General features: G+C 41.5%; 1 protein-coding gene across 2 annotated transcripts; it reads left to right on the top strand.

The window, feature by feature from the left end:
• Window positions 1-52976: 52976 nt before the first annotated feature.
• col5a1 (procollagen, type V, alpha 1) lies at window positions 52977-124475 on the top strand. 2 transcript variants are annotated; one of them, XM_027282035.1, is made up of 66 exons: window positions 52977-53488; window positions 68829-68996; window positions 75095-75308; window positions 75763-75925; window positions 86232-86363; window positions 87197-87304; window positions 87392-87784; window positions 88478-89131; window positions 89217-89273; window positions 90727-90768; window positions 91382-91444; window positions 91556-91630; window positions 93471-93563; window positions 94003-94059; window positions 94239-94292; window positions 94560-94613; window positions 94770-94823; window positions 94958-95011; window positions 95121-95174; window positions 95646-95690; window positions 96406-96459; window positions 96951-96995; window positions 97805-97858; window positions 97949-97993; window positions 98925-98978; window positions 99995-100039; window positions 100251-100304; window positions 101077-101121; window positions 101449-101502; window positions 103759-103866; window positions 104974-105027; window positions 105470-105523; window positions 106315-106359; window positions 106550-106603; window positions 106685-106729; window positions 106827-106880; window positions 106969-107022; window positions 107119-107172; window positions 107792-107899; window positions 108052-108141; window positions 108626-108679; window positions 108939-109046; window positions 109149-109256; window positions 110330-110383; window positions 110476-110529; window positions 110625-110732; window positions 110819-110872; window positions 110995-111102; window positions 113262-113315; window positions 113509-113616; window positions 113745-113798; window positions 113914-113967; window positions 114101-114154; window positions 114279-114332; window positions 114437-114544; window positions 114695-114748; window positions 114846-114899; window positions 115118-115225; window positions 115429-115482; window positions 115588-115623; window positions 115722-115775; window positions 115921-116188; window positions 117128-117240; window positions 119019-119087; window positions 121569-121802; window positions 121999-122145. In XM_027282035.1, exons 1-66 carry the CDS (start codon window positions 53389-53391, stop codon window positions 122143-122145), a joined length of 6129 nt encoding a protein of 2042 aa, XP_027137836.1. In that variant the 5' UTR covers window positions 52977-53388. The 2 variants fall into 2 exon arrangements, with proteins under 2 accessions (XP_027137836.1, XP_019124611.1); XM_019269066.2 differs by lacking the exon at window positions 119019-119087 and adding an exon at window positions 118891-118959 and having other exon boundaries at window positions 52978-53488; window positions 121999-124475.
• The last annotated feature ends 19704 nt before the right edge of the window (window positions 124476-144179 follow it).

Here is a 144179-nt window from a genome sequence, read left to right as displayed (position 1 = left end):
CACATTTTTTATGTGAGCTTAATCAAAATGACAGTCTACACATAGAGAACTGCAATATAGTCCAAGTCCAAAGGAAACATTCAGGGTTCATCGCTCTGTAACTGTATTAAAGTGTATTTTTGTAAATAAAAAACTATGATCCGTAATTTTCATTTCTCCACAGTAACCTTGATAAGCTGGGGAGGAACATGATTTAGGCGCAGTTCCTCTTGTTGGCCATCAGATGGTAGTCATGTTCCACCAAATCTTCTTATTTTGTGATGTCAAAGGTGCATCCCAGAGTGCTTTTCTTTCCTTTTCTTGCACTACTTTTCTCTAAAAAAGATGCTGCTCGTTTTCAAGGACAGACATGAACACGCTACCAGGTGTTGAATTATGCAAGCCTCACCTGAAAACAAACACACACAAAAAAAAACACTCCAACATCTGTTTGCATTCTATCTTCATTTTAGCCTCTTTAGACTCACTGAAGGAGTTAGACTCTCCTCTGAGGCGTCTTTTCTCATGCACACATCATTGTTCTTGCTAATTCGCTCTGCTGTTGTGAGATTGCATTTGACCATGAGACAGCAGCAGCAGTCACATGTATTGATCTGGCCCACAGACAGATCTGGATTGCCAATTGATTGTGGCACGCTGAGCTGCAGCTGTGATCAGTCCCAGTTGCCCTCACAGAAATATGCAGGCGCATGCTGTGTAGCAGATGCAGCGCTCGCCCTCCTTCAACGCGCTTTCAAACGGCCTAATTGGCCTTTTGCTCCCTGGGACCTTACAAGCTGCAATGTGCTACGGCACGAAATGGCTAAAGAAAAATGAATTACTTCAGTGAGTCCCTGCGGGGCCGAGTGAGTTTCCCCTTGATTCCCAACATGATTCAGAGCTGTTTTCACTTTGCTCTTTTAATTGGTTTAACTGGCAAACACAGCCTACTCATCAATTTACATGATCTGCAGGAGTGAGCCTAGAATGGCACATTTTCCTCTGTCCAACTGTTAAAAAATAACACGAGTTAAATGCGCATTTAAGCTTTATGATTATCGTTTGCGGTATTTAAACTTTACGGAGACATTTGCAAACATGTCAGGCCTCAACGTGCTTAAATAGAGAACGGTTAAGAGGGTTGGAAAAATACAAAACATTACTGTAACAAGCAGGAACATGAGCTAAATTTAGGCTGGTTGGCAGTCAACTCGTCTTAGTGCCACAGATTGTGTGCTTTGGTTTCCATTTCAGGTCATCCCACAGCAACAATCTCCTTTAAAAGAGGACACTTGATAAAACTTCACTCAGAGGATGGATTAAAGCTGCCTCAAACTGTCTAACCCAAATAAGTCAGAGAACAACCTCTGAAGTATCATTCAGTTGCCGACAGATCGTTCACACCTTTGTAGGTTTTTGAATGATTGGACCCGTAGAGACACGTTAAAGATATTCATCATTAGAACTGAAATGATTTGTGACTCCAGACTTTATCTTTTGCCTTCAGTTCTAAGAACAAGTGTCAGTTTTTGGACAGTGTGTTACTGATAACAGAGCGGCCAGCTCAGCGTGTCGAGGCCGAAAGCTTCAGGTAATATGAACGTGCAGGTTAAAAGGGTCTGCTGCACCGCTCATTGTGGAGTGTGAACAACCTGCAGACGGCGAGAGGGAGGAATCCACTGACTTTCCCACCAACGATCAGCCCCGGCATGGTATAAGGAGCTTGACAGTACTGACAGTCGTCACTCTGCACAGTCATCGTGTCCAAAAAAATATTGTGGCAGATTCTGAATATTTGAACAACTATCGGATGGATTGCCATTAAGATCTGAAGCGTTCACGTTCTTCTCTGGATGATTCGTAATCACGTTGGGGGATCTCTTGACATTTCATCCAATTTGTCCAATGCTGACATTTTGGCATGACGTGACATTTCCATCAGCTTCAAACCGCATGTTCAGCGCTCACTAGCAAATGAAACCTTAAGATGACATGCTAAACTAGGCAGATACCTTCTAGGTATCATCATTCCCAAAGCTTTAATAATTTATCACTTAAATATTTAAATACACGTCAGCAAAGATAGATAAAAAAAGCTCTAGCGTAGTAAATTAAACATCAGCGTAAACATATATAATACTATAACAGTGGTGAAGACTTAAGGTCTGTGCTGCTGCGTACATTTCACCATAAGGAAAAGAGACAAAAAGTGCATTGACTGAACCGAGAGGGGCCCCTGATTGTTTTCAGACGCATCCTAAGCATACGGATGTTATAAATCACTGATGCTATGATGAGGCAAATTCTGGCTGATGACTTTTCAACTTTTATTGACTTATTAAGTTCCTTCCTATCATCAGCCGAAAGCCGTAATAAAGAATGTAAGAACACTCTCTGTGAATATCACACATTTCTGTCTTTGATTTTCAAACTTCCTGAGCTTGCAGAAAAGCATTGGCGGGGCTTTCTGTACAATATGGCTGGTTCAAAAGGTTCAGTGTGTAAGATTTAGAGGACTCTATTCACAGAATATATTGAATGCATTGAATATAATATTCATAACTAGTGTATAATCACACTGTTGTGTTTTTGATAGGTCAGAATGAGCCTGCAGACGGTAGATGGTCCTCTCCCACGCAGTTTTAAACCATCATGTTTCTACAGTAGCCCATAGTGTGTCCACTAACTAAAGACTAGCTTTGGACAGAGCCTTTTGCACTTATCCTTCAAGCTTGGAAAGAAAACGATGAGGCGTTAGGGTCTGAATCCGTAAATCACTGTGGGCGTTTTCCAGCAAACTGTGAGAAATCTTTTCAAACATGCTTTGTGATGAAAGACTATGAATATGCCTTACCTAGGTTCATCTGAGATGATAATATGCATGTTGTTTTTTGTACAATAACTAAATTGCGTAGCTTTGTCACAAAGAGCAGCTGCCTGAGGTGTGAGCCGATGCCACAAAACTTCTAACCACAAAGTCGCTGACTTTAGACAAGAACTCACAAAATCCAAAAAGGGACTGCACTCTTCACTTGGACTGATGCCTTGAAAGATTTAAGACCTTTCTTAAAGTCAAAGTGGAGAAATCTTGACTGGACCAGCTGCGTACTCAAACCTGTCTTTCACAAGCAACAATTCCTAAAAGACAAACTGGAACGATATCATAAGAATTTATGTGTTTTCTTTTGGCTCGGATGTTGAATTTGCTTCAGTTAGCGTCTTTAGGCTATCCAAAAATAATGAATCAACACAGTCTTCAGCAGTTTAGAGTAAACAGTGAATGCTACTGTTTCATTGTTCAGCTTTTTCAGCACGTCAATAAAACTTGGCGCAGAAATCCAGCGCCCCTGTTCTAAAGGTTGTAATAGTTTTTTTGGCCCGGTCACCGCTGTGTGTTTTACCTGCTGGTTTTTAGTCTGTTCCATTACTGGTATGTTCCTGTCTGGCCTGGTGTGAGACCAGGCAGCCTGATGGGGAAAGCACACCTCTGGAGATCGGCCCAGTCAGCACCGTCATTAAGGGCCAATGGGGGCCGGCGTCTGTCTGTGAAACGCATCAAGGCCGTCACCTCATGCCCGGTATGTGAGTGTGTGCGTAATGGTAGAACAGCGGTATGGTCTGTATACAACTCATTTTTTTTGTTTTTGTTCCTGGACTGAATTTCATATTTGTGGTGTGCCTGAATTTTCTCTCTCTGCAGCTATTTTGATGTGCATAGGCAGTTGATTGTTTATTTTATTTCATAGGCAGTTTTATGATCAAACTATATTATTGATAGCGATTCCATACTTTTCATGTCCTTTAAGCAGTGTTAGCCAGCAAACCCTGAGGGCCTCGAGGACCTATTTTCCAGTCCTTCTAATCTCCCAGCACAGATACAGTACAGGTGTGCAGTATGATGGATTGTGATTTACAGTCTTTGTGATTCAATGTCAAATCAGGCCTGGAATGAGTAAACATCATCTCTTCAACAGCTTTCAGCAGCTGGCCCGTTGCAGCTCCATCCTTTTCAACTTTGGCGAATATTTTCAGGGACAAAATATGTTGAATCCATCCCCAAAGTATGAAAACTGTGGGAAAAGGAGACGCAAACTGCCAGTCAACAAAAAGAAAGACACAGTCGCTCGGCCAACTCAGACACTACGCTTCACGTCACAGACTTAGACAGACATGCCGTTAATAAGCCAATAGGCTTTTAATATTAGAGGCAAACGCAATGGCATCTGCAGTGACGTTTCATAAAGTGAAAGCGCAGAGGTTTTGCCTATGTAACAGAGAAGAAAACCAAGAAATATGTGCAGAAAAGAGGTCAGAGGGAAGCTGGTTCCTCCATCTGGAATAGATATGCAGTCAGCAGGCCGGGTCCTGAGCTGAGCTGAGATAATACTTGGAGTGTGGCTCCAGTTTTCTATAATATTCTACACATTATGATCCCGAGTGACAATTCAACGCTGCACAATCTACTAACAACAGCAACATTGTGACCTTGTTAGGCTGCCATCTGGCAATAAATCATCGACATCAACAAATATTTAATGAAAAAAAGCATAAAGAATAGCATATTTGGTTGAGGAATGAAGAAAATAAGCTATAGATCGGTTTGAATGTGCTCTTGATGTGATTCACAGCACGTATCCTTTTCAGCCAAGTCATAACTTTCTTGGAGCTGTAACAGCAGGGGGGTTAAGGCACTGTGGATGGGTGCTATATGTTTACACTGAGCCCAGGGGCGTGTCGGCTGGATACTTTTCACTTTCCCCACAGCAAGCCCGGCTGCTGGTAGCCACTCATCCCCACTCTTTAATTACTTGCTGCTAATTAGAGGCGAGGGTGCACAATCGTAAGTCAGAGACCATAAAACACCTCACAATCTAGCAGAAAGATCTCTCCTGCTCCGTGTGTCTTCTCCCTCTCACTTTCCTGTTTATATACATATATATATATATATTTTTTTGCTCTCTCCAGGCATCAGCAAAATGATGATGGATCCCATTAATTTTTTGGCGCAATAGTGGAAAATATGCTGCCAATAAGTGAGGAAAACTTGAGCTAGGAAAAGCTCCCTACAGGAGTGGCAAACTCAGCACTGCAGCATTTGTGTTCAAATTTAAAATATTTCCCTGAATGATGTGAATGCAGTCTATTAACAGAAGCTTGTTCTTTGGGAGAAGTAGGAAGTATCCAAAAAAACACCCCCACATGTCATTACTTTTTTCTGGTTTCGATGGATTTCAGTAATGCTTGGGTCAGTAACCCGATGATCTCTATATTTCCATTCATAGCTCATTGCATGTTTAAGCTGTCTCTTTGTGTGGTTTGTGGAAATGTGTCCTTGGAAGTTCCTGTGAGAAAGAAAGCGACAGTAAGCTGGATGTCACCTCTGAAAGAACCTCTGCACCACTCGTGAAGAAGAAAAAAAAATACACTTTCTGCACCTTGAGTTGTAATTTCAACGGTGGTTTTTCGAGCCACACGGTCAGATTGCAATGTGACATTTTTTATCAGAGGGATAGTTCATATAGCGTTCTCTCAGTGTCATCATCCTCTTTTAGATCCCACAGTAAATCCCACAGTAAATCTCTCTCTTTCACACACACACACACAGCACTGTGGAAAATGACATTTGGAAACAAACGGTAGAGCGTATTCACAGCGAATACCACAGCGCATGAGTGTAAGGAATGCCTTCACCGCAGGACAAAGGAACGTCTGTTGCTCCAGCCGCTCTTTGTAATCTTTGGACAATTTAATAAGGTCTTTTTCTACCCGGTGTGACTGCAGCTGTGGCAAACATCCAGACCATCTGACCACCTCTGACTCCAAGCAGCCGTACCACAGAGAACTCATCTCACAACCAGAGATGGTCCAACCGTGCTCGTTTGGAGCCAGCAATGAACCCAGGGTAATTAAGTGCATAGATCCTCCCCAAACGTTTGAAACCAAAGGACATGGATACACACAGACAAGCAAAACCCAAACGGAGATGAGGCTTGTATACAAAACTCTTTTTCTTTTCCTCCATGAAAGTTTATCCCACATCAAATAAAACCACAAACTGAAATTACAAAAAAAAAACTTAGAAAATTAGAAGTTTCACTGAATGGACTAATCGTCATTGATTAGTCTCTCATTTCTGCTTCTCAAATGTGAATATTTTCTTGTTTATTTCATCCTATATGACAGGAAACTGAACGTCTTCAGGTTGTGGAGCAAACAAGACAATTGAAGATGTCTCCATTTCTTGACATTTTATGGACCGAACGACTTTTTGATTCATGAAAACAACCATTGGCTTCAGCCCCACATTAGTGTGTCCAGCCCTAGTAAACTGAAAAGTGAATGACACCAAATTGGCATTTTCAACAGTTAAGCTGTTGCTGGTGTTAGTTTGCTTGATTATATTCTGTCTCCTTCCCAAGAAAGCCTGTTGGGTGGACAATATCCTATATTCAGGACTCCTATGGGAAATTATAATGATGTAACAAAATACCAAAGAAGTCAGCATGAGCAAATAGGTGCTTTTAGAGATGACTCAAGGTTGCTGTTATGAATCATACACCAAAAGCTGGATGCTGGTCCAGCTTCTGAGGGAGTCTCTGTCTACTACTGAGAGATGGTCTCCACCCTGGATGACCCCAAAACACAATTTAATTAAGAGGCCCCTGTCATCAATGAAGTCCCAGGGTGCCTGCAGGACAGCAGATCTCATTTCTTCCCCAGTTAATTCATGAGAGGACTTTTGCCGCGGGGTTTGTCTCATTTCTGAACTGATTACCAATCACAGAACGGATTCCCTAGACTCCACTAATGAGAATCTGGCTGAAAGCAAATGAGTGCATGCATTTAAATAAGAGGATTATTCTCTGTCCTTTGGGAGCCAAAAAGAGGATAAGTTGGGTGTATGATTTAGAATATGTCTGAATGTTATCCTTAGATCTAACGTCCCACTTTGGCTTCCTCATTCTCTCCAACAACTTCCAGCGTTTCTGCACAGTGACACCACCTTAAGAGATGGTGCCTGTTTACTTGAAGTTGAAATATGAAGTTGATGGATGAAAATGGATGGAAACAGTGGAGTTCATACAAGTAAATCTGACATTATGAAGTCATGTTAAATGCAAGAGCAGACATTTGCTTATTTGCATGTCAAGCAGACATGTAGAGTCATATGTCTAACCAATATAAATTCCAATATTCAATACTCTTTTAGCTCATTTTGGACTCCACTTATGTGGGATCTATCTTTAGCTGCTAAATGCTTCACCATGTCCACCAGGTAGTCGCTTACTCTGTCTGTCTGCCATTTGGTTCTAGTCACATAGGGTACAATGAGGTAATCAGTAGCATTCTGCTAATGGAAACTGATGAGAACACACTTTATTTAATCAGCTTAAAGAAGCTAAAACACTCCATCAGGTTTGGTATTTGATATATTTAACTTGCTGAATGTGCTTGAATGTTGGATTTTTTTGTAAACACAAACAGTCCAGTTGGTATGGGGTATTTATTGGCAGAAAATGGCAGATTGGACGGATGCCCACCATGAGCTGGGTTCTGATCAAGTTTTCTGCCTCTAAAAGCAAGTTTTTTATTTGCCATTGCTGCCATGTGCTTGCTCATGTCTAGACCTGGTCTGTGTGGAAAGTGTCATAAGATAACTTCTATTATGATTTGGCACTATATAAATGACCAAAAAAAGAATTTAAAAACTGAACACATACATGGAACAGAGCAATTGGCAGTATCACAGAATGGTCCTGTGAAAATATTTTCATTGCATGAATTATCTATTAAGACAGTGTTCTTATCTATTTTTATGCAGATGACGCACAACTTTATCCAGCAATAAAATCTGATAATATGACAGCTACACACCCTCAATCCTTTATTTTAGATATTAAAACATAACATACAAAAACAGAAATGAACTCACTCACTCTTGCAGGTGAGCCTCTGCAGGCTTAATTCCATATTTTTTTCTTTGACAGTCACGTTAAGGCAAAATCCAAAACAAGCACATATTTCCATGTGGGAAGAGTCTCCAGGATTACACGTTTCCTTTTCTTTACTGACTTAGAAAAACTGATTCATGTTTTTGTTTCTTCCAGAATCGACCAATGCAGTGTCTCTGGCTGAGCAGCCTTTTGTGTCAGAAATGTCAGATTTAGTCAAGATTTAGCAGGATTGTGAGATTACTCAACAGTACAGGAAACATGAACGCATTTCTCTTCTGTCTCAGCCTCAAGAACTATTTCATCAGTGGGTTACAACAAACATCCACCACGTCTTCCATTGGAAGTCCCTGGATCTGGTTTCCTGCTATCTTTCCTTTTCTTCTGTCTCCTACGTCTGAGTCCTGTGGTGTTGTCTGGTGATTTAATAGCACCTCAAATATGGGGCATGCACATGAAAACAGTTTTTTTTTTTTTATGAATAAGGTAATATGAAGAAGAAATAACTCAGGGAAAAAATGGTGATAACAGCATGAGTTCAACATGGTGGTGCTGACCCAGAAAAAAACAAAAACATCTCTTTGACTTTGTTCATAGAAGTTTGAAGGCACCCTGTGGACTTTTCTCAACACATTAAGTTCTATTTACTTTCACTGTTTCTCACTAAAAACACATTGTTTGTATTCTTGAGGTCTAACAGGCATGTTAACTACATTCCTTACCTCATAAAACATTTGAAGAGTCGTTCTTTTTGTGGTTATTTTGGTACAAGAATTGTTTACATCCATGTTAATTGGCTAGCAGTCTTCTACTTCTTTGCCTTTTGCTGGTATATCATATTTCTGTGCGTGTTACCGCCACTAACTGCCATAAAACCAGCGGCAGAAATGCACATCAACGGAAACGTCCAATTGCGTGTGCGCGAGATACAAACCGAATCGAACCCTCAGAATTGGATCCCTTGCTTAGAGAAGTGCATTATTACCTCACCAACTGTTTCCAGGTCTGTAAAAGGATTTGAAATCACCTGAAAGCGTGTTGGATGATGTGACTTAGGCAGCTACAAAAAGTTAAAAAAAAACTCTTCCCAGAATAGGAGTGTAACATTCATGAATGCTGCCATTGTAACGCCATAATTATAACGTGTGGTGAATGTGATTCAAGCTGAAATTCAACAACATTGTAATTGAAAAGAGCGCAATGTGAGTAAATGGCTTTTTAGAGAAGTGCAAAGAATATTCCATCAGGTCTCGGGCCTATTGGAAAAAGTTACTGTGTGAACTATTGATATTGGCCCATGTCTCAAAACAGTCAGACCAAAATGACTGGCTTCTTCTTTTACAAATAGTTTTTTTTCTTCCCTCTAAAAATATAGGCAAGTGTTATTAAATGGAGCAAGACTAGCTTCTTGAGAATGTTTGGAGGGATTTCAAATGGTCTCTCAATAATCTATCACTCGGATGAAGCTTGCTGTGATTGTGTTTGATTAAAGGAAACATGGTGAAAGTGCCCCAGTGGTACTCCAGCACACGGTTGATGCAATCGCTTGAGTAGTTGTGATTTTCTCAGCCTGACTCCATAAGTTTGAACTTCAAAAGGCAGATTTTGGCCACCACTTCAATTCACTATCACAGGAAACTAAAGCCAGGTGTGAGGATTTTCCCTCTTTTTTTTTTTTCCTCATCTGTGAAACATTGAATGATAAAAACCTCCATCATGTCTTCAGAGATTACATTTCAAATCAATCCAATACCAAAACATCATTCGATCATGAGAATAACAGAGCACCCAAAGGTACCAAACAGATCAGGACAGATTAGCCTCGACTGGGAGATCTGTCACACTGCCTTTGTAGTGAAACCACCCAGCAGAGAAAATCAGAGAAGGGATTTGGATTTGGATGAGAATAAAGCCAAGATTTGGTCTTATTTTTAATCACAGCAGAGAAAGCAATTGCAAAAACAATTGTCTGTGAGCTGGTTGGATCATTTCAGTTCTGTGTCCTCACAATATCTTTTTATAGAAGGAAAAAAAAAAAAGGAGTGTTTCAGACTGAGATTGTGTTGCATGTGGGTGGGCTAGGGACCTAAGCTTCATGGCTAAACTGAAGTAATCTGATTAAAGTCAGCGATTAGCTGCTAAATTGATCTACTCGGCTGTTTTAAACACATTGCGGCTAATACAGAAAAGAGTCATGTGCCGGCACTGCATTGCATCGTTAAACACTTTAGGCAGAAAGTGATGCAAAATTCAATTTTCCTCAGAAATTTGAAGGTGACGTTCCCTACGCTGTTATTAAGACTAAACAGATTCAGGTGTGGAGGGAGAGGCACAGGTGGAACCAATGCCCTTAATGACTGCTTTGTTCCTCGAGGTGTCCCATACCAAGTGAGTCATCACAAACAATACCAAAGCTCTGGAACATCTAATGAATTGCAGCCATAACAGTGTACACCAGTGGCACACAAGACAACATGTCCACCCTGAAACGTCTATTTATTTAGTTATCCCCATGCTATACTACTTGTATACAGTTTTTACTTATTGGCATTGTGTACGGTTTGTGCAGTCAGAATACAAAGAAATCTGCATACTTTAGAGGAAATGGTACCATATGTGCTCTGACGGATGCAAAACAATCTGCAATATGAGAAAGCCACAAATAATCAAACTTCCTAAAGAAAAAGCAACATGTTTTCCCCCCAGATTTAATAGGTACTTTGTGTTTTTCGGAGGTGTTCTTGAATCCGTCTCATCGCCGCAATTTGTTTTTAATGTTCTGCAGCTGTGTGTTGCTCCTTCGTCACCATTTGCATCACAATGTGGGACACGTTTCAAATCTGCAACGACTGTTTTCGGCCACTGGAAGACAGCAGAAACAAGCTAACGCAACGTTGACTTTTTAAAATTATTATTTAACCTAACATGGCAAATGTTTTACAGAGTAGTATTAGTATTAGTAGTATAAGCTTTCATAAAAACAAATGATGTTTGTGTGTTGTAACGGATAGGAAAGGTGATTGTGAGGTAGATGTTCCATTATGTTCACCTAGCCAGTCCCTAACTTTTGTCTGTTTGCTGTTGCTTATGTAATTTGGTGGTTAGATTAGTTAGTTAGGCAGTATACAATCAGTTTTTCAGAGCTTTTCCGAAAAACAGCTTCTGAGATTCAGTCAAAACAGTGAACCAGCGGGCTGTAAAACCAAAACAACAGGCTGAAAGACGTAAAAATGCTCCGTAAAGCTGAGTTGAACTGCAAGGTCAGGTGATCAGGTGATAAGAGTATCCTCTTCCACATTACACATCTCATTTAATCACTTATTAATGCAACTTTAAATTCAGTTAGCATCAGCACATTTCAATATGCAGTCTGACTTTGCGTACACTCTGTTTTGTCATATTTTACGTACTAAATCTCCCCCCGGTGTTCTGAGCTCACAGTCTGGGCAGCCCAGATAACAACTTTAACTAACAGCAGCTACAGTTGGCAGAGGTGTACCTTACTGTCCATCAGGAAACTCTGTAAATCTTCAATAGCAGGAAGTGGGATCATCTCCATAAATATGATCCAGTTTTACCAAAATCAGTGAAATAGTTGGTGTGTGACTGCTGTAAAGCTGTATGTACTTGGAAAGATAGTGCAGGAACAGAATTGTATGGGATATCATTCACCTGATTATGTCAGTGTAGCATCAAAATGATTTTTATGTTAGAAAGGTTACACCATGTTTTATTTATGCACACACTGTAAGTGCGCTGTGTTTGCTCTGATGTCCTGTTTTAGTCATCACACAGGGCTTCAAGTCTTTTTTTTTTTCTCCCTTTACTGAGAGAGAGTGTGACAGGGTGGTAGGTGAGTTCTTCCTTCCAGCTGGTGTCTGAGGCCCAAATTCCGGTCCAGCTGGGGTGTGTAACAGGGTTAGGGACAACTCATGTTATCCCTAACACTAGTCATCCCCCCTTTTTTTCATGATCCCCTAGAGATCTCAGACAGGCCTCACACTGAGGACCAGAGTTTACATGGCCTTTTTCTTTTCTCTCTCTCTCTCTCTCTCTCTTGCAATTTATTTACGCTGCAGTCGTGTAGCAACCACCACAACACTCACAGACTCCTCCTCCTCTTATACTCTCTGTGTCATTGGTAGTTAACCCCCTTTTGAACAAAATCACATCTGCTCAGGACTGATGTACTCATGTTTTGGGATGTTCAGGTACAATTGGTAATCCAGGGGTGTGATGTGCACAAAAATACTCATGTGCACACTTTTTCCAGAGGCTGTAGGGTCAGATCTATTGGGAGTACTATGACAAACAGGCTGTGACTCAGAAAAACCAAACCACTCGACTAATCGGAGGGCGATAGCTGTGCTTTAAGCAACGTAAACCAACAATGTTGTCTGTGAACTTATCAACGCATCGCTCTTCCGCCTCGTGCTCCCTCGTCTGCGATGAATGTTTTCTGGAGAAAAAGAGAGGGATCAGAGTCCAATGCCTCCGGTCTGCCATGACATCATCCCTGCACACATCTGGAACCGCTAGGGCCAATGTGTGTGTATGTGTATTTGTGTGTGTGTGTGTGTATGTGAAGGGGGGGAGCTGCAGAAGAATGGGGGGGCTGGTGACACATCAGCAGTATGGAGAGAAAAACGGGGGAAGAGCAAAAGAAAGGAGAGGAAAAAGTGTGTTTATCTGAGGAACATAGACAAAGATGAAATGTATAACCAATCTGTGTAAACACTTTTCTGCGAGAGCACTGATGAATCAGAAACCATGACCTAGGCACAGTAACTCAAAGCCTATAACACTGGCTCTTGGTTTCATTAAAAAAAAAAAAGAAAGAAAAGAAAATCACATGATGTTCCAAACGAAATTCTTTGGGGAGTTTTCGATGTTTAATTCATTTCCAAGCTGATGCAGTGTTTTTAAGATTTACACTCTTAGTTAGTTACATGTTCCCTGCAACCAAAGAATGACACCACCAGATTTATGGCTCTGACTGTTATTTATGTTTCTGTTTGTTGAAGCTCATGCTTTCTGTCTGTTGTCTGTTTTTAGATGTTTTGCTTCTGGAAATTCTGTGATAGGGACGAAGGGAGCGAAAAAGGAGATTTGGCGCTGTCATGACTTTGTTTCTCATTCTCTCCACATGGGGGAGACACTTTACATATTGTGTATTCCAGTTGGTGATATGAAATCATGTAAGTGACTGCCTGTCAAATCATGAGAACTGGGCCCTTTTATGGCTGTTATAAAAACCACTAAAGAAGGGAAAGATAATCTTAATCAGACTTCCCTGATTTATGGCTGCACACGTGCATTTAATGCGAGTACATTTACTGGATCATATGAATCTGTAAGATGAAGGCAAATAAAAAAGGGCGTAGCCCAAACAGAGTACAGTACACGTACAGTTTAACAGTATCTCTTTCGCTTCACGTTCGTGCAGAACTGTGGCGATGTGAAATGCTGAACGAAGGAAATACAAGGAAGGGAAGAGCGGCTGAAGGGATGTGGAGAAAGCTGTTTGCCAGATGTTTGTTCCAATAGTGCAACATGCTCTGGCAAACTAAGTCTGAGCCTAACCTCTCATTTGGTATTTTATGATCAACTTCCACTCTCCTTCGACGCAAATCACTCAAACAGACGCCGAGCTATCATATTATCTTGTGTCCCGTCAAAAGCACCCATTATTTCTTATTCTGTCACTCTGCTGTTGTCTGGTTTCATGCTCCATTTTTCAGGGCTTGCGTCGAAGAAGGAGAGACAGTTTACAGTAGGGACCAAGGAGAAGAGTTGATGTGAGGAGGGGGGCTAGTTGTAGAAGGGAGTCCAAGTATGTGACGCAAGAGAACAAGAAATCTGAAGGCCATAAAAAGTGAAGAGAAAGAGAAAGGAGGGAGGGGGAGCATGCGGGATATACAGTGGTCTCCAGAGTCCACGTGTACTGTAAGTACAGCGGGTGATGGAGGCGGTTTGTCTCTGAAACTGAGTGTAGTGTGACCCACTAATTCAGCCACAGGAGCCTGCAATGTTGTTGTCTCCAGCAGGGCCTGTGGAGCACAGCGGACCGCAGCAGAGCACTGCTCTCCAGAACCCTGATCCTGAACTCTGCTGAGCTGGGATGCATTACCACCACAGCCACAGACATTGCCATGCCACATAACCAGTCTGTCTGTCTGTCATTCTCTCCTGCTCCCTCCTCCTCTTCTTCTTCTTCTTCTTCTTCTTCTTCATCTTTCTCCTCCTCCTCCCTGTCTTGTTCTGGGTACCATCGCATGAGATCAGTGCTTACTGTAACTGACCATCATGACAAACTTGTCTACAATGTTCATGTGAAACAGCGAGGTGTTCTTGCTTTTTTTCCGTGACCATCATCTGCCCCACTTGGTGGGAGGGGGAGGGGGTAGAGGAAAAAAGGCTGAAGTAGTTTAAAGGCAGGGGTGTTGTGGTGAAGTAGCAAACTCCCACCCCCAGCCAACAGTCAGAACAAGGCCTCCACCCCCATGGGGTTATCCTTCCTTCAGTCTGGAAAAGTGGAAAAAGGTCTGACTCACAGGGTGATAAATTCCTTTCTTATGTTGGAGGATTCCCCAAGGAAACCATTACTAGCACAAGTTACCACAAGTTGCCAGATTTGATGAGTTAAAATAAATAAGAAATTGACTTTAATGGGGTGTCGTTTAGCTCAGTTGGTAGAGCATCTGCCATATGTACAAAGGCTCAGTCCTTGCCGCCGTGGCCCAGGGTTCGAATCCGACTTGTGGCTCTTTCCCGCATTCCCCATCTCTTTCTCCTCACATTTCCTGTCACTCTTCAAGCTGTCTCAGATAAAGCAAAAAATATCTTGAAAAAAAATAAATATGGCTTTAATGTTACAACTAAATAATCAACAAATGTTAACTAATAATATCTTTGCTTTGGAAACTTTGAGCATGAATCCTCTTTGTAGTTGCCTGAAGTGCATTGTTTGATTTGGCACCATGACGTGGAGTCGTGCTTTTTTCTATATCTCCTGTTTAAGATTATGAGAGCGTCTCATATTTTCCATGTTATTGGATTTTGGTCCTCTTGATTTATTACTCTACAGTTTGTGTTGTAAGCTTTAAAACACTTGTGTCATAGTTTGGCTTCTGTAGAGGGTTTACACACTTGTATCATGCTAGATTCGGGCAAGGTTGTTCATGTTGCTTGGCTTGAACTTTCACTTGTTGGCCTGCAAATTATGGATGCCAACTCACTGGCACTGATAGCTACATTTTGTATTATTTATGCACAGCAAATACGTTTATTTTTGTAATTATCCCATTTTCGGTCAATATCTTGAACATGACAGTGCTCTGTCCATCCAAAAAGAAACATGTCCAATAGCGAGCAAGTTATACACACAGCTGTGAGTTTATAAATCATCTCTGAGAATATCAGCAAAGGCCGTGGAAGAAAATAATTCCCAGCTGCAGTCTTAAGTCAGCCTTGCCTTCTCTCAAAACATCACGGTAATGAAGACCAACAAGCTGTTTTCAATCAAACAACACAATCCGTACTTTGCCTCTGCATTTCTGCTATTTCCTGCTATGTTCCACTCCTCCATTCATATGGGGGGACTGTGAGTTGTAAAAACTGCATTTTCTTGTTGATGGAGGGAGAAAATGTGCAGAGACATTCTGATGCTGAAGGTTGAGTAATGCCCAGATTCAGTACCAAGGGGGGGAGATGACTCATGAGATGACGCATTCAGGTTTTGTAGAGGAGACTCTTGGAGTGAAGGACCGTCACGGCTACTTGGACCAATAACAGAACCTGTGAATCATAGAGCCGGATTTTAGACGAAGTCTGTAAGCGTTACCCTCCGATATTCATGAAATCATGTGTTTCCATTTGATTGAAAATATAGCTACAATTAAAAATAAAAGAAAACTCTTCAATGAGAAGTCTTTTTCTGCAATGATTTTATTATTATAGAAGTAAGCAAAATCTGATTTTTGCACACCCTGACATGTACCGTTACGTCCTTAACGTCTTTAAGATTGGCTTAAATTGACATGTAGACACTTCATCAAGGAAAGTGATTTTTGGGTCACAATTAACAAACTCAAAGTTCATTAAAGTACATTATAGGCGAGACAGAAACAGAACATGGGTCGTAAAAAGTTAAAAGAAAGTTGACTGACTCAGACTCTGTAAATAGCTGTCTCTTCCACAGGGATAATTAAACTTTCCCTTTTATCATCTAATTCATCTAACTCTGACAACTTAAGTCTAAATAAGCACCAGTTGTCCCTGTGCTACCATTGTCTAGGAGAACCTCCTCCACACTGAGTCAGTATCAACAGTCAATGACCACAAACTGCAGGAAGTCTGTAGACACACTAGACCATTGATTTTTAATCCTGCTACTCAGAGCCCAGTGCAGAGACTCATGGTATTTGTTACAAACATCAGGGACTGATTTAAAACTTGGGATACCTATAAAGACAGAAAGCAGCAGTATTCTTAGTTTCAATAACAAGAATTGAGTGCCAGGATTAAAATTATAATTTGGACCACAAACAAGGAAGATAAATATAACTAGATTCTGCCAGTGAATGTAGAAGAGACAAATACTGTTATATTTGTATTTTAAAATACATTCAACATTTGACTGCAAACAATGCATCTCAGTACTGATCATGTATACTTAGATTTGGGTGTCATCGGCATAGAAGTAGAATTTATCTCATACCGTTGAAGGATTCTGGCAAGAGATGGCCATGTTGTTGTTGTTGTTGTTAATAGAAAGTGTCAGAAGGACACTGAACATTGTAGTTGCGGGATATCAAATTCCTTTCAGACATGCACCTTTTCAGTCATGGTGGGGATTTTACCAGGTCAACCTGTGGTAGTAGAGGTTGAGAAAACCTCTCGTACAACCACAGTAATAATCAGACCACCAATCGCTCCCTATTGTTTCAATTTTAACTCAGGAAATTGATGTGAAAGACAGCAGTGTAGAAGACAACTCCTGCACCAGATGCCAAACATCCCACAAGCAAGGTCTCATTTTTCATAATTGTCTAGTCATAGCTAAATGAAAACTGTAAGAACATTAATGTAAAAGACACCTGCTGTATGTCTGGATGACAAAACCCCATCACAAGCCAATAATATTACGTGTTCCGTGTCTGAAAAGGACATTAAAATGCATCTAATTTCTGCCTTGAGAGAAACACACTTCTCAATGTTCTTGTCATCATTGGTCATGATTAGAAGTGTAGATTCAAGTGTCATCAGCGTAAAAGTCAAGATCAACTTCAATATAGAGCGTTTCTGCAAAAGAAGAAAGACCTGGAGTTTTCCAAAATGAATGTTCTTCGAAATACTTGATTTAGTCACGCAGATAATTTCACTGGAATTCACTATGTCATGTGAAAGACATACTTTTTTTTATCAAATACTGTGGGATCAAAAGTGAAGAGCATCTGGAATGCGGGACATAGTTGAAAGTGCATGCTATGGAAAGACCTGTAGCCAGATTGCAACAGTTGAAATAGACCATTGGTGGAGTGATCATGACTTAATTGTAGCTTCTCTCAAAGACTTAAGAAATAAAGGGAAAATTTGACACAGGAGCTTTGATTGTAAAGAATATCAGGATGAAGCTTTAATTTCTCTGAGCAATGGTTTAATCAATATTCCTTTATATGGATGCCAGAGAGGAGGGAAAAGGGATTTTCCATGAGATAATGTTATTAAATTTGGCAGACGGTATGCAAATTAATCTTATATATCCTTTTTCAACCCCTTCTACTTTTGCTTGATGTCACCTGTACATTGTTATTGGTGATAACAGATGGTATGCATGGGTTTCAAAAGTGCTGTCAAAAATACACATGTGCTTGCTGTGATGAGGTTTATTTTGGTGTTAAAGAAGGTCAAAGAGTTCGTAAACGGAAGTTGAGTACATCATTTGATCTCTTCTATTATAGCGGTGCATGTTTTTGGATACATATTTCTCAACCACATCTTTTTAGTGCTTTGTCATAGAAATACAGATGGCAGCAATTATCAATCAACAAATGTGTGGAGGGAACAGAATCCTGTAGACAGCCAAAGTTTTATGAAATTACCCATCTCCTGTGTTTTGGTGCCTTTTGTTATTCTTTTTTATACCTACTCCCTCGCAAATCTGTGGGACCTCTAAGCACGGTGACATCTGAACCAATGTTTTGAGCCTTTCAAGCACCACTTTTGTTAAGTTTTTTTTTTTTCCCTGTTGGATTTGATTTCTTTTGAAAAATAAACAAAAGCATGGTATACCTACTCTTAAAGGAGAACTACTGTTTTACTTTTCACATGGTCCTACAATCACTGTTCACTACTTGTGTAACTTTAAACAGTTTGGGTCGGGCAGTCAGACGCATGTCATTCAACTCGCGTGTGTTATTACAGCAAATGATGCAGTGTGTGTTTGTCTGAGTGGGTTTATGTCTGAGTGTAGATTATAAAGTGGGAAAGCAGGAGAGAATATGGAGAGAGACAGCACGCTCGCTTTCTTGTGACGGAGATAAAAGACAGAGAAAGGAACTCAGCGCTTTCTCATTACCTGCTGATTTCACTAAATACTTGTCATTTAACCCCTTCCCTACTTTACCCTCAGCCATCCCCCATTTCACTTGACAGCGTCTACCCCTGACCCCTCGCCATCCAGGCCTTCAGGCAAAAACAAATGAGCTCACTCTGCTTTCTCTTACATACTTCTCTCAGGTTTAGGCCACATGTATACAGACAGGTTTAAGTTACCTCAGGTATCAGCCAGGCGATCTGACCCACACTACACCTTAAACACACTTTAACCCACAAAAAGGCACCATCTTCACTCATTCACGCCCCACAGCGCTTCCTCTCGGCTCCTTAGAGTCTGGTAAAACACACTATACATCGAATCACATCATCCCCACTGAGGTGTGTTTGTTCTTTACAAACCTCCCTGGGGATGATAAGCTCTTCCAGGTTGATGTATCAATTTTCTAAGAAAAATGTTGCGACATGACCTCAACGTGTTGCCACATCACAGATTTACGACCACCTCGTCCTGTCCAAAACTTAATCCAAACCATATCATGAAAATGTAGAATGGACCGCAGAACAAGAGGCTATGCTTCTTCTTTTTTTTTTTCCCCACAGCATTTCAAGTCTAGATTTCTTCAGATTACTTCTACGCTGCAGCTGTTGGATCATCTCTCGTCAGGATTAGTCAGTGTCTGTGCTTGTGTCCATATTGGTGATTACTGAGGGCGATGGACTGTTTAAAACCCACAATGAGGGAAATGTCTCCCTAAGTACCTGGTGACTCACCCCTGAAGCACATACTGTACAGCATGTCTCTATTCGCTCTCTCATGATGGCTCTGCACTCGTGTCTGCGCTGAAGGGAATGACGAAGAGATATCCCACTTTTAATAAAGTAAACTGGCTGCACGCACTCTACAGATGTTAACAGGGACGGTCAACACTCTCCAGATCTTGTCTCGGTGGCTGCTCAGCCATGAGAGGATTAAAGATTTGTAAGCTCATTTGCGAGTACATGTTGCTTGTTTGCGTATGTGTGCGAGTGACAGAAAAAAGACAAAAGAGACATGTTTTACTGAGGTCTGCATTTATCGTAATCTAACGAGCGTTCGCCATCTTTTCCTCCATCCCCAGTCTTTTCCATTCTGACCACATCTATCTCATCCAACCCGCCCCCCCTCCTCTTTATCCTGCGTCTTGTGTTTTAGCTGGCAGACATAAATCAAGTGTCTGGAATGGAAACACTCACGTTACTGGTGTGCTACATATGTTTATATTTAAAACCTTTTCCTCTTTTTTTTTTTTTTTTTTTTTTAAACTCTTCTGCAGAGAGAGCACCTGAAAAACACAGGAGGGGGAAACCGCTGGAAAGTGTGATTCAACTAAAAATGTCTACCCACCTCAACCCCCCCACCAACCACATCTGAGGCTCCCACTCCAGCAGCTCAGATCAGTGTATTAACCAACCAGGGGAGAGAGAGAGAGAAAGAGAGAGAGAGAGAGAAGAAGGAGGGGGGGTATGGTTCTGCTTGACCCGCGAGGCCGACAGAGGTGGAAAGAATGTGCTGTCCAGCCGGTGAACACGTTAACACAGAGGGGGAAAAAAACTTCCGACAAGCAGCTTTCCCACCATCCCAAACCCCCCATCCCTCCACCCGCCATTTACACATGGAGTGAAGGAGGAAGGGAGAGTGGAGGAGGAGTAAAGCAGATGGAGGAGGAGGGGAATGAAAACACAAACTGCAGAGAGATGGAAAAGGTATTGAATGGCAAAAAAAAAAAAAGGGTAGAAAAGGGAGGAAGAAAGTGGGTGGCCAGAAAAAGAAGGAAACTTCATCCTCGAATTTTAGACAGAAGAGACTCAAAAAAGACATGAGACAGACACATGAAAAGTGGGAACACTTTTGGTTTTGGGAGTACAATGCAGCAATATGGAAGAAGGGAGGCATGGAAGCCAGATGGCCTGCTGGTCTCTGTGGACCCAAGACACAAGAAACTGGGCAGAACTTTAAAGGAACAGGCATTTGGGGAAATAAACATATTATTTTTCTTGCCAAGGCTTAGATGAGAAGATTGATACCCGTTTTATATTTGTGCACCAGGGGGAAAGTTAGTATTAAAGAAGCTTAGGTCAGCATAAAGATTGAAGAACAACTGGCTTAACCTGTCCAAAAGTTAATAAATCTATCTACTAGTGGCTCTGAAGCTTAGAAATTCACACATCATATATTGTTTTTGTAATCCATACAAAATCCAAAGTGAACGGCAAGAAAACCAATACGACGTGTTTCCCACAATACCAAAATATTTCTTTTTTTAGGGATTATACAGACGACACTCGCCATAGTCTATATTTTTGTTGTTGTCTACACCTGTTTGCTGCTTCTTGTAGAAATCACCTAAACTTCTGAATCTGTAAACCTGGTTTAACTGAAGTTTAAGGTTGTAAATGTCGGTGTAAATACAGATTTCTTCAGATTTTTCTTCCAGCTAAAATTTTGAATCATTTCTAAAATGTCGAACGTTTTCATCTATGAATGATGTTCTGTCAGCATAATGCTTTCAGACTTAGCCAGTAGATGGTTTCTCAATCAACTCTCTTACTTAACTTAGCTGCGGTTCAGCTGATCCTCCTGACGGAGCAGTCAGTATAGCATGCAGCTGCGTTTTATAAGTTCTGGTTTAACTGGACCGGTTCTAAACCACAGCTAAGCTAGTCAGATGCTAAGTGACAGAGCATGAGCCCCGTATAATTTGTCGTAACAAGTGTATTCGCTGAGGGATATTTTCAGCTGTGGATTTGGTGAGCGATGGCAGCAGGATGATGAATGATGGATTTACTCAAAATAAACAGTGACTGCGTTCAGCGTTATAAAGGAGCATGTCGTTCAGTGGAATGATGTGGGTCACTGATGTGTTTTAATAGTTTTTGTACAACAATGGAGTTTTATTGAAAAGAGAAATAAACAATAAGAAACTTTGGATATAGGCGAAATTACTTTCATAGATACAATTCTTGTTGGTCTTTTTAAGTTTCTGTGATAGTCATGAAATATAGAACATCACCCTTTCTTATAACTTATCCTTTCAAGGACCATACAAGGTTATTTTTACGAGGGCTGAACTAAAAATCACGATTACACTCCACAAGGGAGTGCTAAATGATTTGAACACTGAGGGTAATAAATAGAATGCAACGGCTGCTTAAAATAGCTGAAAACACAACAAGCATATTTAGCAAAATCCTGAGCTATAATATAAAGTATATATGATTTTTAGTAAATTAAATAAATCATGAAAAATCGCCGACGTCGTCCTTTAAATGACCAAAAACTTGATTTAAAAATGTTAAAATGTCAGCATGTCTTGCACACACAAGCTGTATATATATATATATATATATATATATATAAGCACATATATATGCACACAAAATACAGATTTTTTAAAAAGATTTTATTCAAGACTAAGTGACAGGCAGACAGATTTATTGCAAACTCAAAAATGGTGGAGGTTGGAGGGAAGCCTGTGCATGGAGAACTTTAGGGGCCTGTTAGAGATGGAAAAACGTCTCCCTGCCAATACTTTAAAGGATCACTGAGGTTTTAAAGGGTCAGTTCCAAGTAATGGGGATACTGTTGCTGGAAAATCAAATTTTTTCTTCAATGCAATTTTGCCGTGCTTTGAGCAGAACAAACTATACTCCAGTCTATGTGCATGACTGGGTATCACTTGGTAAGTGAGAAATATTTTCATGTGGTCATTCGGGTTCACTGTCTCTTTAAAAGTGAGGCTACAGAGAGCAGAGAGGAACGCTGAACCAGAAACTCAGAAACAAACAATCAGAACACTGAAATGTTGACAGCCGTGATGTTTCCTGTTGTTTCAGTAAACAGCAGGCCCACCCACCCGGGCCAACCTTAGGTGTGTTATGTGTCTGTGCTTGCAGTTACACACATGTGTAGGTGTCAGGCCTCCTCTGGGGGTCCACGGCCCTGTTAGGGGTAGTTTATGAGGAACAGACCCACACCTGTCTGCTTTTTTCCAGCGACAACCAATGGACGGCCTTCATCTCTCAGTGAGGAGACCCTCTCGAGTTGCATGCGGAGCCAGCTTCCTACCGGGGGGGCAAATCTTTGTCATGATTTTGGGATGACCTCCCAGGAGGGGTGACATCCAAGCGGATCAGCTAAGAGTCCATTTGGAAACATGGTGTAAATCAGAAGCAGAGTGGAGGACGTCTGGGGGAGAACCAGGGAGGGGTCAGAGGGGCTCAGCCTGCCCAGGATATGGCTCCTGCTGCCTGGGATGACTCAACTGCAAAGCATCTCTTTTCAGGCAAAAACATCCACGTCAGCACTCTCCCACAAGCCCACTGGGTCTTTTAATTACAGTCTGGACTGACTTTCCTTATCTGCAAGACTCATTTAATCCAATCTATATAGGAAATTTATTCATAATACTTTATAGCGTGTTGCCATAATATTTGTGACAGAAGTGTACTCATTCTGCGGCCGTGACTTTTACTTGACTGCGTGTTTGTGTAAGAGCTCAAAACTAAGATGTCATGACGGAAATTATGTATAAGCGTCCTTGGAAGTGTTGATAGCCGTGGGGAGAGGACTCTGATGTCTTTAGCAGACTGTGGATTCTGTAAACAAGGCCTTTCAGACGCTTGACCTGCTCAGCCCTGCACCCCACTACTAGTCCTGTCCTCCTGTTGGACCCTCTATCATTACTGTGATCACCGTATGCATTTCTTTCTGTATCCACCTTTTCAAAATAAAATAAATATAGTTGATACATTCATCATTTTGTAGTGTAGATGTAGAAAAATCCTGAACTATAAAAAATCGAACTTATCAAACTTCCATATATGTTAATAATCCAACTCTCTGTCGCCTTTATCTTTCACTGTGATCGCTCATTTTGTGTGGTAATACACCCGATCACACAAAACTGGATTTATCACAAATGATCTTGCAGTCAGATCAGTGAAGAATGTCATATTGCTTTAATTCAGCTGCCCCGGAGACCCAGAGGGTGTTTAGATTAAAACCGGCCGTGAGTTTAATAAATGAAAGAGTCTGAATTGTTGAGAGCATGTCGCGTGAGGCCCTTATAAGATGTGAAATACTATCCAGGAGGTTCAGTCTGACTCACAGATCCGTGAGTTTGAAAGCTGCACGCCGTGCAGCATTTTCGACATGGTTCTACAACAAACTGGAAAGTTATCAAGCACGTGATTATTTTTTTGCTCTGTTGCAACGATGGTGAGCTGAACAGTAGAAATGTTTTTTTTTGGGTGACCGTGCATGTTTTTGCTGGAACGCTCAGTATTATATTGGCGCCCCCAATGCATCAACCATAGTTCCCAAAGGTCCATGAAATCCATGAAAGGGGAAAAATATCAAGGCCTTGAAAGCTTTTGAAATACAAACACGGGTCATTAAAAGTGCTTGAATTATGTCCCACTCTGCCTGTCTCTCTTGCATTTGCATCTTTCTGTCACTGTTTCATTTTTGCTAGTACTCAGTATTTATTGTTTCAAACTATGCTGTGTTAGGTCCTTGATTTTGAGAGTAATGGGCCTGAAAAGTCCTTGAATTTGATGTTTACTGTAAGAATGCATGTAAACGCTGACCCAATGAATGAGAAGCATGCAGGAATAAAACTGGTATGTAATCTGCGGTAGAATCTTTCCAGCTGGTGTGGTTCACTGTTCCCTTCCAGGTGAGAGAGACAGAGATGTCAACACCTTATGGCAAAGGGTGCCACTTGGAACCAATGAACTAACAGTTTGTCACAATGTAACTGAAAGTTACCCATGTTAGATGCCTTATTTTGGGTCTTTTCTTGTGCTCTCGTGCTACTTGGCCTGCTCTACATCTCTGAAACCCGTCTTGCTGTGGCCACAGCTCACACTGCCAATCAATAATTAACCTATAATTATGACCATCAATCAAATTCCAAGAATGTCCATGCAGTCATTCGACAACAACAATGGTTAAGAAAAAGACAAGAAAATATTCTACCACATTCGTCCAAAACCAGATTACTCTAATAAAATTTGATTTGTTTTTGCCAACAAAAAGAGTAGAATAAGTACAAAACAACTATTGTTAGAGATTCCGTAAGAAAAAAACCGACTTGAAACCAGCAGTGTGAAGGGACTCTTGTTTGACAGGATTTCCTCAATTAATCATCATTATTGTGGATATAACACGCAAACTTCCCTTTTTTCTCGATATATATAAAAATAGATGCATTTCATGAGAAAAGACACTAACGATGTTGTGTTGTTTTGGCTTTACAGCTCGCTGTAAAGAGGCAGCTGAAGTTGAGGCTCATTTAATGGTGCTAAAAGGACCATGTCCTCGAGCTTGGGAGAACTTCAGAGTGAGGGGCAAAACATGCCTGCAACAAGCCACATCACATAATACAAAGACGGAGGAAATGTAAGCCACAAGATGCCTATCACTATATGTCAGGGGTACTAAGTGAGGGTGAATTAGGAACAAAAGAGCAGCGCAGATTTTGAACGTTTGACAGGATTCGAAGCGATTAAAGTGAAAGCGTTTTTGCCATGACTGACATATAACTTCCAGTTGACTCATTTATTTTATTGAAAAGTTGCATGTGACCACTGTAACTGGACTGTTAATGGAAAAGAACAAGCTTGCTGAATCATGGAAGAAACTTTATTGCAGGGTAATCACACCCCCTCAAGAGAGTTTTCCACTAAGTATAGGACGGTTACCCGAGAAAACCTCAGTTTTCAAAAGCTTTAAAACGTGAAGTAATATGTACTTCTGTCAGCACTGCACGAAAAGAGAAGGAACATTTTCTGCTTCAAGGTAATTTCTGTGGATTTGGTTGGGATACCTGATGCTTTTGGTTGAATTGGGTCGGGTTCAGGGAGCAGCGGAAGGTGGTGAGGCTAATATGAAGACCTGACCCTTGCAGACTTGCCGTGCTCTGCCCTGACCTGAGGCTTTGCCTGGGCAGAACAAGATAGAGCAGGGACAAGCTCAGGAATTTAAACATTTACCACAGCTCAGACAGGCTAGAAGAAAGGGAGAGTCTTCTGACATAATGAAATCCATTCTCTCACCGCTTTTGTAGCAAGAGTGAAGAGACTTTTCACATGTTTTTTTTTAAAGCTGTGGTCAGACCCACCTAAAAAGAAACATTCTGGGTATGTCCAGTGTTTTCCATAAGTCAAATTTAATTTGATATCACCTGACACCTAAATTGAGTGTCACCTACCAAAAGCCGTGGCTCAAAACAAAACAGGCAGCGTCCTGGCCACATCCATCCACTGCGACCGCAGATTCAGAACAGTGTTAAAGACGAGCATCCACAAGAGAGTGATTTAGAGTCTCGTTTGACCCCAGAGGCTAAAAGTAATTAAGCCTCAACCTCACACGGTTTCAGTGTTTCCCTGTCATTTGCTAAATTTAAAAAATGTCCCTAAATAGACGGAGGGTGGTTGTTTATTCTGATTAACGATGAAGCCCTTTTATATTTTTCCACACCATTAACAAATAACAATAAGGGCCATGTTTGCAGACATCCTTAGTTATTATAAATTAGGAACTTAACACTCAGAACTAATTTGTTTGATCAGGACTGTGTGGGTGTGGTTTTATTTAATGACATGAATGAGTGACAGTGGTTGCAACATAAACAAACAAACTGTCATCGCACTTTAATTCCAATGTTGCTAAACCCTGATTGGTGTACGGCAGTACGTGACTTCACACCCACCTCAAACCAGTGAGAAGAGCCCAGACAAAAACAAGAATGCAGAAATCTCCAAAGCAACTTTGACGGGAGAGTGTGTTTATGTAGGATCCCATCATTCATAAGACTAACTTAAACATTTTAACTAGTTGTGAAACAGGATGCATCTATAAGACATACATAAACAAACAAAGACCATTAGAGGAGAAGCTGCAGATATAATATAATTTAATGATAATAATAATTAAATGCCTGGCATCAGGTCAGATTCAGACGGTTTCCCCTCGAAATCAATGATGAAACAAGACAGTGGAAACTTAACCGCTTTTGTCCACAGGGGCTGACAGAATCAACAAAAGACGACTTTGTTTCTTCGTTGAGGCTTTAAATTAAATGGCATGCGTGTTTTGTCTGCTACGGCTTTCATATATGGTCTGTAGATATGCCATGTGTTCCCTCTTTTGGTTTCATCGTGGTCAAGAGTAAAACACTGTTTCATACTGTCCTGCTTTCAGACATTAGCAGATCTCAGTAGTGGTGTTTCTTAATACAGCAGCCCGACAACAGGTCATCATAGCAGTGTTGTACAGTGATGGAACATAAAGAGGGAATGGTTTGATCATGTTTGATGCTAAAAAAAAACTTTCTAAAGTAAAGTGGTTCATGCCTAATATGAGAAGTGGTCAATACTAGATGATGATACACTGTGAGGTGAAACGGAGGATGCATAAGGACACCAAGTCATCCGTCACTTTGAGACATTTCTTGTGCCAAAACAGGCTAGAATCAGAATCATATTTGATCATAACTTCGAACACATTATGTTTATGAATTAAACTCTTTGTCCTTTATGGTGACAACCAGACTCTGTATGTGACTCATCCAACAAGCGTGATCATACATTTCATCTGTATTGTATACATGAACATCTTATATCAAGGACACTTAAGGACAAAAGATTGAACGAATGTTTCTCGCATGAGGCCCATGCAATACATCTGCCCGTGGCTTTGTTTACTTTGTGTGTGGTTCCTCTGCTGCCCCAGCGACCGAGAGGAAAAGAAATATTTATAAATCGAGGCCCTTTTTTTTCTTTCTATTTATAATAAAAGAAAACTGTTGGCAATAGATAGAAAAACACATCAATTTTGTGACTTTAAATGCCAGTGATATCTTAATAATCGCTCTCATTCGATATTGTTCTGACCCACAATCCCACTTCGTGAAAGCTTCCAACAACTACTGCTATTCATATCATTTGGATTTTTTTTTCAGTGATGTGGGAATTTCTCTTATTATCATCACATTTAACTTCACTGAGAGGAAGTCTTGAGAAAAAATAATGACATATTCTTGTAAAATGCTGCTGTTTACATTCCCCCTTGGAACGAGTGGAGGGAATGTCTGTTTCTTATCCCGGAGACCAGAGTCATCCTCCCTTTTCTAGTGAACACCCACCCAGCCAAAGTATACACTCGTGAGACAAACCCTGAAAGAAAATGAGCTGCCATCGAGCTATGTCAGACATGGCTGTGACAGGCACTACTCTAACTGATTTAAGATCATTTCGTCTTTTTGTGTATGTCTATACCAATTGTCTACCATGATTGTTGATATCTGTCACCTCCCCTGTTTTTTCCTGAGTCACAGTCGCACCGCACTTCACCCTGATTAGTTTAAATCATGATGACAGTAGGATATTGGCTCGTGCTCACAGTAAATGACAATTCTGTCTTCCAAGACAGAAATGGAAGCAAAACCAACCTTCAGGATAGGTTGCAGAGAAAGGAGGGGGGGTAAAGAGCAAGAGACTTTACAAAAGAGAGGTGAGAGAAGTGGGGAGGAGGGATCTGAAAGGAAGGGGTCATAAAGTAGGGGAAAAGAAAAGAGGGGAGAGTTGAGAGGAGAAAGAGAAAAGAGGGAGGGAGGTGGAGGAAGGAGAGAAAAAAAAGTGACGGAAAGAGAAAACGTGGGAGCTGTGAGAACGTGAGGCAGTCGGAGCAATGAGTGATGCAAAAGGGTGGGATGGAATTTGCTCAAAAGCGAGAGCCAAGGCAAATGCGCAGCTGTCATGGAGTTTTGTTCTCTTTAAAAACATCTTTCAGTCTTTGCGCGACTTGTTTCAACACACACAAGGCAATGGCTGAAAAATGTAAGACAGAAGGGGAACAGAAAAAAAGTTTCGAGCGGAGAGCAGAAGGAAGCAAGGATGAGTGCTAAGGAGCAAAAAGGAAAAAATGACCAAACAGCATTGGAGAGGCCAGTTGAAATTAGAAACAGAGAACCAAAGTGGACATCAGCAAGTTTGGTTGGAACAAGCTAGAACTGGAGGGAAGGGAACGTGCGAGGAAATATCGTGCACCGAGTCAAAAGTGAAAAGAACAACACGGCAGAGAGGAAACTTAAGGAAAACAGAAAGAAAAAGGGAAAGGAGGAGAAGAATTAATAGTATTTTTTCAGTGCACCATGTATCCCTCACCCTCCCTGTGGACCCAGGGCCTGCGCACATGTCAGCACACCACTGCGCATATGTTTCTACTATTACATGATAGGCTGTGGAGAAAATATAGGAAAACCGTATCTGTGTGTGCATTGGGAGGGGGCAGGGAGAGAAGGGGGTGGAGTAATACCGACAAAGCTGCCTTTCCAACAATGAGCTCCACCTTCGTCTAGTGTATCTGTACGCCTGAAGTTTTCCAGTCTTGGCTCGTGAGCCCCTCCCTGTCCCACCTCCTCCCTCGCTATTGGTTTTTATTTTTTTCTCTGACTGAACAATAACTGTATAACCTCAGAGTGAGCCAGAGACATCAGAAGCATTATCTCCTTTTTCTGTTTTAGATCATGACAGCTGCCCTCCACCTGTCCAAACCTAAAAACTCATTTAAAGGAATATTTCCCTATTTTGGCAACAAGATAAATGAGGCTTCATGGGTAATATCACCACATGTCACCGACCTGCATTAGTATCACCATTCATACCTCATTATACAGTATGTTAACAGTGTGGCGAGGACAGCCTGGTGATGTCATGCCATGAAAGGCTGTCTGCTATGTGGCCGCTGTGTCATCCGCATGTCAGTCCTGTGATGCTGATGTTTGGCAGAGTGCTGTTTTTGTAAAGTATGTTGAATGGTGGCACAAAGGAAAGGGGCTCACCAAGGTGCTGCTATGATGTCATTCCATGAGGTCACAAATGACCTCATGAGATGAATTAATAGTTGTTATGGAGGCTTCCTGGTGGACCAGGGGTTCAAAAGCTTGCATGACATATACCATAATCGCCCCTTGTAATTGCATGTCACCCCCCTCTCTCTCCATACATGCCGTCACCTCTCTAATGTCCCTCTACCTTCAAAACAAAGGCAAGTTATCTTACAGCATATTAGAAACAGCAAGCATATTCACCACAAATGGTTATTATAGCATAATAGTGTAGCGGTAGCACGTGTAGAAAAGAGTCAGAAAGTCAGTAAACATACTTACTCATGCATACACTGATGGCATTGGCTATGCAAGCTGCCGACTGCTCATCGGTTCAGGAGCTAATCCTCCTTCGGGAGCAATTTGGGGTTCAGCATCTTCCCCGAGGTTGCTTCAACATGCAGGAGCCAGAGATCGACCCGCCAGTCTTCTGTTTAGTGGATGACCCATTCTACCTCCTGAGCCACAGCCACCCAACCAACAATATACTATTTATCTTGTTGTAATGTGTATAACTCTCTAACATGAAATGTTGTGTTATAACAAGATAAATACTATATTGTTATAACGAGAAAAGTTTCTTACTATAGCGTATTATAGTTTGTATGTTGTTATAACATGAAAATATCTTGTTATATTGTGACAATATCTTGTTCACATTATAACATCATACTAATCTGTTTTTCTTTTTCTGGCATGGCAGCAATCTGCTTCCATAGAGTTATACAGCTGTCTATAGTTTCTCTACCATTTGTCCCCAAAATCTAGCTCATGCCAGAGAAAGTTAAGGTTTAGCAGAGTGTATTAAATGGTGCATTTTTTCCATTTGTGAGAGGACAGATGTGCCATTTCTTTTTAAAATGACATCATCTCACAGGTTAAACCATCATTTGGAGTCGTGTTTTTTTTTGGACACCCACCAAACAATATTCACTGTCTGCAGTTTGGTGGTGGGCAAGGTAGTGTGTTGTGTTTTTTTTTTGGGCCGGGCCGGGGTCTTCTTCACTGAAACAGCTGCAGCTGTGGACAATGCTATAAGAAGAAGAGAGAAGAAGAGAGACCAAAACTGTAAAGATGTAGGACGTAAAACCAAAACATTGAGCTGAAAGATGCTAAAACGCTCCCTAGAGTGTAGGGGAGTTATGTTATGTTATGTTATGTTATGTTATGTTATGTTATGTTATGTTATGTTATGTTATGTTATAATATGTTATGTTATGTTATGTTTTCTTATGTTATCTTATCTTATGACCAAAATTATTAGCAGCCGCTGCACTGAGAATGTACATCCTTTACATCCTTTACAGTTTGAATACCCCAGATGCACTGGAGAGGATATACTTCCTTACTTCCATTTGTGGCTGATGAGCCTGTCAAACAAACTGTGTGTGGGACCGAATGTATATGAAAGAGAGAAACAAAAGAGACAGAAGGCAAGAGAGAGAGAGAGAGGCAAAGAAATTCCTCGGTTAATGAGTTTATGTTGCCACATTTTAGTATTAGTGTTGAAATGTACATATTTATGTGAATGCATAAGCAAAAAAGAGCATTTGTCTGTGTGCCTGCGCTTTCAAAATCCATGGGCTATAAACATACCGAGCATTTCTGTGTGTGTTTGTGTGTGTATATTTGGAGATGGGGGGGTGGGTGGGAAAAGTGACAGACAGACAGTAAAAGGAGAGAAAGGTTATGTGTGTCCCACGTCAACAGACTTTAAATTTAGCTAGAGCTTTGTATATTTAGACAGCCCATCCTTAATAAATCTGAACTGTCCCTCCTAACGTCCCTTTATCTATCTCTGTCTTTCATCAAAGAACCAGCATGCACAAGTGGCACTCAGTGTTATCGTGCAGTTCATAAGGTATACACGCCTTGTCTGATTTGTGATTTTTCTTACCAGAGATGTTTTGACTGTACGGTCTCTACGTGGTGATGAGCTTTCTTTATCAGTTAGATATGCTCTTGTTACATGTGTTGCCAAAGGGTGTGGAGGAGGTGGAAGGTTTGGCCTTGTACCCAGTTTTCATGCAATAGGCCACTGCCGTAATGTTTCTGTGCCTACTAATAAAATGCATCTAGCTAAAAGTAGAGCAAGCAACACTCTGAGACAATACTTAGGCACCGTGGTTCTTTAAACTGAATTATCAGCTTAAAGAAATATCACTAATTTTGCAGGTTTTTTTGGTCATAAAGCCAAAATCAAATGTTGAAATTAATTGTCGTGCTAAAGAACGGGTAATTAATTTGACTGCTGTCAAGACATTTCACTAAAAAATAAAAATGTTGACCTCACGGTGATGCTAGAGGAAACATCAGGGACAGGGATAACCAAAGTCGACTAGAGACTAAAGTAGACTTCATTCTTGTGGAAACTTGAATGCTTGTACAAAATGTCATGGCAATTCATCCAGCAGCTATAGTTTCAGACTGGGTCAAAATGCTGGGTTGACTAACCAACACAGCCATTTGTCCAGAGCCATGCTGCTAGTGTTAAAAACAATTAAAGAATCCAGAGTGTGAGAGTAAGCCCATGTCACCTGTTGCTGACAAAGGGTGGGAGCAGAATTAGCACACCAATTTCACACCAGGTTTTACATGTCCAGTCCTGTAAGTACACCAAGTCCTCAGTGTGCAGTCACAGTACACGCATAGCTATGCAGCCTTCTAAAAGATAAAACAACTAAACAGAACTGTGTAGAAATCAGTAAAATCTGTTTAAATGTCATTCAAATAAACAGCTCATTGGAACACAGGCAATGCGATGCAGCAGGGCAACCTTGTGGGTGTCTTTACACCAAAATACATCAATGTGTATCCATGATTCTGTACTTCAAACGATCCAGTTAATTAATTCAGTACCAGTTGATATAGTCCACGCTTCCAAAGCCTGCAAACTTGTCAAAACTCAGTATGAAGCTGGCACGCAACCATATGCAACAAAGCCAGAGTCTGAGTAAGTGTAAAAAACCTGCCTACATGACGCTGTGTCCAATGTCTTTCAGCCAAAAGGTGATTTAAGCGGTGGCGAATCGGACAGTACAGACTACTCCACCAAACACACAGCTGTTTTTCATAATGTACGTGAAGTGAATATATTCACTGATCTTTTCGGTGGATCTTGAAGCAGACAGTTGAATTACATTGTTACACTCGCACGTGGCAAACTCCATATGGCTGTACTAAAGAATAGTTCATCATTTTGGAATATGGACTTGCTAGATTGCCAAGAGTTAAATGGGAGGATAAATACCACTCATATATGTATACATTAACATGTTAATCAGATGTTTTTTTTTTTACATCATTTTAGACAGAGAACATCTAGTTATTTCTCTGTTTCCAGTCTTTGGGCTAAGCTAAGCTAAAAAAAACTGCCAGTAGCAGCTTTATATTTAGAGTAAATATCAATCCTCTTGTGTACCTCCAGGCAAGACAGTGATTCTAAAATGTTTTCTTTTAGGTTTCTCCTAGGGTGGACACAACATCCACCTCTCTGTGTTCTCTTTTGAGTTGAGTTGATCCCATTTCTTCTAAAATAAAAGTCTAGCCACACCTCAATCTTTCTAAAGAGAGCAAAATTGGCTCTGCGCTTGCCGTTGGGAGCTACTTCCAACTTACAAGTAGCTCAAGTAAAATGATGAACAGTAAAACACAAAGTCAGGGGGATCCAATCACTAAAAGAAGAAAAAAGATGGCCTTCCACACCATGGTGTTCTACCTTACATGCATCCTGCCGTTTGCATATAATTCTGGCGTTAACCCGAACGCCACTCTTGAGAGATAAAAATGCAAATCTATTTCAAAAGAAAACACCCAGCCCCTTGAGTTACAGCAAAGAGTATTTTGATCCTGCATTCGTATATTGTTACAAGAATCAGATTTATGTCAAGAAATCCTCTCACTGAAAACCAGTCAAATAGAAAAAGGCTGAAAAATGAGCGGTTAAGAGATGCTGTGATGCCAAACATATGGTTTTCTTATAAAAATGTTGGACCTGGAGAAAAAGAAAAAGCCAGTTGGCCATTGCTTTGTAATTCCTTGCAGCTCTTAATGACACTATCTTGATGCCTTTATTGATTTTCGTCTACGCTTGCTCTATCTCCCGCTGCGCCCATCTGCTTGAAGCTTATCTGGATTTGCTTGAGTATTGCTTTCACGTAAATAGAAACAGTTCTAAAGACTATTTAAGAGCTTTTGCACACCTCTTCAAATCAGCACGACTGAAGTGGCAATTGACCCATGGGTTTGTGTTCCCATCAAGAGAACACCAAATGATGCCATATCCTGTGGAAGAATTGGGTTGCATTCCTCCACTAGAGGTCCAGATGGTCTCAGAATCAATGCCAGTGTGCGCTGCAGATTTCTGGCAGTCGCTGTGGCTCACAGTCTTATTAGCACACTTTTCATTTTGTGCCTCTGTGACTTTTGATGGCTACCTGCCTGTGTTTAGACAATGTGATGGAATACAGTGCACTGAGTTGAAGCTGAGTTCAAAATTGCATCACCATTGTTGAATTTGGTTCCAGAAAAAAATGCCCAGTTCTCAAAAGTCAGTTGATGCAAGAAGTTTCAATGTACCACATAAGAATGTATGGATTTTCAGCATTGCAACCAGGATTACTGCAGTACTTGTTACCGTACTACAACACAACTTGTGTCCAATTAGAATAATGAATTCAAACCTTCATTCTTCATGTTGCCCAAATGTTTCTGAGAATTTATTGATGATATAAGACTTTTTGAAAAAGAACAAAGGGGACTCTGGGGGAAAAAACAGGAAAAGCAAGCAGACTTTGGTGTTCAGCACAACAAAAAACTGGGCTCCCCTTCTTTGAAGATTACTTTTGCATGGATGAGCAAACCAGCACCACAAGCTGCACTCCCACCTGCTTGAGTGGGAATCCTAATTTGAATTTCTTCAGAACAGTCATTATCATCCAGCCCATAAACTGACATGTCATGCAGGTGGATGTCTGCAAAGCTTTGGCGAGCACCACACGAACACTTCCTGTTCTTTGTCTTTTGTTTACCCTTAAACGCTTAGACTTTTCTTTTTGTAATCACTTACAGACGTCTTGTTTCATGGGAGGCCAGTTGCAGAGCTTTGTCATATTAAGAACAAACTAAATTGGTCTGATGGGACAGTTAGAACAGATGTAGCGTCCAAAGGGCAAACGCTATGGTGGACCAGTCCCTCAAGTCCACATGTGTTGACCTGGACAATAAATTAAAGGTTGAAAGAAAAAAGGTCAAGTCCACTCAAATCAGAAAATGTCTGACTTGTCTTTCTTTTTTTTAAACATAAGAGCAGCATTACTTTCTAGAAACAATGTGGTTACTTATGATAATAAACAGACACTGCGGTGGACAGTTTTCAATACCTCTACTTTCTTCCAAAGAAATAAGACTTTGAAACGAACTTCCATTCACCTCCTTTGGATTGTGTTGGGAGCAGGAGAAGTTTAAGGGAAGAATATCTCAAAACCACAAACTGAAACTTTCTGTATAGCACACACAATTCTAGTTTTCAGCAATATCTGAACATGTAGGGGTGTCATGGTGAAGAAGTTCACCTACAACAATGCTCAACAGTGCAGTCTTATTATAATTTCTGGGAAATAGTTCATCTTACTTTAATGTTTTATCCCAGTACCTGTTTGTACTGATCACCTGAGCAATTTCTCCTCCTGGACCAGTTTTTCACCAACCTTCTACTGAATAACAATGCGCTAACGATGACGGGCATTCCACTGAACATCAACATTGGACGCCACTGCTTTGCCAAATTGTGATAGTTTGTCAGTGTTATATACTAAAAGACTGCTGCAGTTTCTGGTGAGGAGCTCTAATTTGGTACTGTAATCCTTTAGAAAGTAAACTTTAGATCTGATAGTAATACAATTTTGTCCTTGTGATTCTGTGAATTGAGGGATTTTGAATAGAGAGAATCCTCCTGTCTCTTCAGATGCTCTGGGACACCTTTTTCGTCTTAAAAAAAGAAAGACTTAACATGGTGATTATTATTGTCAGGCAAATTAAAAACTTTGTACCATTACAGTAAGTTTACAGTTCACTTCACCAAAGACAAGACTCCTTTCTGTGTCTGTACTTAAATGTAGGCACTGGTCATGAATCACAGGCTGAAATGACAGATCATCTTCTTCATCCTCTTGAAGAACCCTGTATTTCTCTTTTTTATGCTTCTCTAATTTGGTCGTTCCACAGAGGATTGGTGAAAATACTGGTGAGGACAGTTCCTTTGCTGGGTTGAGCCTGGGCATGCTGGAGGTAGTGGCGGGGGAAATGGATGTCAGCAAAACTACGTGCCATATTAAACTCAATGACCTCCTCCCTTCATGCCATGCTGTCAGTGTAATAAAGCTCTTTCGCTTACCAGTTAATTCCACTGAGGTGTGCCAAGGAGCACTTGAGACGCTGATTTATCTGTCTGTCTCTCTATCTTTCTATAAATCTATCTATCAACAAGCATGCTTATTTTGAGAGCCATTTTATTTCAGCTCTAACTACTAACTGTTGCCTCTTCCCACTGAATCACTCATTCCCCTTTAATTTTCGGATACTGCACGTTTCATTCTTCCGTTTGAGTCATCTGTCCGTCATTTTGACAGTATTCTCCATGAAGTTGTACATTAATACCTTTACCCTTTGTCCAAAAACTCATCTCTGCAGTGTGTTCCGACGTCACATCAAATCCCCTCAACTCCCCTCAGAAACACTTAAAGGCGCAGACGCCAAACTACAACAGAACTGACCGCAGAAAATGTTAAGTCATCTTGTTTAATTCACTTAGCTCATTATTTCTTCCCTTGTTCTTTCTCAATGCAGAGAGAAAGACACACACTCGGCCTGCCACAGATTTTTAATGAGTTTCTGAGTGCACGTTTTTCTCAGTGGGTTGTATGGCTTAATAACTGCCAGCAGCTCCCAGTTGAGAAGACAAACCTCCATGGTCCCTTCCCTCCCTTCTGTCTCTCTCTCTTCCCCCTTCTTCCCACTAGCCTCCCTCCCTTCCTTGTAATTTTCTGGAGATTCTGGAAAGTGCTACCTCACCCCTTCTATAAACCCCCCTTGAAACGGGGCAATACTTTATGTGTGACTCGCTGAAATGTTTCCACCACTGCTAAAACTGGATTGTTAAAGACCCTGTTCATTTGTTCACTTACAGTACAATACACTTTTTTCTATGCTTTGGTAGAGTCATTACCACTGTCATGTTTTATTTTGAGAGAAAGTGGCTGACTTCAGAGTTATAGCCTCAAGGGAAACCAGAGAGAAAATCAATTAGAGCATCCAGGTATGAGTCTCGTCTTTGCATCTGATGAAAAGCACAACCTCCTTTTCATACGCACACATATACGCGCACACATCCAACATCTGCTTGGAATGTGGTGGGGGCCAGCGCTCCAGAGAGGATGGAAAATGGCGTGAGGGAAGGCAAAGGAGGGAGAGGGAGGAAAGGGAGGGGGGTACGAAGGGGAAGGAGATCAGTGGAAGGAATATGAATGGAAGTGGGGTGGGTGGAGGGGGCGACTATAAACCCGGAGATGATGGTCTAAAAACAGAAGATCTGGAGTAAGCCTCATCAGATCTCTGCACACATGCCCTGAGAGTGCAGCACGCATCACTAGCACACACATCAAAGAGCAGAGCTCAGGCAGGCCAGGAACCGTCTAGACACGCTCTTCCCATCAGACCATCCAGTCCCCCTCTGCTCATTTTGGCCTCTCTCCACCACTCTTAGTTTGTTTTTTCCATCTCTGTGTCCCCCTTTAGACTGTGTCACTGCTTTCTTTTTATACAGTTACAGATCTTAATTACATTTATGAGCTTTCTTTGAGCTCACACGCCTGAACTGGTGAAGAAACAAGACTCTACAGCCACGCTAGCGTCTTTGTGAGGTTGTCCTTAGGCACACCCAAGCTTTCAACTCAATGCTAAATGCTGATTTTAAGCAGGGATACTGTTTACCTTGTACACCATCTTAGCTTAGGGTGTTAGTATACTTAGACTTGCTAATCTGCACTAAACACAAAGCATAACTGAGGCTGGTGGGAATGTTACTGTATTAGTTTTGCAGATATTTGGTCATGACCCAAGTTGACCACATTTAAATCTGGACTCCTGATGGGATCGTGAATGTCTGTACCAAATTTTATATCAGTTCATCCAATTATTGTCAAGATATTTGACTCAGAATCACAAATGTCAACCTGGTAGTGATGCTAGTGGAAATAAGGGTCACCACGGTCAGGGATGCATCCTCTGGTGATCATGAACGACTCTACTAAATTTGCCAATTATCACCAAAGCCAGTAGGATTCATCATCTGGGGACAATTAATGTAAAAATTGTGGAAAATAGTTGGATAAGAAAACTGGATTGTAAAGTTTTAAATAGTTATATTTGTAAAACATATTCAGGGTCTATTTTTTATGTTTGTGGTGTCATGTCATTTCTGGGGACCATGAATGTCATGGCAATTGAATCAATAGTTGTTGAGATAATTAAGTCTGGACCAAAATGGTGGACTGACCAACCAGTTGCCAGTTGCCAACTGACACATTGCCAGCTCTGGAGCTGCAAGCACAACTGAAAAAACATAGATTAAAACAGTTAAAATGGGGAAAACATTGGATCAAGGCAGGATAGAGGACGTTAGAATTAGAAAAAGGAAAGAGAGAGGAAGGAATGAAATGTACACAGAGCGAATGAGTAGCTCCCAGTAAGTAGTGGGAAAGTCCCCCTTTCCTCCCTCCCTTCATATCCTCCTCCTCTCTCCCTCCCTCACCACTGGTTCCAGTCCTCAGGGACAAGGTCTGAATGGGAGCACTGGACTGAATCAAGGTTAGACATTGAGCAGTCAGCAGACAGTAGGCACAATCTTCCACTGAACACCACAGAAAATTCTTCCGGATGACTTTGTCTCCATGAAGTGCCCATGAGTATTTCAACATTGACAGTTTATGTCTTGTTTATGGAGTAAATTACTTAATTCGGTCTGTTGTAGTCTGGGGCTGTGTTACAGGAAAATCTTTGCAGACATTTTTTTTTTGTCCATTCAGAGGTTTGTAGTCTGGGCGTGTTTGAGTGTGTCATCAGCCACATTAAACGTGCAGAACACTGGGATTTCTGACGTATTTTGCCCCCTAGTACCACTATTGCTTCCGACCGTCATGACCTGTGGCTGTCTGCATATTTTCAACATTGTCTGTACCCATCTGTGTTTTAACTAAGGCGGCAAAACAGTTGTAAAACATATGTGAATTCCCACAGAACATCGTTCATCTTCACAAAATTTGTCCCCTTACGACCCCCCCCCCAAAAACCTCTCTACCACCTTCTCTCCCCTGTATCCCTTTCCAACTGTGCAGTCACCAGCAGCCATCTGGATTTCAAATGCAGACCATTACATGGTAACAGCTTCAGCTTTTATGATCTCACAGAAAGAAGTGGCAAGTAGCAGCCATTAAACGACAGACATCTAAGGTATGGCATTACAGTTACAGGCGTGTGACGAATGGGGCAAATTGTGCCCACATGGTTCTTTTATTTGAGCTCTGATAAAAGTGTTGATCTTTTTCAGACATACTATAGCTATACATTCACAATACAAAGTTACAACTGTGCTGTGGGTCCCCCTTTTCCAGACATTGTGTTTATCAAAACCAATGAGCACTTTGGCACGAGTTGCAGTGTTAAGATTTTCCACAGGAGTGCTGCCAAACCCCAATGAGATGTTTGTGATGATTCGTGTTAGATGGAAAGAGTATTAAACAAGGCTGAGCATGGAGATTACCAGTAAAATGATGAGAAATGGAACATTCGTGTGCACGTTTGCATTGTGTATGGGTCTGCGGTTGTGTGTGTGTGTGCATGCTACAATTCTCATCGGAGCAGGAAGCTTATATAAACATTGCGAAAATCCATAACTCTTTCTATGTTAAACCCTAAAGTAAAGCAGGGAGAGAGCATGATTGGTGGTTTAAATCAAGTCTGTGGTGCTTCAGGTACTTAGGTACTACAGATTCATCCCTCAGGCTTAAACACCACAGGGAAATAGTTTAAATATCTGAGATGGGTGCTCTTGGAATTCAGAAAGACTCATGAACTTCAGCAGCATGTAACCGTGATACATAGGGTGGGTCTTTTTTTGAGTGTATTATGAGTGTGTGTGTGTGTGTGAGAACATCTGCTGGGCAGATCTGATATGGGATTAATATGAGAGGGAGGCTAGTGACCATCAGCCCTGGATTTCTGTGACCTTCGTGCCTCTGGGATGATTCCTACAGTTGATTGTTATGATCGAAGGGAAAAGTTTTAAATACTAGACTCTTTCATAGACAAGAATGTCTCTTGGTGAGGGAGGCGAAAAGACTAGTGTCTCTTTTCTATGAGGCGATTGTTTTGTTTCTGTATGAGTTCGAATCCAAACCCTCAGATTGGATCTTAGTTAGAGAGGTAAGTGAGCCAACGGCATCATGACCAGTTAAAGGAAAAAAAGATGACCACAGACTGTTTGACTCAGCAGGTCTCACTGTTTACAGCATTTCCTGAATGTCTCTTAACGCTCTATACACAGAAAATCTGACGAAACCGAGTAAAAGGTCAAACAAGAGAGGATTGGAATGACGACATTATTACATTAATACATTATTCAGATGAGAAAAAAAAACGTTTGTTAAAGGCCTGAATGTGCTGAGATCAACTTTGTATGTGGTATCGCAGCTAGAGTCCACAGCCATGGTAGTCGCTCTGCGTGGTTGTACATACCCACAGGAGTTCTTTGAGCCAAATGCTAACATGTTGATGTGGCAGATATAATATTTAATATGTTCTCTCTTAGTTTATTGCTCTAGATTTACACAAAGTACAACTGAGGCTGATGGGAGTAGGACATGATTTGCCATTGTTGTGGAGGCGTTTCACTCAAAACCACAAATGTCAACCTCGTGGTAATGTGAGAGGAAAAAGTCAGGGGATCGCCAAAGTTAAGAAAATACAGTACATCCTCCTGGGACCATGAAAGCCTGAAGTGTCAATCCATCCAGCACACATTGAGATATTTCTCTAGATGACGATATAAACTGATCATTTTAATATGCTTGTGGCGCTCGGAGGAGTTAGGATTCATCCTCTGCCGACAATTCATGGCAATCCATCTATATAGCGAGTTTCAAAGTGAGGACAGAGGACTCATCTGGGAACAATGCTCTGTACAAATGTCACCACATATTCTTTGGCATAAATCATTACAATATTCTTTTTACTACTTTGATAAAAGTTAAGACAGAATGAATGATATTAAAACTATGATGAAGGGTCAACTTCAACTACCATCTGCACTCTTTATTAAGAACACGCTCCAACCACAAAGTCTGCAGTGATTAGGCATTGTGGCACATACTGATATCAAATTTGATTTGAATATCCGCACAAAAGTTCATGGCAATCCATCCAATAGCTATTGAGATCGTTCAGTTTGGAACAAAGTGGTGGACTGATGACTCATGTTGCCATCGCTACAGCCACAGCAGCCAAAAAGCTTAAGCATTTCAGAAAAGGGTTTCAATAAGTGGCTTTTACCGCAGCCTTTTTCCTTCCAATCTTGCATTTATGAGCGATTCTGACTGTTCCTGCTTTATCATCTGGCAAGCCATCGGGAAGAATGTCTCAGAACATCCAAAACTCATCAAAGCTACAACAAACCAACAGAAACGATAAAGACATACGATGAAAAAGATTTGATCCAGATTTTGGGCATCCCCATGCTACCCCCAGTGACATCGCTAATGTTTCACCCCCACCACTTCAGACATGAATTGTGGGCATTTTTTGCTCTGAATTGGGCCACACCCACAAAGGCTCCAGCTGGCCTGTGCTCTATCTCCACTGTTAAACTCCATTTCTATCGTGGCGTCTCTGATTAGCATATCCTGCTGGCTGTTAATTATTACAGCCTGTATGTGATGTTTAATTTATGACATCAGCTCTCCAAAGAGTACAAAAAATAACAAGTGTGGGACAGAGAACAGCAGGAGCAATGTGAGCCAAGAACAGAGGCTGCATGCCACATGTGAGACCAAGGTAGTGTATATGAGTGGTTGGTTGTCTGCAGAGTTGAGCTTACATTCAGGCCAGAGGCGAGGAGCTGTCCAAGCTGTTTCTCAGCTGCTGTAAAGTCACTGGGGTCATTCAGTTTCATAGGAGTGATGCAAAACACCTCTGGGTACAGTTGCAGGTACACACATGACATGAACCCATCTGGTTTGATATGTTTTAAATAAGTATGTTATTTTATATTGGTCCCACATGGGCTCGCATGTACAGCATAAGACCCCAAATATATAACAGTGGTGAAACAAGTCCTGGAACATAACTTCTTACATGAAACACTGCACTGCAACCAAAGAACATTGTCTTCTCTCATGAGCTCTACAAATATATTCGACCACAAAAAGATTCTTTTATAACCGACCACTGAGAAGAAAATCAGCAGAAGAAAATTCACTGAAAAGTGAAAACTTAAGGCCTAATCTTTTTTATCATCATATAACGAGAAAAACATTTGAGAAAATATGAGTAAATATGAAACATCCAGAAAATGCTGGACTCACAAAAAAATGTTTATTGATCTGGTAAAAATCAGATTTGAAAATCAAATAGAAAACAAACTTTCTGTTGTGGTGTAAAAGTTTATACTTTTTTAAACATACAAAATCAGAAGCCGATTTGTGTTTTCTTCCCACTTTTCTCCTCTCTTTGATCAAAACCATTTTGTAACTTGTCTTCGCAAGTGGCTTTAATTCACTGTAAACTGTGTGCAGAGCTTTTCTTCAGCGGGAAACAAAACCTTTTTATGAATGTGAATACGCATAAAATCGAATTAAAATCATTTTAAATAAACAATAAATCCTCACTGAAATTCGAAAAAACATGAAACTACTTTTTGTTCTTCATAGTTGATGCATCTGATGATTTGAGAGTTAACAGAGCTGCACATTATCATTATCCATGAATCTGTCAGTAGTTTTTAGTCCATAAACTGTCCCAAGGTTCTTAAATGACTTGTTTTATCCACAACCAAAACATATTCAGTTCACTGTCAGACTAAAGAAATCAGAAAATATTTACATTTGAAACTGAAATCAGAGGATTTGGAGATTTTTTTTCTTTACCCCTCGAGACCATAGTAGACTTTTAGCATGTTTCCTACTCAATCAATAAACAGCTCTATCTCAAAAACTGAAAGACAATGACAATCATCATAAATCATTAAAGTTTGATTCAACATTTCGGACATGCAACGCTACATTAAGTACAATCATTTCCAACATATCGGAATGAAAAAAAACAAACAGCACTAAAACTGTTTTCTAAATAGCTCCAGAAAATAATCGACAGATTTTTATGTGAAATCACCGTCACATAGCCAGTCTTCCCTGCTGACTCTTCGGGAGAACTGTCCTCCGGAAAACAGACTCCGTCTGGACAGTGAGAGCCCAGTAAGTCCTTCGGTTTACTGATGCTAATGTGAAGTGAACAAAACATTTGAACCCACAACGTCTCTTTCCACTTTGCACAGTGGGTCAAGATCTCCCTCACAACACAATGTTACAGCTTCTATAAGATTGTAAACCCGGGGGTGCTTTGTTAGCAGTGCCATTTTTTGAAATCTGGACTTTATGTTTCATGGGGTGTTGGGATTGCAATCAAACTCAGACTGCTGCGGTAAGGACATAGACAGTATAAAGAATGGATGTTGTATCCCTGACAGCACCCTTAGGTTTCTGAAGAGAACTCAAAGTGTGATGCCTCTGCCCACTGTCATTTAAGCAATCCTGCCACCACCCCCTCCTGGCTAATCCTAAAACCTGTTAAACACCTGTCAATCAAAGCGGCCACATAACTTTAAGCCTTAATATAATTTGAATAGTTGAGTTATATAGAAATTCACCCTCACTACAGTTGTCATGAACGGGGAAATTAGCTATAGAGACCAAAACAGTTTTTTGTACCAGGCTGTAAACATGTTTATTTCTGCTGTGAAGTTGGATATTTGAACATGGGGACCTATGGAGACTCGTTTTGTAGCCAGCCACAAGTGGCCATTTGAGGAATTGCAGTTTTTGACACTTCCACATTGTCTTCACCTGACTAAACCTTTGTACATGGGACGCATGCTTTATCAGGTGTGTGTGTGAAGCTAACATATTCTATAAGGTAGAAAAACTAAGAATAAAGACTTAAGCAATGACGTAACATTTTATTCTTTAAAAGTTCGTAATTTTAGGTTTATGCCCTGAAGATTTTCTCCATAGGGCTTTCACTCCTGACTCACAGTTATTCCTCCGGAGTCCAAACATGCAGGCCACGGGACCCCTGCCAAAGGGGGATTTGCACTCAATTGATAAGTGGCAGCTGGTGAGTTCATGACAACGTGTCAAGTGTGTAGTGTGCATGTGTGGTGTGGAGATGTGTTTGTGCTCATTAACGTGTGTGCGTATCCATGCTTTTATGGTCTAATCTGATGTATTACTCTCTTGCGAGCAGCTGCTGAACACTTTCACATGTGCGCAGGTTTTATGCACTCATGATAATATTTATATGAGCTCAGTTCCAACTGCAGGCCAATGGAAACTCTCTGTCCTAAGCACTCATATCATCATCATCAAAACAAACATTGAAAGAAGTGTGAGTTCATTTTTTGTCTGTGTAGGTGCTTTTTTACTCCTTCAATGAATAAGCAGCCATTAAAACTGTCTGTCTGCAAGGAAACAGAAAGAACTGTTTTATCTTAATTCCTATTTCCCTTTTCATTTAATTACCAAATAAATATTTTGAAATACAGTAAATGCTGCATAATCATATAGTAACATAAAGAAGAAGCGTCCTATCTTAATTGTGCTTCTTTTCCTTTAATCTTACAGACCTTAGCTGACAAAAGCATCTAGGTGTGGTTTGTCTGTTGACTTGGTTGTGACTGACAAAGCCAGTCCTAACATAACCACACACAGCAGAATGATTGTTTGGGAACTTTACTTTGAAAGGAAGCAGAAAGCAGAGTTGCACATACTTATATACCAAGTTAATGCTATGACATGTTTATGGATCCACTGCGGTAATAGGTTTGTCTTCATTCACAGACAAACTAGGTCCAAAATATTGAGTGCCTGGAAGAAGACAATACAGAGTAAATGTTGCGGACAGTTAAAACTTGTTTCATGTTTTATCGTAGCTGAAAATGTTTCTGTTAATTTTTGTTTGACCTCCCACAATGAGCAGCCAAATTTCAAACCACAGTGTCGCCTGCGTCATGGTTGAGTTGACGTGACTGTGCAGAGTGACGTGATACACTGGCCCCCATTTGGGGTTTTTTAAAGCGGGTAAAAGTCTGTGATGTCAGCAAAAACTTGAATATGTTTTATTCATTAAGTCAGTCGCTGTGGCCAAGTTGTCCTTTCCATTTAATAAAACGCTCAAATTACAGTGGAAATGTACTTCCACGGGGCAGAGATCCTGAAACTGTGTGTGTTGCCCACACAATGGCTTGTTGCTTGTTTGAGAGGCAACAGGCCCCATAAAAGATGACCCTGACCCTAAGCTGTTTGTATTGAATGCAGGAATGATTTCTGCATCCTGCAGACAGAGAATGTGGAAGGCTTGTAAACTAATGATATATTGGTATGCCATGTTATGTAATGCCTCACAAGTTGCTAGCAGTACTTTGTAATCAACGCAGGCGTTTATGGGGAGCCACTGAAGAGAGGCCCGAGCAGAGGTTAAATGTTCTTTTTTAATTAGCAGTCTACTGTGCCATCCAATGATACAACGGAAATACATTAAGACTTGTTGACATTGGTTTGGTCAGCATCTTTGGTTAGTGCGGTGGTATGCCATCATTCATTAATTACAACTAAAGGTTGATGGAAATGCCATTACTTTTGCATGTATTTAGTCATAAACAATGTTTTGGAAAGACTAAATGATGGTACTATGAAAGGTCAATGGATGACCAAACAATTCATCCTGTGGGGGACATGGCTCTGGATAGTCTAATCAAGCAGGAAGATGTTTGATGGAAATAGGAGGGAAACGTAAGAGGAGCTAAAAGAATATAAGGACTTCTGATGATTTTCATGAGCTCTCTTCATCTGATGATCATGCTGATATCAATAAATATCTGAGGGTTTTCCAGTGCAGCTCTGAGCTCTGGTTCAAGATTATAGGGGGTCATAGACAGTAAAAAAGACTTTAGTCTTTGAGCTGCCAGGCTATAACCTTTTTGAGTGGAATAGAATGGAAAAAGGTCTGAAGAAATGAGTGCAATAGAAATTGGTCTACATTTTTCAGATTCTCCAGGGTTGACTTTGGCCTTCTCCAACTTATTTCCCAACTTATTTCCACTTTTAAAATGTAGGCACAAGATTTGAGTTGCATAAACAGCTTGGAGTCTGAGTTTACTCGTTGAGGTCAAAATACATTTTAATCATTTTTATGAAAAAACTAAATTCTAAAATTCAAAATCACTGTTCTGCCTTTACAAAAGTAAATACAGTAATAAATACATAAACATATAGAGATAAATTCAATGCTATTGCACCTGTAATACAGTAAACTCCAGTCCAGACCTCAGTGGACACAGACTAGCAACTTGTTTGTACAATGTCTCCCCTCAGAGCTTTTGCAATTACGCGACGAGCCGCCTTCAGCGGTGAAGGAAGAACATAACGAATGGGTCTTGTTAAAACACATGGGTATGAACTGCCTTCCATAATTACAGTTACCACTACAAACAGCCGACAGGGCGGAGCTGGGCTCGCAGGGGTGGGGAAGGAGACATGGTTAGTTAATTCCTTATACAACAGGCGACAACCCTGGCACTTTTATTCTTTTTGCTTTGGTCCATGGATTTAATTTAAGGGAGTGTTAGGTCTCTTCATTGGAGAGGACAAGAAGATACCCAACCCAAATCTGAAAAGACAATACGTGACACAGCAGGTTAAGCAAAGGAAAAAAAAGCCTTATCTTCTAAATGTACTGCAATGGTTAACCTTTGAAAATATCTCTTTACATTGTTATAACAAGCATAATTGAGTCATTCATTGGCTTCATTGAGGTGCATTCATTATGCTAGACAACCCTAAACTAATTAACATCTACATCAAAGCCAGTGTAATGACTCAGTGTAATTTGTTCAAGTGTTCCCCTCACTCTTTAGAAGAATAAACATGTATAGGCTTGCTCTTTTTTTCTCATCATTCTCTCTTTTTGGCAGCACTATTACATCTCTTCATCCTTATGAACTCCATGTGTCAGCGCTCAGGGCTTTACCCATGTAGTTAACAGCATTAGAATTTAACTTTTATTGCTAAATAAACATTAAACAAAACCTGGTGGTGCCCATCAAAGAAGGAAACCACCTGATGCTTACGTTACGGAAAACTATCAAATTAACTGGGACCGGTTATGTTTCAGCTATGTTTTTGATGATGGCGGCGCAGATTCCATTTGATGCCTGTCAAATTTTAAACACATTGTTCTCCATTCTGGTTGGTGAAAATGATAGAACATAGGGAATATTGTATTTTATTCATGCATAACTTATGGCGCCTGCTCTATAATTGCAACCATTCACAGAATATGGGGAACATTTTCAATGGATGGAAAAAAGATGGCTGTCTTTGGGATGTTTCTTCATCCTGTGAAGATGGATGCCGTAATGGAGTACAGTGTCGTTTTCTTACAACGCTCTTTGTTACAAACAACATAATCAATGCCAAAGATATTGAAAGAAAACATTAAGATGATCCAAAAATAAAATGTGTAACCGGAACTACCTTAACAATGAGAAATAACTGGTTGGACGATAGCATCGCTGAGTTCTCAGAAGCTAACACTTTCGAAGAGTGCAAGCAGATGTTCTGCATTTCTTGAATAGCACAAGTTGGATCAAGCTCAGTATTGTTAAAACAGGAAGAAGGCTGCAGCCTTACTGTAGTCAAGGATCATGGAGAGCACAATTTGCCACATGGGTTATAAACTTAACCCCTTGTTGCTCTCTAACAAAGTCAGGATCAGAGCAACGGTTCCCCAACGATAATACCCTCCAATCCTTCACCTGCCTCACACTCTTTGGTAGATTTATGCAGGACATGCTGTACAAGGGCGTACATGCATGGTTGTCTTACTGTCTTTAATTAAGTTAATACTCTGTGATTGATTTATGCCTGGCATCAATATTTTTGGCCTGTCTTTGTACACGATGAACCTTTTCCAATACAACATGCTGAAGAAACGATGAGCTGCAGGTGTGAGCATGAGCAGACAGGTGAGACTGACTCATCGACTCGTTTTCTTTATCTGATGATAGACTTCTGTTTTTTTTTGTTTTTTTTTTAGTCATCATCCCACGTGTACATGTACTCTGAAGTATTTTTTTTCTTTCTAGACTTAACAGCCAAGTCTCATAATGCTCCACATTTTCCCCACAGTGTGTTTATGGAGGTTTGCCATAACAAAATCTGGCATGAGACACACATTGTGGAATGGAAAATATGGTGTCCTGCCATGGTGCCTCATGCCAAAAAGGCTTTAACAATGCATAACAACAAATGTGTGCATCTGACAGACACTGCATTGAGGTCCACTGCTTTCTTCAAGATTATACAACACTACAAAAACACTCATTTTTATATATTTTGCTACATTTTGTTTGCAAAGTCTTGATAATCTAATGAATAATGTAAATGCCTGTTTTAGATAGCTGTCTGAAATAAATAAACCTTACTTGTGGTCTGAAAAATATAACTAATGTCTGATTCACACTGTCCTTTTCCTTTTTGAGTCAGATCCTCGGTCCCCCTCTTCTGATAATGCACTTGCTTCCTTTGTATCCAGGATTTGCTTTCACGCCAGAAAGAGAGCACACAAAACAGAGAACGAAACAAGCAAGCTCACACTGTGCAACAGAATTTCAGATACACACTCCTTTTGTCACTCCCAGATTCTTGATCTGCAGCGCAACATCCTACATTGCATAAAAAAAAAAAAATCTAATCTGTATTTGGAGCTGCCAGGAACTGCTCAGTGCCAGGATCCACAATTTATCTGGTCTTCTGGTGTACTGTGTTTGAGTTTCCTGCTTCTGGCTCTTTAAGAATCTATCATTAAATTGAAACCACAGAATCAACTCCATTCTGTAATTCGTCTCTATCACATCACTGGAGAGAGATGTTTTGATGTAGGGTCTGTGAAGAATTATTGGGTGTCTGGCAAATGATCTAAAAGTCAGGTTTAAACGTGTGTAATTCAGCTTGTACGAAGTTTACGAGTTCTTGACAAATGAAATGTTTTGGTTTACTGGAAACCAGCGCAGGAAGAAGACGAGCAGATGCAAGATCTTTTTCATTTAAAGTCTTGCCCATGAAGATAAAAATCCTCCATACATTTTTAGATGCTATTATCAAATAAAAACATTGACAAACACAAACACACACAGAGACAAAGTTATGGCATCAACCCAGTATTTAAAGAATGTTTTCTGTATGGTTGTGTCTGCCCTTCTATGACTCTTTTGGATTGGATTGTACTGTTTTTTTCCACCAATAAAGTCAGTCATCAGGTTTTAGTTGACTACCAGCTGCTTTCAGAATTGGTTTACACAATCAAGACACACAAGTTAAGAAATGTCTCTGCCGGTAAAGAATAAACTTGAGTAGTTAAGGTGTCTGTGTCTGTATACACAGGTACACAACTCATTTTGGAACTACAACTCCCATAATTCAGAGGCTTAAACAGGAAGTGCAATGTTGCCATGAGGTCAGTTAATCAGCCAGCTGTGGGTTACAACAGTTTATTTAGCCTATATTCGTTTATATTGGCACCATTAAAAGTATGCAGAATTACCTATTAGTGGTTACCGCTTGCATTGTACCCACAGATATACAGACACATATTACTGGATTAGTTTAATACTCTATTAAATGTAAAAATATGGAGATTCTAAGGCAGGTTCTGGTGTGGATATGAGCTTCTTTTTTTATGGTTTCTAAGCAGATGAATGGATATTTCTTTGCAATGGATTTGTGATATAAAGAAAGTAAGTTACACTGAATCTAAAAATGTGTGTATGTTCAGGTTTGACTGAGTTAAAAAGAGTATGACAATTTGATGAGTTAAAGTTAACATTTTCTTTACATAATTCCTAAACAGCATTTGAATATTTAAGTGTCAGGTGTATGTGTCTTATGTGTCACCATATCCCATTAATATATCACTCACTCACGTTTATGGCATGTTGGCAAACTTAACTTTAGCTTCACCACTTGGTTCAGTGGTACAGTGGCATACAGTCCCATCTGGCTAATAAGTATTAACAGCTGATCTCTGTATAAGAGGAACTTTATGTTGTGCAAATGGTTTTAATTTAGTGTTGTGTAAATCTCCATTCAGTAAACACTTATGTTATAGTTAGCCAGGCTAAGTTTGAACTTGGAAACAGCTGTTGTAACCTGCCCCTGGTGTGTATACTGAGATAAGCAAGAGTTTGGAATTACTCAGCTGGCGTCACTAAGAGTTTTATCATCTGTACTGTAGGTGTTGCTTTAACAAGGGAGAAATAAAAAAAATAAAATAAAAAAAGATGGATTGAATTAGGTTCTGTCTGGCTTTTGTATTCAGCTTGACACCCAGTGAATATGGAAAATAGGACAAAGAAAAGGGGACTGGAGAAATGGCTCTGAACTGAAAAAGTCAAGCACTAAATCACAATTTACCTCTCTTTCGAGCTGCTTATCCTATCTTTTGTCTCACTGGGACTTATTTTTATGAAGAATTATTCTGTCTGAATGTCTTCAAATGAAGCATGACCGCCAGTGGTCCAGCTTCAGATAAATGACCATGTTTTTTGGTTAGAAGCAAGTGTAGGCCTTGTACAGGAGCAGTTTGAAGGCTTGGAAATTAGTGTGGTGTAGGTGTAGAGCCACCCTAAATACAGGCCTCTGGCCATAATTTGAACCATATATCTGACCACGTAACCATTATATGGCTAAGTGGTCAGTTTAGAAAAGCTGGTTCATTCTTGATGTAAATATCCTCTCCACTTCTGTGGACTATTCATATGATACAAATCAAAAGAAAGTATAAACATATGGTAAGAGGGGGTACCTGAGGTAAACCTGCTGCGAAGGCTGAAGGATTACATGGTCTGCTTCTTTAATGTTATATCTTCCAAAGCTTTTTAACAGTTTTACTGACCAGAGAGCAGGATATTAAAGCTGCCCCTCTTGCAGACTGTAACATAAGAGGTCACTTACTTGCATGTTTTAGCAATGGCCTAGTTGTGCATCCGTATTCAAACACCTCACAATGTGACACAGTGTCAGATGTGGCTACAACCACCGTGCTGTTTGTTTACTGTGCTTAAAACCAAGTTTTACTGCCCCATTAATTGAAGTCTGACCCCCAGTTGAGCAGCCGTATGACAGCTTATAAAACACAGCTGCCATTTTTGGCATTTTTGGAGACAATAGTTTGTGTCTGAAACTCACTGTGACTTTAAAAACTGTCAGTTACATATAAGCTGCTTTTGCACAGTTGTGAACAGTGACATCTTACATAGTTCCGACACTGCCTCCATGAAAGGTTTGCTCTAAATTTTGACTGGCTGGTTGATATACTGTTAAAAACTATGAATTTTGTATCATATTACAAGACAAGAAGCACAATGTTTCAAGCTTAAATTGGATCTGCGTAAGGAACAAAGGGGCTTTCTCTCTCTAACATAACAAAACATCAATTTTTGGCCGAAATCACTGTTAGAATCCTTTGGACACCACCTGGACAAGAAAGATATGTTTGTGTTCTGCACACTGTAACACCTGATTAATCAAAAAGACTGCTGTTTTTATCAAGTTTGTTATTCTTTCTAGGTCGGGCCTGTCTATGCAAAAGCTGGACCATCTTTCCAGAGGGTGATCATCACTTGTGGATCCATCACGGTGGACTCCAGTTGTCCTCAAGGAGTCCAGGTTACTCATTCTTCTGCCTTTTGTGTTTCCAGCAACATCTTAAACGGCATTTAACTTCACTAGATGGAGCCAGGGTTCATGCCACATAAGTATATCTCTGTTTAAACATACTGTATTAATATAAGTTGGAACATACGTGGACTATACTGGATTAATCTGTTGCATTCGAGCCTCCTCCACTTCCTGCCCTCTCAACAGTTGTTAGATTTTGAGAAAAAACATCTATTGTTTCAAAGCCAAAAATCTACTTCCACTCATCTTTATTACATGTTGTCCAGTCTCCAATAAATCTTAGTCTTGTAATGGAATTACTGTACAGGCTCCAGGTACATGTCAGCTGATTTGAATCATCCATCAGTCATTAACTTATTATCGAGTCCCCTGCCCCCCAAAAAAGAATTTGATATTTGTCAGCTCAAGTCAGTTTTAATAACATAACCCAAAATCACAAGTTTCCCTCAAAGTTCATCAGCATTCAGCAGCACCATCTATCTTTAGACCCTAATGTGATGAAATATAATCATGTTAATGTAATCTAAACTAATGTAATAAGGATTTTTGACACAGGGGCTACAAGATTAGATATCATACAGGACCTCCTTCCTTAGGAGGAAGTAATCAGATAATTTACTTAAGTAAAAGCACTTTAAAAGTACTACAAGCTACAAGTAAATATCTTGTTTCTTAAGTATGTACATATAATCAGGAAAATGTACTTTAGGTATTGTATAAAAAATGTGCACATGACTGATTTTCTCTATTTAATGATTGATTGTTTGGTTATAATAATGAGAAATACTGCCACAATTACCCAGAGCTTAGTCGGCTGGTTTAAATTTGAACAAACTAATCATATTTCATCATCTGTACGCGTGTTTTGCATGCAGTAAAGCTTTCAGATGAATGTAAAAGAGTAACATGTACAATATTTCCCTCTGAAATGTGAAAGTATAAAATAACAAAGTACCTCAGATTTGTACTTTAGTGCTCTTTGTTAAATAAGTCTGTAATCCAGCCATGTGAGGAGCAGTAAAAGGAGCAGTAAAATAGTTGGTCTGTTACTATTAAACACAATGGGAGGCTCTAATAATTACCGTAAATAGTCTAAATGACATTCCAGCAGATCTTTACAACAATCTCCTGGCTCAAACCTGAGGGTAGAAGTGATGTCCAACTTTTTTATTCAACATAATTTCATCCTGATTTATTCTCTTAACATCCGCAAACATGTCGTTCATATAAAATATATGCATAAGTTTGCTTTTCCCGCTCCTAAACCATCTCCCGTGGAAATAGCGGACTCCATGTAAAAGAATCCAAAGCGCAAAGACTTGTAGGCGTGAAACTTTCCCCTCAACTTTTCCTCCCACCCACGGCCAATAACAGGGCTGGCTCTAATGTATGGACTCCTCTGATTTGCCCAAGTCTCCTGTCCGTGGAGTGACTGACAGCCCGGAGGAAAGACCTTTTTTTTTTTTTTTCTTTTTGTGTGTGTGTGCGTAATGTGTGTGTGTGTGTATGCGTGTGGTGTGTTTTGTGTGTGTGTGTGTATGTGTGTGTGTGTGTTGCCCCGTTGGACTTGAAGGGGGCTTTACGTGACGACTGGAAGAGGGGGCAACACTTCTGAACGGGAGGCGCAGCGGTGCAGGACAGTTCAGAAGAGCAGAGAGGAGAGGAGCTGTGTGCGGGAGAGAGACGGGTGTCCATCCGTCTACTAGCTGGAGGAACACACACTAACAAACCCCTATGGCTGCTTGAGAAATAACGATACACCCCCCCTCCCCCTTTTCTCTCTCTTTCTCTGGGACTTTTGGCTTTTTTTTTTTTAGTATTATCCTGACCAGAAGTTGTTGCAAGTCTAATTAGTTTCTCCAGGTTGAAAAGTGAATCCACTTGCCGTGGACGTCTCTGGCGGTCATGGATACCCATATAAGATGGAAAGTTAAACGGAGGATAAGGGACGCCCAAATCACTTTAGCGGTGATTTTGCTTTTTGTCACATCGCAAGCAAGTTCAGGTAAGATGCAGATGCTGTGGGATTTTTTTTTTTTTTTGGTTTGGATACAGTTTTTTTTTTTTTTTTTTTTTTTGGAGCTGCCCGCTGCGCTCCAAAGTTTTCCCCCGAGATGTCCGCCCCTCCTCCCAAACTCATCTTTGTTGCCTTTTATTGGTGCCTTTAATATATTCAGCTTGCTCTGTCCGAAACTATGGGACATGTGAAAAAGTTTGAAAAGACTGCACGTTTTTGAGAAAGGAAAAAAAAAAAAAAAAAAAAGCTGTTCACTTATTCTGTCTGTCATCTGGACAGTGGAGGAGCTGGTTCTGCAAAAAATATATATATGTAGGCGTGAATATGTAATATTAAAAGCTTGTTAGATAATAAGTCTGTCCCTGCAATACAAATAAAATATATTTTTCAGATTCAGGTTCTGCTCTTTGCAGATATATTACTTTGTACTCGCAACTTTGCTTGTAGAGCAGTTCAAGAAAGTTTAAAAAAACTTATTCTGTAACTTTTTTTCTTATTTTTAAAAAAAACTGATGAGAGGGATGAGCATAATTTTCATAAGAGGGAGGGGCTGCAGCTTGTCTGAAGTGGTAGGGTGGAGCCGCCTTAAGGACTCCAACATCAGCACAGCACAGTTTCTCAAGCACAGGAAACTCAAAACCTCACTTGTTTAACTAATGACATTCTGCAAATTCTCCCTATGCTTGTTAGAAGCTGTTATATAACTCAGAGTTTGAAAATATTAATAGAAAAAGTTTGGCATGCCACATAAATGTCAGTTAAACCCCAGTCCATATATAGGCTTGGAGGAAGAAGCTTTTTTTTTTGTCATCTTTAGACATCTCTTGTGTGGCACTGTTGTGTCCCTTAGGTGTTAGAGGTCATGCAGTGCTGTGGCAGTAGTAGGGTCTGGGGTCTGGCCTACATGTATTATTAGCACCTTAAGGCTGCCTGGCATGGTTGGTGGTCTGCTGTCTGCTGCGAGGCTCTGACACAGGACTTTTAGGTGAACAGGTGGCTTCTTCTACACGGGCAGTTAGAAAAGTGTCCAAGATTGTGCTGACGGTATGAATGTGATGTGTTGACTGGGCCAGACGCTTACAGTTCGTTGTAGAAACTTTAAAATTATTATAATAAAAACAGATGCCAGTGAAGTGGTTTTTACAAGCTCATATAGGCTATACTGTTAAACATATAAAGGAATTACTGCAGCCTGGTTATTTTCATGTTGCCTATTAAACACTGCTTGTTAACTGAACACATCTTAGGTCACTGTATAATGGTTGGATCCAGATCTGGGTCATTTTTGATGACAGAGGAGGAGTTGGATTGAGTTTTCTTGCTGGGTTGTTAGCCCATGGGACTGGACTGAATCCATTTTGATGCTTCAGGCTGGATTTAATAAGTCCTTAATACCAACAGAGAACAACCAAAGTCTTGTAAGTTATTCTCAAGTGTGCTAGTATAATTCCTGAAACGTGACACTTGAGACAGGCCAGATGAACAATTCAGAGTGCTCGCAACATGCCAACTACATGTTTTATGTAAACTAATCTTGTTCTTCAAGTTTACTTGTATTCACGTTGAAAGGAAGCAGCGAAGCATTAAGATATTCAACACTGATGTTGAATTATGGTAAAATATCACATTTCTGCATGCGTCTCCCACATCACTGTAAACAAGTGACAATTAGACAATTAGACAGTTTGTCAGCAGTAAAAGATTCATCATGACCAACACCAGATGACTTCTTAGCCTCAAGGTGGACCTGGATGTGCATTTATCTGAAAGCTTACAGAGGCCTGTGCAGACACACCATCAGTGTGAGACTTTGCAACTCTGCACACAGTGTGCTCGCATAAAAATGCCGAAGCAATAGAATTTTTTTATGGGGTAAACTATAAAATAAAAAATCTAAATTGAGTGAATTTTACAGTTTATGGAGCTGAAACTACTGGCACCGTATTTGGCAACTATTTATTGTTAATAATGTTTTCATTGTTTTAATTGTTGGGGGCCGAAAGTAGTTATTTTAGCCCATCAGCATAACTAGTTATAACAAACAGTTATTCAAATGTAAGTTTGGGTTGTAGTTTATAAAACTGCAATAATTTTTTCACCACCTGGAGGCAGTAGATCAAACTAAAAGCACGTCACTGACACTGACGTATCACTTATCGTTGTAAAATTGTTCCGGACGCAAAGCTTAACATTAGCACTTCACTTATATCAGAGGAAAATGTCTGTGCTAACTAGCTGCTAACTTTGTCTGTGTGCTGCTGTCTGGTGTTGGCCAGGTTGTGCACGGTTACAGTCGGTGTATCTGAGCTTTTTTTTTTTTAACTGAAAACAGATGCTGTTTGAAATAAGACGGTGACAGTGAACGAAAAAAACAATAAAGTTAAACCCCCCAAAAAAGTCAGCGTGAAGATGCTGAGCAGTAAACTGTAAAAGCTTTCAATCGGTTCGAGGGATCTCTTTCACATTACACATCATCCTTTGATAATAAAAAACAAAATATTAGTGTAGCTTTAAGGTTGAATCTCAAATAGAAGCTTGCCTCCAGTTAAAATGGTTAGCCTGTTAGCCTGAAATGTTATCATGGACCAGAATTTATACATACTGTGAAATAAGACTTCAGCAACTGACAAACCTAATAGTAAAAAGGGAAAATATTGAGATATGCCTCTAGGGTTGCAGCATATTCTCAAAGGGTATAATTAGATTTCTTCTTTTTTTTTGCACACTACCAAAGTGTTTGAAGTCAACAGCAACCTGAGGTCATAGAGGATCAGCGCACTGAATGTAAGGCAAAGCTTTATTAGAGAGAGTGAGTGAAGTCATAGTCCACAGTTCTAAAGGGATGTCATCTCGCCTTGACATTAATGAGGAAACCTTGCTTTAAACCCATGTGCAGAGTGGTAATAACAGAAGGCCTATATGCCATGGAGGTTAAGAATGAGAAGAGGGGTTAGAGTTCAGAGGTGAAGGTCGGGACTTCAGGATTGCCACTGCTGTCAGGTTTACAGTTTCACTGCCTGAAGAAAGGAATTCTTGCTGTTGAAGCTCCATTGCTCCTTGTTTCAGTAAATTCTCCTCCTGACTCTTGGAGGTCAAAGAGAAAGAGCGTCTAGTAATGTAGCATTTAATGGTTTTTAGGAATATAATCCCTGCAATAATTTACAATATTTTGTCTTTGTCTGTCTCAATAGTGTCTATTCAGATGTAATAGGACACCCTCACCTCCTGGAGTGAGACCTCAGTTGTTTTATAGTTTTATGCTCAGCATAACTGCTGTAGTCCAAATCTTGCTTCTTTTTTCCAAATGGTTTCCTTTGTGTTTCTGCTGAGTCGCTACTTAGTTTCCTCAGACTCTTTTCACACGTCTTAGAAAATCTGTTTAGACTCTCTTCACTGTGGTTTGTTATCATTAATTAAGTGAAAACCTTTTTTTGGATGGTCTATGTCGGTAACAAACACTCACACAGAACCAGAACCTATTTGTGCAGAGTACTTCAGTCATCAAAAATACTGAAATAACATTCTTTGAATACCTTGTGCAAATGAAAACAAGGATGGATTTTAGCCAAAGCCATCACCGGTAACCGAGTATTGCAAGAGTTTTGAAAGGACCAGCGGATATGCTGAGGAATCAGGAAATACGGTCATGATTCAAGAATGATGCTATATATTAGGCGTTGATATTTGTTTTATCCTTATGTACGTTTGAAAGGGATAAACAGAAGAAGGCCTCGCTGTTTCACCGAGCGCCTTCACATCTGGAATCGATAAGTTCCATTGTGCTGTCTGCTAAGCCCTCCAAAAAGCCAGAAAAAATGTCTTCCAGATGTTTTCTTCCCATTCGTGGTGGAACAGGGGACCAAGAAAAAAAAAAGAAAAAGAAAAAAATACTGTTGCATTTCTAAAAAGAAAATACACCATCCTGCGCTGTTTTCAGAGAAAATTCCTAATCGAATAACATCTGCAGCCTTATAGCTGAGTTTGTAAAAATAATAGCAGTGTGCTTCACGTTTCAGCCAGGTTCGCACATACACATCCTGGGTCATTAAAAGGTTCTTTTTGTTTAAGGGAGCCAACTTTATGACAGGGTTAAAGGTCGAATACAGCTGGTCTGCAGCTGTTTTTCATTTACAGTCTTTGTGTTTCTGGACTTCTCCTCTGAAGGAATTTATATGGATAAGTCCACTATTATTCACCGCGTATAAAGTTCCTCATGAGGTTCAATTAGAATAGCGCATAGGAGCGATTGAGTCAGCGCAGGACTGAGTAACAACTTCCAGTGTGCTTCAGTTGTGAACTTTACAGGATACTAACAGCTGGTTGCCCTGAAGGATGCTATAGGACTATGATCTTTGTTAATGTTATACCCATTTGACTGAATGAAAAGACAAAGATACAGTTGCAGTAGCTTGTTTTTCTTTTCATTGCGAAAAGTTGGTTGTGTTGAGACTGGTCAAAAAAGAAATAAAAATCTTCTAACCCAGAACTAACACAGCTTGTTCGAGGTGAGAGGCAGACACAGATGTGCATTATCACCGAGCTTGCATGGCAGCCAAGAGACTTTTGGAGAGTCCAGAGACACTGACATCACTCGCACCCATAGTAATCATCTTACAGACATGTAACAAGTTTTTTCCATGGGTTGTTTCCTACTCACCTTTAAGTGGCAATCCTGAGGTCATGTCCAACTCAATCAGATAAGTGGCAGGGAGGGGGGATGGCTTCTTGTGTGTGCCTATTACCATGGCGCGGAGGAAGGAATCTGAGTGAGTTGGACTGTGGAGGGAAGCAGTGACCCTGCAATTGCATGTGCCACTTCAGCCTGTAAATGCAGGCTTTGTGGAAAGGAGTCTGTAAATCAGCTCTAATGTCTGATAACAACACGGGAGATAAAACAAAATATGCAGGACAAATCTTTGACCCCGTGTCAGAGTTTAGGAGATCCTTTGTGCAGCACAAATAATCCATTATCCGACATATTCTGGACAGTATAATGGCTATTCCTTTCCAGGCTAATCAAGCGGCAAATAATTGCAGCTACTCAATGGTACTCTGTACTAATGACACAGCGTGCTTGATTTGAAGCCAGATAGATGGTTGTCTCTAAAGGTGTTTTGACCACAGCTAGTTTCTGCTTTAAAGATATGGATGAAGACAGATGATTTCAGTTCAGATTACAGCTTAAAAGCACAATGTGTCCTCTACACCCTGGCAGGCAAACGCGGACAAAATGGAGGCTGTGGTGTTTGAAAATATCAACACGAACACATCAGTGATGTCAAAGTTGGATTATGCTACCTCATGATGCAACTCCCACTCCTGTATTTGATTTTTGAACAGTATGCTTTGTTGCAGCGTGTAGTTCATGGCAGAGTGAAAAAGTCTGGTGCAGGCTCACAAGCCGAGTATTCACATTCATCTGGGAAACAGTGCTTTTCTCTGTAATGGGGTATTATAATCATTGAGCATGGAAAGCAATGTATGACTCATCCTTTCCAACCCCATTCCCCCTTCCTCAGCCCAAGCTTAGCCACAGCCTGGGCAGTAGAAATACTGAGTGTAAGCATTTCTTTCCTACTAGGGGAAATACAATGGTTTCTGGTCACTCCAGAAGCTTCACTGTCGTCAGATGTCTTCTATTTTTACTTTATTAGGTGACGAAATTAGTAAGAGCTGGATTTTAAAGGCCACATTAAAGTAAGCCAAATTTTTGCTCGCTCAGCAGACTTTTGTAATTACGACTTAGGCTTAATGAATTCAAGCGAACAAGCTAGAGTTTGACCACAGTCCCCTAGCATCTGAAGGAGACAAATGGAAAAAAAAATACGAGCAGAAATACGTTTTTCCCCAACGCCGTCTTCTAGAAATTACATTACTGTAGCGCTAATTTGCAATAATACATTTAATTAGTCAAAAAATGTAATGCCGTCTGGATTTCCTACCAACATAAACAGTGAGAAAACGTTGTTAATGAATCTGCCAAGTCGCAGTTTCAGTAAAATGTTCCCTGACAACACATTTTTGTTGTCGTTGAACGTATGACAACACCATGGCAAATATTCACATACTCACAGCATTTGGTTTTGTTGAGGAAATCCCTGTGGTATAGTGAACAATGACTTGAAGCATGAGACACCAGTGTGTTTACCGTATTAACATGTAACCGAAATCATCATCTTTTCCTAACTTGACCACAAGCGGGTCTCCGGTAACACAGTCCTGCACTTGTGTACTTTGTGTACGCACAAAAAAAAAGACCCCAAAAATGTTTGCCTGTAACACAGTCCAGCCGGTAATTACGATTCCTCATGAAATGTAATTGGCCAAACAACGTTAGTAGTATGCACTTAGTAACTATAGTAATTATGGTAAGTTAGTCATTTCTTGGAGACATGGTTGGTTTGTCAACTCTCCATCTTCGATTATGTTTATTTATTTTTTCATTTTACAAAAGCATCTAATTTAACCTTGGACATGATGTGATTCTTCCTGATTTTTTTGCCTTTATTCAACAGATCAGCTTAAGACAGACAGGAAAGAGGGGAGATAGAAAGGCCACATGCAGCAAAAGGCAGAATTGGCTAGAATTGACTGGGCTGCTGCGATAAGGTCTTTAGTACATAGGATGATTTTGATGACTCCAGTAAAGTATCCTAGTGCCAGTCAGGCACTTTGCTCTCTCACAGTATCTCCTGCTTGCCCACATGGATGTTGTTAATCAAGTATGAAACTGGTAAAAGTGTCAGCCGGAGATAAATTTATGGTTGCCTTGGCTGTCACTGCAACTCAAGCAGATTATTTGGCACTACAGATGGCAAGCTTTCCTTTCCCCAGGCTGCACTTACAGTGTATGCTTGTTATCACTATCACAAGAACAATGATTGATAACCTGAATGATCCTTTTGATTTTCCATTTTCCTGTTTTGACACTCTATCAACAACTCACTGAAGCTATTACTTTTTTTTTCTCCGCCCGTCCTCTCCGTGTGATTTCTTTCTTTTTAGACATTGTTGACATGATTGCCCATATATCGTGAAATGGTTGCTTTTTATGTATTTCTTCTTTTTTTTGTCTCTTGCTGTCACTATTCAGTTGTTCTTTCCTGCAACGAAGCATTGGTCTAGAAGCACTGCAAGATTTGAATTGGTAATTTCGATGCTTTTAGTTGCACATGAGATCATTTTTAATGTTTTGATCTACTTTTGTTGCTGTATATTGGTGTCCATATATTGGTTATCTGGGCTTGGTATAAACATTTACAGATGTCATCGAGTTCACTGAGAATGTTGAAACTCTTTCTTTGTGAGAAAATAATGTGGATTGAGTCATATCATAAGCTTGGAAGCACAGCAACTCAGTGAAGTGTCGGGGAAAATGTGCCACTTAGGCTCGGTGGGTCCTTACTTGCGTGTCAGTGCTGGATAGTCTTTAACAAAGAGAAAAGCTTCAGTTATTGTGCAGGATTTCATATTCATCAGATTTAGTTTCATTGTTTCGTGTAAGTGTGTTGGTGCTGGAATAATGGTTATCTATGAGGCTGGCTGAGAGGAAATGGTTCCCGTTAATATCAGTGCTGCAGGGCCCTCTTTTATCATAACTTTCTTAGCAGTCAGCCATCAAAGCCAAATCTGCTGCTGGAAAGACAGGATGAGAAAAAGGGCTACAATTAAGTTGCTAATGGAGGTCAGAGAATAAAACCGAATGAAGTGCAAAAAGGAGACCAAACTACAAAGAGCAGATTAAGACAGACATCACACATATGCCTCAAAAGTACCATTCCTGTAGTTTCTTGCTGTAAAATGAGCATTCAGAGGTGCACCGTGGAATCTTGACTCAGTTTTTCCATCTCAGTCTGTGGTGGACGCAGACAGTGATTTATCTCCACTGCTGCGAGCTGCAGCATGGAGACAGTGAAGTAAACCATCTGGTATTCCCCCTGTTAAAGCAATAAGAGTCCAGCTAAAAAGCACTGAGCCTCAGAGTACACAAGAGAAGCTCCGGTCAGAAAAACTCTCTGTTCTCTGGATCGTCTTTCAGTGGGTGAATATGAAAAACTGTGTCTGCAGATTTCTGGTTTTTTTTCGGAGTCTGTCAGACCTGCTCGTCATTCCTCGGTGTCTCCTATGAGTATCTCGTGATAAATGTCAGAATGAGTTGATCATGACCAGAGCGATGAAATGCGTTAGGTGCAAAAACAAAAATATCTCACTCTTATCATTTTCCTCCTCTGCCTGTTCCTCCCTGCTGCTGCTGCTGCTGCCTACACATGCAGCTCTCAGCTCCGGTCAGTGGGTCAGCGTCCTGAAAAGTCGGCTTTAAAGGCTGATAAAATGAAATTCAAGTCATGCTGGCATGCGGGGTCATTTACAGACCTCATTTTGCTGATGTAGGTGTAAACGGTGTCCTCAGTTGCCTTTGAGACATGTCACCCCTAACAGAAAAAAACACCCTGTTGCAGTCGCCTATATATTCTTTTATACAAGGCAGACAACATGATTGTTGCTAATGCATTTTTTTTAAAGATTATTTTTTTGGCCTTTTTATGCCTTTGGTGATAGGACAGTTGAAGATAGACAGGAAGCAGGGGGCAGAGAGGGGGAGTAATACGCAGTAAATTAATCGTCCGATGTGGGTTTCGAACCGGGCCCAGCTGCACGAGGACTATAACCTCCACACACGGGGCGGCCGCTTAACTCACTTTACTCGCTTTACTCTACATTAGCCACCGTTAGCAGCACCCATGTGTGTACTGAATTGAGAATAAGTGTGTTAAAGTTAAAGAATGTGTTCGTTCTTCTTTTCAAAGTTACATAATCATATTCTCAGTCCTCTGATTGCATGTGCAATCTTGTCTTCTGTATTGTAAGCACAGTGTTATGTACAAGTTGAACCTTAATTCGACCATTTACCTAAATCGAACTGCAAAGCTTGCATGTAGACGAGCGGCGCTTGCCAAGAATATCTCTGCGAGGGTGATTTGTTAGGTTTATTTAAGCTGCAGTGGGTGCAGGGGGGGGGCGTGTATGACTGCTTGCCATTTTGTTAACTGACATCTCATTCAAGGTTTTGTGCAAGTATTAGCTTACTCATGTGTTGCATATCTGCAGTAGTGTGTGTTGTTCTCTCACAGGATGTCCATGCAGTGTATGTAATGCGTTCAATCTAGCGTAATGCCTGCGGTGTGATTTCCCCCGGTCTGGTCACATGAAACACGGAAGCAACAACTTGAGGTCAATGTTGACGAAAGTTGTTGAAGTTTTTTTTTTTTTTTTTAAATCAGATTCTTTCACCTGATATCTTGATGCGTTTTGGATGAGATGAGCGAGACAAAACATTAACCTCTAAGGGGAAAAAAGATCAGAGGCACCATTTCACGCTCCACATGCCATAATACAATTTATGAGTGTTAGAACTGATTATGGTTTGTGTCAGGATCCAGGTGGCTTTTCATCGCAGCTTTAAAAATTTTCCCTGAGGGAAACCCCTATGAAGTGGAGTTCATTGTAACTTTTGCTCAACAGCGGCTTCTGTGGCCACAAATTGCAAATATAATGAATTCTTAAATGTGTAAAAGTAGAGTCAATAGTGGCAGTCTAAAGTTTGCAAGTATAGACTAACATTACTAACAGACTAAGCAAGGCTGTAGCTGGGAAACCCGTTGAATGTATTGAATTGCGTATGAATTCCACTTCTTTCTGTAAAAGTTACTTAGTCTTGTTTTAAGTAATTAAAGTCAGGTCCTAAATTGAAAACTGCTGCGTTCACAGTGAGGCTCCGTCTTCATAACAGTTGGCTTCGGTTAAGGTTTTATAACAATCAGGTGAAATTAAAAAAAGCTCCTCCTGTCTGTGATGCGCTCTAGGAGGGGGAAGTCACTCATTGGGCATTCTTGTTTTCGGGCTGTGCTGGTTTCCAGGAGAGGCAGGGTCCTCTTTATGGCTGCTAATTACTCCTTGTCCTCAGCGCCAGGTCAAGCATGTGCCTGGAGAGTCAGGCCTCACTTCAGGAAGGGCTTGAGGAGGAGGATAGGGGGCAGGGAAAAAAGGGAAGAATGTTAATCCCCCCCCCCCCTCCATGAAAAAGTCCTTATTCACTGGTCCGGCACCCCTCCTCCTGTCAAATGAAATGGTGCCGTCTGGAGTCGCTAAGTGTTGTTACAAAACGGGCGTGTGTGTGTGTATATGTATGTGTGCATCGAGGATATATGGATAGGTTAGGGGATCCACCACAGTCTTGGCACTGAGCCGAGAGCAGGATTATGAATCTGGCACTTAGAGCTTCTGTTTCCAGAAGGTGGAAAGAAAGTGTAGTGAGGGAGGGAGGGGGGAAGAAATTTGCAAAAAAACCCACATCATACCCACTTTTTTTCTGCAACAGTCAGGTTTAATGTAGTAAGATTTACCACACAGTTTAAAATAATTCACACTTAAGCCATATGTTTTTATGAATTCATTATCCTTTACTTTGCTTGCAACCTCATTCAACTCATGTCTGACAAACAAAGCCATAAAAGGCTAAAAACAAAGTTAACCGCTCCCTTTTTTTAACATTAAAGATGCAGCACTTTGCCCGCTTCTTTCTACATTACACGTGCATGTTTCTTCTTGTGCACATGACTCGGGAAGAGCTAACCGTGGGAGTAGAAGTGGATACTTCACACTCCATCCATCCAACAGTTTATCTTCTTTTATCGGGAGGAGAAAAAAAAAAAAAGAGTTTTGAAACCCGAGAGCTTGAGAGAGTCAAACAAGTTTGGAGTATGTTTGGAGTTCGAGCAACACAAGTTGGACTGTTTTCATCAGCTAAGCCAAGATGCATGTGTGAATCCTTTGAGTTGTTATATTACACTTCAAGAACAACTTGTAATTATGTTGTCAATGGATCAACCTGTTGGACAGCGGAGAAGCTGTTTTTATTTATCTATGAAAAAGAGCTCTGATGCTTTGAAGGATGCACTGTATGGTATTGCTTTTTTCCTGTCTCGCATGAAAGCAGCAGAAGAGGGATGGTGGACTGGCAAAGAAAAAAGCAAACGTACACATGACCGAGTCACATAAACATTTTCTGTGTGTGTACGGAGAACCTGCCTCTTGGATGTGAGGGGCTGTGGTCAGAGAGGGGAACTTATTTTTAGCATCTAAGAGCCAGAGGTGTTGGTCTCTCGAGGGACCTGCCTTGCTAAGTGGGTAAACAACTCAGCTTAACAAGGTGGGACTGAGACCCATACCTGCGGCTTAGGATGTGGTCAGGACAGCTTCCGCTGGAAGGTCGACTGCCGGTGACAGAAAGCCATGAATGAAGGTGTGAAAGATGGAGGGACATAGAAGTGATTGTGTTTGTTACTGGGTCTGTGCTCGTCTGATCAGTTTTTTTTTTTGCTCTTTGCATCAGGTGAGTCATCAGTTTATTGGAAAAGGCATTTGATATGTCTCGGATTTTTCGGTTTATCGTGTTGCAGCTGGTGTGTGGACAGGGAGATATTATGCTATCCTTTCACCGCCCTCCTCTTTTCCTGTAAGCTGCTAATTGGCACTCTCCACCTGGCTCACCTCCAGGTGACCCAGCAAGGGGCCATGTGGTCGCTTTAGGGCGATCTAAAACTTGGGATGAACAAAAGTAATACGATTTCGGTTTCATGTGAGAGGAAAGGAAAATTATGAAATGTAAATGAGGAAACCGTTTGATGATCAAACGGACTGATTGGTGGAGGTGAAGAGAGGTTAACAGGTATGAACTGTGAGACATCCTGATGTTTCCTTCATGGGATTACTCTGTGTCAGTGTGAATTAGCAAAAGCAACAGCAGGGGTCGTGACACACTTAACATCGACTGGATGCTCCTCACAGACCTCCCCCACTATTTTCTTCTTTCCCTGTGATGCTGAGCTGGCTGTTATTATGATGCCGTTATTGTTATTATGACAGCATATTGTTGTGATGCACTGCGAGTGCAGGCCGCCGCTGCCTAGGGGAACTTCTTTAAATCATTCATCACTGCTTTGTGTGTGTTGTTGTCATCGGTAAACTAATAAAAAAGGCCGTGGCTTGTTGGAAAACGTCTGATAAATGTAAGTAGTTTGGCAGCAGCCACTGCCGGGGCTTATCTGTTCGTGTTAAAAGCAAGAACAGCATTTCGAGCACAAGGCGACACGGAAATGAGAGATAATGTATTGACGGGGTGATCTTGAAGTACTCTTAGGCCTCTCAGAGTATCACAGGGAGGGAGATATTTAATAATATTTATATTGATTATATGACGTAAGATATGAAGTTAGTGCTTGTACCTGTCGCCACCACTCTCTAGCAGCAGGGTTGTGTCCATATAAGGCTGTGAGTAGACGGAGCTGTGTGGGGTAGGAAACACTTACATGAAGATGATGAATCAAGTGGAGATGGAAAAGGGAGGCTACGGCTGTTTGGTTCCAACAGCCTGAGAATCAGAGACCAACCTCTCATGGGCGTGATTTTCTTTAATCCTTTAATCTCACACGTAAAACTTTGTCGTTTCATCACGTTCCTCACCACGTCCAACCGTTGGACGGTGTGGTTGTTTCCACGCCTTGTATGGATTCTGTGCAGCCGTCAGCGATCAATTGATTTATCTCCTTGGGGATAATGTGCAGTTGGATGTTGGCAGGTCAGAGTTAGTTACTTTAGTGTCAAAGCAGACTGTTGTGGTTTTTACAGGGAACATTTGTGGCTGTCTGAGAAACGTGCAAAGAACTGTGTGAGCTTTGCCTTTGGTCAACCATGGTCCTTGTTAAAAACGGTATTAAATTAAAAATGCTTTTAGTGCCACCACCACTTACTCATTAGTGACTGGGAAACAGTAGCTCTCTGTGTCTGTCTCACAGGAGCTGATTTTTAGGAAGCCATAGCGTCATTTTTTTATATTTTCTCTCATAGATGCTGCAAAGGTGTGGTGACAAGAAAAGATTCAGTAGTTTTTTTTTCCCCATAAAAATGCAGAATTATACTATTCCAAAACCTTTAGGCATTGTTTTGCAATAATTCTACTGTATCTCTTGGCCATTTTTAGCCAGCTAGATTAAATTATAAGTGGTTTTACCCCCTCCCCCCTCCCCAATAACATCAGTTACAGATTGTACAATACAATAAAAACTCAACAGTATTTTAAAATATCATATTTTCATTATGAATATGTTTACTCTAACAATCAAGATCCATGTATTCAACATTTTTAGTGCTAAAATGTTGAGAATCATGCTTTCCGGGGTGATTATTTGAACGCACAATCCCATCTTTTCCCTAAATCTTCCCTCGTCATGCTTTAATGTTGTACCTGCTGACACCAGAAGTTTATTGTAGGCATTCGGACCCCTGAGCACATCAGTTGCTAAGCGATCAGTGTAACAAAACTCCACATTCAGTGAGATTTGCATCATGTGCATCCTGTTTCATCACATAATATGGTCGACTCTCACTTTCTCAAATTTATAGACCAATAAGTGACAACGCAGCTTTTGATGAACGACAAATGAGGTTTCCCATCAATGTGACGTCCTGACACACTGTGTTATTACACGGGCGCAGTGAGACGAGCTCATTAAATGAACCTCTGTCATCATGGCGAATGATAGACATTGGCTGACTTTCTGTCTGTCTCTTCATTATGAGTTGATGACAGACAAATCTGTCTTTTTGTTTAGACCCTTAACCCGCCTGGAGGCTCTCTCTGTCGCGGTATTCACTTCAAAGGAATATAAATGTAGTAGTATGAGTAGATGCTGCCGTAGGTGGGTTTTATCAAACAGATCTGGTCTGGTGCTTGGATTTATACGTCCCTCTCAGATGAGCCGCTATTACGTATCTGTGCGCCGCTGCTAAATATAGCTCCTTAAAGCAATGTTATCCTCCACACATCAGCACGTGTAGTGATAAAATGACAGTTTGGATATTAGACTTTCAAAACAGGAAGTCTGGGCTGGATTTTATGAGATAGATATTGTGTTTGTGTGATTTGTTGTCACGCACTTGGTTTGTAAATCAAAGAACTTTTTGAGGAGCTCTTGGAATCTTCCAATCGGACGTCAACTTGATGAGGAGGAAGTTTTTTTGTTTTTTTTTGTCGCAATCACTGTACAACTGTGGACAAACACGTGTGGCCAAAGCTCTCTTAAATGGAGACCTCTGTTTAAGAATTTTTTTTTTTTTTATCGATCTGTGCTGCACGTGAGTCCTGTGTAATGACATCCAGCTGGAGCCCGTTGCAGGGTAACGCAGAATGTACAAACACTCGATCGGGCCCGTTCCCTTTTCCACTTTTCTTCTTTTTCCCAGCATCCTTTTCACTCTCAGGATGGATGGATGAGGGCTATTGAGTTTTTCTTTTTTTTTTCTGAACGGTGTGTGTGTGTGTGGTCTTTGTAGCCAAACACTAGGACTGTTGTACCTGTGTGTGTGTGTGTGGGTTGCCTTCACCTCTCCACATAACAACACAAAAATGCGTCCACCACAATACAACTGCATGCTCGCTATTGTTTTATTTCTTAAACTCCTGCACCATAAACTTTTGTTTGCCTCTGTTTAATTTGCTTTCTCACTTTAGTGTTTGCCCTCCTCTAAAACACCCTGACAGCCCCCTGTCCTTATGCAAGTATAACGTCCCTATAGACATGACCTAGTGTCCTTCTCGGTTCACATCTTCCGCTGGAGGCTAATGGGTGTCATTGTCTAGCTCGTTGTGTGTGAATCTGGCTGCAGTAACAGCTGTTTGTCCTGGGTGGTTTTGGCATATGAGGGTGCGGTTCAGGGTCAAACCCCATGTCACATTGTCCTGACCCAGTGTACTTCTGTGGTGGCCTGGTTACAGCTGGGACGACCGGCCTGAAAGTGTGCTAATTGCATGGTTGTGGCCAAGGGGAGGCAGTGGTAGATTTAGCATTGCAGGGAAATGGATGGAAGCATGGGTTTCTGTGCAGTTGTAACCCATGATCATGGTGATCTATAAACGGGCACATCTCTGTTTAGCGCCTAAATGGATAACAGAAATCTTCTCTGAACCACAACAGTGGGATCTCCTACTGAGTAACTACAATGTCTGAGTCAGCAAAAGACAAAAAATAGAGACAATGGTTAAAAAAAAAAAAGGCCATAATGAAGGCTTATTTGATACAAGGAAAAAATGGTTGTATCTAAATATGCTTTGTATAAACAATATGATAAATGGGGTGTAAATTTAGCTAAATGTACTATGTAGTTTGGACAAATGAGACAATGTAAGTGCTATTTCAAAGTGTTTAAAAAAAGAATCTAACGTCCTTTTTTTTTTTTTTCTTCTGTCTCTTCTTTTTCTCCTTCTCTGTAGCGGAACCAGCAGACCTCTTGAAGATTTTAGATTTTCACAGTTTACCTGAGGGTGTTTCAAAAACAACGGGTTTCTGCTCACATAGGCGGTCAACACAAGGACCCGATGTGGCTTACAGAGTATCCAAAGATGCCCAGCTCAGCGCCCCCACCAAACAGCTGTATCCAGGTGAGTATCTGACCAAAACACACACACACACACACACACACACACACACACACACACAGTATCCAGACATCAAACAGACCAGTTTTCCATGCTTACACTCCAGGTTAATCACCACAGATGCTGTGGCTCTTTCAAGATCTTTAACTTACAAGTTATCTCTGCTACACAGTCTTGCCATCTGGTCAGCTTTATGACCTTTCACCCCGCATCATAATAAACCGGGATTATGATCATAGCTGTGCTCCCACCTGGCTCCAGCTCCTTTCCTTCCCACCGAGCCAGAAGTTTTACTGGCTCCTGCTATAACATGATTATTTGTTAACTCTCTATATACATTTATGGGGATGTTTATGGCGTTTCTTTTTACAAACGTGTTTACCCCTTACTGAAACATACACAGCAGCTTTATACATACAGCTTTTACTGGTAAGCCTTGTGCTCGTCTAGCACATCTGGACACTTCTGGTAACTTGGTTAATCCTCTTTCTTAGCAACACACACTTAAACGTTCCATAAAATCTTTGGGATAAATAAAGATAATGCATGCTAACCCCCCACCGCTGAAAACACACACCAGATGCATGAGAAATCCAGCCCTGTAATATTTGATGTTGTAGGAGGAGCCGGACGATGGAAAAGCAGTGAAAATAGGGGTGGTAGAGGGGAGGGAAGTCTGGGGTTCCACTTTTGCCTTGTTCTATTGTGCTGACGTGGCTTTGGGTTACTGCTCTATGGTGTGCTGCAGTACTACTTTCCTCTCTCTCCTCCCTCTCCGGCAATCTTTTCTTCACTTTTCTCCCTCCTTCTCTCTCTTTATTTTCCCTCAAGCGCCATAATTTTTCCCTCAATCATTTCTCCTAGACTGCTGCTGCCTCGCTGTGTTTTCTCCCCTTTGTGTTTCATCTAAACTCTGTCTGGTAAGACATCCTGGGCTACCTTTTTCCTCTGTACTCTGTTTCTTTTTACAGCAAAGAAAATCAAAACCATAATGACCCAGACAAGTAGTTTCTGAAATTATTATGATTGGTTTCCCAGCAGCTAAGAGCACACAAAAACAACAGAAAGACAGTGGTGATGTGGTTTAGATGCAGAAAAAGAAAGAAATAATAACCCTTCTTGTGAGCAAAGCTCCCACAAAGCTTAGATTGGATGAGAGCCCCATTCATGGTCCTCTGAGATGTTGCACTGGCCTTAGTGGACCTTTGATCCATGTCATTGCTCTTCTTTGAGGCTTAAAGCTAGAGCCACAGGCCTCCTATGGCCTGCATGCCCTATCATGCGCTCCAATCAGGCAAACACTTTTCACTTTGAAGCTCTATGACAGCAGAGCCCCATATGAGTCTCTGTTTAGATACATATGCTATAATTATACACATGCTACTCTGGATCATCCAAAATAACAGTCCACATAAAACAAACCAAACTTAGAGGAGTTCATAACAGGCACCACACAGTCTTAAGGTGCAAACAGAGTAACTAACCGTCTGTGTCTTAAGGAACTTAAAATCTAGTGCAAGCGTCTGTGATGTGGTCCCACTCTCGCCTCGACATTAAGAGAATGTACAGCTAATATATTCCAGAAGGCAGCTAAACTTGTGAGATCATTTTATCCATCTCTTTTTTTCCCCTTTAACTAAGTTTGCTACTGAGTTATGACTTTGGCCCGAAGCCTGGAGGTACAATTTGCCTAAATTTATCAGCACGGCACCTTGCCTCCTGAAGGTAAAACAATGCCACAAAGAGATGACAAAAGCATACAAGCATGCCGGTTTTGTTATGACTATAATGTTAGCAATATAAACCACAGTAGCTGTGATTTGAGAACACACTGGCCCGTGACCCCCTTAACCACAGACTGTCTGTGATGATGTGTTGGAAACGAGCAAGCGCAGACATGCAATCATTAGGCAAACATGTGGAAGGGATGATTCATTTGAAACTACCGAGGGACTGAAAACAGAAGCGTCCTTTCTTAACGTTATTATACGAATGAGAAGTAAAATAACGGGGCGACGAAGCCGCCTGCCTCATTTCGCTTTTATACCTCACACTTCCCATGTCCTGACCTCATATGGTAACTCTGCATGTGTCCATATTAATCTTTAAGAGGGAGCATGTATGAGCGCATGTAGAAAAAAATTCTAATCACCATTTCTGGCTGTAGCTTTGATGCAGAGGGGTCCATGGACAAGAAAGTAGTACAAACGCCAATGACAGAATGATGCAGTGGCTCAAAATATTCCCCAAAAAAAGACAAAGTTTCCACCTAGCTGTGTATATCCAGCTTATATGCAGCCATCAGTGTAATGTAATGGTTGGCATAGCGACATTTGCCCCAAGAACCCATTCAAATCATATCTTTCGTAATGCTTAAAAGTACCAGACCCGGAAATGTTGGCTTTTCTTTGTGCACGCTCTACCCGAGTTAGACAAGAGGCCATGTGTTGCAAATTGTATCCCCAATTGTAATCAATATTTCAAATGTGCTGCTCACGCTCGCACATGTTCGAAGGAAAAAAACAAACAAAATCGTCATATTCCACGTGTCTTAATGGGGAAAATACTACGTTTGGAATAAAGCCTAATTTGGAATATCCAAAAAGGAAAATGCTGTTTACATGACCTGTATCAAATTCGGAATAATACTGGGAGACTTGTGTGTGCATGTAAACATAGTCAGTGTGTCTAAATGGCATGAGCTGGCACTTGGCATTCATATTTGTGGTCTGGACTGGCTGTTCAGTGAGGTCCCTCTTCTGCAGCCTTAAGTGAGATTCAAACTAAGTAGTTCGAAGTAGATCACAAGCTGTAAAAGCAATAATGGCGCTGTTGTTTGCTAACGTGGCCCAGGAGTGACATATTCTATTAACTTCATTCAGCTTCGGGCGATATTGACTGTTGTGCTCACGGTGGTGCTTTGCCCTGTATTTCATTATCTCAGGTATTTGTTTTATTCCACACGCATAGTGTTATTAAATTTCGGCAGAAACCTGTCTTTAATTGTGAAGAATATTACACACGATGAAGAACATACAAAAAAACACAGTAAAATAAGATAGCTGTTATTAGAAATCCAATTTTCCATTACAAAACACAAAAGGAGCATTAACACCATGACTGTATTTAAGGGACGCGTGATAAGAAACCAAACTCCGATAACCAATCGTTTTTAACGCCATCATAGCTGATAAAGATAATTAAATGGAAGTGGTTTAATCCTCTCCATCTTAAGGTTATGCAATTCATCAACCTTGAATGATACCCTCTTTGCTTCCAGCAATGCTAGGTGATGTAGAAGATGTAGAAGCAATCCAAGACGGATCATAGAGCATCAGATACTCCAATCGGTCTTTTTGCTCATAATCAAAGATTAGCTGTTCACAAACAAAAAGGCACGTAATGATATACACGTCCCATCTCTCTCTCTTTCGCTATCTGTATCTCTTTGTCCACGTTTCTCCTTTTTTTTCTGCACACCAACAACAGACAGGTACACTTGTTGTCTCCTCAGAAATGTGCAATCCCACTGGAATGCTGCGTGTCTCATACAGAAGCAGGGATTTGGACACGGCGATGACTGAGTGACCAATTACAGGACACAAGACTTTCTAACCCATTTACCTGCTTGCATGCACACTGACAGATGGTGGAGGGGATCAGTCAAAGTGCTGGCATGACTCCTGCCACTCCCTGACTGTCGAGGCGTTCTGGAAGTTTGGTAGCTGGAGAAGAATAATTGAGGTGTAGATGTCAAATGCCACCAGGGTGAAATTGAAGACGAGATGGCAAACCACCCTCTCTGTCTCTTTTAACCTCTCTCCATCAACTCTAATAATGTAGTCCTCCCATCGTCAAAATAAAAGGCAGCTTTAATTGGTTATTTAATCTGGAGGAAATTATTGGGTTGTGCCTGATTGGCTGGTTTAGATGTCTGGGGTTGTCTTTGAGTCTCCCAGACACTGATGGTGGTGCTGCCAGTGTAAACTCCCAGGACTCCTGGCACCACAGCCTTTCCATTCCCACCATCTCCACGCACACACACACACACATACACACTAAATGAGGAATGAGGTATCTCTCATCTGGTGGCCTGAAGTAGCGGTTTGAAAGACACATTCCAGAGAAACCTGAGCTTTTCTGAACACCCCCCACCCCCCCCTCCACTCTGCTATGAGGTCCTGAGGAGAGAGCGAGGAAGAAGGGACGCCGACACAACAGAGTGTTCATTTAATCTCTTTCCTCTATTTTCCGTCAGCCTCCTTCTTTCACACTCCTCTCCTCGGTGTTATGATGGAGGTTCCCTCAGGGCATCTCGGTCCTTGCACGGGACACGATGCATAAACATGAATCCACAAATGAGAAACCTTGCTGCGTAAACACTACTTCAGGGACAGGTTTGATTCTGCCTTCCAAAAATAATACTTGGAATTTTAAAAACTTGTCATTGTCATTTTGTCCCCACCCCACAGCTGACCCTTGACCTCCACACAAACTGCCGGTCCTGAGCCAGCGCTGAGTCATTGTCCATGCAGACAGACATTGCTCATGCAACAGGATGTAGCAACAAACTTTCCTTTCTTTTTTCAGACATTTCCCACATTTCTTTTCGCACCATGTCACTTTGATTTTGTGATATACGTGTCTGCCGCCATACAAGGTCGTTGGAGGGCTGCCTGTCTCTTCTCCTTCTTTCTTAATGTTCTTTCTCCCTCCTGTCTCTCATGCTGTCTGCCTCAAACCACCCCATCGAAACATCTGTCAATTAAAGCAATGTTTCTCATATGATGCCAAGCTGAATTCCTGAGGGAGCACGCTGCCAAGGCATGTGCTCTCCGCATGATGTGATTTGATGCCTGGCATTAATGAACGAATCATAGAAAAAGGCAGGAAGACAGGACAAGCACAAATACACACAGATGCCCAATGGCTGAAAAACGATGTATAGAAATCAAAAAAATAAAGTGATTGGATGTTGGTGGTACGGGAGCTTCTCGACTTTTCTCTTTTTCTTTTCTTCTTTCCTTTTCCACTATCTTTTCCGAACCCCAGCTTTCCACAGCGCCTTCCCTCTGAGGCGTCTTTTTCTCTGTGGCTTCTGATTGGCTCCTCAAACCACTTCACTGTAGCATTTTCCAGCCTGCACATACTGAACAGCGAGGGTCTGCTACTGGAATCCAAGTGGTTTCTTTGCTTATGCTAAAACATATCTCTCATAACAATAGTGCTTTCAATAGGCAGTTCTTTTTTTAACCCCAACTAAAAGATCAAAAAGCTCTGTTTACCTAAAGTGTAGTCTGACCTCTACATAAGCGGCCGCCCCCTTTTTCTGGGGTCCTGAGAACACCCCACTAAGGGAATCTGTCTGGCAGATGTGCTTTGCACTTAAGCAAAATGGAGGAAATAGTTGAGTCTGCACAGTGGAACCATGCAGATAGAGGCAAACACAGCTTTTTCTATGAATGTTTCTGCACCTTTTATGTGTTCAAATACCAACTTATGATTGGTATTTCTATTTCCACACTTATGTGCCTTTAACTCTTTCTCCTGTAATTTTTTTCCTCCTTTCTGACCCTCTGCCATGGCATCTCAGTGTCTGGTAGATCGATCAGCTGTGGGAGAAGAGAGAAGTGGAAAGGAGGGGTTTGAAGGATAGTTCGACAAAGTCTCCCAGGATCACATGCTTTTGTCATTAAGCCTCTCATCCTGTGCTGTGCTGGAAATGCTCCACTTGTGCACTTCAAACTTTTGTTTTTTCTTCTGACCGGCCTTTAGTCTGCCAGCCATCCCTTTCAGATTAATCCTATCCTGTTACATTTTGGGCACTCCACAAATCGCTGATGTTTCCTTTCGGCCCCTCTTCCTAATTCTTCCAATACAAACTATCTTTGTCTGTTTTTGTAACATTTCTTTCCATTAGAAGTAGTGTACTCCCTCCTGACACCAAAGAGCGTAGTCTCCTAAAATAATAATAAGATTACAACATTCTGAATTCTCGAACATAGTATTCCATTCTTGTTATGATGATGAATAGTTCCCGCTACTTCTAAATCTCCAAAACGTTTCCCTCTCTCTGTCCAACCCACCGTATGTCCTGCCAGGTGATGTGTTCCCAGAGGACTTCTCCATCTTGGCTACAGTGAAGCCTAAGAAGGGCAGCCAGTCCTTCCTGTTGTCCATGTACAACGAACAGGGCATCCAGCAGCTCGGACTGGAAGTGGGCCGCTCTCCCGTGTTCCTGTACGAGGACCACACAGGCAAACCCAGCCCCGAGGACTACCCCCTGTTCAGAGGTGTCAACCTAGCTGACGGAAAGTAGGTGCACTTGTTGTTTGCTCGATGAACATCTATCAATGTTCCACCACAGCGCTCTTATATCAGACCCTGCTTTTTGTTTATTCATCTTTCCCTCTAATTAAAGTCCAGGTGAATTTACTCTTTCGTGAGGGTTTAGTTTGTTAAGCGGGCACCTGGTCCAGGTGTCTCTTTTTTGCATGTGATCGTCTACATTTAATCCCTCAATGTCGATTGCTGTGTCTCTCTACTTTCAGGCACATTATAGAATTTCTGTTTCTGCATGACCAAAAACTGGGATTAAAGAAAGAGTAAAATGAGATTCCGTTTCACTCCAGAAAACAGAACAAGGATATATTTGAATTTGAACGAGAGACCAAACACAAAAGGGGCTCTTAGTAGTGTGTAACAAGTGTGTAAATGGGCAGCATGTAACCCAGTAAGTGTGTGAATTAACTTCACCGTCTCTTTTTAGATGGCATCGAGTGGCCATCAGTGTGCACAAGCAGACCATCACCCTCATTCTGGACTGTAAAAAGAAGACCACCCAGAAGCTGCTCCGAAGCCCCCACCCCATCATCGATACCAAGGGAATTGTAGTGTTTGGAACTAGAATACTTGATGAAGAAGTCTTTGAGGTAGGCACTACACTGTCGCTCTTCATCTACATGTTTAATTACTGTATAACTTATTACATCTTTGCACCATTTAGGACTGTTTCTATGTTTTCTCAGTGTCATTTAGTTGCACACAAGTTTTATACTCAACTATAACGTTTGTGACAAGTCTGCACACCACCAGTCAACTTCACTCTGATTTAAAGTCTTTAAGCGAATGAGATAAAAGCAAGCAAAGCAGTTAAGCACAGACACATTTGGCTGCGGGGCGAATGATGGTCATCCTCAATCCCCACTCTGCGTGTCATGGTGCATGTGATGGAAACTGTGGTAGCGGCCACATCCTCTAGATGATGTGTGGATTCGGCTTGTGGAGCCCCCTCCAACATCTGATCATTTAACCTCTGCCACCCACTCGTACACATGCACACAATCGCAAATCAAATTTAATTTCACGGTGCCATATATTCCGCATCTTCCACACGAAAACATGAATAAAACGTGTACGTCCACAAACTATTTTTAAGTGCTGCCTCGACGTGGCTGCTGAGCAGTTAGAACCTATAAGTCATATTTCTGTTTGCGGTTGCGTATCTGTATTCTGAATTGGCTGCAGTGGTTTTGTTTACAGAGATTTTTAACAAGCGGTGACAGGTTTTCATTATTAGAATTAGGGCTTTACTTCTTCCTTCCTCCTCTTTTTATGTCTATAAACTCTTTGTGGCTTGAGATGAAAGATTTTAATAGTAATCTGACTAGTGACGGGAAGCCTTTTGGGGTTTACGATACCCAGAGATGTGCATCACAGCATAAAACCTTTTTTTTTTCTCTTTCACCTAGTGTGATAGAATCAGAATTAGTTTAGATTGCAGTAGTGTATATATTTTTTTGCTCTTAAACATGACCCCCGTGTGGGGCACACACACCCATAGAGGCACAAGGAATAGTATTGTCTTTGTTCCTGTCAGAGTTGTGCTTGTTTTAAAGGGGGATTAGTCTGCGAGGCTGAGGCATTCAATAATAATTAGTAACAGAGGCTGACTGATGTGAGTGATGCTGAGCCAGCTAACCTTTAACCTCACCGCTGCTCAGCGAGAACAGACAAAAAGAATGAAATATGACATCACCCCCCCTGCAATCCCCTAAAGTTGGTTTTCGCCAAGCCTTTGGGGGGATAGATATATGATGGGATATAAAACTAAAAGTAAAGCTTCACTTCTTGTGCTCATTCAAAACTATTAATCATGGCCTCACAACTGAAGCCAGATTTTTATATTGCAAGAAAAACATATAGTATGAACTATATGGGTATGAGCAGGGGAATACAGCGCTGTTTTATCTTACATGGATTATGTTCTTTCTAGTTCCTAGTGAAGTTGTTGACTTGAACTATTTAATGAGGGATAAATACAGATGTTTGTTAGTGTATGTTCGTGTTTGTGAGTTTGTGCTATTATTTCCCACTAAGCCTAATGGCCACTAGTAAATTCCTCCAGTTGCCAACAAGATGACTACATTTATACGGCACAGTTGTATTTCCATTGTAATTTTATTATTGCCCGTAGCATACTCACGATGAGATCGGGGTGATACTGGAACAATTTTAGAAATCGTACCCAGTTATCAAGGCCACGGTAACACTCCAGTTGTTACCGTGGGAACAGACAGATATTTTGTGGGAGATGTTAAAAGCCCTCCTGCTGCGTGTCTGCCAGTTGGGAGACGGGACAGGCTCCAGTGCGTGCAGAAAATGGAAAATATGCCACATAGTTTCCAAATTATGCTCGGGCTGTGCTCTTTTCCTCCTCTTCCTCCCTTCTCCCCTCTGTAGTTTAGTCTGATCCTGTGTTGACTTTTGCCAGAGTGAGTTACCACCAAGAGGTGTTGAGCATGAAAACACTCCCCCCCCCCCCCCCCCCCCAGAAAAAAAAAAGGTATTTGATTTCACCGGCAGGCCAATTAATTCAGCTGACTCGAGAGCCTGCGATTTCCAGCCTCTTTAGAAAAAGAACAGCATGTTAAACGGGAACAGCACTTTCGAACTGTAAATTTGTGAGAGCATTCTTTTGATTTGTCCCAAATTTTCATTCAGAGTTAGGAAATAGATTTCCTTGCATCATTCGCAAGAGTTATCAACATCTTTGAATGACACTGTGTTTCTTTTGCCCGTAGAGTTCTTTAGAGGATCTCGGGCCTTTTCTTTACATACAGCAGTCAGGAGACAAGTAGCACTTACTGTATGCTGAGGTGGTTTGTGGTTTGGTTTCGGACATGGTTATTGTGGTCAAAGCGAGAGCGTCTACCCTCTATAAGTACCATAATGTTATTTTTTTTTTCTTAGTAGCTTGCATAAGCACACTGTAGCTTGCCAGTAAAGACAATGAAGGTGATGATTATATAAGAAGACAGGTATTTTGCCTGATAATCAATGCTCATCTGTTGCAAATTAAATAGTCATTACTCTCTCGTAATGACTGCATTATACATGTGACAATCAATCATTAAGAGCCTATCTTTAGCAACATCCAGCTAATGACTTTCAGTGATGTTTTTCTTCATGACTGCAGGGTTATGGAGATGGAGAGAATATTCCAGTGTGCTTTCATCTCTGTTATTCAGAAGGCGGAGCCCGCATGACATAGTCCATCTGCCGAATGTGTCCTTTGATTTCCGTGTTCACAGTTGTTTCCTAGTGCGAGTGCCAAGAAAAACTTAGAGATAATTTAATGCTCATCCCTCTGTTCTAAGCAGCGTTCAGTGAAATAAACGGGCTGCGGTTGGTTTGAGATGGACCACTTGGCCTCACTCAGAGGTAATCCTCGGGGGGGATCTCGAGTGAATCAAGGTGGAGCCGTGCAAACACAGCAGTTCTTGTCTGGCCTCCATTGTCTCAGCTGAGGCAGAGCCAAAGCATCCTCGTCCTGTATGAATGTGGGTGATTTTTCTAGTGTCGCCTTTTTGTCACAGAACGACATAAATTTGGCATATTAGAGAGCTGGAGAAGAGTAGATTGGAACACGGCTGCGAAAAACAAGATGTTCCAGATTGAGAGCGCGTGTGGTGGAGCGGAGAAGCCGGAGCAGTAGGTTCAGGTAGTAAAGCCAAAACTCTTGGGTCATACTCTGGAAAGAATGAGGAGCTCTCTCCCCACTGATGTCAGCTTTAGAACCACGGCCATACCACATGACATCATCCAGAGGTTTCCTTGGTATCCACTGATAGGCTGTCCCGGGCTGATGGTCTGAACATGAGTGGGTGGTGGTGGAGGGTGATGCATGTGTGTGGGTGGGCTGTGATAAGTTAGGGAGGATAGGTAAGGATTTAGGTTTAGATATATTGAAATGAAAGATGGAATGAGGGGGGAGTCAAAGCCAATATGATAAGGGAAAAATAAGAGGAGCATTGCAAAGGTTTGGGAGGCCTTTTATAGGGCTGGGATGAAGCAAGTTGTGGGGCTCCCATGGTGCAACCAGAGCCAGGAAAAAGTAGTAAAAACATGCAACGTATGAGCTTGATGCTCGTTAAGAGCTTTAATATTGTAATGGCATGATGAGTTTTACACATCCTGTTTTCTCATCTTTACCTCAGGGCTTTTCTTCAGTTTTCCTGTCATTTGCTCAGCACCCCTTCTTTATGGTTCACATATTTTAGTCATCAGGTAAAGATGTATTCACCTGGAGTGGTACTCCTGATTTAAAACAAAGAGGGTGGATTATAGAGATGCTGACACTGCTTTCCATGTTTACAGTAGTTTTTCCAGATTCAGAATCCGATTTGAGCCCATTTTGGCTCATGGTCTGAGGTAGTAGTAAAATTGGTTTGGCTGATTCTGCCAGGCCTTGACTGGGCTCCCGTTTTATTATTTCGTATTAGCTGTACTCAGTAGATCTTGTAAAACTTTGGAATCAGTGGCTCCACAGTTCAACGCTTTTCACAAATGTACCTAAACTGTTTGAACTGTCCAGGTGTCAAAAAACAGTTAACAGGTCTACTTTGGCTGGTAAATGGATGCATAATGGCTTCTCTCACTGAGCCCCATTAGATGAGACTCTGAAATTTGATGCCCTGCTTGGGTCTTCATGACTGGTCTGGTGTAGAAATATGAAAAGTCATTTCGGCTCTGTTTCCACAAAGCAATAAGATGTATTAGTAGTCCTCTAAATAGAGTTGCAAATTTTTTGCATTGAGATTAAAGCAGCCTTATATAGAGGTGTAAATCTGTACTCGGCAGCATTATCAGTCACTTAAAAACCACCCAAACATGGTTGATTTATATAGTAAACAATTCAGACAGGGTTTTGAAGTATGTACTTGAAGCAAGCCTCCTACCTAGAATCAACTTTGCTATCTTTAGGTTTATAAGTCGAGGTTCAACCAAAGAAAAAACGTACATTATAGCCTTCTTTAAGGTCGGATTCATCGCAAGATTGTTGTATTCGATGATTTAGTTATGTGATGAACTGAAGTGAGTGTATTTTGCTCCATTTCTTGCTGTCAAACTGCAGTTTTCCCACAGATGAAATAAAGTCAGTGGGGATGCGATGCATTTGAGACTTGATTTGAGAGGCACTCTGACTCCCAGTGTGAACTGCAATCTTCCTCAGCTGGATTCATGCAGACAGTAATCCAGATGTATCTGGGTAGATACTTATTTGAAGCATTAGTCATCACTGCTAATGGCTGATTACAGATTCAAGTAGGGAACGTACCGCTGTGTATGTCACTGTGTAATAATGTAGTCATTTTGAATGGTAGTTGGCGGCGTAGTGTTGTAGCCATACTCTTAAAACTTTTCCAAAGCACATTATATTAAATCTCAGTGTTCACCTTCCCTATACAGACTTGTGTATTTCTGTAGTATCCACGTGTGACTGTATTATCTAGTCCAAAGTATACGTCATGCTTCACTGTCAGAGCACACTGCCTCTATACAATTCAGGCAGACGAATGGGATGTAGACTTCAGTAGCCCCAGGGAAGATGGAGTTTCCACCATGGATAATTAAGAGAATTTCCTTAACTCATGTCAGATGTTTGTCTTTCTCCCCCCTTATTCCCTCTGTTATTTCTTTACTGTGTCAGCAAGCCCTGAAGTGTGCCCTCAGCACTTTTTTTTATGTAGATTTCAGCAAATGGCCAAGCCAAACACTCAGAATCTACGCCTGTTAGGTGAGGAGAGCAGCTCTGGTTTCCACTACCCGAGAATGAACGGGAAATGGGGGACTATGGCTTCCCATAACCCTGAGAGACGTGGAATTAAAATCTTACACAGAAGGGAGCGTGAAGCTGAGGGGTGAAATGATGAAGAGGCCTAGACGGGATCCAAAAACAGGACAACAGCAAAGGGGGTGAGGGAATGGTTAAGGTGCTGTGTAGTGGATAAGTGGGGTGGCAGACGGACCTGTTGCTCTTGGCAGCTGCTCTGAGCGTTGGGATTGAGCTACAGTCTGGAGGGGAAAGTGTATGTGGATGAAATGTCATGCTTGATGTCTGGTCGAGGTTTAATTCTGTAACTTTGTTTGAGTGGAATTTCTCTGTCTGTATATATATATATATATACTATAGACATTGTGTATCTAGTTTGTTTGTGTCCATGTACATTTTTGTGTGTGTCTACACTGATTTATGGTCGCTGTGCGGCCAGCTGACCTCTGCAGCGTGTTGTTTGGTTTTTGTGGTCAGGTTGGAGTATGCCCAGGCGCTGGGACTGTCAGTTTACCGGTGTGGGCTGGCAGTAGGACCTAAGGCCTGGCTCAGAGCTCAGGGGTGACTGTGTAAATACATTGGGAAAGTAGCTCGCCTTAAAATGCAGCCAGAGCTCAGACCTCCCAGTGTCTCATCCTGCTCTGTGGGGCCCTCCTACCCATTTTCCTTTACTGACATATGACCAGTAAAACGATGAGAAACTAGACTTGGGTTTTTCTCCTTCATGCTGCTCTCATAGTTATCTGAGGCGTAAAAAGATAAACATGGCCATTATGAGGTGTCCCTGGGGATATGAAGAAGTAATGAACGTTGGTTTGTTCTGTTTATTTTATGCCATGACGCTCTAAGCTGAGAAAGTGCAAATTTCATGGGATGCTGAGCTCAGGCCTCCTAAACTGATCAGCAGGGGCGCTGACATCACCTCAAGACGTTACTCTAATCAAAATAATCCTCTGTTGTGCTCCGTTCACCTCATGCTTCAAGTATGTGTGTGTTTAAGACAAACAAAGAGATTAACCGAGCATAAATGCGTGCAGTTTATTTAGTTACGTTCTAGCCGCTCGTGTAGCAATTATTTACAACATTCATTAGCTGTCCGCTGTCATATGATGATTTTAAAAACCGCAGCAATATTGCTTTCCATCCCATGCACCATATATTTTTATTCCGAAGAGGGTTACACAATGAACTCGGTCCACCCTGCATGATTGTGGGTCAGGTTCAGATGGAGATGTTTGGCTTCGTGCTCATTAGAGCACTCTCCTGCCCCCACCTGGACACAACCAGAACATCCAGCAGGGATAAATGAGTGGGGGTAGGTGGAGGGGGGGCCAAACAGGGTGAGGTTTTGGGCAATGAAAGCCAGAAAATTCATGTGACGTTGTAGTAAACAAAACACAGAAGAAACAGATGAATCTGAGTGTTTTTAAGTGCCCGTCAATCAGTCTGGATTTGTTCTTCTTCAGTGATCTAATAAGCTGCAGCTCCTCTGTCACTCATTGGATTCATGTGGATGTGTCATGTTTTATGCGTGCGTGCAAGTGCCTTCAACAATTTCTTTAACGTGAAGTCATGTGAGGTGGGAACGACTGTTGCTCGCAGCCACAGGCGACGGCTTTTCCACCAGAGCTCGACATGCACGGAGCACTGGCCAGGCGAGGAGTCATATTTCAGCCGAGTCCAGGGAGATGCTGACAGCGGCAGCCCTGTTATTGTCTGAAAATTCTGCCTTAAGCACCACTCTGATGTGCCACATGATGCTCCGCAGTGAAAAATGTCAGTGTCCCCTCTCAAATAGGAAAGATGATTGCATGTCTTTTACGGTTTCCCCAAGGGTTTGGGTGTGATTGTATAATTCCAGGGTTTTTTTTCCTTTCTCCTGGTGTGCTCTGTTTGGGTGTGGGATTGTTGGTGCTTGTGTGTCTGTTTGCATGCGTCGCTGTATATTAATCGTTTTCTACATATTTCAGTCCACTTTTGTGTCACGTATCAGCATCTGTTGATCCGACTGTAAGCTATAATTTCCTGTTCTTTTTAAGTGGTTAACCAATCAGCCTTTATCGAACGCCAAATCCCTGACTCGGCACATGGAGTAGTTGCACTGCAGTTTCCTGTCATCAAAATATAGAGAGGTGGCCTCAGTGTACAGTAATGGAGTAAATATCTCACGCTTTAATGGGCTGCTGGACTGAGTTGACCATTCAGCGCCAGAATTTTAAATGAGAAATTTGGCATTAGCATACAGCTGGTGTACAGTATAGGAATATTTACTGCTTCCCTACATCTGTAAAACAGCAGCTTATATAACGTTTGGCACCAGAATGTGTCGAGCGACGTGTGGTGAAGAGAGCTGCTCTGACTCGAACAAACGGAAATCAGAACCAGCTTTAGTAGTTGTCGCTGTGGATCAAGACCTTGACAATGGTGGTACTGTGAAGGTGTTTGCATGGGAACCCGTGTACTGTATGTCTTTTATATCGGCGCCGAAATGATTTGTGTGTAAAGATGCCGGATGAAAAGGGAAATCAGCCAGTGTCGTTTTGTGATGTTGCAAAACATTTTATATATTTACCTTTATTATATAATTAAGGTAAATTTAATATAAAATAATAAATGATCTTATTTGTATCATTGTGGCTAAAAATTAAAAAATAACACCTGGTGATGTCATCGTGATGTCAGAAGGGTTATCTCGGATTGGAAACAGACAGATGTTTAACAGGCAGGGGAGGGCCTTATGAAGAGAGGCTGATGATGTTGCATCATGGGAAATGTAGGATCTAATGTTTTTGGAACTACCAAACTAACCAAACTAAAGCAACGTGCAATTTTAAGTCGCTGGGCTGCCAATCTAAGTGAAAAATGTTTGTTTTTCAACTCCTTCTTGCCTTTCCATCTGCGTTTGGTTTTGTGCAGCGTTCCGTCCCTGGCTCCCCGTTTTATAGTCCAGAACTTTTTAACACAGAATAAAACTTCAGACGGCTGGAACTGTTCGTGCTGAATGGTCCAACGCGACTGAGCGCAGCTTAGCCCAGGTCCACATTCCCTTTTCAGCTTCTTCTCATCCCCTTTTTTCCCCCTCTCACATGCCTTTGGCTGTAGAGTTAGTACAATCAATCGCAGCTTTTCCAGCCTTTAATAAGATCCTTATAACAGCACACTGTTCTTTCTAGGCATGCACATGCCTCTTTTTCTTTCTCTGTGTACATGTCACACACATCATTAAACACGGCGCTCTCAGTGCTGCGAGGATGTTCTCATTAATGCTTAGGTGTGTGATTAATTATTTCATCTTGGTGCAATTAGGATCACACCTCTCGTGGTCAGGATCTACCCTGACATTCCTTTGGCTGCTCTGGGTGATGAAAAAGAACATTGGGGGAAAAGAAAAAGAAAATCTGAAGAATGGCATGTGAATAGGAAAGCAGTTGCAATGCTCCAGACGGCACGGCTGTTTTGTCATACAGTGAGCTTATTCCTTATTGAATGTGACCTCATTTCAAACACTGAATTCCCATCATCCCCATTCGGTGCAGCTGTGACAACGGTCTTGCCAGGATAAGGGAGAGACAGACTGTCAAACTTATAGTCAGTATCCTGACTTTAGACAAATGGTGCTCAGAGGTAGCCATTTGGAAGTTTCGTGGGAGCTTCCAGTCCATAGCTGCGAGAGCTGTGTAATGGCTACTCCAGTCTTTGTGCCTTGGAGGAAGTACTGGGATTTGTTTTCCTGCATCCATCATAAACCCAGGCTGATATCATAAGCCAAGGACGGAGCAGGAAACATCATCTTGTGGGGTGTTTTCTAAGTTTTATTAAAGGGATCTGAGACAGGGAATTGTGTGTGGTATTGTTTAAGTGTAGCAGTGGGATTGGTGCTCGTCGGGAGAATTGTCACTGGTTAGACCACAAATGCAATCCATTTATGTTTGTCAGAAAAGAGAGAGCTATCCGTGGAGAATTTAAAACTGGAACGTAATGTTGAGGGATTTCAGATTTTTGGCAGTTGGACATAATTAAAAACACTTTATTCTCTGCGGTGGTTCGTTCTCATAGTTCCGTCGCTCTGTGATTCTCATACCCCCCCCCCCAAAAATATATTTGTTTCAGTTAAAGTTGACGTTGTGTCTGATTGATGTGGGATGACATCACTGGATTTGGAAGTGTGATTAGGACATGTTTGGATAGATACAATACAGCCTTTTGGTGCCATATGCATTCGGTTCAGAAACATGTGGCAAGCACACACACACCCAGCTCCCTATGTAGCCTGGGGATCCTTCTGAGCCTTTTCTTTTTTCCCTCTTGTTCTCTCTTCCTCTTTTTTTTCTTTTCGATCAATCTCATTTGTTCGCTCTCTTTTTTTTGAGTCTTTTTTTCTTTTCTTCTTCTTTCTTTAAAATCTCTCACTCCTGCTACTGTTCCACCCCCCACACACACCCCACCCCAACTCAGTATAGGCACAAACTCCTCGTCTCAGGTTGGCTATCTGTAACTGCAGGTCTGCTCATGTTTTCCATGTCACACATGCTAAGTTGATCTATTCGTCTTACACAATCAGCTAAGAGGCAAAATCACTCATTTCCTATTCAGATCCGAGGCCGGGGCTTACAGTTTGTATGCTGTTCAAAATCATTTATCTTGTTAAAGACATACTTTGAGTGTGTGTGTGTGTGTGAGAGAGAGGGAGAGAGAGGCTGTGGTTTTGTGTGTTTGTTGTTTGTGTCATCGTCCGCAACTACATGAAGTAAATTGTTCCATGTTCTCTTGTAGCTCCGCTCTGTTTGCTGCGAGCTTTTTGTCTCACACTCCTTGTGCTCGACACTGATGAGAAACGGCACTCTTGGAGCCAGGACAAAGTTCTTCATCATTTAGTCACCCTCAGAATCCCCTGGCTTGACCTAGTTTCAGCCTCGCCTGTTCTGCATGTGCTTGTGCGCCATGCAGATGTTCGCCCTCATCTTTTATTTGTTTATATTCGTTCATTTTTTCCTCCACAGGTCGGGAGCGTGAGACTGTCTCTGTCACTGTTGATTGTTTGCTTGTTTATTTACATGCATGACCCGCGTTTGTGTTCAGCCAGTCTCACGACTTCCTGCTTTCTCCTTCCTTGTGCTTTCCAGGGAGACATCCAGCAGCTAATGATTGTAGCAGACCATCGTGCTGCCTATGACTACTGTGAGCACTACAGCCCCGATTGTGAAGTGCCAGTGCCTGACCAGCCTCAGAACCAGGAGCCCAAGACTGATGAATATGTGAGTAACGAGACCTTTCTTTTCCTCAGCTTTCGGTTTTGACCATCTAATATGTTTCTTTTTTACCTCTGAGCTCATAGTGTGGCTTTGGAAACTCAAGGACCTTTTCCATTGCCTCTAGAAAACAAGTGAAACCACCAAGTGTTCTCATGGCTTGACCTTACTCAAGGAAGTTCATTTCCCCTAATCCATAATTGTCTCTAATACTCAAATCAGATCTCGGTTGGATCCTGTGCTGAAAAGAGCTTCTTGGCTTATGCAGGAGAACTGCACTCTGCCAGAGGAAAGTGCTGAGTGGCAAGAACAGGGTTATCAGGCCATGCAGTTAGTTAATAATGTTCAGGAATGATGTGGTGCCTGCCTAAGCCTGCATCCCTGCACTGCGCCGCTTTCTTTACCGAATACCAATACAGTGTGCGCATGCTAAATAAAGGTGTGTCAGTCAAGTGTTAAAAGATGAACACGTACCTCTTCCTCATGACCTTTTACTACTGACCCTGTCAGTATGCCTGCCAGGCATGTACATATATATATATACTGGACCTGTTTCAAGATTTCATTTAGGAAAGCAGCAAAAAAATCATTTGTCATTCAGTGGTAACAAGTCGCAACAGGGAGATACAGCATGAGGTTTCCACAAGTAGACGGCATTCCTGTGTGCTTCTGATCTATGGCCAGTCTGCAGCACATATATCTGCCAGACCCAGCAGCAACAGAGCATTGGATCATATCTAGAAATCATGTTTTTAATAATTGATAGCTTTTTTTTCTCTCTCTCTCTCTCTCTCTCTCTCAGTCACACTCAGTGTTTGTGTAATGTTTCTCTCCTTTAGAACACAGAGGAGGACAGCTACTATTATGAATACCCTTACTATGAGGATGAGGATGGCAAGCCCTATCAGTCACCATCTGAGGCTGAGACAACCACAAAAGAAGTCAAGGTAATGTGCCACAAATGGACAAATATTGATGTAAATACAATCATATTCTCAAAGGGGACCATCAGTGATATCCTCTATGCGTTACAGGTGACAGATGGAGACAGCGTGGTGACCAATGTAGAGGAGATTTTGGGAGGCAGCACCGCTGATAAAGTGGTTACCTCCATCTCCACTGGTAGTTCATCCTCTGGAACGGGACACTCTGCATCTTCAGGTACTGCCACTGGCGGAGGAGACGCCTACGGAGAGGAGACCAGCCCTTACGACAGCTACGACAGCTACGGTAACTACGAGACCTACTACGACGAGTCCACGGCGGCACCCGATGGGGACACCTCTCGACGCGTCACCATCACCAGCACTGGCACCGGGAGTGAGCTGGACCTGGGAGCAGGGGGAAAGATTGAGTTGGGCGCCGGCACTGGGGGAAGGGTCATCACCAGTGGAGTAGGAACTTCAGTAACCCTAAATAAGACATCAGTAGGTTGAAATGAATCATATGGACATCCTCACTTAATTGTTGTTGGTGTGACCTGTAGATCTAAGAGATGTATTGATGAAGTGTTAAAAAGCCTACTTTTTATGTTGTTGCATTCAGCTATCTGAACTTAGGCGTGCCTTCCTCGTGTTATAATCCACCAATCCACATGGGGGAAGCAAAGCCAATGTGGACGTACTTTTAAAAAGTCACCATGAAGGAATACGTGCTTTTTGTGATGATACATGAATTCGAAATTTTTCAAGTTCCATCATCCAAAAACGTGATAGTACACTCAATATTTTCGGACTTTGGACAGCTGTACAAGACACTTCAAGACATTGGCTGTTTAGGAATTTGAAGAATTTACAATTGACATATTTATTTATAGATAAAATAATCCTTAGTTGCAGTCATAGTACGCTGTATTAGCACGTCACAAATGCAAGGTCATGTTCTTGCTTTTTTAGGTTATTTGTTAATACCGGAAGTAACCCTTTCATTGCCTTTCATCTGAAATAAGCAATGCTACAAATTTGAAACAACACTTGCTGTTTTTGGAGAATGCAAGGAACTCCCCTTATGTTGTTGTGTACTGTATGTCTCTTACATCAGAATGAATCTCATCCTTTAATCTGTCTGCTCATTTATAACTATGTATGTATATATTTATAAGTATATCTGCGTTTTTACAGGTAGGAGGTTCTTATGATGACTACGGCGATCTATATGATTATGGCGTGGATGGCCATTACACCACTGGTGGAGGTGGCAGCAGCAGCAGTACAGTCAACCTTGGTGGTGGAGGAGGCGGTAGCACCAGCTCTGTGCTCATCAGCGGTGGAGGTGGTGGCGACGGCAGCACGGTTCATGTCAGTGGTGGAGGTGGAGGAGGCAGCAGCAGCAGCAGTATAGACCACATTGGAGGTGGAGGAGGCAGCAGCAGTACAGTCATCATTGGAGGTGGAGGAGGCAGCAGCAGCAGCAGTATAGACCACATTGGAGGTGGAGGAGGCAGCAGCAGCAGCAGTACAGTCCACGTTGGAGGTGGAGGAGGCAGCAGCAGCAGCAGTTCTACCATCACCGTCGGGGGCGGGGCTACCGGAGGAGGTTCTTCTTCCGCTGGAGGTGGATCAGCCAACGCCGGCACCGGAGCAGGGGGGTCCATCACCACCGGAACAGGCCTGGGAGTGGACGGAGAGGATGACTACGGGGATTTGTTCAAGGAGGAGCACATCACCGACTATGACAACATCGACAACATCGATCTCTATGGCTACGATGACACGGACTATGACGGCAAAGAGGGCAAAGTGCTGCCTGCTGAGACCGACCAGTACTATGGACAGGTGAAAAATAATGGCAAAGACATGAGGTTGAAGATGAGAAAGAAAGGTGGCTAATTCGGTTTGTTTCTGTGTGTTTGGCGTGTAGGTCGACGGTGCTCGCGGCGAGAAAGGACAGAAGGGAGAGCCTGCTGTTATTGAGCCTGTGAGTACCACTATTTAAACAACATACTTGAGCAACAGATGCAGGCTGCGTGAGCTTGTGTGCACATGGGTGTACGCGTAGATGTTTATATCTGCGAGCGCATGCGACTGATCCACATCTAAACACAAAACCAACCCCTCACTTCTGAATGACAATCCTGAGGACAAACACACTCATTGAGGCCTAAACCAGATCTTTCCCATAGTTTCCTGGGGGCAAGTCCTGACTCCTGGCTGGTCATCAGGACTACAAGCATAAACATTTGGAGAATAGCCACGCAGGCATTGTCAATAATCTCTAAACACACTGTGGGTAGTGTGTAAACACACGGGGAGGTGGAGGGAGGGAAGGAATACAAGGAGAACAAAAGGGAGAAAGAAAGACTTTTCCAGCCTCTCTGCCAAGAACCTAAGCTTTTTAAAAAGGCAAACAGGTGGAGCACATCCAAACTCTGATTCAGACACTCATATATACAGGTAACATTGTGAAAATGAGGACGACTCCTCTTGTGTGTTTGCAAAGTTACTTCAGACGCATATGGGATTTTCTATCTCGAATACAGGTACAGCTGTTTCGCTTCAAACAAATGTCACTGAGCTCCACTTAGTATACATGCCTCAGTGACTAAGTGTCTTTATGTTTATATACGAGAGCAGAAAGGAGCGTGTGTCCGCAACCACTTCCTAGATGACCGCTCCAGAACCTGTTTGAGTACACATCACCGCCCTGCGTCTCTTTTGAACACTGTAGGCGATACACAGGCATAACCTGGGGAGATCAAAGATCAATCACAGAAATGTTATAATTTAATGATGGAAATGTTTCGTGGGTACAGCTCGGGGGGTTGATGGGGGGAAAAAAAATGCTGGGGTCACATATTTCACATGAGTTTAGATAATGTGTGGGTTTCTGTCTTCATAGCAGGAAGCCAAAAAATGTTACCATCAGAGCAAACAAACAAAGCAGCAGAGCTGTCCACACCTTCAGATGCTATCACTGGCTATATTTCAAAGCAAAACACATAATGCATAAACTGATTCCATGCATGCACAATGAGACAGCTCGTCTGTCAGTGTGAACAAATTAACAATCACTTCAGTTTGATGAGCGCTTCCCTCGGCTTCTTGCAGGTAGGAGGGCGCCCGAGGGCGTCTTTGCCTCTGTCTGTGCAGTCGTTCGACCTCTTGTTCTCCATGGATTAATTGCGAGCAGAAGTGAAATGACAGGCAGGAATGTACATTAATTTTAGCAAGAAGACTTCGAGATGGAAGGTTGATAGGCAGGTCTGTTGGGACATGTAAAGGCTTAAAGCCTTTAACCAAAGCCCTGCATTAGTGGACTTGTGAGTGCATCTGTGCACTGTGAGATTGTTGCAATACGGACGTGCACTTATGAATGAGGCTGTGAGGATTCTTGTGGTATCTGATTTTTTTTCTGTGCTTGTGTGTTTCAGGGAATGTTGGTGGAGGGTCCGCCTGGGCCTGAAGGGCCAACAGTAAGTAACAGTCTCTCTCTCTAACTCTCTTTCTTGTTATTTTGTTTCTTCCTCTTTTGTTTGTCCTGTCTTTCCCTCTGTCCCTCTCCTGATCATAAGCATTATTCTTTGTAATCTCTGTTGGTACATACAAATCTGTTAACAGGTTATGTCACCCATTCTTCCAGTCTGTTTATGCCTATGTCCTCTGGATAGGAAAATGCAAGTTCCAGTGCTTTGCTGTGAAAATCCCTGGCTGCCTGATTTCTAATGCAAAATGAGTGTCCAAAACAGTCCCTCCCCTGAGGACATATGGACTTGCCCAGATGTTGAAGAACTAAATTATTTATCTAGGAAGATTTTTCAGACACAGTTGCTCTTGACACCCTGCAGATGGAGTCCCACAGAGTACAGCCATTCAAGCGTTGAGCTATAGACAAATAAAGAGCGCCTCACAAAGGATTTACAGCTCAACAGGCTGTCCCATATTGCCTCATGCATTCCTTTCTCCCATGTGTGACCACTTTGCAAGATAAAGGCGAGAACTTTAGAGGAGCAAATGTGACTTGTTTCTTTGTGTTTGCATCGTGCATGTATGATGTGTGTAAAATGAGATTTATTTGCTTCGAAATAGGGTCTCCCCGGACCCCCAGGTGCTTCTGGCCCACCAGGCGGCCCTGGAGATTCTGGAGAGAGAGTGAGTATGAATTGTACATGTCACATTAATTTTCATAGCTCTAAAAATACAAAAAAAAACCCACATCTGGCTGTGTGCTTGTACTCATGTTTGTGTTTTTTTCTGCCTAAGGGTCCTCCGGGTCGTCCTGGTCTTCCTGGTGCTGATGGTCTGCCAGGACCCCCTGGAACTGTCCTGATGCTGCCTGTAAGTATATTATAGCTGCTTAAAAAAAAAAGACTTAAAAATAGCAAAATAGGAAACGCCGTCAGTTTTCCTGTTTGCCCCTCTTAAAGCGCTAAAACTTTTTCCATGTGGCTTCATATTGTTGTGCAGCCTGGTTTAAAGCCAAGTATGATCATATCATCAGTAAGTGTGACATGTGGTTTAGGGTGAAGGGGGTGTCCTTTGAAATCATTTTAATGATCTACCCCTGGAAATGTAATCTGTGCTTTAGCAGCCCCTTGTGGTATGTTTAGTAAGTGAGATAACCCCCGTCTATCACCTGCAGTGCTTACCCTTGTTTTGAGGCCATAAGACTTTCTCAGCTGACGTAGTTATTCCACATTCCTTGCTCGAATTGAAGCCATCCTGTCGTGTTGCCGTTACAGGAAGTCGTCTAGCTTCAGACAGGAAACGGAGCAATCCCGTCGGCTCTCTCTGTAGCTTCAGCTGCGTCCAATGATTTCACCGTGACACTCGTACAGCCCGCGCTAACGACTTCCTACGCCGTCTACCTTTTTTAATTTCCTTTTTCCTCGTTCTTGGAAGATGTCTGCCTCTGTTGGAGCTGAGTAGTTGCACAGATGTGAAGTTGCGGTTTCAGGGGGGTCCACAGAGCTGTCTGGTTGAGCCATGTCGCAAGCTCTGTCTGGACAGGAACTCGACTTGTTCTGGTGTGTCCAAACGGGACTTGAAATCTGAGATCCTTGAGCTCTAAGCATAATGAGAAACACTCATTGTTGTTTACCTCTTTCTTTCACCAGTGAGCTCTTTGGTTCAGCGATGAAATTGTGGAATCATCATGGCATGGTTAAACGGCAAATTTTTAACACCCACTTAAATGGCCCACTTATATTCATCCACGAGTGATGCATCATCTCTTGACAGTCTGCTCTAACTCAAGTTGATATTGTGTGAAAAGTGTGAAGAAAATAATGTAGCTCTCTCTTTTTTTCTTTCTCTCTTTGTCTAGACTTGGCTGGTCAACAGTTTAATGTTGCAGAACATTCTGTTCGAGGCTTAATGATGCAGAGGAATGTCAGCAAAGAAATTAATAGTGAAGAAATGATGACAAAAGGCGATAAAAAGACGAGAAGAGAGAAAGAATCAAAGACCATAAAGCTCACAGACTGGCAGGCATGGAAAAAAGAAATGGCTGCATATATTTGATTATGACTAAGATAGAGAGATTGCTTTAGAAATAGCCGATACTCAGCAGAAATCTTATCAGAAGAAGAAGAAACTGTGGTATTCGCACACTAGTTGTGAAATGTTTGTGTTCTGCAGAATTTATGATGGGTGAGCTGCAGCAGATCTGACTCAGCCCCTGATGTTCTGAATCAACTGCATTCTGCCTCTTGGTAACAGTGTTTCTGTGTGTTGGTGAGATCCTCCACAACTGCCGTGCGTCTACAAACCTACCAGCAGTCATCTTTCCTGAGAACATGCTTTGTAATCCAACCTGAAAATCCCTGGCCCAAACGAACCTGTGTTGCACCACAAGCCTGGATATTCACCTATGGTGCAATGCCGGCTTATCGCCACCAGATGCCAGTAGAAATTCGAAGCTCGTGATCTGCAGAGGCAGCTTTTGATGGTGCTGGTTTGGCAGCTGGCGACGATTACTGTAGTTCAACATCTGTTGCATAGTTTCAAGATGAGGACACGGCACCAAAGATATTGTTGGGAAATGATTGTTAGCATTTAAAATATTTGTATAGCAGCTAAAGCTTTAGTCCCACATGTTTCTCTTACTGTTTGTCAGTGCCTACTGTGACCTAGTATCTTCTTTACTGAAGTGACCAATCTGTGATTCCCTCCATAGTTCAGGTTCAGCGCTGGAGGTGACTCTGGACAGAAGGGACCTGCTGTATCAGCACAGGAGGCCCAGATGCAGGCCATCATGCAGCAGGCTAGGGTAACAGTTCACACACAAACACATGAGACTGAGTCAGTATTAGACTGTGCTACACTTGTTTTCACTTTATTTCACGGACGTTCTCCTCCTGTGGAAATATGTTTTACCTCATCTCATTGTTTTTCTTAGATGTTTTTATTCCCTCTCTGCCATATTTGCCACAGTCTGCTGCTAAAACAATAAAATATATTTTTTTACATCATCTGCTTTTTATGTGTCTCACTTTTCATACATCGTTGGTATTTATTATTTGAATTTCATTGTTACATCTCATTACTCTGCGAGTTCCTCGCAAGCACACATGCTTGATTTGAACGGCCACACAGTTATTTTTAATTATACATCAGCTAAAGGTCTTTTATCCTTTATATAGATTAGTTTTTCATATATTTATTTATTTAATGGTGTGGCTAATCTCCCGTCTCTTTCCCGTGTTCAGCTTGCTATGCGTGGCCCTACAGGACCGATGGGTTTGACTGGCAGACCTGGCCCTCTGGTATGTATTTCGAATCACCTCACGGCACGCACAGACTCAAAATCAATAGAAATTTGAAGTAAAAAATAAATTTGATTAGCAGTTATTGGAGCGAGCAGCACACAAAGTGAATATACAAACAGTTTACAGCTGAATTGAACGCTTGTATTAGTTCTGTAATTCTGTTTCTTTCTTCTCAGGGTCCTCCTGGTGTATCAGGACTGAAGGGAGAGTCTGGAGAGTCTGGTCCTCAGGTACGAGATATAAAACTCAGAAATGTTTTTTTTTTTTAAATAATTTCCGAAAAACAAAAACAACTAAGTTTGAGAAATACTTCATTGTTTCAATTCATTGTTGTAGTAGTTCGTTAGCTCTAACGAAGCATTTTTGTACACTAAAAAGCAAACTAATGTGCAACCTTTCTTTTGTAAGTATTTAATTTCCAAGGTGGAAATATAAAGAAGAATAAAATAACAACTCTGAGTTTGATACACGTTTTATAAGTTATATTTTTGTTTTAGGGACCTCGTGGTCCTTTGGGATCCCCAGGACCCTCTGGAAAGCCCGGCAGAAGGGTAAGCATGACACAAAGCAAGTTGAGAACAGCAAAGCACGCAACGTATCACGTATCTGATACTCGTACAGAGTAGTTTATATTCCAGTCTTCATTGTGTATTCGTGATTCTACTCATCTCTTAGCAGAAGTGTTATGTAACTTGTTATTTTTACAGGGTCGTCCTGGATCCGACGGTGCCAGGGGCATGCCAGGACAGTCTGGACCCAAGGTAATCGCTCTGGCACATTCATAACGAACCTCAATGTGCCATATCTCATAATGCCAGTTTGAAAAAGTGTGTGTTTGAAGCGTGCACAAAAGGTATGCAACTTGTTTTTTTTTGTTTTTTTCTTTGTTCTTCAGGGAGACAGAGGCTTTGATGGTCTGGCTGGACTACCTGGTGAAAAAGGACACAGGGTGAGTTGTTTCGTGGTGTTATGAAAAGTGTTTCTATGTATCGCGTGCAAAGTGTGTGTATTTTCTTTTAATGTGTGCCATTGTTAAATCCAAATGCCTGTTGTTAAAGGGTGAACCTGGCCCTTCTGGACCTCCCGGTGCTACTGGAGAGGATGGAGAGAGGGTAAAAAAAAAATCTGATTTTGCACTTATGTTGTCCTTTATTTTAAATCAGTTATATGAGCCTAAAAGCCTGAAAGAGGTGCATGCTTGTGTCTATCCCATCCCTTTACTGTTGTTATGCTGCAGAAAGGCAGAAATGACTCTAGGTAGAATAGATCTCATCTTACCAAACTCACCTTTTTGCCAACACCCAAATTTCCACTTCCACTACTCACTCTCCTCTTTCTCACTCATTTCTCTCCTTAATATTTTTTGGATCTCTGCAAACCTTTATCTGCTTCTAATCTCCACCTCCACCCATCCTCATTACCCACAGCTGATGCAACCTGATCCCCTCTTTCCCCCTGCTCTTCCTTTGTGCCTTCCCATTATCTCTAGCTCCCCCGCAACACTCACACATCCTCACTTTCTCCCACCTCCATTATCATTCACCGTTTGCTCCACATTCTGAACCGTTCTCTCTCTTTCCCAGGGAGATGATGGAGAGATCGGACCCAGGGGACTTCCTGGTGAACCAGTGAGTGATCACATATATTACCATTCAAGCCTTACACTGAGAGATTGTATGATAGAGCTGAGAGCTCGGGGTCCGCTCTCATCAGGACATCATATGGCCTGATGATTTCATACATCAGCAGCAGACTGCAGCCGCTGTTCATATTCATATAAAGTGATTTATTTTTTATTTTCTTGCATTATGCTGCTGGAAAGTGTACGATGATGAGGCGTTTGCTCGTGCTTCATCTATACAAGAGGTGAGAAATGTAGGCAGCTCACATGAAGCTTGTTATAAAAGCTTCCCACTATCTCAGGCGGGATATTCCCCACAGAGGAGGAGAGAGACAGGAAAGGAGACACCGTCAGAAAGCTCTTGATATCTGCTGTTATGACTTCTTTTGTCCACCAGGGTGTGCTACATTGGTTTGAATTCACACTGTCAGGACAATACGTCTTGTTAGGTAACTGTAGCTGTGAGGCAAAGCACAGCAAATTCAAAGTAATGTTTGATAGGCATAGCTGTGAGGAATGTGTAGTAAAAGAAAAAAAGAAAAAAGACAGGGTTTCAGCAGCTTCCCCTCACTGACTGAATATCCTCAAGGACATTTGGGAAGTCGGGTTGTTTCCAGAAGTATAATTTCGAAACTCGGTTTAGCTGAACGTGTTTAATTATTCATCAGTCCTTTCACAGGTGCCATATCATTCTAAATCTCATTTTCCTTCTTGTTTCCTAGGGGCCCCGTGGTTTGCTTGGACCAAAAGGACCTCAGGGACCTCCTGGACCCCCTGTGAGTCTTCTCCTCCCACCTTTTCATATCCATGCTGTTACCATAGATTTACTATTTAGAGAGCAGAATCCATTTTTTTGTTTGTTTTTTTGTTTTTTTGCCAGCTCATAGACAACAAGAACAAAAAGACACTGCAAACAACCTCCTCGGGGAAATACAAAACTCAATATATTTCAGACAGCATACACAAAGAGTCGCAAACAGCGTCTACGGCGGAGTGAAGCTTAAATCTAATGCTTATATTGTTTCAACAGATTTCATTTAATAAGGACAGGGCGCATCAATCGAGCAGCTTATTTTGATCCTGCGCAGGATGTCAGAAACCCAAAATACAATAAATTATACACTCATATTCATGCATACATGCATAGATGCAAAAGCCACACGAACACCTTTTGAACTTCATCAATTTAAGAGCTACAATTGTGTATCCAAAATCCCAGCTTCTCAGTATATGTCCCTAAATGTTGTGTTTGTCTCCTCTGCTGTAGGGCGTTACTGGAATGGACGGTCAATCTGGACCCAAAGGAAACATCGTAAGTGAAGCTGGCATTATTTCAATTGCTTATATTCTGTCTCTAGTCAGTCGCTGTTCATTTCTAGGATAAAACCTAAAAAAAAAAACACAACACACACAACTGTCACAGTCTAAAAATACACCATGTTCTTTCTTTCTTTCTTTCTTTTATCCACGGCATTGCCTCATGGGCCCTCTCTCTTACACACTCACACACACACAACAGACACCAGTACAATCAGGAGATACTTAGCAGATAATGAAGAATAGACCGACTGTGTTTAGATCCATTTGAGCAGTCCGCCATGGCCAGTTGTATCATCCCAGGTCAATTTCTCGTAGCGCCTAGCTATAATGAGAGGATACCTGGCTGCAGCAGCTTGTCTGTTCTGCTGAGGATGTTCCAACTAGGTGGGGATGGAAGATCAACAGCTTTCCCAGACTCTCGGACCGGGGTAACATAATTGATTGCCAGTTATCTGAAAGGAAAGGTGTTTTGTAGTAGTTTCTTTCCTTTAAGAAAGTCTGTGTCAGAATGTCTACTGTTAATGTGTGTCTCCTGCCTTGAGCAAGAGCAAGATATCATGCTGTTTATCTGAAAGTTATGGCCTGTTCATGTGTAAGAAGGTGATAATGCAGCGATGCGCTGTTGGACGGCTTCTAATTTATATCTGTTGAGTGCAACATTTCACTTCTAATGGAGCATATGGAGTGACAAATCACTCTTCCCTTCACATGGGATGTTTAACTCAAGTAAATAAAGTGATCAATCTTCGTATTTATAATGAGATTTCTAAAATTGTCGTCTTTTTTTTTGTTTTGTTCCAGGGACCTCAAGGAGAGCCAGGACCTCCCGGACAGCAAGGCAACCCAGGTGCCCAGGTCAGTGATAAACAGGTTGTCTGACATTAGATCTGTCTCTCATCCATCATGTAAAAATCATCCTGAGCATTGTGTGTGTCCTCTCCGCAGGGACTTCCTGGACCCCAAGGAGCCATCGGACCTCCAGGAGAGAAGGTAAGATATCACATGATCGCACACATTTTTGCAACTCCACAGAAAAAAAAGATGAAAAAAAAAACGCCAACTTGATAAAATGTTAATAAATAACAAACCCCCAATTCTATAAAATTGCAGGAAATTGTCTCATTCATTTACATGAGCTGAGAGCCAAGCTGCTATCTAATTCAGTTCCAAATGCTTATCACACTATTATGCAAACACATTCCCATCCCCACACAGGACCAAATAGTGCCTAGTAGACAATACAGATAGATTTTAATCCTGATACATTATAATCCAATTTTAGCTAAATCACATCTGCCTGCTTAAACGGAGGGTGTTCAGTCTATTATTGAACGGTTGGAAGTTAAAGAGGAATAATAGTAGGCATTATGTTTTACATGACATCGAATATCAGAAGGCTGTGGCCTTTTGGAGAAAGCTGAATAAAAAGAAGATTATTTATTTGAATATGTTGGTGCAGATAAGTGATCAGAGGCCCAGGTTGATGGGCCATCATTCATCACAGACCTACAGGATGATGTGGATGATTTAATAATAATAAAATAGCCATTTTGCAATCTAGGATTTAATGCGTCACTAAATCTGTTGATGGACCATTAACTTTGGTGCACGGTACACAGGATGAACTCGAAATTTAATTTGTCCAATACAAATATTTCTAAAACTAATATTCCCATAAACCCTCATCTGTATTCTTTGCTAATTACCAAACTCTAGAATAATACCATGCTCAATTTCACTCACTCACTTCAACTAAAATGGTGCGTGTATGTTAGCATTGTTGTTGTGAGCATGTTACAACTCCAATACACAAGTCTAGTGTCTCTTTTGTGACGCCTATAACCTTTGATTACTGTGTTGACCTACTTCGTGATGTCTTATTTGCCCTGACATTTTGCATTTTGTCTCGTCTTCTATCTAGGGTCCTACTGGAAAGCCTGGCTTGCCAGGAATGCCAGGAGCTGATGGACCTCCGGTGAGTCTATACGCCCACACATCTAGAGAAACGTATGCAAATAAAAGAGCCTCTTTATGACTGGCTATAACTGTGAGAAACAACAAAGCAGTACATGGATTTTAAAAAAACACTTAACACAGATGAGATGAGTTCATTATTCGGATGAAACATATGTGTGGGTACAACGCATTAGCGCAGCTGTGTAAGAGCGGAACAACCCGCCCACACACAGACATATACATGCAAACACTTTATTCCCCATCTCTGCTGCAGCAGACCGCACAGAAAACACCTGCACTAATGGCAGATGTGGCACCAGGTGGCACCTTAAGAAAGGCAGAGACGAGGGAGGCCGTGAAATATGAATGACGGCAGTGAAAGAAAAAAAATGATGGTGTGTTTAAAAAAAAAAAAAAACAAGAGGAGAAAGAGATATAGGAGAGTGGTCCCCTGGTCCTTTAATAGCCTTTTTTGGAGTGGAAATAATTCTTCCATTTACACACTCAGCTTTTTTTTATTTTTTTTTATTCATCCATTTGTTGCATCTTCCATCAACTGTAATATTCTCTCTTTCAAAGTCAATACTTCCACCCCGCCCCTCATTTCTCTCCTCTCTAGTATTTATTTCCTTCTCCATCCTCTCTCACATAGCTAAAAGCGGCATCAGAGTCTTTACAGACCTCCTTTGTCTCATGAGTATTGCAGTCAATTTCCTTCCGATCTAATTTTTTTCTTCTTTTTTACCGGACATCCATATTAGATGTGCGTTTGTGCGCATGCATGTTCAGTCCCAGAACGTCAGTCTTGGCTCTTAGAGCACAGTAATAGCTGGTAGTGCCTCTTTAATACTATGCATTAAGGATAAAAATCCCAAATGAGATTGAACTCCAAAGGCCCTGATTCCAATTTTCCTGCTCGATACGCGTTCCCATAGTTTTACAACTTAATCCCTCAGTCATCGGGGGTGTTGTAGTATTTATGGTGGTAATTACCCTGAAATGAGATGCAATAATATTTCTGTTAATAATTCACAGGGTCACCCTGGAAAGGAGGGGCCTAATGGAGAGAAAGGACACATGGTAAGTTTTTCCTCGTACCTCTGGAGCTTGCTTTGATTTGTTCTTTTATGAATTTATTTCTGCTTTTCTCCTCCTTTTTTGTCCTAGTTCAGACACATTTGCATAAAACATTTTGCATTAGTGTAGATATCAGTAGCGCTGTGGGTGCATGTGTGTACTGTAATTGTGTGTGTGTGTGCTACAAGGTCTCACCAAACATCTCTCTCCACAGGGCCCTGCTGGCCCTCAAGGACCAATTGGTTATCCTGGACCCCGAGGTGTGAAGGTAAGATGAAGAGGAAGATCTAGTACTTGTAAATTTGTTTGCAAGATCATCAGTTACCGGTACCCTGAAATTAACACCCGTTATCTTAATAAAATACTTGAACAAATTAAAAGACTTTCCTGCTACATTACCTCTTATAAAAGAGGAAACGTGTGTGTCACTGCCCTCTGATTTTGTCGCAGAGACAAACAAAGTGATGCAAAGATTAAGGCAGGAGAAGTCATCCTTTTAAAATTACATCACTTTGCTGACATAAGGTGGCGGGAAGGTCAATCACGGTGGCCAATAACGGGTCGAGGCGCACGTCGCTCCTCTTTGTTTGCTGTCATCAGGAAGCTGATAAAACCAAGAGAAACTAAATCCCATCAAATAAAATCTTGGCAAGAGGGCACGATTGATCCGATCATTAAAGCTTTCCACTGAGAGAAGGGATCACACACAGTGGCTTGACTTGGAGCTAACAGTCGTGGCCAGAGTGTCTTCCCTCTCTGGGAAGATGAGATGAATGGCCAAGAAAAGGAGCTGAGAGGATTTTAAATGCTTTTGCGGATGAACTAAAGACAAACACGTCTAAATGCATCCATTAGGGTGTGTTTCCTGTATAGTACTATCAGCTACATCAGATGACATTTCCGACTTTGCAGCCTTGTTTTAAAATAAAACTGTATGCTCCCTTGCATAGTGGGATTGAACACTCTACAATTCAGCTTCAATCTCTTTGTCCAATATAAACTCTTTCAGCCTGTAACACCTGTCTGTTCTTGCATCACAGGGAGCCGACGGCGTACGCGGCCTTAAAGGAAATAAGGGTGAAAAGGTGAGACTTTAAAAAAGTTGACGTGAAAGGAAGAGATTTTGATAGAATTTTATGAATTATACCAAACGTTACATTTACACGAGGTGTTAGTTGCTAATGATAATCTAAGTCAAATCCTGTTAAGTCTGATCTGAATTTTGCCTGTACAAAAGAAGGAAAAAAAAAGACAATCTAGAGTTTCTATGGCAACAGGGCATCTCGCCAAGACTCCGCATCAGTGTGCGTGTGCGTGAATGCCACACACATGGCTTCAGCACCTGCATTATCCCGTTCGTTCTCCTTTGTTACATCCTCACCTCTTCTTGTCTCCTCCTATTCTCTTGCCAGGGAGAAGACGGCTTCCCTGGCTTCAAGGGAGATATGGGTATCAAGGGCGACAGGGTAAGGCTTCTTTGTTTATATATTGTGCTGAATCACATCGCGGGGCGCGGGAAACATTCAAATGAATTAAACTAATCCGACGACAGCAGCGTCTGCGCTCATAATTGTTTTTGGGGGGCTTAGCGTTGTCGGGAGTGACCTTTACCTGAACAAGGTGAAAGTAGCAATGATTCCTGACATGCCCCTTATGGTCTAATCCTCTGTGACTGCTGTGGGATTGTGGGTAACAAGCAAACACAAGATGTTGTCAGTATTTCCAGCTGTTGTGTGTCTGTTTCTGTGTGTGTGTACGTTTAAACGAGCAGTTTCTAACTCCCTTTTCTGTCCCCCTCCGCCACGTTCCTGTCGGTCTAAACCTCTACAGCGTTCGGAGAAAAAAACCCTGAGTTTGACAGGTGTACACAGAAAACAGCTTCTTTCCCCAAACTGCATTAGGGGTTTATAATGTCAAGTAGCAGGAAAACAGTCTTTTACAGTGAGAAACATACTTTGCCCTAGCCTGCACTTCAAACATCAAAAACCCAGAGTCCCTGACCAGGCTGTCTATAGTACAGAAAGGAAGGAGAAATCAATGGCACTTTAAACCCCTTCAAACTCGAGAGAGAGACATGGGGCTGCAGCCTGTTTTCCTCTGGAGATGTAGCAGATCCAGATGAAAGCAAGGATTTGAGAAGGCCCTCTGCTCTCGAGTAGACCCACATGGACTAGAATCTGAATGACTCATTTTTAACGATGCCTATGAAAAGTGTGTGTGTGTGTGTGTGTGTGTATGTGTGCACTCAATTTAAAGTGCTCTCTTTGATGAGCTCGCAAGTGCGAGTCAAGTACAGTTTGCCTGACGCCGTTTCATGTGTACTCGAGTGTTGGTGTGCATGCGCACTCGCTTGCTTGCTGTGCAACCCCGCACAGGCCTTTAACTAGATACCTTTCACACACCACTGGGTCTCAGCAGCAGCGACTGGTTGTCAGAGCGAGTTTGTACTCTTGTCATTTAGTGTGTGTCCTGCTAGAAGTGGAGCACACGTACAGAGAGAAGCAATAATAGGACCGCTAACTGCTTTGAGGGGCAGGCAGCAAGGGACAATAGCCATACGTGCTTCTTTAAGCAACTCGACGCTCACAAAGGGCGACCGGAATTACCCTGACTTGTTTTCTCAAGAAGAAAAATGTGTTTTACTCGTGACTCGAATGAAAATATATATGAATATGAAGCTGTAGAGTATGGATTTTCACTTCTTTTTTACTATTATCAAAGTTTTGTTTAATAGTGTATTATTATATATTATTTGGATAATCAAGTAATAGTCATAGTCATTTTTGTTTTCTGATTACAGCTTTTAAAATGTGAATATTTTCTGGTTTCTTTAGTCCTCTATGATAACAAACACACTGTCTTTGGGTTGTGGACAAAACAAGACATTTGAGGACATCAGATTGGGCTTTTGGAAACAGTGATCAACATGTTTGACCATTTTATGGACTAAACAACTGATCAGTTAAGAGAAAATGATTGCCATATTAGTCGCCCTTATGATTAGTCTTGACATATATTCATGTCCTTGCAATTAGCGCCCCTGAAAACAATTTAAGGTGGAGTTTAAGTAGGATCAGATTTGATTGGTGGTGTCATAACTGTAATTCAAATGTTATGAAATCCTGATGGGTGCATGGAAATACTTGACATCGCTGCTTTCAGACTGAACCCTGCCCATTTCAGACCAATATAAGGACCAAAAAAAAGCTGATTGAGAAAATAGATATTCAGACCTTTAGAAGGTACACTGTAGATTTTTTTTTTAACCACTAGCAGAATTATGAGTGGTCCCAGTTTGGGTTTGCATGTCTTGGCTAGTATACATGTCAGGACAAGCATATGCATGTGTCGATGAACACTCCTGGCTACTGGAGAGGGTAGTGTGGTGTTTTAACTGATTGACAGCTGGTGGCAGTAATGAGCCCAGAAACATGGCGAAAGGCAGGAAAGAAGAAAAGTACTAGCTGATGTATATATGATCTAAACAATTATGATATTAAATATATGAAAATTGTTTTGCTAATTCATTTAGATTTTTTTTATGATGAAATACATCCGACATGTTTGTTAGGCTTCAAAGAAACACTGTTTACAAGAAAAGTCCACGTGTTAGCTGTGAGGATGAATTCAATTAGAAAATGTTTGTACCAGTGTGTGTTCACACATCATGTTTAAATATAAGGCATGTGAAATTTTCCTTTTGTGCTTTCTGTGTTTTCCAGGGAGAGCTTGGATCAGCTGGACCCAGAGGAGAAGATGGTCCCGAGGGACCAAAGGGTCGCTCAGGTCTCCCAGGAGATGCCGGACCTCTTGGCCCCAGTGGTGAGAAGGTAAGCTCCTTTTTGGCTTCTACAACCAAAACACAGATATACCACAGATACCGTGTCCGTGTCCATTTTGTACTGACTGATAAAACAGAATTTAAAAATTGTGTTTCATTTTTTTTTTCCCCCTATCATCAGTCATGTTTGATCTTTGATGATAGCTCAGCAGGATATAAGAAGGAAAATTGTTTTTCCAATCGTTTTCTTCTGAACAAAAATAGATTTTTCTTTGCTGCTGCTCTTGAACCAGCTGGGAGAATAAAATGGATTCAGTTCTTAACATTGGTTATTGTTAAATGGAACAGTATGTCCGCTGTTACTGACAATACTTTGACAAAACTGTTTTTCTGGTTTAAAAAATCATTCATTCATTCTTTTAAGGAGGATGCAGCCTCTTTGTGGCCTTTCAGTAAACGCTTAAAATGGGCTTGAATAGATGTTGATTGACTGATCGACTGAGACTGCACTAACAAACTCGTACACAGCCTGATTTAGTCATAAGCCAAAGTTGTGCGCATATATTTATTGTCCTTATAGTGAGCTTCTTGTTGCCATTCTCAATTGCTGCATTATGGCACTAACCCTGCATTATAGATGAAGACTCTATCTGGATCACACATGAGGCAACGGTTGAGTCATTTTCATGACCGTTCATCAGTTAGAGCCTGCACAGCAGTCAACATTTCAACATTCAAACCCTGAGCTGGTTCTAATAAATGCTCCTCGTGTTTAGCAGTTGCTTCTTCATGTTTTAATGTAGTTTTACAACTCCAGTCAGGCTACTGTTAACAGTTAACATCCACACATGTCGTATGATGCGGGGCTGGACGCAGTCTGCTTGTCTTGTATTTGGATTCAACTAAAAAAGAGAAGCTTTAAAGAGACGTGATGACAGGATGATGTCAGCTGGGTGGTTAGGGCATTCAGTAGGATCCAGCATTTATGGAGCTTGACCCACACTTGAGATTAAAAGTCCTGCATATCTCCGCTTCTTCTGAATCAGTTTTGACCATAAAGCTTTTTAATCTGTTTCCAGCTTTATGAAAACTAAATTGCTGGAAAAGTCCTTGAAGTGAATCTACAAAGAAATTTGTTTTTTTTTTTCATTTACAGGGTAAACTTGGAGTTCCCGGATTGCCAGGATACCCAGGAAGACAAGGACCAAAGGTAATTGTGCACACACATGTAATGCTAAAACAATATTGTCAGATTTCAGTATAGAGTTACCTGAAAACCCAATGGGGTGCATTTTATTTCCCCAAACGCTCACTACGCACATGCGTGTTTCTGTGCGTATTTGAAAGAGAATATAAAATGCATACACGTGTGTGAGAGCTGCTGTGCTGAACTTTTGATGGCTAATTCTTTGAGGCTCTCTGAGGCAAAGCCACTGTCTGACAACTGGACATGCTTGAAGCTCCTTGATCAAAGAGCGGTGGATTTGAATATGGCTTTTTGGTGTCAGCCCCCCCAATCTCCTTTTATTTGTGGCGCACTTAATCTCCTGTTGCATTAATGCACTCACTGGGATATCTCTGGGAATAAACAAGGGATTTAATATTTAAGGTTTGTTTCTCAAATGATTAATTGCTCCCTTTCTCACACACAGGGATCTCAAGGTTTCCAAGGTTTCCCTGGCGCCAATGGAGAGAAAGGAACTCGGGTATGTCAGATAGACTTCTTATTATTCTTCTCATTCCTATAAGGGTTGGATCAATACTGCCGAAGCGGTGGAGACAGGCTCCTGTCCCTGTTCCAGATTTATCAACCTAGAGGAAGTTGCATGGGCCCTAAAATAAAGATTTTCACAAAGGACGGAAAGACAATTGCATTCCTTCTTCATTACCACTTACACAACTCGTTTCATACTACCAAAAGCATTGTTTATCACTCTGTGGGGCTTGAGCAATGTTTCATTTTCTTTGTTTAAGGGATGGGCCATTAGCTTGCCTGCAAGAGTAATGGTTTTTCACCACAACTGGAGCAAGGCACATACAGCTTTTCATCTTCACAAAACGTTTGTGAAGTTTATGAGACTGAGCACCCAGACCGAAAAAGGGGGTAGCAATGGCATCGACATAGTTTCACAGCACTTGTTTGAAACAAAAAAAGCCACACTAAAGACATAATTGTCTTTCTCATTAAAGTTGTATGCAGCTTCTGTAATTATATTGTTGCTTTAAAGCCATTATGTTGTACATTATTGTTCTTAAAATGTCTTTTTCTGAAGTGGCAATGGATTTCATGATAAATATGGATGGTACTTTTGAAACAAGTGCTTTCTAATTAATGATAAAAGATGATCTCAAAGCTCCTAAATGGCCCATTTCTATTTAAATATGTTTGCAAATGATACTGTCTGCTGGCATTAGATTCGTTCTTCTAGAGGATGCAGCCTCTTATTGATGCGAGTGCCACTCCTTTGATCATAGTGTGTGTTCTTCGTGTCCACAGGGAACAGCAGGAAAGCCTGGCCCACGCGGACAGAGAGGACCAACGGTTAGTCTTACTCAGCAGACTCCTGCGTATATACAGATGGCGAGCTTGGCACCGGAGTGAAAATGGAGGTTCAACCTGAGCACGCTCGAGGGAGAACCCGCACCAATTCAACCACGTTAACATTTTCAGGTCACAAATGTCTCTCAGGACCTCTTTCTGTGATTTTAATCACTTTGTCTTTATTCTCAAGGGCCCTCGAGGAGAGAGAGGACCAAGAGGACCAACAGGAAAAGCTGGACCAAAAGTATGTAAAATATTTCACTGCCACCTTTTTACATTTATCGAGGTACAAGTTCACCATTTACTCCCAATTTTGTCTCTTTAGGGTAACTCAGGAAATGATGGCCCACCAGGACCTCCCGGAGAGAGAGTACGTACCAACACCCTGTCGTTGTTGTTCTCATGAATCTGAATTCCCTCAAGAGACACCTGATTATTGACCGGCTATCATTTGCTGTTTGTTTCAGGGTCTGCCAGGGCCTCAGGGACCAACAGGATTCCCAGGACCAAAGGGCCCTCCTGTGAGTCCAAACTCTGTACACAAGCCCATCATGCCTTTTCCTTCACTTCCTGTCTTCTTAACTTCATAGATTTATTTGTGTTTCTCAGGGACCTGCAGGAAAAGACGGACTGCCCGGACACCCTGGACAGAGAGGAGAGACTGTGAGTAAACGTGTGAATACTCAGCTCTTCATCTGTATTCCACAGAGCCAGTTGTATGACAGCTCTATTTATTTATTTTTCTTATGTAATTCACAGGGATTCCAAGGCAAGACTGGCCCTCCTGGTCCTCCAGGCGTGGTTGGACCTCAGGTGAGTCACAGTCACTGACCGTCTTGCTGCGTTGGTCCCATACATGTTCATCAGTTGACTCACTGGCTGTTGTTTTGCTCACTCGGCTCGTATTGATTTTATTCTTTTGTGCAGAGAGCAATCTCCCCTAAGCGCTTGAAAAATAACAAATATATATTTGTATTCATCTCAAAGTATTTTAAAAATTACACTGTTGGATTTGCACGGGTAAAGTTGCCAGAACACGCTGAGCATTTTGTCTTTCCAACGAAAAAACTCAAATTGATTTACCTATATCTCACGAGCCGTGACTTAAGTGTTGTTTATCCTCTTTCATATTAGCAACGGGCTCTTCATCCATTATGCATAAACGTTTAACAGACTTTCCCTCCCAGCCGCTCTGCTAATGCCAGCTGAGAACATTGATGATAACCGAGCTGTATGTGGCCTTAATGACTAGTAAGCCTCCCACACAGCAAATGCTCAGCTTCTCCACGCCATGTTTTTGTGGAGAGATTGTAACATCTTTTTTGCATTGAATTGCTGATTTTGCTCACAGTGTCCCACTTTTAATGCCGTTTCTCGTCTTCACACCTCCTCTGCAACTGATTTTTCATTTTTTTTTTTTTTTAAATTGTAGGGACCAACAGGTGAGACTGGACCAATGGGAGATAGAGGCCATCCTGGACCCCCAGGACCACCTGGTGAGCAGGGTCTACCTGGAGCTGCAGGAAAAGAAGGAGCCAAGGTGAATCCTGAAGCTCTGTTTAATATTTTTAGCCTTTTTAGCACCCTAGTAACACAATACATACCTGCAATCACACTGTGTTATTTAACTACGCTCGTCTGATCACATATTACATTAAGACAGGATGAACAACATTGTGCTTTGACTTACAGGGTGACCCCGGTCCTTCTGGCCCAGCAGGTAAAGATGGCCCTCCTGGGCCAAGAGGTTTCCCTGGAGAGAGAGGTCTGCCTGGCCCTGTGGTTAGTATTGCATTCTGCTTAGTACAATAGCACCACACAAATTTAGTATCTCTCACAGCTTGCTTATTGCATAATAGTTCTGGGCTTAAATCGCTGTAAGACCGTGATGAACTATAAGAATCAGACATGGTATCAGATTCCTGAGTGGGCTTCAGAAGAGGAACAGTTTGCTCTAGACTTTTTAAAATTTTTTATTCTAACTTGACAAAAGTTATATCCTGATAGTTATGCAATACGCGCCGCTTCCTTACTCCAATGATGCGACACGCCTGTTCCCTTTGTAATGTGAACGATGTTTTGCTGCAGTTTTTGTAAATAGCTGTCCTCGCCGTCTGCTCTCAGCCTCCACTTTGGGGAACTATAGGAGGTTTTCCATCACACGCTGTGCCTGTTTGAAGATAGTGAGTCCAGTTTAAGACAGGAGGTGTGCTTCCACAACAGATGTGTTTGTTTTCTGAAGTCCTCATTTTATTCTGTTCTGCAGGGGGCTCACGGCCTGAAAGGGAATGAAGGTCCTCATGGTCCACCCGGCCCTGCTGTGAGTACAATTTACTGCATCCGCATCTTCAGTTTGTCACTCTCACTCTCACCTTCCTTATTCTGCCTCCATCTCTGGGAATTGTCTTCATAGCAAAGTTCCCACCCTCAGTTGTTCTAGGCTCTTATATAATATAATGATATGCACAGTTTGCTACTTACATAAGTGAGGTCTGGCCTATTTGGTAGAATAGATGCGCCTGATATTATGAATGTTGACATTTTCGCTTCTAACATGACATTGTGGGTGGTGTTTGTAGGGTTCTCCTGGTGAGCGTGGTCCTGCTGGTCCAGCCGGACCTACAGGTCTTCCTGGACGTCCTGGCCCCCAGGGTCCTCCAGGCCCTGCAGGAGAGAAAGGCGGACCGGTAAGAACATCACCTTTTAGAGATTATAGACTGGGACATACGTAAAAATAGCAAATTTACCGTAGCTGACAATATGGTTTTGTACTGTCAAACATATTATAGGGAGAGAAAGGACCTCAAGGCCCAGCTGGAAGAGACGGTATTCAGGGACCCGTTGGTCTGCCAGGACCTGGAGGACCTCCTGGACCACCTGGAGAGGATGGAGACAAGGTGAGTCACTTTAAAGAGACATACAATAAAGAATCAATAAAGCTAAATCGAGAGTTTTAATTTTTGAACACACACACACTACACAGTACATGCACACCACCTTACAAAGACACTAAATATAAAGACGAGATCCAGGCAAGATATCCTGTCATCTCTCTCCTTGTGACCTTAAAAGCTCTATTTGGGGAATTTGTCTGACAGACTTTGCATCGATTAACAGATCTTTAAAAGGCGAACCTGCCTTGTTTCAGCTTTGTACCCGTCTGTACAAACAGACAGAGGCGAGGGGAGGAATTCTGTGGCGGTGACAGAATGTGTGAAAGTGACCCTGTACTATTCAGAAGCGAGAGCGGCGCCGCATTCCCCTTTAAAAAAACATTTGCGAGAAGATGAGCCACGGAGATACTCAGAGGATAATCTCTTATCCTTTGAAGAATGCCTCGGTTCTTAACTGGTCTTACAGTTGGTCCCCGCGGTGCAGACGGACACGGAGAATGCAGAGGGTATTTGCCATGCAGATAAAAAAGGATCTTGCAAGCTAATGTTTACACACATTCAGACACTTTCTTATTATAAGTCCTGTCCGCGGGGGGAACGAACAACTCCAAGGCCTTTATTTTAGGAGACTAATGCTGCCTCACAAAGTGAATTGTCTGTCTCAGACCCAAAAGTAAACGCCTTTGGCTTTGGCAGTCTCCAAAACACCCACAGTAATGTGGAGGCTTTGAAATCATGGTGCAAAGTTCTTCACTCAGGGAACGCTGGTGCAAACAGGTTGAGGTGGGACTAATTATCGATCCCGTTTTGGATGCAAGTAGCGACTAGTGACTAATCATGATCAAGCCCACCGTCAGATGTGAGCTATATTTGTCACCGTTTGTCAGAGAAGAAGAGTTGTAATTCACATTTTTTTAAAAATGAGGTATTGTTCTTTGATATGTCGGCGTCTTTTCTCGAGAGTTAACGTTATTTGCCGCCGCGTTTTTATCCCCCTCTCACTTGTGTATCACTCTGAACTTTTCTCTGAGTTTTGTCTGTCTCCTTTTCACACTGTGATCATTTTCGTTCCACAGGGAGAACTCGGAGAGCCAGGCCAGAAAGGAAGCAAGGGTGACAAAGGAGAACATGTAAGTGGTTTTTAACTGTGGATTCATGGGTTTTGACAGTAATAAAGTAAACAATTGTTGACCTTCCTGATGTCTTCCCTTCTCATCTGCAGGGTCCACCTGGTCCTACCGGCCCACAAGGACCTGTTGGAGCACCCGGTCCTGCTGTAAGTGTCTAGCTTGCATACAGATTATTCATCTACTGTATCTTTTTTTAAACATGGAAACTAACCCTTGCATCTACTGATTGTGACCTCTTCAGGGTGTAGATGGTGAACCTGGTCCCAGAGGTCAGCAGGGTCTGTTTGGACAAAAGGGAGATGAAGGATCAAGAGGATTCCCTGGACCTCCAGGCCCAGTTGGGCTGCAGGTGCGGACTGAAATGAAAAATATAAACCTGTGGTGAAATGTTATTATCAAGGAACATTGTGACTAAATCTTCTGCACACCCCTCAGGGCTTGCCTGGTCCACCTGGTGAGAAAGGTGAAACTGGAGACGTCGGTCAAATGGTAAGAGCTTAACTGAGTATATACTCATACTATAAGTGACTGTGGTATTATTCAATGCATTACATTACAAGTTGCAGATGAAGCGTGTTTAATCATTAGGCTGCATCCTCTCTTCCGTATAGGGTCCACCTGGCCCCCCTGGACCCAGAGGCCCCTCAGGACCCCCAGGAGCCGACGGCCCTCAGGGACCTCCTGGTGGTATTGGAAACCCCGGTGCTGTAGGAGAAAAGGTAAATCTCGCGCCTGTTCTGTAACTTTCGTCGCCCTGAGGTGGGTGTCATGGTGGCAGCCGAGGTAGCATTAACTACACCTGCCACTACTTTAGTTGATGTAAGTGTAAACACAGACATCTCCAAAGGCCCATAAACTCCTTTCAGTTATTGTGTTGTGTGCCTCTTTTCATTTGTTACTAATTGTCTCTACCCTGCAGGCAATTAAGTAAAATGCAGAAATCATTTTGGAAAACAGAAAACGTAATCAGTAAAAATGAAAACGTATTTTATCGTAATTCAACCATGCCACGCAGATATCAGTGTACCAGTTTACATAATTACACATAGAAATGCTGATTTAAATTGTCTCTTGGAACATTATTTCAACTGAAAAAGGTACACCGCTCACCCTTATGAACACTGCTCTAAAATTATTTAAAAGTGGCTGGGAGGAGCTGTTGTGATTGGCTATTATGTAAGTATTATTTCAATCGTCTTATAGCCTGTTTTTGCTCCAGATGCCACCTCTGGCTCTGATCCCCATCCACATCTCTCGACATGTGAAGTAGATATTGGTAGACAACACAACAAAAGCTCCTCGAGTGGGCTTCATGTTATATATCTGAGATCACTATGGATGATTGTGTGCTTTTTCATTGTAACCATTGTAAAGATATGTGTGACTCAGTTTTTATTCGCTTGACTGATTTTTCTAACACTGCGGAAGAGACAGATTCATTGCGCCCGCAGTTTGTTTGAGTGCTCCGTGGCGAATCCTGTGAATGATATCCCTTTACAAGGCTTTTGCAGCCATTAATATTTCCCATGCCTATTTATATGATACCCTTTTAAATGGGACATGATCGTTTTTTATTTGTTTTTTTTCTCCTCTGCCGCAGAGTGACAGATGCACAGCAAATCTAATGGACAGGCTGCCATCCCCATCAGTACTGTTGCTGGGTGGAGAGTGTAGGGATAAATACTCAAAGGCACTTGCAATTCAGAGATGATAAATGTATTATTAAAGGCGGCCCTCATAAAATCAGCCCCTGCTTTTATTTGTTGCTGCTGTTTCATTATGAAAGGTCTGCTTTGGCAGCTTTCGCAGCTGCCTGACTGCAGTGCCGTGTGCCGTCTCATCACTTTCTGTCCATAGTGATGGTGTGATTTGTTTTATCTGGTCCAGTCAATAGAATCACCTTTTTCTCCTTTATCTCCCAGAGGGTAGCCTGTCCTTCCCCTGTGTAAACAAACATGGCGCTCTTTTGGCCTAATCGCTCTTTAGCTGATCTGGCATTTTATTAGCCTGCCCAGGGAGCTGGCAAGCAACTCAGGCTCAGGCTTCTTCTTTTTTTTTTCTTCTGTAAACACATCTCCTCATATTTCTGTGATGAGCAGTTGTCTTTCATGCTCTCAGGCTCAGCAGATTTTACCAGTAACCCTGTGGTGAACACGAGCAGGTTGTTTTGAGGGATGGAGTCGACGGCCTCCGCAGGGCTTCAAGACCTGGGTATACTCCTGAAACAGGAGGATCGGTCACGCTTGGAGTGTATTTCTTAACAGCAACAAAGAGAGGTTGTGGAAGACAGCAAGACACTCATTTAGAATTGATAAGTCACAATACAAGAGCGTTCATGCGAGGCAGAATCTGGATACGATTATCATAACACATCACCTCACAGCTTGTCACTGGCTATGCGGAGCTGCGTTATCGATTGGCTCCCCGTCTCCCAAACATGACAGGCTAATATTTTTCCCTGAAACAGGTGTGGCAGACCGCATCTGCAGTATACCCAGCAGGGAGGACGATAGGCTTCTATGACAGTGAATAACGATAGTGCCCAGCATATAGGTGGACAACGGGGCAACTATCAAAGAAGGCAGGGAGGAAGAGGACAAGATATATGTGCAGGGTCCGGGGAGAACTATGAGGTCAGCGCCCTCCTGGGTTCCAGCCACCCGATCCTCCCGCACTTGATGGATTGAAATCTCTTGTGTCATCTCTTTCTACCCCCCATTTGGGTGACAAGGGCAGTGGGACAGTGAGGGCCGGTGTAAATGATGGGATTTTCAGAACCATGTTGGATCAACAAATCATCTTCCCTGATAATGCGTGCATCTCTCCCACCCTCCTAATACCCACCTCCCTCTCTCTCTCTTTCTCTTTCTCCTATCAGGGAGATGCTGGTGAAACAGGAGAGCCCGGTCTTCAGGGAGAAGTTGGCCCACCAGTGAGTTATCTGATTCTCTTTCATCCATTTCTACATGAATAAGAACCAACAATAATTTCACCTCCAAAGAAAAAGAATAATTGTCAGTCAATAGACTACAAATGAGTTTGTTTACAATGACTATAAAGTATAATGAGGCTGTTCCACTTCATCTCCGAAATCAGAATTGCTAACACACTGAGTATTATTCCAGGGTCCAAGAGGAGAGCGTGGAGAGAAGGGAGAGTCCGGTCCAGCTGGTGCAGCTGGACCTCCTGGCCCTAAAGGTCCCCCTGGAGATGACGGTCCCAAAGGAAGCCCTGTAAGTTTTCGAAAATTGATGAACTTTCCGCACTGACTTGACCCCTAAAAAAAAGAACAGCCATTGTGACTTTCAAGGAAATATCTTGAAAAAAGTGAAAAATTAATAAAACTTTTATCGATTTTCAGGGTCCAAGTGGATTCCCTGGTGACCCTGGTCCCCCTGGAGAGCCCGGTCCAGCTGTACGTATGGCATAAGTTAACAGCTGAGCTATGAATGAACCGTGCAAAGTCAATTATTTAGTTTGTTTTTGACGCAGTGCAGCACAACTGATGCTCTGTTCGAATTCTCATGCAGGGTTTAGACGGTCCAGCTGGTGACAAGGGAGATGACGGAGAGGCTGGTCAGGCCGTAAGTATTGCGTACCAATTGTGTTACCTTATCTAAACTCTGTGTGTCTCGTTGGAATTCTTTCCGTAAATCTCGCCATTTAGATCGCAAAATGAATTCTGTTTAATTTTCATGTCATTCAAATTCAATCTAGGGTTCTCCTGGACCCACTGGAGAGTCTGGTCCCTCTGGACCACCAGGAAAGAGAGTAAGTACTGTTTCGTGCTCTCTTGTCCTTGTCGTTTCAAAATCTTATCAGTGTCAAAATGCTAAAATATTCTGTCTTCATGTTCCACAGTTTTAATCTCTGTCGTGGTTTCTTTTTTAAATAGGGTCCTCCTGGAGTTGCTGGACCCGAGGGAAGACAAGGAGAGAAGGGAGCCAAGGTAAGGCGTCCGACAAATCCAGTACGGCATCCATCCATGTCACGAAAACACAACAAACGAGCATGAATCTAATGGATTGTGTCAATCTTGTTTTTGTGTGAAAGGGAGAATCTGGTTTGGAAGGTCCCCAAGGAAAGACAGGCCCTGTTGGTCCTCAAGGATCACCTGGCAAGCCTGGATCTGAAGGTCTCAGGGGTATCCCTGGCCCAGTTGTAAGTACAATGTTTTTTTTTTTGTTGTTCACACCAATTGATTTGATCATATCTTGATGTTGATCTTCATGTGTGGCTGTACATAAAGGAGCCGCACTATTTATAGAAACATGGGGCTAAGAAAAATGTGTAATTGGTATTTCTGTGCAGGGAGAACAAGGTCTACCAGGTCCTCCAGGCCCTGATGGACCTCCCGGACCTATGGTGAGTAGAAGTGACTCGTGGCCTTTTGAGGTGAGGTATCACACATGTGTGATGTGCATCCTTATTGAGCAGTTATCTCCCTCGCTTCCTTTCACAGGGTCCTCCTGGTTTACCCGGTTTGAAAGGAGACTCTGGTGTCAAAGGAGAAAAGGTGAGCCACTCTCTACACCTGCCAGACTGAATGTTTCGATGTAGAGCTTAAGACTAATGGACCTCTTTACTAACACATTGATTAGCTTTGCTGTTTGTTTCCAGCCATCAGATCGTTAATGATTAGTGGTTGTGCCAGATACATAGATGGCTAATGTTTGTGATGGTGTATTATTGACTGTTGTATTGATATGTGTGTACTGTCCACTCCACTCTCAGGGTCACCCAGGTCTTATTGGTCTCATCGGACCCCCGGGTGAACAGGGAGAAAAGGGTGACAGAGGTCTTCCTGGTCCTGCAGGAACACATGGTGCTAAAGGAGACACTGTAAGTAAACAAAACAACGCTGGAGTCACGTTAAAGCCGTGCTCTCGCATTTTATTTTTTAAAGTGTGCACACCAAAAACAGACTGCAAGTGTTGTAATAATTAATAATTAATTTAGCACAGGAAAAAGTATCCACCATCTTTGTAGTCGATACTGTTGCACCAGGATAAAACAGGATTCACACGTTCTATTCTCTCCTTCAGGGTATTTCTGGTCCTTCAGGTCCTCTTGGTCCCCTTGGTCCTCCTGGATTACCTGTAAGCCTCTTCTCATCATATGTGTTTTACTACAGCATGTGTGTAACTGGAAAGCGTGTCGTGTCTGAGCCAATATTGTTTACCTGATCATCTTCGTGTCTTTAGGGTCCTCCTGGTCCCAAAGGAGCTAAAGGATCATCGGTAAGTGTCTTGCTGAAAGCTGCATTCCATCAGAATCGATAACAGGAGTGTATTGTGACATAAATGATCGAGCATTGCTTTTTATTTTCTCTGTTCAGGGTCAAACTGGACCAAAGGGAGAGACTGGTACACCTGGACCTCCTGGCCCTCCTGTAAGTAAATTCACCAGACTTTTAAATTGCACTTTATCATTTCATATCTTATCCTTATCTCCTCAATTTTATGCACATTTTCATAATCTCCATCCTTATCTCTGACTTGCATTTGTCTCCCCTCCATTCATCCTCTCCATAACAGGGACCTCCCGGCGATGTTATCCACCCACTCCCCATCCAGACTTCCATGAAGGGAAGAACTCGTAGGAACATCGACGCCAGCCAGATGTTGGACGACGCTGCAGTGGATGCCAACTACAAGGACTACGACGACGGCATGGAGGAAATCTTTGGCTCCCTTAACTCCCTGAAGCTGGAGATCGAGCAGATGAAGCACCCTCTGGGCACACAGAGCAACCCCGCTCGTACTTGCAAGGACCTGCAGCTCTGCCACCCTGATTTCCCCGACGGTTTGTATTAACCTCCATCTGAAAAGATTCATGAGGTCTATTGTCTAATCCACTCCACTCTGCAGTTTTTTAATTTCTCCAATGAAATGGCTGTTATCTCGCAGCAGCTTTGTGTCCTGCTGGGCGCTGCATTCATGTTTTTAATAGGCATGGGGATTTGAGCTCTGTCGTGTGGCTGCTAGCCTCACTGTGAAACCTTTTCCAGGCATGCCCATGTGACACACACACACACTGCAAATAGTCTAGGTTAGAAGGTCACAGGAACTGTCCTGTTTAGTACACATTATCAATTAATGAATTAGTCGATCAGCTTGTGAGGATTTGCTTCTTTTCTTCCTCTTACGCGATTATACGTTGAACATCTTTTAGATTTTAATGTGTTGTTAGGACAAACGTGATGACATGCTTTTGGGCTTTAGATTATCTCTTCATGCATTGCATATACACAACAATGAATCGATTAATTAATCAGATTTATCTGTAATTAATGTTTTCTTTAGTCGCACCCCTAGAATCAACCATCAAACATTACACACTGCATTTTTGGATATTTCAACGGCTAATCCATAACAGCTACAATGACAGTTGTTTACGTATGGACTATTTAATAAGTAGTATTTCATTTCTGTGTAATGTTCAAACAACAGGAATCACAAGATAAATGTTAAAATATTAATGTTGTCATTTTAAAATCTCTCAATCTGGGTTTCTAACTGATGAATTTACTAGAAGCAACATCTGAATGATGTAGGCCATACACACAGATAGTGTCCACACAGAGACACGCAAGACAATTTTAACAAAAGCCATGTAATGTCAGACATCGCTTTGACCTGGAGTAGTCAAGTATATGCTTTAAATCTATAATTGCTCTCTCTCTCTCTCTCTCTCTCTCTCTCTCTCTCTCTCTCTGTTTTGTCCCTCTCTCCATTCCTCCAGGTGAGTACTGGATTGATCCAAACCAAGGCTGCTCTCGGGACTCCTTCAAGGTTTACTGCAACTTCACAGCAGGCGGAGAGAGCTGCATCTACCCAGATAAGAAGTCTGAAGGGGTAAGTCGGCCGGCGTGTACACAAACACACACTCTCACACTCTCACACACACACACAAACATTGGACAGTCAGGTTGAAGATCTAGGAAGCAGAAATGTTCGAATTCGTGCCAGCAAGATGATGTGGTATAAATAAATAAATAAAAGAAAAGGAAACCTCTAGTTTGTGATGTGATTGACAGTAAAGCAAGCTGAATATTCCAGATAAATCTTTTTTTCGCCCTCATGTCTGGGGCATACAAACAGCATACAGTATAAATAACTGGAGCATCTCAAGACAGAACCAGTTAAAACAGTAGCTGTACTGTACTTACACATGTACCCATATAATTAGCCTCCATGAGATTACCTGCTGTGTTGTTTCCAAGAAGACGTGGGAGATGACTCACCAGGACTACATTTCCCAAGAGGACCAAAGTTCTCTCACAGACATGCTCAGTTTAGTTCTGACAGCTGATAACTGCAGGGACACACACGTTCGGGCTCTAACTCGTCCACATTGCTTCAGTGCCATTTTTAGGTGGAACGCCATTAAGGACTTTATCACCTGCAAAGCCTTTGGCAGGTGACGGGCACACTGGGAAGGGTTTTTTGGTTCATTATACATGAGTGTGTAGAGGAGAGGAGAGCAGCGAGAGTAGTGAAACATTGGGAACACTGTCTTTGACAAGTCGGGGGGTTGTGTAATAGCATAGTGCTACAGCCATTTTAATGATCTCACTCACCAAGCCTCAGAGGAGCAGGAGTTTGCTTAAGCTTAGAATAATGAAGCAGACTTTTTATAGCGTGCCGGTGATGGGCTGCTCTCGTTTGTGTCGAGGGGAGGGAGGGGGGGGTGAAAAAGAAAAGGCTGCGCTGTCAGTCTTTGCATAGAGACTGCAAACACTCCCACATGCGTTTAGATTGGCACAGTTATTATAGTTTTATATAGTTACTGTCCTCGTGCTGCACAGAGTCACAGTCACAAAGCCATCACAGAATCTAGAGAAAGTCACAGGATATATATATATATATATATCCTCCTCTGCTCAGTCCACTCCATTGAAAACGACTGAAGGTCACCTTCAAGGCAGCGTGGGTCTAATGTATGCCATCTCACAGCAATAAGCGATCTCCGGCTCATCATTCATTAACGCATTAAGCTATTGATGACACTTCCATATCAAACCCTGCGATCTAATTATGGGGGAATTCATCATTGTCATAGCGGAGACCATTAGAGCTGTGCCCTGTTGGCCAATTCACAGCTTTTAATGGCATAACAAAGTCAGCGCACCATGGCTGCACAGCACTAACACTGAACAGCAGGGATAGAGGCCGCTGTATAGGAGGCTTCTCACAGGCGATCATTTCTTAATTAATCACTGTGTGTACTCATGAATTTTTCAGCAGCAATTAGCTGCCAGCCACAGTTTGTACTGTACAAAATGGCATAATGTCTTACTAAAATTTGATGGCCTCGGACCTTGTTGGTCTTGGTCGATCTCACAGATTTTTCAGGTCTGGAAGACTCCTCAGAGGACAAGAGGGGAGAAAAAAAGCAGAGAGGAGATGTTTTTTTTCTGTCAGATCTGTTTCCCTTTCTTTAACACTGTTTTTTTCCTCCTTCTCCTCCTCCACCTCTGCCTATCTGTCAATCCATGCCCCCAGGCTAGGCTCACATCCTGGGTAAAGGAGAGTCCCGGTTCCTGGTTCAGTGAATTCAAACGTGGTAAACTGGTAAGCCAGACTCCCGACTTTTCCAAATCCCTTCCCTGAACGCCTCTTATATTTTACAGAGCAAAATGGCAAAATGGCCCAAAGACTCGCCAGGCACATGGTATAGTCACTACAAGAGAGGTTCCCTGGTAAGTGGCCCTGCCTGCGGTCCCAGAGTCCTGGCTGATGCCTGGTGCCTGGTCCTGGCTGATGCCTGGACTCTGTGTGTCCAAGGCTCTGCATGGTTTTGGTTTTGCCTTACAAAGTATGTATATGCACTGGCACCTTGCTTGTTGGTTCTTACATTATTGTGGTGCATGTTTCACGAGCTGCATTCACCTTCAGTCCAGCAACATGGGCGATGCTCTTACGAGGAAATGCAGGAGAGGTTTGTGGAACAAATCTAAAAATCTGCCGTTTCACCGTTTCTTGACTGTATACACAGTCTGCCGCACCTCTTCTACATTAAGAGAGCATCTCCTGAATGTGACTGCGTGCCTTGACACTCCAGCGACTCAACAAGCGTACCCATAGCTGATTCACCTGAGAGTGAACACATCCCTTTACACTCTTCTTCCGTACACAGATTTGTTTTAGTTGTAGATCTCGACAATTCCCTGCCTCAGCAAGTCATCCATCCTTCACAAGGTGGGGAAAAAAATAAGTGTCATGTCCTCTCCGCTGCAGCCATTCAGCTGCACACACATTTTCCAGTGTCTCCCTTAAACACTACTTAGATCTGGCAGAGTAGCTCCGAGTCAAACAGGTCAGGCACTCAGTCACCACCCAGGGGCTTCTGGGTACTCAGTCACTGTTGACTTGCGGCTGTGATGATAAAGAGGTAATGTTTCTCTGGTGATGTTGGGCTGGTTCCACACGCTGTGCGGGGCAGAGGGAGGAAGTGGGTGGAGAGTGGTGGGGTAAATAAAGAAGGAAAAGCATGGGGGCTATCCGGCCACTCTGAGGGTGAAAACACCAGAGCGGTTTTCACTTGGTGCCGACACTCGCAGACATAATGCAGAAACAAAGTCTTCATTGTTTATATCCTGTCATGATTTGCTTAATTAAACCAATCATCGGCGTTAAAATTGCTGCACAAACAGACGGGGAAGATGATCGGCTCCCTCCGTATATGTCACGTTGAGTGTCGGTACTCTGGGTTTGTATATGCATGAGGTGTGCATCTGTGTGTGTGTGTGAGAATCTGTGTGTGTGTGCAAGAACAAGTCGAGAAAGTACACATCCAGACTCGCAGACGGTCTGCTGCTCTGGCTGCATGGCACGGATGCTGCATGCTACTCTAAGTAAGTCCTGTTTGTCTGAAAGACGAAGCGACCGTGTGGATCTCCTGATGGTTGGTATGCAGAAAGTCACTTTGCGGACACTAAAGTGAACCGTGACTGGTTCCAGACCTGCATTCTCATCAGTCAGGATTACAGAGTGTAATGGGATATCTTCTGTAACATGAACGCAAATAGCAAAATTCTAGGTTAATTCTAGGTTAATTAGCAGGCAATTAACATATCATTAGTGCAACATATTTCCTGTTAAGATAATTACATTTTCATGTACTTACCATAATTTCCTCATATTGCATATTTATTTTACATAATTACATGACCAAGATATAAATTGGGTGTTTAGTTATGCTTATTTTTTTAGACTTTGAAGGCAGATTTTTCCACATTAAGATACACATCAATACAGCCTCCAGGCATTAGACCTTGGAAATATTCGGAGGCCTTTTCTCCTCATCTATATTGTATCACATTGCGCGTTTCAGAAATGTGGATTTTATATGGCGGGTAATATTTTTTTATTGTCAACAAATCCCCATGAAACGACCAAAACCAACAATGACTAACAAGCACTGTTTGTGTATCCAAAAGCTCTGTTGAAATAAAGAAAATAAAAGAAACATATTAGTGAATTGCACTAGCTGACATTCATTATGATAATATGGGAACTGTAGTTCCAAATGTTGTGTAAACACTCAATGGTGCAAGTGAAAAAAAACCCCAGCCGTTTGAGTAATGTCTGCTAAAAACTACAGTGCCCAGCTGTTTCAGGACATTAGTTTTATTTAAAAAACATATTTATACTACTATAATATTTGTGACCTGCTTCTAAGGATTTATGTCTTCAAGAGATTTAATGGGCTTGTGGCTGAGCGCCACAAACAGGGCAGGTGAGTTGGAAAGTATTTGGGGAAAGACTCACTCACATTCTTGGTTTTTGTCTTTTTATGGGATTCATTGACGGTAAGAAAAATATTGAATATCACCAGCCTTGGCAAGTGCAGTTCTGTTAGTTTTGTCTGTGCTCTCACAGAGCATGGTAGTACATTAATTCTGAATCCTTGGATGACTTGTTCTTTTACTATCGTTTTACTATTTTCGATAAGAAACATAGCCCTAGAAATGCAAACACGGCAGTAAAACAGGAATATGTATTACTAGTTATAAATTTAATCAAAATGGCTCCCAAGGAACATGAAAGTGCGTTCATTAAATCTTTTTTAGATCTTTAGGATTTTCTTCCTCTCGGCCCACTCATCCTTTACACTGGTCCCTTGTCTCCCAGTGTTATATATATTCGATGCTCAGCTCCATCTGTGTTCCTCTCTGCAGCTCTCCTACGTGGATGCTGAGGGCAACCCTATCGGTGTGGTCCAGATGACCTTCTTGCGGTTGCTGAGCGCAGCAGCCAGACAGAACATGACATACAACTGCTACCAGTCGGTGGCCTGGCACGACCAGGACCAGGACAACTACGACAAGGCCATCCGCTTCCTGGGCTCCAACGATGAGGAGATGTCTTATGATAACAACCCCTACATCCGCGCCCTGGTCGATGGCTGTGCGGTAAGTCAAAGGGATGTGTGTGTTTGTGTAGGCAGGGTTCCATTGATGAACACCGTCGGAAAGTTATGTCCATATTGTCTTTGTAGTTGCTCAGTCAATAAGAGCCTTGGAAAAAGTGTGTGATGTTTTTCTTTCTGACGAATATTTTCTCACACACTAACCCTCCCCCTCGTGCTGTGTTTCTTTTCTCCGACAGTTGAAAAAGGGTTATGAAAAGACAGTACTTGAGATCAACACGCCAAAGGTGGAACAGGTGCCATTTGTGGACATCATGTTCAACGACTTTGGTGGCTCCACGCAGAAGTTCGGATTCGAAGTGGGCCCTGTCTGTTTCATCGGCTAAGACTGTTTACTGAGCAAATGGAGAAAAAAAAAAAAAAAGCATATATTTGTTTTCTCAGAAAAAAAAAAACAATTGAAAAAGAATAGGACAATTCTATTTGTAAAAAAGTAACTTTTTTTTCCATAAAGCAACAAGTTATGAGTAAAAAAAATGAAATCAAGTTGAGAATACAGTGAAATTCTATAGGATATAGAGGAAAACGAAATAACCTTGAAACCTCAGTGTGCCTTCTCCATCACATGCAAGTTTTGAAACTGGATGTCAGATCCTGCCTCCTACACGACACACCAGCAAACATACAAACACACTCACACACACACACACACAAACACACACACACAAAACTCTAGCCCCCACGTCATCACACTTGATTTAATCTCTTTTTGACCCAAACATCGAAGGCGACCCTGAGAGCTGCAGCCATTCCAGACGCTCGCAGTATTTGCCATGGACTCCATCTGATTTGGCTCTTTTCTTTTTAGTTTTGATGTTTTCTCTCATCTCCCTGGCTTTTTCCACTTGTCTTTTGTTGGTTTGTTTGCTCATTCACTACGGGAGCTTTGTTTGTGCATAATTGTCTCCCCATTCTCTTCGAATGGATCTTATATATATAAATATATATAAATAATTTTTATGTTTGTAAGTACATTCTGTATATTTTTCCTGGTAATGTTTATTGCTTCTGGCTTCAAAACATGCATGTGACTTTATTCATTGTGAGGTAGGAGACGATGGATACAGGGATAACATCTAAATTGTAGAAATATATCGGAAAAAAAGTGAGGAAATTTGACTTGTAAATTGAAAAACGAGGGGAAAAAAAAAAGAATTGGAAAAGTCCTGTCTTGTTGCAGTTGTGGAGCACACCTTGTTGTAATTTAAGAGCAGAATGGAAATAAAAGACGAAAACAAGCTCTGTGATATTATGTGACAGTTTGATTTGCATAAAAAAATAATACATTCCTCCTTTTTGTGCCCTCTGAACAAAACACCTACCTTGGTAGCAATATCATTAACTTAATAAACAGCTTTCTGTTTTTTTTTTTCCTCAAATACTCATCTATCTGACTATGCAACGGGAGATGATGTCACATTTTTTAATGAAAACACAAAGAAAATCTAGGTGCTATTTTCTCTCTTCTGTGGTGCTACAGTATGTATTTTTCTAGTTTTTTTTGTTGTTTGAATGAAAGGAAATTTGTGGTGATAATATTCCATCACCAGCAACCCCCCCCCTTGACTCTCTTAGCCACCACATCTGACACAGGTGGACCTTTGCTGCATCCATTGTTTTGTTCTCTTTTCTTTTTTATGTTCAGCGGTAGTGTCTGCATGCCATTTTCTCTACGTATCCACTCCCAGATCAGTGCAGCATGGCGGCGTATGTTATCTCCTGCTTCAGCGGACCGCACAGATAAGAAAACATGTACCGAATGTTGGAATAACGAGAGGAAGCTAAGATGGCGCTGTTGGCTTTGCATATCATCGCTCTTAAGACGCTGCATTTTTTTATTTTCTTTATTTTTAATTTTTTTGGCTCTTGCTGTTGGATCGTCTGTGCCACCTCCAAATCAAACTGATGGAGTTGACACTTGGACATGTGATTGGGTCAAAGCATCCAAAGGGGATATGGTCCAAAATGTCGCTTGGTGTATGAAACACTTTCCACCAAAGGTTTTCCCGTATATGTTTTTTAGCTTTAAGGGCCATAGTGGCTTGATTTATTTTTTATTTTTGTTATATGGGAAACAACTTGAAAAGTATTTTGATTTAACTGCAGTAGAACACCAAATTATCCAGATGAAAGAGTTTGCTCATGCAGCGTCACAAATTGCTTGTTGGTCGACTATTTTTTGCCCTTATTGTAATTATGCTCTTTGTTCAAACTATGCACTCTCTATGCTTATGACCACTAGTATCTACCACAGAATCTCTACAGCCCTTCATACGTAGGTTTATTTTGTTTCCTTTTGTTTTTTTTTTTTTTTTTTTTTTTAAATCTTCAAATATGTGACTTGAACCATTTCTGTTAAGATAACTCGATATGCTTGTAGATCGTCGGCTTTATTTTTCATTGTGATACAGTACACCCAAATTTGCTCTCAATAATAATAATAATAATAATAATAATAAAAAGGACAAACAAAATTCTTGTAAATTTCCAGAACCAGCAGTGATGCTGCCATTGTTTTTGTTTTTATTTTGTTTTATTTTGTAGATTTCCATTTGTCTGTCTGTTTGTTTGTTTTCACAGTCTTGTCAAACCTGTGTAAGGATAAGAGGATAGAAGTTATATTGGTTTTTATGTCAATAAATTCAAGTTTACTGTGGCCATCCACTCTTGTATGTCTTTTGAAGCATTAAAACCTATCTGTATGCATGAAATTGTAAAGTTTTTTCTCTTGTTGTTATAATTTTTGTAGAGTGACATGATCTCCAGTCCACGTTTTATTCATCAGGATACATCAGTTTTTCAATGGTCATGTCCACAATTGTGAAGTGGAGAGAAAATGATGAACTTGTAACTCTACCAAAGCCAATGTTCGTTTGTAGTATATTTATTGTATTATTTAAAATAAAAAAATAAATGTTAAATGATACCATAGTGTAAGTGTAAGAGGCCCCCTCTTTACATGCAAAAGGTTATCAATTTACCACATGCTATTTTACACAACATTTAAGCTGGACTCCTTTTAATGGAACCTTTCAGGACGCGTTTGGCCACATCCATTTATCCAGTAGATCGTCCTGTCTTCATGTTAACAACCTCTGAGCTGTGTGTGTGTGAGATGTGTGTGCTGAAGATTGAATTTAAATGCCAAATGAATGATTGGATGTTTGTTTAAGCTGCACGACCGGTAAGGCTACTATGAATATTACTACTACTATGAATTGCACTACCATGTCTGTTTTAATAGTGTCAAATAATTCTTGCTCCACAGATACTCCACAGGAAAGATGTTCTCGTGATTGGACACCCATTGATCCCCGCTGATGCCTCCAACAAAGACTGCTTAAAGAATCTTCCCTGGCTAGGCATTTTTGGACAGCTAATGTATGTACTTCTATCACTCCCAAGATTATGTCTCTACACTGCCTTGCGGCGCATTGTAAGCCATAAAATATGTGTAATATAATGTACGTCTCTCATGCAAACCCTCCTCTGTGATCATTAAAATAAAACTCTTCTTTTTAGAAGATGCACAACTAATTTCAATAATCCCTACTCTTATGAGCTTTGATCAAATCTGTGGTCGTGGAGATGACTCGCATCCCTTCAAGTGTCTCATTAGCAGGAAACCTTACACATTATGCCTAGCGCAGCAAAACAAAAAAATAAAAAGTTGTGCATGATACCATAATCAATATTTAATGCAGTGTTTACAGGAATGGATCAGAATGCATGGATTCTACTGAGGCAGCATCCTGGGTGAGTAAAGCAGAGACCGAAAGCGAAAGAGCTAATTCCTCATCTGAGCACAGAGCTACTTAGAATGCAATGGGGTGATAAATGGGGGCATCAAAGTGGGTTGAAGATGGGGCAGGGAGGTGGGTAGGGGGGGGGCAGGTAGGGATTAAGCGCCCTCCAATTATGACAACAGGTGATGTGTCAAAAGACTACAACAGCACCCATGTGTAATAAGCTTGTGAAACATTTTAGAGGAGCAGATTCAGGATGTGTGAAGGGGTCACTTTGGGACATGCAAATGTGCTTGGAGCAAAGCAGTGCTCGAGGAAATTTATAGTGGAGCGAATGTATCATCGAACGGTGAAGTGTGCCAGGTAAGATCAAGCTGCTCAAGTCGAACGGCTCAAGGATAAACTAAGTAGTCCTTTTCAGAGTTAGTTACAATAAAAGTCCTCCATTTAGTATTCGAAGCTAAATGTACTGTAAGTGTCTGCAGAATTGGCAAATTGGAGGCGAGTGGTCCCCAACTGAGGGGCTCAAGAGATAAACCTGAGGGGTCGTGACATGAGATTTGAAAATAGCTTTTTAAATATTTTGGATAATTTTGACCTCAAACTGTTTTTTGAGAAGCTTAGATGTGAAAATAACTTAAAACATCACTTCTTTTTCTAAAAAACTAATCTGTTTTAATCTTCATGTTAAATCTTAACTAATAGTTATACGTGTCAGATACATATTGTGTGAGTAAAAAGTATGATATTTACGAAAATTAGTGTAGCTCTGCATCGTCACCAGACTCTCTCAGTTCCCTGTACTCCATGCCTTTGTGTCCTCCCGTCTCGATTATTGCACCTTGTTATATTTCGGTACTGTTCAGTCCTCTCTATCCCGTCTCTAACTAGTTCAAAAAAACGCAGCAGCGAGTGATTTAATAAGGTCAAAAAGAGAGGGAGCACATTACTCTCATTTTCTTTCCCTCTCTACAGTGGCTGCCTGTTAGCTACAACATATATTTTTTTAATCCTGATGTTTTAACACACTGTGTGTGAGAGAAATAAGATTGTCCAACCAAAGCCTTCGATCTGTGTTGTGGACAGCTCTTTTTCTATCCATGCCTCCAAATTATGGAATTCTCTTTGTCCCACCATCCGATTCATCCGACGTTTTTATGTGTCCTTCTTTAGTTTTTTTGTTTTTTTGGTCTGTGTATCCTGTTGTCCTGTTATAAAAATAAATGTACTCGAGTAAATGTAATATTTAAATGTTACTTCCCATCACTGTACGTGCGAGAATATGTATTCTAGATTCTCTGACTAGACTATTGTTTGGTTTAAAATAAAAACTTATAAATAAGCTTCACCCAAAATGTGCCTTTACTGACGAGAAAGAAACAAATCCAGAGCACCTGTAGGACTGAAGAAAGGTGGCTGTACTAGCAGCAGCTCATCTTGCACAAAGAACACGCAGCTTGTTGAGGGCTCATTTTAGGACAGATGGGAGGCTAACCATAAGAAAATCCAGCCAGAGCAGCAAATTGAAAGATTTTAAGTTCTGTTGTTGCAGCCAGTCAGCAGTAAACTTTGCAGAGGACTTTGACTTTTTTTTAAAGATTTGATGAATGGAGAATGTCTGCCATACTAGATCAAAGAAGAGGAAGACAGTGAAGATCCAAATACGCTGTAAATGTCTCTCTAGATTTTATTGTTGTGGCAGCAAACTGTTTCCAGCATCTGTTCCGTTTTTTTGTTATTTGACATCTGCTGCTTCCTTCACTCTGTGATTGCTTGTAAAGTTAGAAGCTTATTTTATAAGTCCGTTCACACCATTTGTACAGTACACGAAAGCCTAATAATGAAATGTTAGAGAGCGCCGTCAATGTGGGACTGGTTAGGGACGAGCTAAAGGGTCAAACAGGAGACGTTAGAAGGCAAATTTGGGACGGAGCCCTGTGTTAATGTGTAATTGCTTTGAGCCTGTGGATCTCCGTCTAACAGAGCCCATTCATAGCCAGGCCCCGGCACCACTGACCTACTTACATACGAATCAGATAGCGGAGAGAGAGAGAGATAGTGTTACGACACAGGGGTCTGTCATTTTGGGATATTAATAACAGGCTTTTCCGCTCTAATAGACTTAGACATTGAGGAGTGGCTATAGTTCAAGATGTTGGCTTTTCTAATGTGATTAGGGCTGACCACCCAAGCATTACACGTGCTCGTGTCTCTCCAATAGGCTGCTGGTTTAAGCTTATTTTGAGCCTCATCATCATTTTGCATTGAAGATCAGAACACAATGCACTTTTGCCTCTATTCGCTAACCCAAACAAAAATGGCATTTGATGGTCAGCAGCTATCATCCCCGGCTGCCATCTCAATTCAGACTGACGCACCTTGTGATGGATGTGAGGGCGCTCAGCCATCTCTTTGTGTCAGCTATAGTATGCCTCTAACCACACCACCCCATAGAAGATATATTCAGCTCAGCAAGAGCTGCAATTCCTTTTGACATTTTTTATGAGCAAAGACAGAATGAAAACTGAAAAAAACATTCGGGCCTCAAGCTATATGCAGTGTGTAGGATATTTATGATGGCCTCCACCCACCATCTCACAGCTGCAGTCATTAGCTGATGATACAAAAAGGAAGGATCAATGAAAATTTACTACAAACTAACTATTCATGGATGTAAAACAAGAGACGGTTTGCTCTTTAGTGAACCCAGAGCAGCAAACCAGCAAATTACAAGCAAAATATGAAAAGGCATGAAAGAATGAATGAGTTTAGCAGGACCATATAGCAGTCACTGATAACATACTGACGTCAAGAGTCCAAGTCAACAGCTCCACCACAACCAAAAACAAAAAATATAGTCTCTTTTATTAATTCATACTTATGCTTATATTTTCTGCATTTATTTTTCCAATGCAAAGACCTAAATGCTGTTCTCCACATTGATAAATTCTGGTGGGACATTTTTATTAAAACTCAAATTTTAATACATTCAGTTCAAACGAGTCTGCAGCCGCCAGGTTAGCAGCTCTGCGAGGCAGCAGTCAGCTGACTGTCAGCAAGCTGACGTTAGCAGGTGGGCTCATAATGTATCCCATGATCACCATTTTAATTCAGCATGTTAGCGAGCTTGCATTTGCTAATAAGCGCCAAATAAAGTGCAGCTGATGCTGATGGGAATATTTTGCTGGCATTTAGTGAAAGCCAAAGGACTGGACAACTTAAACATTTGACCCGATGATGATGATACAACTAGAGCAGGGGTCTTCAACCTTTTTCGGTCCAAGGACCCCTTGGACAAGAGACAAAAAAAACATTTTTTAAAATGTGTCACATTTTAAGCCTGGCCTGAAGTCATTTTTATTTGAACTTTATTCAACTTTTATTTCACCTTTTGATAGAGGCAGCTGAAGAGTCTGGGGAGAGAGAAATGGGGAATGACATGCAGCAAAGGGCCGTAGGTCTGATTCGAACCCTGGGCCGCTGCGGCAAGGCAGCGTACATTGGACAGATGCTCTGCCAACTGAGCTAATCGACACTCCTTATTGCACCCTTTTAACTTATTTATATGCTGGTTTATACTGGGTAATGTGTGTGTTTATGATTGATAAAAAGTTCATGCATAATTATTATTGGTTATTAAATGCCAAGAGCTGTTCCTCTTTGGACACTGATTCATCCAATTGGAGTGCAAATGCCTCCACTGTTTGTAGTTTTTTAATTATCTGCACCCTCACAATCACCATTATTTTATTTTGAAAATTGTCAATTATTATGACAAAAAAATTGGCGGACCCCCCTGCAGTGCCTCTGCGAACCACCTAGGGGTCACGGACCCATGGTTGAAGACCCCTTAACTAGAGGAATAGTCAATGCATCGTCAGTAGAAGTTTAGTAGATGTTGAGATACAGTGTTTAACTGGATAAGTGAAAATACTGGCCTTCTATTGTTGCTAGAGGGAACAAAGAGGGGTTACAAAGTCAAATTCAGCCTCTAGGCACCACGGACATCTGTACCAAATTTTATGGGAATCCATCCAAAAGTCTTGAGGCATATCACTAAAAAAAAACAAAAATGTCAACCTGCTGGTGATATTTCAGGAAACGTCAGGGTTTGACGAAAATCGGAAAGATTCTGTACCAAATTTCAAGGCAATCCACCCACTATTTTAGTCTGGAGAGCGGTGACTGACCAGCTGACAGGCCAACATTTAAATCCCTGGAGCCATGTCGCTAAGTGAGGCTAAATCATACTGGAATCATCCTGTAAAATATCCAGGTGGAATTTCCTGTATTATTGCAAATATAAACTCCATTTATTCCTCCCTGACAGTTCTGGAGTTTATATAATATAAATATAGAAAGTTTAATAATGGAGTTTTAGACCTATCAAATTATACAGTTATGTGTGTTTTTTTTTTTCCTTTTAAGAGCTTTGACACTTCAAGACTGCCACTTTCCATTCATCTTGCAAGTTGGTGAAGTCTCTCAACTCTACTTCAGTGGAGTTGCAGACAAGCACACTATGACTGCAACAAACCCAAAAAGAGTCAATTATAGAGTCAATTATAAAAATGTATGCACTGGATGTAAAACCATGCATTGCTGCATACATCAGACTGGAATAAAGAGCATACCTATACGAGGAATCAAAATTAGAAGTTGTAGTGCACAGGGACATTGGTTTTTGCACCCCCAGATTAAGGAGAAATTAATTATTATTGACACGTCTTCAAAAGTGCAGTAAGTTTTCTCAACGCTCCCGCACACCCACACAAGTGTTCCAGTCAGTCTGGCTGATTAAGCCCCTTTTCAGGTTGACATTGGGTGAGCCCATAGAGAACACAAACCTCCAGGAGCACTTTAAAACAAATACTTGATAATAATAATTTTATTTTTTTTAAAGAATCTCAAAAGTGCAACAAAACTGGCAGGTGAGTCGGGCAGGTGTCAATCAAGCGCAGTCTGTACACGCCCACACAGCGCTGAGAGGTCTAATCGGCTAAGTGACAACACCTCTGTGGACGTGGAGAGGCTTGAGATGCGCTGCTTTTTCAGCTCAACTATAGTATCTGAAGCTTCAAACGTGATTAATTGTATTAACTGCAGCTGTGTTAAGGCTGTGACGCCTTGTGTTGTGTAATCCACAACCTTGCTTTCATTCAGTTTTAAGCCGCGGAGCATGCAGCAAATGTAATGAATCAGTCTGATCTGAAGATTTTGATCATAGGATTAATAAGATAATAAACACAAGACTGTTCTTTGAGAGGAGATAAGAGGAGAGAGCGGAGGATTGGAAGAAAACTAGAAGACAAAAAAAAAGGGAAGCAGTGATGGGGAAGCGAGAGAGATGTTTGATGTGTAAATACACCACACAGCCGGTGATGTTTTCCCTGCAGAAATGCAGGTAAATAACACATGAGTTTGGTTCATATTTAGAATAATATTCAAATAAGTGTCAGCAGATATCATTAGCATGCAGGGAATGAATAAGTCTTGTCGTCGTGTTCGTCTTCTTTTGTTCCTTGCAGCTACTGTCACGAGGGATACAAACATCTGGGACGCCGTTAAATTCATTAAATTCCTCAGAAGATGTGTGATTCTCATGGGTGGAAAAAGCTCAGATGTATCCAGGAAAGAAAAAAAAAATTGCAAACTAGAAAAATTAAAAAGATTAAAGTTTGCCAGATTCACCCAGTACATTTTATATCCTCGGTGTAGGTGGATGAGAACTTAAAATGCCAGACTGCTATTAAGGAATAATTGTTGGCACTGAACCTGATGTAATGAATTCTGTGCCAAAAAGAAATAGCTAACAATACGACTTTGAACCTTCTCTCAGCAGGAGGAGCTTTGTCCCACTCATGTAAAACTTAGCACTTGATTTAATTAGATCAGCTTGTTTCACGGCCAGAAGGAAGAGCATATGGTCCTGCACTTTTTTTCTCCCCCCACTTCACTCACATACAGTAGCTCTGTTCTATTTTCAGGATCCCAGAGTATCAGCTTTGAAGCCGCGGGGCTCTCCTCCATACTTTGGTGCTCCCCTGTAGAGAGACAGGGTCAAAGAGATCTGTGTGGTACAGGACCCAAACAGCAGCCAAGGACGGGCACGAATTAGCAGCATTAATTACTTCTCCTAGACACAGCATGAGCACAGAGTTTTTTTTCCCCCTCTCTTATGTCATTCAAAAGAGACAAACAAGGACAGCGTACATCATCCACTTTACAGATTCATTTGGTGGTTCTGCTAGAAATGGTTTTGCACCTCTGCAGCCGATTTGTGTGAGCAATGTGCACGAATTCTTGATCTGACTACAGGAGAGAGTAAATGAGAGTCTCATGTCATCGTCCTTCAGCAGCTTATCAAAATGGTGTTTGATGACGTCTGTGTTTTTGAAATATTAATGCAGTGATCTCTTCTTTTAAGAGTCAAAACTTGATTGGCTGTTGCTAAACTTGCACTGGTGTTGGAAACATGTGACCGCCCACGACTAACTAGTGACAAAAACAAGAGCAAAAGCACGATTACAAAAAAAAAAAAATCTTATGTAAAATAACCAAAAATAAGCAAAAATGACTCATACAACCACATTGGTCATAGTAAGATATTTGTGAAAATTGGATTCCAGTTCCCTGATGGACAGTAAAAGTAAAGTAAAGTAAAAGTAAAGTAAAACGCTGCCAACTGTAGCTGCTGTTAGCTCACTTCTATCTTAACACTCTATATGTTGTATGATGTGTTCTTTTGTTCCCGCTGGTCAGACCATGACAAAGTTCACACTTAAATCTGATATTAGCCAGATAGAAAAATAATAAAAAACCCTCAAAAATTGAGCAATAAACCCAAATTGAGCACTTAAACTTCCCTTTCTTTCAATAAACTAACAAGCCACCAGACAAAACATGGAATTATCTTAACCTTTTACATCAGCAAATCTATATTTATCTCTGAAGAAGCAGAGGCAATACATGTCTGCAAGCCTGCTGATATATGGCCACGTATTTATCATGTCATTCTTTGCTGAGATACTGTCTCCAAAAGGTTTGGATGTGAAATGGCAGGAGATGTAGGTCTTTTAAAGGCTTGACATTTGAAGACAACCCCCCACCCCCCCTTCATATACTGAAGAGGGCTTACTAGGTCGATGAACACAGAAACCAATATTGTTTGCTCTCAGATTCAATTGGGAGATTCTTTTTTTTATATGTGGCTTTGTTAGCTGTCAAACAATTTCTCATGATATTTCTTCCAACGTTGTGTTCTCTTTCCTCCTCCCCTCCCATCCCATCCCACCCTATCCCCTCTCCTCCCCTCTCCTTTCATCACAGATGGCGCCCATCTTTGCAGATGAATATGTTGGTTAAGCACAGGTGGGAAAGATATGGGGGAGTTGTTAATGGATTTGGAAGGGATGAAACGCAGACGTGCTGACATTGTGTGGTTGTTTAACATGCAAGTGCTCACCGTGCTGTGTGGTCAGGTCAGTAGCTCGAGGACTCAGTCAGGTTGTGGGCACTTTACGAACAAACTTTTTTTTCCACATTATTTATTTAATGGGTCCATCATTTTAGCACATAACTGTAAAGGGTGGTATTTGTAGTTCTAGATTTAATTGGAATTATACCTACTGCATAGCACGTATTAGCCATTTTCAAGAACATAAAGAAAGATATTATCAGGAATGTGTCAGTTTGATTCAGTCATCAGTTTCTGTATTTTCTCAGGTGGGAGACCACATCTCTCAGCTCTTCATCCGCATATGTCTAACAGATTCAAATGAATCAGGTGATAAAATCATTTCAGGGCACTCAAGTGAATATTAAATAATGCTGGCAAAAGCTATCAACAGCAAATCTCACATTCCTCCTCCTGTGCTTTTATTTGCTATTAAATCATACGCGAAATGAAAATCCAGGCTCGGTCATTTGCAGATGCAAATTTGCAGCCACTAAAACATACGCATGAATTAGCATAGAGAGACTTGTACATGAATAACTCTGCATGTATACACTGATTACAAATAGTGCTTTTATATAGCACAATGCCACACACGGTTTGTGATGATCTATATATCAAAATACAAAAGGAGGACCAAGGCTCTTCTGTGTAGCTCTGTGCAGACTGAAGCACTGACCCTAATAGTCATGGCTCCTTGGACTAGCCTTGACCACATTCAGTACCTGTGATATTTCAGTCTGTGCCATATAAATGGCCATATAAATGATTTGTAACCCACAGTGCAGGGTTTGTCATTGCATGCATGTGTCTCTGGCAGTTGAAGTCTGACTCTTTCTGTTTGAAGTCACCTGAAGGTGTTATTTTTGCTCCAGTCCTTGTACTTTGTTCCTGAGAATTGAGCGTGACAACCCCCTTTTTTTGTTTTCAGGGTGTTCAAATTTTAAAAATATCAGGGACCCATCCTGCTCAAACTTCATTTTCTATTGATTAGAGTCACCTGGAATCATCTGCCTCCACTGCATCCTGCCAAAAAAAGATAGTTGAAAAAAGGACAGATTAAATTATGAAACTGCGGACGTACCGCCTGAGGTCACAGCACATGGAGGTAATTCATCACTGTCATTTCAACATCAACACCTTTCCGGCAGGTCAAAAAGCTTCCTCCGATTAAACATCAAGTGGAGACAGTGATGCCAAGGAGAATCAAACCAGTGAAGCATCTTTGGCCTGCAGGAGACTCGGGCTAGCAGGTTGCTAAGCAAGACAGATTTCCAACCAGTCCTATGAGAAACATTTAATTATAATGAGGCTACAGTGCTCAAGGCAATTTAACATTTTCATGAGTGTTTTGTTTGCTCCAAGAATAGAAGACTACAACCTTGTGAATGATCTTTGTATTTATTTTTTTTTTACCTGCGGTCTATGGTAACCTTTATACTATGACTCAGTCCAACACAAATGTGCTGCACACTGTGGCCCAAAGCTGAATTAGCGCCTCTACTGTATCTCGACAAGATCATTATACTTTGCAAAACTAATACTTATTGCAGCCAGGGGTATTATATTGAATTGCATTAGATTATCATGTGTCAACCGCAATTACACGCCTATCCCAATAACATTCTTATTGAGTTAAGTGTGTAACAAAATTCATATTTCAAACACAATAAATTAAGAAAATTTAAGTCACTTTTTAGTCCTCACAAAATGCATTTACTGTTATCATCCATGTCTTTGGTTACGCAGTTTGAATAATAATAAAAAATAAGTGGTAAAAGAAAATCAGATCATGTTCCTTTCATTCACACCTACACTACTAACAGACTAAATGAAGGCATGTGAAATTATCTTCATCTACTGAGTCTGATGCACAATAACGTAATATAGAATTTTTTTTCCAATTGAGAAATTTCACATTGCCACGTGATGGACAATTAAGTTTGTCTGAATGTAGAGTAACCTCAATAGTTCATGCATTGCATTCAGGTTCACCAAATCCACAAATCTACTTTTGTGGATTCTGACTCACTGCCATTATGGTCACACCAGTGAATTTCAGCTGTGCATCTTCCTAAAATATTTGGTTTCAGAGACTCAGTGGCATGTGCACTACTTGCAGGGCTGGTTGGTAACAAGTTGGAAACATATGCTTGCAATATTCAGTCAAAAAAAAAAAAAAAAAAACATTTCAAGGTTCTTTTTCTGTTCTTTTATCTCCCGTACTCGCTGTTTTTCTTACTGTGCATCATTAAATTCAATGAAGTCACTTTAGTGGGAAAAAACCTGGTGGAGTCAGTTAGCAAGCTTGGTAAATAAAGGAGCAATATGTTTGCACCATTTGTTCAAATGATATATTTGTTCCATTGATCTCATAACTGTCTTTAGTTGAGCAGGTTATGCTTTGACAGAGTAGGGTTAAAAGAATGTAAATGGTGCAACACTTCCTCTCTCCGTTCCCTCAAAGATCAAGATGACCTGCGGATGGTCAACAGAGGAAATCTTACAGTCAGCGTTTACCAAAGTTGAACTGAAATGCTGGTGGGGGCCGGGGGCCATTACTGAGACACAAAAAGGAACAACACCATCATTAGTGTTCTTTGTGCTGCTTCTCATGCTACAAGATGTCAAAATGTCTTCTGTGAAAAATGCCTATAACTGACTAAAAACAGTGCTCTATGGTATAGGAGCGATATCAGTGGAGCCACTGAGAGAGATGGACTGTGGCTTGTCAAGCTTGTGTTACTTGCTGTCCAGTGCCAGACTGACTGATGGGGAGAATAATTCATCTAATGGTATTAAGTTGAAACTGCTTACTGCTGTCATCACTTGTCCCCCCTGGTACCAGCAGAAGCCCAGACTGCTGGCTCTCCTCGTGCACACACACACCATTCCAGCAGCCACACAACACAATTTTTATTTTTTATTTTCACACACACTCCAGGAGGAAAAACCGTACAGACTTTTTCCTCTCAACTGCTAGTTCTTCTCCCAACTGGTTTCCCTCTTTCTCTCACACAATATGTTTCATACGATGTGTCAAATAAAAGAATAAGCTGTAAACGGTCTCCAGCAGAAAAGGCAACCGCTGTTTGGTCACACAATTTCTCTACCTGTTGTGCCTCCGCATTTGATTCAGTCGAACCGATTCTGTTTAAGGTCTGACTTTGCATTACGGGAGGTGTCATTAACGGTTACCTAATATGACAGCTGGATTAGGAACTGCCAAAACACATGGCACAACAAAGATGTTTCATCATCAAAACTCAGCTGGATCAAATAAACTTGGGTGATACATCTTTAATGGTGCCTAGACATGCATCAGGAAGCATTAACTTTTTAAAGAGTAATCCACCCTCAGGTATTCCTGCACTGTTAGTTATCATCAGTCTGTGACACTCACTGTGATGAGTGTTCTTCTGCGGTGCACCCACTTCTCCTGAGCCGCCTAAGATTTCTATTTCAGTTTGTGATTTTCCGTTCCCCTGAAAGGTTTTCAACAAACCCCAGAGAAGAGAGTCAAAGGCAGGAATAAGAGCGTATAAATACAGCAAGCTCTCTAAATTAGTACATGCACATCGGTGCGTATCCATCATTGCTTTATTGACCTTTATTCAAAATGAAGTGTGTCATGCACAGGTACCTACTGCATTCTACTGTGGTTACTGTGAGTGAAAAAAGTTTTTTATTACTGCTTCTTCTTCTTCTATGGTTTTTGATTATTCCATCCATCCACTCATTCATTTGAAATCCTTATCCGGGTCCAAGTCACAGTGGGAGCAGGATGGCTCAGACATCTTTCTCTCTAGCTACTTCCTCCAATTCCCACTGGGAGACGCCAAGATGTTCCCAAGCCAGATGCCCCAGGGGCTTAGTCCCAGTTGGACATACCTGGAAAATCTCTAAGTAAAGGTGTCCAAAAGGCATCATGCCTGAATCACCTCAACTAACTCTTTTTTTATGAGAAGAGCAGCAGTTGTACTCTAGCAAGTCACTCTAGCTGTCTGAGCTCCTTATCCTTTTCTCTAAGGGCGAGCCATTCTGCTTGTGAAACTAATTACAGCCATTTACATTGACTGTCTTGTTCTTTTAGTCACTGCTCAAAGCTCATGACCATAGGTGAGGATGTAGATCAGTCAGTAAATTGAGGGCTTTGTATTTAGATTCAGTTCCCTCTTCACCATGACAGTCAGGTACAAATCCTGCATTACTACTGCTGCACCAAACATCTGTCGATCTCATGATCCCACACCCTCCTTCATAAACAAGACCCTGAGATATTTAAACTCTGTCACTTGAGGCGGCAACTTACTCCCAACCATGAGATCGCAGTTTTGCAGAGAGAACTATAAAAGAACTATGTCCTCCAACTCGCTGACTCTTATCCCAAATGCTTCACAAACTCTCCCAATGGGCAGATCAATGACTCCAGAAGAATCAACAACACTTCCCACGCCCGTGCCCCCATGTCCAATCATGAGCAGAATATATGGGCACAAGGCACGACTCTTACATAGCCTAACACCAGGATATAGAAGCAACTGCTGATTACTGTTGAGGCAAAATCGTGACCTTTAATGACGAGGGTCCCTGTGTCAAAACTTAGTTTTACAAGTTTAGGAGTTTGGTGCTTGTATGCTGCATGTCAGTATTCCAGCATATACACACTGCACAAAAAGTAGACAGAACGGGGCCCCACCGGCATCTAATTTTCACCTGGGTGCTCTAGCACCCTGGTTGAGCAAGTGTCATGATGTGATGTCACGTTGTGTACATTCAGTCAGTAATCAATAGGAAGACAAATCTGGTTCCAAACAACAACAAGGGCCCATATGCGTAGTCAACAGCTGGACAATATGGTGAAAGCAGAAGCACACATGCTGTTTAACATGATTTATTACATCCATCAATGCAACAGTATGTTGTGACAAGCTGTTTAATGTATTTTTGAAACAATGTGAGTGAGGCTTCCAGCAGGTAAAGCGCGCCTGCAGCAGACAGTTGTGTTTCGTTCTGGTGAATAAGTCATGGGTTTAGATTTTTTTAAGGCATCAATGGTGAGACAATACACCTGTGATGTACTTTAAGGTAATTTAGAGTAATATGCCAAGATGATTTGAATATCAGACTACTGAGTTTAAAGGGATAGAAGATAAAAGCGCCTCCAGACAGTCAGATTCAGAATCTTAATGCATTTCTTTGCACTAAAATTGATTTAGTTCCATTTACTTTACACTTTAAGTTCAGTGTCTTGCTCTTACAGTAAAATCCGCCTGAATATACGAGCTTCTTAATCCTGTTTTATTAATTAAGGTGTGTCTGTTTCACAGATTATTGTCTTTCTCTTGCTTCGTTTTCTTTCTCTGAGTCTCTTGCTCTCTTACACACACAGAATACATTTATTCCATAAATGATAAATCAAGAGTTGCCATTCCTTTTCCATTTTTAATTTTTACTCTATTGCAAATATACACAATGTTTACTTCGTCGACTTTTCGTAGCGTAACATCTTCACAAATTCAAAGGATATGAGTCTTGTGAGCATATGCTTTTCCTTAATTTAATAGGTAAACATTAAATTAGGAATACAATTGACCACTCATTCATCATAAAATGCCAGATTGTCATAAAAAAATCCCCACCAGCTTCTCCACGTCTCTCCACCCCTCCTTACCATTTGTTCTTGTCACTAACCGTTCAATTCAGACGCTTTTCAGAGAGCAGCCGTGCCTGTCTGACATGTAGATGCTGCTGAGCGCCAGCACAGGTGTGCAGCTGGCACAGAGTCTAACGCTCAAACAGCTCTGACAGCTGAAAACCTGTGATGATATCTCACTAACCACTTCAAAAAACAAACATCATTGAGATGCATTTTATTAGCAACGCAATATAAAGTAAGCATATAGAGTCATTGTGTGAGCTTTACAGGAGGTAGGTAATTTTTTATTGAGGATACAGTGTGAATTTGGAACAAGTGAAATGTGATTCATGGCCTTTGAAGACCCAAAAAAACAAAGCAGATTGTCCACTGTGAATACTAATTAGATCATGGCTCAGTTTGGAGAAAAACTTGGGGACAAAATGTTAACCTACACTCAAATACCTGAAAAAAATGACAATGCTCTGCTTCACTATACCAGCTCTTAATATCAATTTGCAGGATTCCACCTGTCTGAGTTTGGGGCTCTCAAACATTCTGGATACGTAGCCTGGCATCATGTTCATTCACAGCTGTCAGGCTTCCTCTGCACCCTGCGTCCATCTTCGGCGGGGGGATTCTGTATTAGCTTTGATGAGAGCAAAACCCTGCAGCAGTTGAGGGGGGATCATTATGGGAGCCACGTCTCCTGCAGTAGCTGGTAGCTACAGCCCTCGCTGTGGTGCAACTGCTGACAGGATGGAATTAAACCCAGTTTGAGCTCTGAGATTGAAGGCCGTGACCATGAGAAATTTCTTCAGACAGCACAGCGGTCCATTATAAGGTCAATCCTCTGCAAATTGCCCTGCATAGAATCACCTATCAAAGCAGTATGAGGGTTGCAAGAATAGGGGTAGAATTGCAGAACATGAGGTGTAAAAATGTACTGAATAACTGAGAATATGCAATGCCTGTGTGCAGTGTGTGTGTGTGTGTGTGTGTGTGTGTGTGTGTGTGTGTGCGTGCGTGTGTGTGTGTGTGTGTGTGTGTGTGTATTGGTAGGTTTAGCAGTACTGGTGAGGACTAATGTGACAGCCTAACTTGTGAGGACATTTTGGGTTAAAGAGACATTTTTGGATAAATCTAAGATATTACATTAAACGCACACATTTTGACTCTCTGCTGGTTGCCTGACAATAGTCCAGAACATAATTTCTCTACACAAGCACATCTTGTAATTTTCCATTTTTGTATGGATTAAACAAACAAGATATAACTTGTTAATTAGCAATCTTCAGAGTTGCAGATAGGTACTTAAGACATAGTCCGCCCCCTCCCTCTTTGAGTCTTCAAAGATAAGCTATGATAATCATCTCTTGGCTGTAATGTTATATCAAATGGACAGACATGAGAGTGGTATTGATCTTCTCAACGCACTCTTGGCAAGATAGAGATAAGCGGATTTAAAACATATTTAACGATGTTACAAATGCAGGAAAAAAATCTGTGTGAACAATATATAGTCAAGTCTTCTTGGTAATTGCCCAAAAGTATACATCTGTGATTAAATTAAATGTGTCAACGACAACCCTGTCTTTGATTTAAATTATTTATATGTGGACCTCAAAGTATTACAGTGTGTACCCCTGTAGGTTAAATATCTTGCATACAATCTGTCTCAATCAGCAAACAAACGTGTGCAAAAAAAAGCGGGGAGGGTCACAGGTGATTCATTCACTACTGCACTTGGAGTACACAGAAGTAATAGTACAACAAGTCTGTTCTGCAATTTATACATGACCCAGGAAATAGGCATTTCTTTCAGCCATCTGTCTTTGTTGAGTCATTTCAAGTCTCCCGTATACCCGCTTCTGTCTTTCCTCCTCTTTCTCTCATTCACCAACTCTCCTCAATGTCTACAGTGCCTGATGCAATGTGCTGGCATGCACACATTAATGCCAAAGTCAATGGGGAGATGAAGGGGGTGGAATGATTTGCACAGGACTGTGGACTGTTAGTTGCACGGCAGTCAGATACCCTGGGGTTACATAGGAAGGAAATTGGATCTAGAGGGAATGAGAGTGGGGCGTGTGATGTCATATATTACAATACATTGGTGGAGAGAGGTGGGGTATTACTCATTACAGGGAGTAATGAACACAGCTGAGCTGCTGTGTAACATGACAACTGGCTGCAAGAGCCATAAAAAACCCAACAGGGTCTTATATGTAGGTGGCAGTAACTAAGGGAGCAGTGTAGTGTGTGGGTGTGATTCACTGCCAGAACTATGAATCTGCAATGAGTATAAGCTAGTAGGAGACAGTCCTCATATTGTTGTCAGTATCTGTATTATTTCTGTATTTGTCTGTATGACCTTTTTTACTTCGGGTTATTTATCATCTCACGCATCCCAGCGAGAGCGGCAGCAGTAGGCAAATAAACCGTCAAAGGCTGATAACGACTGTGTGGTCTCCATTTTTGCTGTAAATAAAAGACAAATCAGTGTATTTGCTTTGACATAAAAATAGCTTTTGTACCGTGGCCCTGCATGGCTCTCTCAGTCAATGCATTATTAATGATGTTGTGCTGCGATAACACTGCAAGTGTCCAGTACAGGATGGGCTGGGACACAAACGGGAAAAATTCTGTATTTGGCACTAGGATTCTCGGGAAACCTGGTTTTATGCTCATTTAATATGGATATTTTTTCTTAATTATCGAATAGTTGTTTGCTTTCGTGTTTTCGTTCAAATTCTTCAATTTGTTTTCATGTTTCTGGAGGGAAAACAAATGCATCTTTCAAAAGAAAATGGGAGCAAATTGGGTACAAAAGATTGTAGTTTTGGTTCAGTGGTAACAGTCGAAGTTTGCAGTATTATCATTCTGACACACTCCTTAGTTCCAGGATGCAAATTGGACCTGTACAGCTCAGTGCCAGTATCCTTGTAATTTCAATTGGGTTCATTTAGGCATAAACTGGCCTCAGAGAGAGAACGAAGCTGGGGAACACAGAATTAGCTGGAAGCCAAGTCACAAAGCATTCAGCACCTGATTCTCAGCCTGGACAGATGGCAGAATTGTAGCACGATGGCACAAACATGCACAAAGATGGAGAGGAAGAGGGAGAGGCAGAACACCACACACACACACATACAGTCATGTCTCAGTGTTCCCTTAGGCGCGTGGCCAATAAACTCAATGTTTCATGAGGATTAAAGTCTCTGTATGAAACCTGTGACTGAACATGAGACATTGGATCATGAGACATTGCCAAAACAGCTGTCGGGGGCAAGTCACAGCACTGGCGGTGAGTCACAGTTCCTGTCCACAGGCTGTATATTTTGTCATGATATGACGATGTGGAAGAGATTTTCAATTCAGTGACCATCACGCTTAGCCCACCATGTTCCAAATCCTCCTCCACCCAAACGTCACAGACTTCTGAGTTGTTGAACTTCCTGTGCACATGCACTTGGCGCCCCAGAGTTGGTTACTGTAGCATGTGGATCATAACGGCTTTCACATCACGCCCAAATTTGTGCGGTGGTATTAACTGTACCCTGCTTAAGCTCCATGGTTTCTAAGGGGCAGTGATAATCCATCAATACTTAGATATGTTTCCTCACTCTCCCATGTTCCAAGATGATGAGCAGAGCTAATAAAAGCATGGGCAGACAGAAGTTGGTGATAACACATTGTCCTCGCCATCTAATCCTCCGTCTAATTAGAGATGCTGACTTAGACCATAAAAAAACAACAAAACATGGATGAAAAAATAGGGCCAGACACCCACTAGACTTCTTTCTTGTTTGAACTAGTAAATTGAAGGACCACACTGGTGGATTTGTATGTTATAAGACAATATACATCAGTACACACAAGCTCAACATTGGTGTCAACAGTTTTTTTTCCAAAACATACCAGAAGTTTTCAGATCCTTTCCTTTTCCTTTATGCCATGTGTTTCCAGCCATTTGTTTTGTTGCGGAGAAAAAGCTGAAGTCAAAGGTCAATGGTGAGGTCAGGAGGGAAGAAAGTGTTCAGGAGCCTGTGATGTCTTATGCTGTATTATTTATTGACGCTTGGCCAAGGAGAATTAGAGACACTCTCAAAGTTCATCAGAAGTGCCTGAGTCGGTCTCACATTCTGCCCCAACTCATCCTGGTGGATCGACTTTAAACCCCAAAGATAACACCACAAATACTACACGCCCAGAAATAGCCAAAGAGAATGTTTTTACCCATGTGGGTGTTATTGTCAGCATATTCTAGTCTGGAGACACAGATGTCTCTTTACGCAGTTCGGAATGTCAACGGAAAGCTATCTATTATGACTAGGAAGGCAGCAACAGGTCTCTTTGACCCTGGCCACCACAGTGTTGAGATAGACTGGCACCTACTTTTCCCAGTCAAAGCCAAACAACTAATACTGCAGAGGACCTCAAGGCCCACACGTGACCTTGTGTAACCTAAGGATAGAAAAATCCCATAACAGGTTTTATTTCAGTACTTCATGAAACTTCATTAACTCGCAGAGAAAATTAATTATTGGCTTGTAATAGGTAATCCATCACATTAGAAATTAGGTTAGAAATTAGATTTTAACCCTTTTTGGGGGTATTTGGTACTGGATGTTATCACTTGGGGCTGCTTTGAAAGGTGTTGGAGCATTCGTTAACACTGACATCCAAGACTTCAGGCTGCGGCACTTCTCTGTATTTTGTTCATTTGTGTGAGAAAGCACTATTCACACCTCTATGCCAGTGTGATGTTTTGTGTTCCTCACATTGTACTATACTGTTTTGTACCTCAACTTACAACAATTTACTCAGTCACAAACACACTGAATTAGTACCCAACTGTGCAGCTTTACAGAGCTTTTCGCCTATTCAGTCTTATTGTTTTGGTATTGTTTTTAGTTTTCCAGCATGCAGGCTTCTCTCTCACTCACCTCCTAGGCAAAAAGCTCTGATAAAGCTGCCATACGCCATCTACCCAGCAGGAAACAGTAGACACACAGAGTTAGCAACATTTTTCTCACAAGCTCGTGGAAACCAGGACAGATCTAGGAGGATTCTCCACTGTCCGAACAAAACATTACTCCAAAACAGTACTAATATTACTCCTTGTCTGCTGGAGTGCGGGTAAAGTTGTCTTTGTTTGTGCTCTCACCGTTTCCCTCTTGATTTCATCAGTTCCTACATTGACTTTGGCATGAAGGTGGCATCATCTGTGTATTTGTGCATGTGTGCATATCTGTCACTTTTTCAGAAAGGGGAGAGAACGCTGGAAAGGTGCTCGCGGTGACACCATCTACTCCTGTCACTCACCTCTTCTCCCCATTATCTTTGCGCAGTCACTGCCTCCCCTTCCACTTTCTCTGGCTCTCCCATTTTGTCTTTCAGTGAACATTTATTGCTCTGCTGAATTTAAACTCCCCTCTCTTCTCTTATGCTGCATATTCTCCACTTCCCTCAGACTTTTTGTTTACTTTCCCTATCTGTAGTTTTTTTTTTTTATAT

This window comes from Larimichthys crocea, chromosome IX (genome assembly GCF_000972845.2).
Source record: "Larimichthys crocea isolate SSNF chromosome IX, L_crocea_2.0, whole genome shotgun sequence".
Taxonomy (NCBI): domain Eukaryota; kingdom Metazoa; phylum Chordata; class Actinopteri; family Sciaenidae; genus Larimichthys; species Larimichthys crocea.
Note: the sequence above shows the minus strand (reverse complement) of the source record. Positions and strands in the feature narration are given on the sequence as shown.

Bases quoted from the DNA above. Each gene is read 5' to 3' on its own strand.
- col5a1 (XM_019269066.2), top strand. From the start codon at position 53,389: ATGGATACCCATATAAGATGGAAAGTTAAACGGAGGATAAGGGACGCC. The intron at 94,824-94,957 runs GTAATCGCTCTG...TTTGTTCTTCAG, and splicing joins CAGGACAGTCTGGACCCAAG to GGAGACAGAGGCTTTGATGG. The intron at 96,460-96,950 runs GTGAGTCTTCTC...CCTCTGCTGTAG, and splicing joins AGGGACCTCCTGGACCCCCT to GGCGTTACTGGAATGGACGG.